At 54.8% G+C, this 135,399-nt stretch overlaps 1 protein-coding gene across 8 annotated transcripts; it reads left to right on the top strand.

Annotated features, from left to right (window-relative positions):
• Positions 1–24,451: 24,451 nt before the first annotated feature.
• SCN5A (sodium voltage-gated channel alpha subunit 5) lies at positions 24,452–114,916 on the top strand. Of its 8 annotated transcripts, none has more exons than XM_075555586.1 (27): positions 24,452–24,724; positions 27,281–27,399; positions 37,305–37,394; positions 37,724–37,852; positions 44,322–44,413; positions 47,518–47,748; positions 49,447–49,510; positions 50,567–50,708; positions 51,875–52,072; positions 52,854–53,033; positions 53,521–53,874; positions 60,228–60,360; positions 62,121–62,359; positions 78,314–78,487; positions 79,655–80,011; positions 83,932–84,372; positions 85,721–85,882; positions 88,652–88,772; positions 89,584–89,738; positions 99,074–99,247; positions 102,862–102,984; positions 104,779–105,060; positions 107,802–107,855; positions 108,874–109,011; positions 109,637–109,741; positions 110,857–111,127; positions 113,676–114,916. In XM_075555586.1, the coding sequence occupies exons 1-27, from the start codon at positions 24,452–24,454 to the stop codon at positions 114,914–114,916; spliced, it is 6,042 nt and encodes a 2,013-aa protein (XP_075411701.1). The 8 variants fall into 8 exon arrangements, with proteins under 8 accessions (XP_075411701.1, XP_075411706.1, XP_075411700.1 ...); XM_075555591.1 differs by having other exon boundaries at positions 85,724–85,882; positions 110,857–111,031; XM_075555585.1 differs by lacking the exon at positions 44,322–44,413 and adding an exon at positions 44,558–44,649 and having other exon boundaries at positions 108,874–109,015; positions 109,641–109,741.
• The last annotated feature ends 20,483 nt before the right edge of the window (positions 114,917–135,399 follow it).

The raw sequence follows: 135,399 nt of genomic DNA on the forward strand, positions 1-135,399 counted from the left end.
AATGTGTGTTAGTTGTGACTCTTCCATCCACGTACTGTCTTCTGTCTGTCACCTACCATCCACCGCTAGGGCTGTGACCACCTCCTTCCCAGCACTCTGCAGCCATCGGAAGCCAAGAAGAAGCTACCGACGCCATAACTCTGATAGAGCTCCCTCAGTCGAGGGAAAAGAAGAAAAGTTGGACCGGTCGCTCATTGATAGGAATGGGAAGTGCAGGCACCCAAGAGGCCGATAAACCTTGACCATGTGCTCCGCTCCATCCGTCATCAGCGAAATGCTGATTAAAACCACAGCGTGACACCTCTGCGTACCCCCTCAGTGGCTAGGATGAAGTGAACAGAGTAGCAAGAGCGCTGGAGGAGGCAGGCGGCCTGGAAGTCTCATGCATTCACTGCTAGTGGAGTGCAAATTGGTGGAACCATATTGGGAAATTGTTTGGCGCTTATCAATCAAAGGTAAGCACATACTCTCCTACGAGCCTACAGTCCCACTCCCGAGTCCGCACCTAGCAGAAACCCAGACCTATGTTCACCAGAGTTCGGGTACTAGAAGGGTCGTGGGAGAACTCTGAGCTAATAACTCCCAACTAGGCACCATCTCCCAGGGACTGGATCATGCCCTTCGAAGATATAAATCGCAAGTCCTGATCCCTAGACCAATGGCCGCGGTGCCTTTTGGGAACAGGCTTTGTTTATTGTGTTAATGAGCCAGGCTGCATGCAGGATGTGTCTTCAAGCCAACTCAGAGCGGATGGAAGAGTCACAAATAACACACATTTATGCTTTCTTCACTCAGCTCCTGGCCCAGGTGGGGTGGTGGGATGGTGTGGAGAGGAGACAAGCTGATGCAGTTGACAGAACCTGCAAACTCTCAGGGCCAGGTGGAGGCCCAGAACAGGGAGAACAGGTGGTCTGCTGGGAGGCAGCTTCAAAGTCAGCAGTTGGTGATCTCGGAAGAACCAAGAAGCAGAAGCTGAAAAGAGACCAGGCCCTTTCTCCAGAGCAGAGAGAGCGGAGCGCCAGCCTCCCCCGAGCCAGCCCCCATCCTCATAGTGCCAGCCTCCCCAACTATGGGGAAATACAGAAATATGTATTTGGTTGCTCAGGCGACTCACTTGCGTCATTTCTGTTATAGCTGCACTTGATAAGTGAGCCCTACCCAATGCCCATCAGCAGGGGATAAGTAAATAAAAGATGGTAAGATTTTAGACCACAACAGGAAGAAACAAGCTACAGCTAAAATCAGTGGCACAGGGAAGCAGCTCAGAAATGCCAAGTTGCACAAAAAGAGTCGGCCACTTCTCTGATCCCATCCACTCTCTAGGATTCTATTCAAATGAAATGCAAAACCAGGCCACAGGAACATCTGGTTCAGCAAGACCATTCCTCCGTTATGCCCCAAAGACTCAAAGGCAAGGCACTCAGGACAGACGTGTGGTCCACCACCATTCCTTGCAGCACTGTTCAAAACGAGAAGGGGGAAGTAAACTCAATGTCCATCAACAGATGAATGGACAAACAAAATGGAGCAGTGGTGGGGAGCACTGGAGGGTAAGCTAACCACAAGGTCAGTGGTTCAAACCCGCCAATTGCTCCACAGGAGAAAGATGAGACTCTCTGCTTCCATGCAGACTTTCAGCATTAGATACAGCGTGGCTAGGAATCCAAGTGGACTGGAGGGCAGTGGGTTTCTAGGGTTTGGGCAGTGAATACATACAAGGGAAGTTTTCATCCATATAGAGGAATACAATTCTGATACATGGAACAACATGGATGAGCCTTGAAAGGGAAAGAAGCCACTGACAAACGGACCCTTGTACGATCCACTGGTATGAGAACAGGCCGATTCAAAAAGGCGGGATGTTGAGTAATGGCTGTCAGAGGGGAGTTACTGCTTAGTGGGTCCAGAGTTTCTGTTTATCTTGATTAAAAAAATGTTCTGGAAATAGATAGAGGTGGTGGTTGCACTGTATTGTCAGTGTGTGTCCTTAAATGTCACAGAATTATGCCCTGAAGAATGGCGACAGGTGTATTTGATCTTAGAAATAGTAACCCCATGGAAAGCAGTCTGCATGGGGAGTCAGTTAGAAGTGAATGTAGCTTTGGGCGGGCAGTGGTAGCTATTTGAGGGGGGCGTAGAAGAGCACTCTGGGCGTAATGTCGAGTGTGGGGTGTTTTTTGTTGTGTGTTGGTTACAGGAACGTACTCCAGTAGTGGACAACGACGAAGACGACGACGAAGAAGAAGCCTGAACATTCCTGGATTTGTGCACGTTGCTGTAAGTAGATTAGAGTTCAATGAAACCAAAAACCAAAGCCACTGCCTTTGGATCAACTCTGATTCAGGAACCCGCAGGATGGCATTGGTCTTCTCCACGGGGCTTCTGAGGCTGGGAATCTTTACGGAAGGGGACAACCTCCTCTTTCTCCCTCGGAGCAGCTCAACGTGTGATAGACTGCCCTACCAGAGCTCCTTGTAATTCATTAGAACTAAAAGAAATTAAAAAGAAAATACGAGGGCAGGAAGAGAGAGAAAGAGTGGGAGAGAAACTCGCACAAATGACAGTATGAGGTGCTACACATTTTAAAAGAATGGATGCATATTAAAAAATAACTGCTTAATTCCATGATGCTCACCTTCCTGACATGATCGCTGAAGAGAAATGGGTGCATAAGCAAATGTGGTGAAGAAAGCTGCTGGTGCCCAGCTATCAAAAGATATGGCATCTGGGGTCTTACAGGCTTGAAAGCTTAAAAGCAGAAAGCAAATGGCCATCTAGATCAGAAGCAACAAAGTCCACATGGAAGCACACCAGCCTGTGTGATCATGAGGTGTCAATAGGATCAGGTATCAGGGATCAAAGAACAAAAAATCAAATCATTGTGAATGAGGGGGAGTGCAGATAGAGGACCCAAGACCCATCTGTAGGCAACTGGACATCCCCTTACAGAAGGGTCGCAGGGAGGAGAGGAGCCAGTCAGAATGCAGTGTAGCAAATTTCCTCTAGTTCCTAAATGCTTCCTGCCCCCGCCCCCCACTATCATGATCCCAGTTCTACCTTACAAATCTGGCTAGTCCAGCAGAGATACACTGATACAGATAGGAACTGGAAACACAGGGAATCCAGGACAGATGATCTCTTCAGGACCAGTGGTGAGAATGGCAATACCGGGAGGGTGGAGGAAGGGTGGGATGGAAAGGGGGACATGATTACAAGGATTTATATATACCCTCCTCCCTGGGGGATGGACAACAGAAAAGTGGGTGAAGGGAGACATCAGACAATGTAAGATAGGGCAAAATAATAATTTCTAAATTATCAAGAGTTCGTGAGGGAAGGGGGAACAGGGAGGGAGGGGAAAGAAATGAGGAGCTGATACCAAGGGCTGATACCAAGGGCTCAAGCAGAAAGCAAATGTTTTGAGAATGATGGTGGCAACAAATGTACAAATGTGCTTGACACAATGGATGTATGGATAGATTGTGATAAGAGTTGTATGATCCCCCAATAAAATGATTTTTAAAATAAATTAAAAACATAACTGCTTAATCCACCAGAGAGAGTAGATAGTTTCCGAGACTGCAAATCCATATGGGAGCAGACAACCTCCTCTTTCTCTCCCTGAGTAACTGGTGGATTCGAACCACCAACCTGTCGGTTAGCCGTCCAACACTCACTCTACAGCATCATGGAAGGTTAAGTAGCAGGTGGACATCGGGCAGGCGGGATGGGTGGAATCTCTCAGGGAACCACTGGATTGAGGACTAAGGCACACACAGGACTCAACTTTGAACCTGAGGTGTGGGAGGAAGGGACTTATTTAAAAATTAAAATCAAACTTACTGTTCTCTCCCTATTAACTGTGTGTTCCTCTTACACCTTTAATCCCCTGGGATCTGGCAAAGACAAGGGAGTCACTCGGGTCTTGCAAAGGCCCTTTGTAGTGAGGTGCCCAGCTCAGGAGGCTGAGGACCATTCTTGCCTGTTCTCAGACCTTGTTGTTGGTGGTGGTGGTGAGGTGCTGTCAACTTGATGCCATGTCAACTCATGAGACCCCGTGTGACAGAGTAGAACTGCCTGTGTGGGATTTTTATTGGCTGTCATCTCCTGGAAGCAGATTGGCAGCTTTCTCCTCCCACTGGATGGCTTTGAACCACCAACCACCCTGGGAGGAACTTTTGTGCCACTGGGATTCCATCCTCAGGCCGCCAAGTGTGTGTGTCTGAATGTCCTTCTCATGACTTCTGACCCCCTCCCTCCTTTCACCTAGACTTTCAAGACCCTGCCCAGCTCTCCTGCAGGCAGGGTCCCTGGGGCCATCACTGGGAGGCTGCCAGAAGCAGTTACAACAGGGGGTTTCTCAAGCCCCCATCCGGCAGTCTCTCGCTTGCTTGGCCCAGAGTCCATTTCCAAGCTGGGATCTTCATTCTGGGGCCTGGAAACCGAGAAGAAGGCCTCAGGGAGGCAGGGGGCCCATAGCTAGTGCCCTTCCCTCCCACCTGGCAGCTTAGTTCCTGCTGTGGCTGGGCCTCAGAAGGCAGGAGATAGGTGCTCCTTGGGGACCCTTGATTTGGGCTCTGACCATGACGACCTCCCACCCCCATGGCAGTGAAGGTAACTTCCTCTCCCCCACCCCACCCCCATTTCTACTGCCAAGCCTGCCAGGGAATGCGGGTGCCCTGGACGAAACATTGGCACTGCCCGCACTTCAATCTATGGCCGCTAGTGGGAGCTGTCGGCCAACCTGAGAACCACTGGGGGCTAAAGGACAGCATTTAAACCTTGTTCTGTCTCACCAAAAGCCGTCCGCACCCACCCAAGGTCAGAAGGCATTGTGTCTGAAGCGGCTCCCTACAGTGGCTATCTTACAAATGCCCACAACCCGGGGCCAGCTGCTCTAATCCCTCTGGCTTAACCTAAGCCCCCACGGACCACCTAGTGGTCCCTGGAGCCATACACTCAGGTCTCAAAGGACAACAGTCCCCAAGGAGAGGCAGGTCACAGGCTCTGGGCCACCAAGCCCAGAGCCACAGTGCCTTCTGAAACTCCCGCACAGGGTTTCTGAGGCTGTGAATCTTTACCAGGGGGGAATCTTACCCTTCCCGAGCAGTTTCGTTGCAAGGTATTCAAACTGCAGTCGGGTGAGGGTGGGAGAGCAGTGAGGTGCCCCCCACAGGGAGAAATGAGGATTCCGCTGGCCTGTGGGCTGCAGGTCAAGCCCATTTTTGCTAAATAAGATGTTACCCCCGTGGGGTCTGGGTATATTTCCCTGGGGGTCAGCTTGGGTGCGGGAGCGACTGTGGGGGGTGTGCACTGTGACAGTGTCCATGTCTGTCGTCAGTGTCAACATGCAAGACTGACTCTGTGTCAGGTGTGGGTTGTGGGTGTCTTGACTGTGTGTGTGTGTGTGCACGCGGTGTGTGTGTTCCTCTGTGTGGAACTACTTTTGCAGAAGGAAATGTCCACCACAGTGAGTGTGGCTGTGTGTCTCTGTGTCAGTGTGTCAGTGGGAGCTTGTTTCTGCTGTCGACGTCTGTGATTCCGTGTCGGCGTCTGTCACCGATGAGCTTGTGCCCTGGTGGGTGTCTCGGTGGCAGTGGACATGCGTGGGTCTGTGTTGGCACGTCTGCGTGTGTCTATTTCAGCACGCGTGTCTGTAGGTTCATGTCCCCAAGTCCGTGAGAGGGTGTTGTGTGAGTCCTCCGGTGCGTGTACCAGTGTTTGTCAGCGAGTGGCTACCAGGTCCGCGTGGGTGGCCATCTGTGGCGAAGCGTCCCTGGGTCGCTGCGGGCGTGCGGGGACCCCAGCGTGTGCCTGTGTCTGTCTGACCATGTCCGCATGGGTAGCTGTCTGTCTCTGAGCACCCCCGGGTCAGTGAGGGGGTGTGCGTGCCAGCAGGTGCCAGAGCGTTCACCATCCCGGCGGGCGGAGCACCACGTGCGGAGTCCGGGGCGCAGCGCTCTGGGGCGGAGCCAGCCCGGGGCCCCAAGCCCCAGGCCGAGCCCAGGCGGGGCCCGCCCCCGACCCCGCCCCCAACCCGAGCCCGCGCCGCGCCGCCCGCCGAGCCCGGGAGCCGGGAGCCGAGCCGCGGAGCCGAGACGGCGGCGGCGCCCGTGGGATGCGGGGATCGCGCCCCCGGGGCCGCTGAGCCTGCGCCCAGTGCCGTGCGCCCCGCGCCGAGCCGAGCCCCCGCCAAGCCGTCGCCGCCCGCCCACCCTGGGGCTGGGCCGGGGGACCAGCAGGTAAGCGAAGGAGCGCCCCTGCGCCGGGCGGGCAGCTCCAGCCCGACCGAGCCCCCTGCACCTGCAGCCACCCAACTTTCCTCCCCGAGGGTCGGAGCCTCTGCCCTGCGCTCCCCTGCCCCTGCCCCTGCCCGGCGTCGGCCGGCCGCTCCCTCCCCCACCGCTGCCCTAGTGGGTGAGCGGTGGAAGAAGGGGCCAGATAGGACTGGCTAGTGGGGAATCCCCCGCCAGGGGGTGGGGGTGGGGGAGAGGGATTCTCTATTGCTGCGCGCCCCCCTCCCCTCCCTTCTCTTCCGGGTTTCCCAGTGCGCTGTCGAGGGCCAAGGGAGGGGGAGCTGGGTCCCAGCTTCCCAGCGGACCCTGGCGCAGGCTTGAAGTGGGTCTGAGATTGGGACCCGGATTCCCGAGGCCGGAGACCCCAAGGTCAGAGTGGCGGCTAAGCGCGCAGTGAGTGTGGTTCCGGAGAACTGGGGGCGACCCCACCAAGGGCTGGGAATGGCGGAAGGGGCTGAGTCCTTCCCACTTTCTCTCGGCCCTGGAAGCTGTCTGCTGGGGGCTATCCTCTCCCCGTTAGGCGAAATCTCTTCCCGCCCCGACCGGGAAGAGATCTCTGCGCACCCTCCCGAGGGAGAGACCTGTGTGTGTGTGGCCCATCTCTGCGCTCTCCGACCAGAAAGAGATCTCGGTACCTTCTGATGCCCTAACCCAGCCACATCTCCCATCTCTGGTGCCTGCCAACCCTGCTGGCAGCAATATCTCCGTGGTTCTCTGCAGGAGAGATCTCTGCTCGCTAGGGGAGAGTGCACTTCTGTGCCCTCACCCTGACCCTGGCAGCTCCGTGCGCCCTGACTGGCCTCAGCTCTCTGCTCTCTCGAGTTGTTTGTTCATCTTTGATGGCACCTTGGGAGGAAGTAGAGATGCCTACCTTTGTCCTGGGGACCAACAACGAGTGGAGAGAGGGTGTGCCGCTAGGGACAAGGCCCTGGCCTTAGGCCCACCTTGCACACACCTGTTGGAGCCCCATGCACAACCGAATTGGGAAGGGCCCATAGCTGAGGTTGCAGGCAAGCTCTTCTTCAGTGCCTTGGGGTCTTGCCTGAGGGTTAGACACCCAGAGCCTTATCTTCTCTTCTTCACCCTACCCTGCCCCTGCCCCGCCCCCAGGCCCCAAGTCATTCCCACAGTGAGCCAAGGCAGCATAGCCCAGACAGGCAAACTACATGACCCCATCCTGCCTTCCAGCCCAGCCCTGGTCTGCCACCCACCTCAGTGCCCTGAGAGACCCCCAAAAGCCGAGGCTCAGACCACTGGAGGGGGAGTGGGAAGCCCCTTGCTGCTGCCCACAACTCCCAGGCTGGCGGAATTGGGTGAGCGCACCTGAGGGCCCAAGCCCCTTTGCTGCCCAAAGAGTGGGGGGAGGGGAGAGGCAGAGACAACAGATTCTGCCAGAATGCGGGACCCTGCCGAAATGAGTCTGACTGGATGTTGACTCTAACCTGATGGTCACCAGGACTTGTGCACACAGGGGAACTGCGGGTGGCTGGGATGTCAAGGACTTAGCCAAGGTCACCTAGAAAGTCCCTGGATTCTGGACACCGTTCATGGTGAAGACACCCAGATTGGCCTAAGACTGCCCAAAGAGGACCAGCACCAAGGAGAACTGACCCGGGAGGGATGGGAGGTTAGTGAGTGTGGGGGCAAGAAGCAATGAACCAGCACTCAGCCCAGTGTGGCCTGGGCTGCCGCTGGGCCTCTGAGGTGCTGGGCCCACTCCATCACTGGGTGGTGATCAAAGCTCCCCTGGAAACCTTCCAGCATTGACTTACCCAGCATGGAGATGTTGCTCAGTGGAGGGATGGGAAGCACCAGAGACAGCTGGGGGTGGGGAAGCGGGGCAGGCTGCCCAAGGAGGAGGGAGTCGCAGGGGCAGCCTCACCCAAAACAAAACAAGCTCCTGCCATTGAGTCCACACTTATGCCCACTGCAAGAGTCCCTCCCTACTCAGAGTGACCCTAACAAGGTTTTCTGTGGCTGTGGATCTTTACAGGAAGCTAGAAAACAACATTCTCCCTGGGAGTGACTGGTGGGTCTGAACTGCCGACCTTGCAGTGAGCATCCCAACTTGTAACCCACTCTGCCACCTGGGCACCTTTATGGGCCTTACATAGGGCCCCTGAGTCTGTAAACTGTTACAGGAGCACAGAGCCTCAACGTTCCTTCTCCCTCTGAGCAGCCCGTGAGTTTGAACTGGGGACCTTCTGGTTAACAAATCTAATACTTTCCCCAAGTCTGACCCTAGAGTTCCTTGGGGGTAACTGAAAAGGAAACAAAACTCACTGCCATCGAGTCAATACTAAGGTGGTATGGTGGTTTATTGTTGTTTAGTGGGTTATTGGAAACCTCCAGCCGCTCTGTGGAAGAAAGGTGAGGCTGTCTACTCCCATAAAGAGCTGCCGTCTCAGAAGCTCATGGGGCAGTTCTACCCTGTCCTGTAGGATGGCTGTGAGTGGCTGCCTGGGACAGTGGTAAAGGGGTGGCTGTTATGTTCACAGGATACTGGTTCCTGCTGATTCTTGGAAGGGCTGTTGGAAAGACAGTAGCGTGTGCTCAGGTCCACAGTTGGAAACCACCCGCCACTCCATAGGAGAAAGAAGGGGCTTTCTACTCCGGTAAAGAGTTAGTCTCGGAAACCCACAGGGGCCGTTCTACCCTTTCTTAAATGGTCATTATGAGTCAGCATCGCCTCCCTGGCAGCAAGAGGCCACGCTAAGGAGGGCCAAGGTGTCTTTCTAGCAGTCACCCTCCACTTAGGTTTTGAAGCATGAGTAGGAGTTTATCCAGTGGGAAAAGTAGACGGGGAGTCTAGCCAATTAGGACCCATATGGACAAAAGCACAGAGGCATGAATCGGCACAGTTGTTAATTCAGCAGCCCATGGGAGTTCAAAGTCTAAGAGAGACCAGAGCAGAAATTAAAGCCAAGGTCACCGTCATGGGGGCCCTGTGAGCTCTGCTCAGGAATTGGGAACGTATCCTCAGTAATGGTACTAAAAATAGCGAGCATTCACTGAGTGCTTTCTGTGGGCCAGGCCCCGCACGCGCACACTTTGAGCACTTTGCAAGGATCATCTCACTGAAAACTCGCAGCCCTGCTGGAGACAGACACCCTCCCAATGGCCATTTTGCAGATGGTTAAACTGGAGGCGCCATAAGGTGAAGTCTCAAAAAAAAAAAAAGGTGAAACCTCTCTCTCTCTCTCTCTCTCTCTCTCTCACATGAATCATGTGCTAAGCCCAGGTGGCCTGCTCTCTGCTCTCCCACCTTCCCAGTACAGACCACAGGGGCGGTGGAAGGAGACCTGGAAGGCAGGGGGTATAACATCATCCTTCCCTGTGGACCGATCTGCTGTGGTCCCATCCCTAACGTTGGCACCTCGCTGAGCAAGGAGTGCTGCCCGGGATCACACTCAGAGAGAGAGTGGGCAAGGGAAGTTGGCGTGTGCAGCTTTGAAGAACTGATTCAAACGGGTAATCCATCCAAGGAGCGAGGCCAGCGTCCAGCAAACTGCTAGACTAGAGGGAAGAATTTGATGTTCAGGAACAAGATCTAGGCTGGAGTTGGAAACTTAGAATCGTCGGTGGAGCCTGGTACCTGGAGCCATAACCATGATTTCAATTTTCTGAGCTAGAGCACCACAGAGCCTAGTGGCATAACTGAAAGGTGGGCAGTTCAAAGTCACCAGCTGCTCCAAAGGAGAAAGGCTTGAGGATTTCCTCTCATAAAAGTTCCCACTAAACTCACTGCCACCAAGTCAATTCTGACTCATAGCCTCTGCATAGGCCAGAGGAGAACTGCTCCACCGGGTCCCCAAGGGGGTTGTTTTACAGACGGGGCCCAGTGGGTTGTGCATTAGGCTTCAAACTGCAAGGTCAGCAGTTCAAACTCACCAGTCGTTCCAAAGGTGGAGGGGGGGGGTCAGGCTTTCTATCCCCAGGAAGCCTTAAAGGGCAATTCTGCTCTGCCCTCCAAGGTCACTGAGTGCCAGAATTGACTTAACTGCAGTGGGTTGGGCTGATTTAATCTTCACAGAAGTAGAGCAGATGGTGGGTTCGAACCACTCACTTTTCCAATGGCAGGTGAGCACTTAACCACTGTGCCACCAGACCTCCTCCCATAAAGAGACTGGCAGATCTCCACCCTGGTGACATGAGCATCACTCAGTTCAGAAGACCTTAACTTTCCCAGGCTCCACCCCTAAAGGTTCAAAGGCAATGAACTCGGGGTAACCAATCAAACTTCTGCCACCATCGAATCGATTGTGCCCCGTAGTGACCTTAATAGGGTTTCCCGGGCTGAAAGTCTTGACGGGAGCAGACTGTCTCATGTTCTCCCTCTAAAAGAAAGGTCAACCTTGAGGATAACGTCCAGTGCTTACCTGACAGGGCCAGCAGGGCTCCTTTAGCTCTGTGGTGAGACCTCAGTATCCATGGTTTTGAAAGTGACCAAGTGATTCCAATGTGCCACCAGGGCCTAGCAGGTGAGAGAGAGCAGAGCCCCGGGGCAGCAGGCACTGCAGCAGCTGAGCCCGCAGAGGGCTACATGGGACACTGAGCAGAGAGGAGGCCCAAGAGTAGGAGGGGGTCACAAAGGACGAGGAAGGAGGGAGAGCCAGTCAGCCACCTGTTCCTTTCGACTGAAACAGTGAGGAGGCCGTGTTCATGGAGAGATTAAAGCCATCCTCCTCAACACATAGCAGGTAGTCCTATCCAAACCCACTGCCCTACGAACCGCAGCAGCAGCACCCATCCCAAAGGATGGAGCCGAGGTGAGGGTGCTGGTGATCTGGGCAGGAGAATGGCCCGCTGGCCCGCACCTGGATGTGGTCCCCCAGCAAGAGGAAACACTGTTGGCTCACTGGCTGGGTGGCTGACCTGGCGGGAGTGGAAGCCGGGTGCTGCTGGGAGGTGAGGACGTGGAGACAGTATGTGCAGACAGCCCTTTCAAAGAGCTGGAGGGTTGGAGAGAGAGGAGCGAGATAGAGGAGAGGAGCTGCTCCAGAGGGTGGGGTCGAACGAGGCTTGTTGGGAGAGGCTGGAGTGGACACGCCCCCGTGAAGCCCTGTGGGCCAACCAGGTGCGGGTGCTTATGGGAAAGGGGCCCGTCCCAGAGAGCAGGAGCCAGAGATGGGGGAGTCAGAAAGGTGTCCGTGTCTGGGGGAGCCTAGAGCTGCTGGGGTTTGTCCAGTGGGCCAATCAGGGTTACCGATTAGTGAGATGATTGACACCATGAAGCTCTGGTTTTGAGGGGCTTCTCCTGTGGGAGGAAGAGCTGGGAAAGGGAAAGGGACCTTCCCCCACCCGAGGAGAAAACATGGAGCAGGACAAGGTGACGTCGTCACATTCTGTATAACCAGACCCACAGCCACAGTGGACCGAGGCATGATTCCAGAGATGGAATCTTTATGGGATCAGACCGCCTCCTCTGTCCCACAGAGCGGTTGGTGGTTTGAACTGCCAACCTCACAGCACCCCTGTGCCTAGCCCACAGTGCCACTCAGGTTCCATCACCAGGGTTCTCTCCTTGCCACCAAGTGGATTCTGACTCACAGTGACCCTATAAGGCACAGTCAAAGTGCCCCTGAGGATTTCTGAGACCATCACACTTTATGGGAGTAGAAAGCCAGTTCTGCTGACCTCGCTGTACTGCAGCCCAGGCGTAACCCAGAACGCTAGGGGGGCTCCTCTGGGATGCTATCCATTAGAGTGGAGGAGGCGAGGACAAAGCCCTGTGGCTGAACACACAGAGCAGGCAGGGTGGGAAGAAGGCAGAGCCAGCAGGCCTCCCCGGAGGGAGCCGAGCAGGCCCAGGGATGGCAGAGACTGAGGGGTGAGCCTGGGAGCTGAGGGCTCACTGCCTGGCACCCAGCCACACTGGCTCGAGGCATGAGAGTTCAGCCCCAGCTATGGGGGAGGACTTGGACAGGGCCTTCAGCTCCCACTCAGTTCCCTGGAAGGTTCTCGGGCATAATAAGACATAGGATAGCTGCTCTTGTGAAACTCACATACATGGAAGATCATCAGAGATCTCGAGCCACGCTGAGCAGGAACTACACAAGATGAAGTGATGGAGGCCTGAGAACCCTGCTGGGCTACTAACTTACAAGGTGGTGGTTCGAAATGCCCTCGTGGCCTGGTCCCATAAAGATGCCAACCTAAAGAATGCTGCGGGGCAGCTCTGCCCAGTCACCTGGGGTTGCTATGAGTCTTGTCGAACCAATAGCTCATGCCTACCAGGAGTCAGGGACGGCCTCTTGAAGGAGGTAGAGGAACTGAGAACCCCATGGCAAGAAGGAACGTATCCTGAGGAGAACTGGGCAGAGAATGAATGTCAAAGAAAGCTGTACGTGCAAAGGCCCTGAGGCAGGAAGGAACACACTCTCTGGGTGGATCGAAGGGAATGGGGCTGGGAGACCTTCCTGGCCTCCCACTTGCAGCCCCCAGGCCCTTGAGGGACTGTCCGTTCCGACTGCCCCTTCTGTTATGCACTGCTTGTACCACTTGCCTCTGGCTGGCAGTGATTCCTGGGGACAGGGCTATTTTTAGACACAGCTCTCCTCTCCATGGGGCTAGGACATACCATGTCTTTTTAAGCTGATCAATATGGAATGGGTGTAATATATAGAGCCCCCTCTTCAATTCCTGATGTCTGGGACCCCCAAATTAGTGAGGGAGCCCAGGTCTAGGCCAGGGTGAGTGCCAGGGGCCCCCACCACTAGCACATCCCTGGGGCCCATCAGACTCATGGCCCTTTGAAACTTGTATCACCTCTGTTGCCATAGGCTGCCCTGGGGGCCCAGATGCCACCAGGCTTTGTCCAACTTCTTTTTCCCAGAGGGACACCAGGTGTGTCCCCAAGCCTAACAGAAAACGTATTCAGGGTTGCTTGAGCCAGGGTCCAAGGGAACAGTTGGTCACCCTGTCTTATCCATCCCTCTTCCTGTTTGCTGTTCGGGAGCAGCTGAAAGGGAACCAAGGATCCTCAGGCCACACAGCTCCAGCCAAGGGGCCTGGAGACTTGCCCAGGGCGAGGAGCACGCATGGTTGGAGTTGGGGGCTCCTGTAAGCCAGAGCAGCCAGCGGGGCTGCCTGGGGGTGATGGCGGCGTTAGAACCCAGCTATGACAGATGCCAAGAATTCAGAGCGATCAAAGGGTCCAGACTGGATCTCGGGCCTGGGGCTGGAAGACAGCAGACCTGCTAGAGGCTCTTGTTCCCTCTCATTCTCTCCACGTCTGTGGCATCTGGCTGAGTCTCCCCGGGACTCAGTGGAAAAGTCTCATCCCCTGAGGGTGTTAGCTGAGTGAAAGGCCAGACGCTCGTGGGCTGGGGAAGGTCCCCACCCACTGCAAGAGTCTCCCTGTAGGCTCCTGGTCACACATCTCCTCAGCCCCGCCTGGCCTTGCCCGGGGGAACACCCCTTCTCCCCCCAGCTGTCTGGGAATGGATTTTGAGCAGTAGAAAGGCTGGCATCAAAGCCGCAGCCTTATTGATCGGCCGGGAGGAACAAAGTGGTCCAGACCAGCCCCTTTCAGCCACGGTGCCACCTTACTCCACCCCTAGGCTGCTCTGCCTCAGAGCCCCCACCCAAGGAGACAAGTGTCAGCTCCAGACCCCCTTCCCTGCTGAGCCCGGGCCCCACCTAGGGGATACACAGCCAGGGCCAGGGTGCAGGGAGGCCTAGGGACAGAGCCCAGACTGGAGAGAGGAAGAAAGGGCAGGAGCCAAGCCTCCAGGCTGGGTCGGGTGCAGAACAGGGTGCCAGTTTATGAAGTGACCAACTGCGGAGCTGCCAAACCTCAGCACGCACACACGCACACACACACACACACACACCACACAGACCACACACACACGCACACTAGCACTGGAAACTTGGGAAAGCCCCCACTTGCTGGCCCAGCTTGGGCACCTAGTAGATGTATGATCACTGAGCTTCCCTTCCAAGAACTGGCTCAGGATGGAAAGAACAGCTCCTTCAGGGTCCCTTTGTGCCCTGCCCCCGCCCCCGCCCCCACCCCCACCACAACCACCAACCAGGTAGTTGGATGCCCAGTCCTTCTAGCTCTCTCACCTGTTGTGATTGGATGAAAGGTTTGCCCCACCACCCCCACTCCCTGTAACAGAAGCTGTGTCCGCTTCCCTGTGTGGCGAGTTCTGCCAGCAGCTCTGCCAGGGGATGGGGAAGGGCCAGTGGAAGCGCCTTGGGTCTGCATACCTGTATGCATTGGTCCTGCGCGGTCCTCGCATGCACGGGACTCCTGAACGCTGCGCCTTAGGCTGCGTGTCAGTCATACTTCCATGTTCAAGAGTCCTGCTGGGGAGGGGGAGGCACATCTGGCCAGGTTGTGTCAGGGTCAAGTGGTGGCGAGGGGAAGCCTGGCCTCTTGTGCCCCCACCACCCCCCCCCGCGGCTATGCAGGTAGGTTTCTTTGGAACCTGTCGCCCTCCGTGTACACAGTAGGTGCCCCATACATGCCTCGGTTGCTATGACACCGTGGCACAGTTCCTCAACAGGCCTCTTTCATGTTTCAGCCCAATAAAAATGAGTTGGAAGAAACAGGGCCAGAGCGAACCCCACATACTGATGCTGCCGTGGGGCGTGGGGGCACCTTTCTGACGTGGTGGCATAAGCAGTCCTGGAGTCTGAGCATGCCCCCACCCTCAGACCCCGGGAGACTGGGCCAGTTCTTCAAATGATGACCGCTCAGTGCATGGGCCCCGCTAAGGACAAAGAAGACCCAGGCTTTAGGGGGGCAGGGGGTACTCTGCAGCTTGTGGAGACCTCCGGAGTGCCTGGGAGTTAAAAATTCCCTGCTGTTAAGGGAACTTAAGGGGAAACTTCCAGGCCCCCATCATTACAGTAAGGAAAGGGGAACCCCTTTGGGGGTACAGGGTAGCCTCTCCCATCTCAGCTCTCCCCACAGCTCCAGGGGAGAGAACCAGTCTCAGGGACCCCAGTGTCATCCTTTCCTCCAGAACATCCACCTGGTGAGAGTGAGCGGGTGGGGTTTTCCTGACAATAGAATTAGCCTGGCTTCAGCCTGTTGGCACAGGAAGAAATGAAATGCTAATAGATGTAAATGAGGGCATCCCCGGGTTCTGTGGTGGGAGGGATCTGTAGGACTTCTCCAGCTGGCTGTGTGTGATCAAGCAGGGAGAGGGATGGAAGAGGAATGACCTTCAGGCAGGCCCCCCCTCCTCAGGACCACTCCTGGCAGGACAGGGTTAACGCCGGTACAGCCCTCAAAGGAATGAAGCCAGCAGGGAGCCAGTTAGCTGAGGCCCCGGAGAGACTGCACTCACAGCACGTGCCAGTGTGTCTTTGATCTGGGAGCAGGGACTGGACTGCCTGGTCTGCAGGCCCAGCTGGCACCCCTGCTGAGCCTTTGTCCAGGGGCCCTTGCCCCAGAGAGCCCAGGCTGTGCAGATAATTGCCTGGGTGGGAGGCAAGGCCTGAGACACAGGTTGTACCCCCTCCCCCTTACACCATCCCTCCACCGCCCGCAGCCACTGCGCCAACCCACCTCCCTCACTGTCCCTGGGACTCAGATTCCCACTTTTCGGAGGCTAGGCCATGAGACCCAGCCCAAAGCCCATGGTGTCCTGTAAAGGCCTGGGGCCTGGGGCCTGGAATCCTATGGCCAAGCTGTCTAACAACCCGATACCTCATGAGCCACAAAATGCATGTCACTTAGGTAATGACAGTGTTTCTAGGAGCTCCCTTTGTAAAGTGTAAAAAGCAACAGATAGAATTCATTTTAATATCATTTATGTGGTGGGGGGCACAGTGCAATGTGATCGCATTTTTAGCATGCAGTCGTGATTTAAAGACGATTAATGAAATTGTTTGTATTCTTTGTTGTACTGCTTTCTCCAAAACCAAACCACAGCCCTTACCCTTGAGTTTATTCCAACTCACAGCAAACCCCCTAGCACAGAGACACAGGTCCGTGGGTGCAAAGTCGGTAGAGCCAATGGCGGTGGGAGCATGGCAGGGCTCCCAGCAAAGGGGGACCACCAGCGGGGAAAGTGAAGGCAGAGAGAGGAGGGGAGGTCCCCAAGGCCCTCTTTCTGCGAAGGCCACACCCACAAGGAGTCACCATCAGGCCTGATTGACAGGCTCAACTCCACCCCTACACTTTGATGTAGCGAGTGGACATGAAATTATGTAACTACCACAGTCATCTTTAGGGATGTGGCCTGCCACATCTTTCTTCCATGGGGTGGCTGGCCTTCCAGTTCACAGCCCAGAGCCTCACCGCTGTGCCGCCAGAGCACCTGAACCCTTCACGGACCGTGGTCTGAAGCCGAAAGCCAAACCCACGCTTGTCATTCCGTTGATTCCAGCCGCATGGCTTCCTGGGTGATGAAGCGATGGGGCTGCATGGGATCTTCATGTCTGTAGTCTTTACAGGCAATAGGCCACGGGGCATCGGGAGCTATACTTTGTCCTAACCCTTAGGACAGTGGCTCAAACCCATCCGTGGCTCAGAGGGGAGAAAGATGAAGCTTTCTGCTCCGGTCAAGATTAAAGATCTCAGAGATCCACAGGAGCAATTCTCTGTCCTCCAGGGTTGCTCTGAGATGGATTTGGACACTAGTGACTTAAGGGCTCCGTGGCCATACGTGGTGAGTGGCTACTGAATTGGATATGATAGGCTTAGGAGAGAAAAACTGCTGGGGCGGGGGGTACTTACTGCCAGGCAAACTGCTGATGACTTCGGCACAGCCAGAGATTGGCCAGGGCTTCTGAGAGCTTAGGGCCACCCGGGCACAAGCCCACCCTTCTAGCAGGGCAGCACTGGATGGAGGACCAGCCTCAGGGTTGACCAAGGCCAACTCTCACCTTTCGAATGGGGAATACTGACAAGCTCAATTGGGGGGGGGGCTGACCACAAATAAGCCAAGCCTCTTCTTCCAGCTCTCTATGCCCACAGAGGTGGGATGCCACCTCCATAGCAGCTAGGCACACGGCCGCTGGCATCACGCAGATTGACGCTTCCTTCCTAACTCCTGGTCAACCCAGCGTTCCCATCTGTTAAATGGTATCACTGTCATAGGTGACCTCAAAGGAGGTGCGGGCTGACCACAGCCACCATTAGCCCGGAGCCAGCCTCTGGATGAGCCCGTGGTCCTAAAGGAGTTCCCCACTGTCCAGTGGCCACCACAGGTTAGTAAGGACACTGAGGTCCAGGGCCCCCTGTGGGTTAGGGGCCGAGCCAGGTTAATCTGGCTCTCGTTCATTCGCTCGTCCACTTGGCAAGCCTCTGGGCCCCTCGGTTGTGCCAGGCCTGCTTTGGGAGCCCGAGGCACCAAGCCGAGGAAGAGGTAGACAGGCAGGCAGTGGGAGAGTCTGCCCCGGGATGAAGCGGGTACAGAGTGGACGGTGACACGGGACTGGGAAGGTCCAGCCATGCCAGGCAGGCAGGCGTGGTCAAGGAAGGGCCTTCTGTGCTGGATCTCTTGGGAGAATAATCATGATGCAACGATAACGGATCTTCAAGGGACATAAGCTTTCTGTGTGCCAGACACTACTCGTTCATAGTAATTCGTGGCTGCTCAGCTGCCTTGTGAAATCAGTGTGGTGATGGACACCACTTTACTGGGGAAAGTGAGGTAGAACAATACTCATGAACTTGCCCAAGGTCTCACCCCACAGAAGGGTTTCAGACCCGAGGCTCTCCAGAATGAGAGACCCTTATCTCTTATCTACCTGCCTCTGGGCTCTGTAGATGGAATCCCTGGCTGAGGCCAACAGACAATCTGTTCAACTGCTGATGGGAAGGCCGGAGGGTCAAGTTTATCCTCAGCACCTCAGAAGAAAGGCCTGGTAACCCAATGTTGAAAAGTGAGCCCTTGGGGGCCACGTAGAGCACGGTGGCACACAGGCATTCCCCAGGGTTGGGATTTGACTCACCTGCTAGGTATGTGGGCTATCCCATGGTCTTTGTCCCAGTCTCCGGTGGCATCTGCCTGGCGCGACCTTGGGGACCGGGTGCCCCTGTAAACTGGCCCCAGCTCAGAGCTGCTGGTGCCCACAGCCCATCACGAGGAAGTGAGCCCACGCTACAGGACTGAGGGGCAGGGGAGGACTGCGTCGTGGGAGCTGGGTGAAAGGGGTACCTGGATGGTGGCTGCTCGGACTGCAAGGTGAGGGAGTGGGCAAGCTGAGGAAGCCTGTGAGATTTTCTAGGAAGCCCGGGAACCACTTCCACTGAGCAGAGCGTGTTGCCTGCATTAACATGCAAAGAAGCGTCTTTGCATGGTGTGTTTCAGAGGTTCAGATTCCAAGGCGACCAATTGCCAAATGTGACTCAGGACCCGGAAATGGGTCTGCCTCAGGCTCAGGGCAAGGCAGGCAGGGGAGTGGTAACCAGACAGGGAGGGGAAGGGGCTGGGAAGGTCCTCTCTTGGCCCCCAGAGCCACTAACACCCTGGGGTATTTCCCAGATGCAAAACTTTCAGTGCTACCACTAGGGATGGGCTGAGCACAGCTGGACCACCTGGCCACCTGGGGTCACCCTCCCACAACAATACCCCGTGTTCATGCGCTGCAGCCAGCATTCATTGAGCACCAGCTGTGTACCAGTTGGAGGTGCGAATCATCAGGATGCTCCCGGGATACATGTGTCCTAATGTGAATCCCTGAGTTTACAGTCCAGTGGGCCAGTGAATGGGGGGCTGGGGGGACATGCCTGCCCCTAAGGAAGGACTGTCAGGCTGTCAGAGCCCAACCAGGGCAGGAAGGAGTTGGGGTGCAGACAGCCTCGCTGAGCAGGGGAGGGAGGTCAGTACTCTCTGGGGCAGTCGGGGAGGGGCCCTGGGGAAGGTGGGCGTGGCGAGGATGACATGAGATGACCACCCTCACTGGTCCAAGCCAGGCCGGGGACAGTGGTTGGGACTGTGGGTGCCTATGTGGGAAGCAGGGAAGGGCAGTGGGGAGCCTAGGAGCCCCCCCACGGTGCTAGCAAGGTGGGAGCACCTATCTCAGGGCAATGGTGCTGGGCAGTCACCAGGGGGGAGGGGTTGCATTGAAGGGACTGAGGCCGCTGTCCAGAGAAATTGTGTCAGGAAGGCCAGTTAGTTAATAGTAAAGGAAGAGTCACTGTTGCCCCCATGAACACAGGACCCCCAGGGACTTGAAGTGAGATGGCTGAGTACCAGAGACTGATGAACTCCGGGTGGCCTGGGACTTGGAGGCCGGGAGCTTGGGTGAACCCGGCAGAACGGACAGCAGCGAGTAGCCCACCAGGAGAGGTCAACTAGGAGAAGCTGTCCTGTGAGAGGGGACAGTCACCCAGTGCTGGCCTCTCAAGGGAGAGTCGTGGTGGCCCTACAGTGCAGTCAGGTCCTGCCTCCAGGGCACATTGGAGCTGCGTGAACTGAGCCCCTGCTAGGGGCCTATTTCCTCCCTGGCCTTCCACTGCCAGAGCTGAGGGTACCCCTGATAAGCCCGGGACCCAGCCTCCTGGGCCTCAGGGGTATGGCTGGGCTGAGCACATGCCTGTGCCCTGCCCACCCTGGCATCCCAGGGAACCTGCAGCCAGGTCTCAATCAGGCGCCTCCACAGCAGGGTGTGGGTCCTGCACCCGCTGCCACCGTTGAAGAAAGGGCAGAGCCCAAGCCAGGTGTGCAGGTGGCAGGGGGACAAGGGAGAATACAAAGCTTCACGGCCAGCTGCAGTTGCCTGCGGGGCCCAGACACAAAGGCCACTCAACCTGGGTTTACATTGGAACCTGAGGCTGCCTGGCCCCAGGGGAGCAGGGCCTTCATCTGGATTCGGATTTCAAGCAGCGCCAGTGGGTGGCCCACACCCCTTCCAGGCCAACGCCCTAACAGGAAGGTGCTGAGGCTTAAGGGTGTGTGGGCTCAGTTGGAGTCCCTTCCTAGGACCCAGGGCCCAGGAAAAGGAGGCTGGGTGGAGGGAGGGAGAAGGGCATGGCACTGCTCGGACACCTGCCCTCTGGTCTCAGTCAAGCTCCCTCGTCCCACCTTCCCCTTTCCCACCTCCAACACCGGGCCCTGGGCCTGACCCCTTGAAGTGGTTCTGCCTCTCCCACTGGGTTGCAGCAGAACTGTGTTAGCCCGGGTAGACTAGAGAGACAAATTCAGACATTCATATGTGTGTGTAAGAGAGAGCTTTATATCAGAGTAATTTTGCCTTAAGAAAGCATCCCAGCCCAGTCCAGATCAAGTCCATAAGTCCTATATTAGCCCACATGTCTGATACCAGTCTGTAATTTCCTCTTCAAACTCATGCAACACATGCAATGACGCCAAATGCAGAAAGATCACAGGCCAGTGGGTGGAAAGTCTTGTAGATCCAGTGGCAGTAGAAGCATCTCTGTGCTGGTGTGGGTCTCTATATGACTCCTCCAGCTCCAGGGCTCGGGTTCCATCAGGGGTCTCCAGGTGGCTTGTCAGCAGGAAGACAAGCAGAGTGATTCTCCCACCTCCAGGGAGGAAGACAGGAGTTCCCAGAATTCTCAGGAGAAGGTCATGCCCACATGGAGGCCTTATTGTCTATGACCTGATTGGCAGGCTAGACTCCACCCCTTTGTAAGTTGACAGGAGATGATGTAAGTGCCACAAGGACTCAGAGTGGTGAGCATGATGGGGTTCCGAGGCCAGTCTGTCTTCTGGGACAAATGTTAGTACTGTCCCCATCCCTACCCAGAAATGACCCAGACAATCTGGGTGACATACAACAGGCCACCTGCCAAGCCCAAAGCTGAGACCCATACCTGTGACATGAAGAGCAACATCAGACTTCCCAGAAAGGACTGGGAGGGGGGAGGGTTGAGGAAGGGACAGACTTATTCATTATCCCCAGACCAGCACCTGGGCAGGGACCAAGCTCAGGTCTTAACCTTCTTCTCTGGCAGCCAGACAAAGCCCACCCCAGAACCACACTTTCCATGTCAAAAGTAAAATGCAGAGGATTAAAAGGGAAATCAGTTATATTGAAATATAGCTACCAATGCTTAAAAATGAATTTTGGATAGAGTTCTATAGGTGCTTCTTTAATCCATATACTTAATAAAAGCTAACCGTGGGTCTAAGGACTGCCCTGCTGGTGTAGGGGTTACCCATTGGGCTCTTAGCTGTAAGGTCTGCAGCTTGAAACCACCCAACTACTCCTCGGGAGCAAGATGGGGCTCTTGGCAAGTCACGGTCTCAGAAACCCACAGGGGCAGTCTTACCCTGCCCTGTGGGGTCACTGGATATGTCGGAATAGGCTCCACAGTTGTGAGTTTGGCCCAGGGTGAGCTGTGAAGGAGTTTTGATTCGTACTATGATTTTGAAAAGGCCATGAGAAACAAGGGTAAGATTTCAAAAATACTTGTAACATCCATGAAGGAATATGGAGGTACTGCCATTTCTTTTGGTCCCAGGTATTGCTAATACCTCAGGGGTATTGTCTCCTCGCGTGTCCATAATTGAAGGAAATTCTGGGTTTCAGTTAGAAATTAATGAGAACGAGATGTAATTTTTCCCCTGGGATCTCTCTCCATCCCTTCAAGGGGCCTGTTAAGAGTCCCTGAAATTCAGAGGCAAAACTCACCTCTGTCCACAGCAGTCAGGTGATGCCCTGGGGAAGAGAGGAAAGGGGGATTAGTAACCGGAGGGGACCCCCAGACTACCCAGGGCTCTCAAAGGCGGGCAGCCCGTGTCTGTGGCAGCGTGGAAGTGTGCTCCCTCAAGTTGGTGGCGGATTTTTCAGAAGTAGGTCCGCAGGCCTTTCTTCCTTCACATACCCCTGTGTGGGCTCAAAGGCTCACCTTTCTGTCGGCAACCAAGTGCGTGAACCCAGGGACGCCTAAGAACATCGGGTTCTTGACCTGGGTACTGGTGGCCAGTAAGTTCAGGTTTGAGGCGATCCGCCCCTCCTAGACACTCAGAATCCGGGTCCTTAACCTGCATAACTAATTGACCTCTGTGTGTGTGTGTGTGTGTGTGTGTGAGAGAGAGAGAGAGAGAGAGAGAGAGAGAGAGAGAGAGAGAGAGAGAGAGAGAGAGAGAGAGATTTGAGTGAAAATTCACAGAGATTCTGGTTCTACACGATTTTTCCCCAAAAGGACACTTAGGCTACATCAAAGGCATAGAAGTTCGCACAAGGGGGAACACACGCAGAAACACACTGCCGGGGAGTCGCAGCGAGCCCGACAGGTCCCTGCATATACCGGTAGTAACAGAGCCCCTGCCAGCCTAGGCCACAGATAGATATGGTGAGACGGGGTGCACTGTTTTTAGGAGGCAGTCCCAAGTAAGAGGAGGCTTCCCATCCTTGCTCGTGGGGGAGAGGGTGGCCCTGTCACCTGGCTTTTTAAAATGTTTATTTTATTTACTTAAATAAAAAGAATATTGACTTTATTGCTTTTGTTAAAAAAAAAAACAAACAAACAAAACAGGAAACTCACCGTAAGGAATTCCAAGTGAGGCAGAGAAGATCACAGCCACCCAGGCCTCCCCAAGCTAGGAAGGGGAAGCTAACCACCGAGGGCGGCTGGGTAAAGGATGCCTCTCTCTGTTCCCTCTGGGAGGGAGGGAGGCAGCCGGGAAAGTGCTTTCGGGGAGCAGGAATCTCTTCTCCACAAAGATGCTCCTCTTGGCTTGAAGGAAGCCTAGGGAAAGTTGCTGAGGATGGCAGTGTCCTGTAGGGAAGTGCTGGTCTTAGGACCTCCCTCGCCCCCAGCCTGTACAGGTCCCAGGCTACTCTCCACCCCCACCCCCACCTCCAGGGACCAAAGGTACCTTTGAGGCCTGCCTGTGTTGTTTGCTCATTGTTTACCTGTCACTTGGCCAGGTGCCAACTGCAGGGCACTCCACAGTGCTCGGAGCTTTTGCGAGGGATGTGATGTGTGTGGGGGTGGGGTGGGGGTGTCACCAGTAGCCCACTGGGGTCATGGTGATGGGTGTCTCGGGAGGGAGGTCAAGACAAGGCCAGCCCTTGGCTGGTGCAGGGAGACTCTGTCCTGGCACAGAACTCCAACAGGTGTCCAGCCTGCCTTCTTGAGCTGGTGCCCGGACGTTCCTGGTTTGATGTGGTCATTTGTGGCGTCAGCTCCCGGTTGGTGTCACAGGCGCTGCCTGTTGGAGCCACATCCGGTGCTGGAGGAACAGTGGAGGGGGGGCGGGGGGGACTGGGGAGCACATTCTTCTGCCTTAGTGTCACAGGCATGCATGTTCACACCAGGCCCTGGTCGTTGAAGGCCAGCAAGGCCACACTCCCCCAGATGGGCATTCTATCCAGCTTGCTAGCTGCCCATGTGGGGTGACATCAGGGTGAACACACGCCAGCAGCTGGCTGTCTACTTGTTCAGGCTCAGGGGGTGGGGAAGCAGTTCCCACCTTGGAAGCCATCTGGGATCGGTGAGGCAGCTGGGCATGGGGCCGTCTCTGTGATCTGCTGCAGCTGTGTGCCCCAGGGAGCCAACATCTGGATGGGCAGCTCCGACATCGTGAGCCAGCTGTTCCCAAAACACCCTCCTGCCCCCCGGGATTTGTCTGGCTCTCATATGGCAGCCACAGGTGTCTCACCGGCTGCCGTTTCCCAATCAGATGTTGGCACGTCTGGGCTCCTGCACCCCTGCGGTCAATCGGAATGTCCCCATTACTCAGGCCGGAGGTGGCCTGTAAGGAAACCCTGTGCCTCTGACCACCGTCCCTGGGGCTCCAAGTTCCTGGGGGAAGGGGCGGGAGGGGAGCCAGCAGCACTCTGTACTTTTTGCCACTCTGGCCCCTCCCAGGCTGTTCCCATCTTTCATTCGCTCAGCCCTTTGCCCCGATCAGCTCTGCCAGGGGATTGGGATACAAAGGTGTCAGGCCTGTCCCTGCCCTCAGGACTCTGCCCCAAGGAGAAGACTCCAGGGTGAGTCCTTTAGGAACAGCATGAAGGGGACTACTGATGGTCACTCTTTCCCACTTGCATCTGCACATGTTTTAGGGGATGTTCAGAAAGGGGGGAATGGCCTCTCAAGGACCCCGTGGAGACCCCTAGGTCTTCCAGGTGGAGTGTCCCCCCACGAGCACCAACTTGCCTAGCGGGGTGGGTCCCCAGTGCCTCACGCCGCCTCACGCCCACTGCCTGTGTCTCCCGGCCTCCCCGCAGGCAGCGTGAGGAAGGCCAGTGCCCAGAAGCAGGATGAGAAGATGGCACACTTCTTGCTACCCCGGGGCACCAGCAACTTCCGCAGGTTCACCCGGGAGTCCCTGGCGGCCATCGAGAAGCGCGCGGTGGAGAAGCAGGCCCGCAGCGCGACCGCCACACAGGAGAGCCGAGATGGGCTGCCGGAGGAGCACGTGCCCCGGCCCCAGCTGGACCTGCAGGCCTCCAAGAAGCTGCCCGATCTCTACGGCAACCCGCCCCGGGAGCTCATCGGGGAGCCACTGGAGGACCTGGACCCATTCTACAGCACCCAAAAGGTTATGCATCCTGACATGCACGTGACAAGGAGGGGACCTAGGTGCCTGTTCCTTCGGGTGTGCGGTGTGGGGTGTGCGGTGTCCACCTGGCCAGCCACCGCAATTTTAGAGTTCTGGGCTCTGAGCAAGGGGTGTGTGGCTTGAGATGGTGCTGTAAAAAAGAGAGTCCACTCTCCAATCGGACCTTCCTGTGGGATGTCGATGGTGCGCTCTGTGGGTACAGCCCCACTCCTCCACCTCCCGGGCACTTCTCCGAGCTCCTGCTGGGTGACCCAGAGTCAGGCTCTGGGTTCTGCCTGGCCTGAGCTTGTGGGGACCCCTCTCCTTGTAGAGGCTATGTGTACCCCCATGCCCTACCGGGTGTCAGGGAGAGCTCACTGGGCCTCAGCTATGCCAGGGTGGCCCAGGCTGGGCCATAGCAGCCGCTCCCTCCCCCTGCCCCGGGGCTTTGTGAGGCCGCACTGACCAAGGAGGCCAGTGGGAATCTGATAGGGGTGGAGGGTCAGCAGCCACCTGGTTGGGGGTGGGGGAAGAATCTCCCATGGTGCTTCCTAACTGGTGAGAGAGAAGAGGGGACTTTTGACTCTTATTGGGGTGGGGGTAGGGTCGGAGGTGCTGTGAAAATATATTTGTTCCCAGAAGACACATCCTCACCACCTCAGACCCGGCCTTGACCTTAACACTCGGGGTCCTTTTCCCCAGTCCTTGTCCCCCCCCCCCCCCGATCCTGGGTACTCAGGGTTCCTGCAGGGACATGGGCTCCAGGTGGCTCTGGGCACTGCCGGAAGCAGGTGGATTTGAGTTGGAGTGAAGCCTTTCTCCAGCAGACCATGGTGGACAGGGGCCTGACAGAAGTTAGTGCCGGGCTGAGGACACTGGCTCAGGGTTCACCGTAGGAGTCTGATGTGTGTAAGGGAGGGAGAGCGAGTGTGAGCACAAGCAGGAGTGGATACTCTACCTGTGCCAGTCAGGGCTGGTGTGTGTGTCACCATGTGTCGGAGACCAAGAGCCTGGGGGTAGGCGTGGATTCCCCCAGCGGCCGTGTCTGCAGGCACATGCAGGCATGAGTGTGTGGAGGAAAAGCCCTTCATGGGCGTCCACCTGCGCTTCCAGCTGGTTCAGATGAGGCCAAGGTCAGGTGCTGGGCCCACAGTCCGGGGCAGGGGAAGATAAGGGGGGTGATTCAGGGTGGGCGGACTTAGGTTATGGTTGGTCGGGAAGCCTTGGGGTTGGGATGGTGACGAGGTTGGAGTTGACTGGGATCCAATTGTGAGTCACAGGATCAGTCTGGGACTCCGGTTGGGGACTGGACATTTGGGGACTGGTGACAGTTCCGCCTGGGCTGTGAGGCATGCTGTCTCCTCTGTCCCTTTGCCCCCACCCCCTAAGAATGCTGAAACGGTGGAAGGAAGTCTGGCCCCTAATGGGCTGACCCTTCTTGCTGACCCCTCTGCACTCAGGGCTGCACTGTCTCAGCCTGGGGCAAGCAGTGTCCAACCCCCTGTCCCCTGCACCAGGTAGACTCTTTTGAAAGCCTGGGGAGAGGAGCCCCATCTAGGGCTGCTCGTGACCCCACCAGCGGAAGACCATAGGCTGTTTGCTCAAAGCGGGATGGGCCTGTGAGCCAGCCTGGACTCAGGAGACCGAGGCTGGGGACATATCTATGTGTAACTTGCCCTTAACACTTTCTCCCCGACCCAGATCCCCCGGTCCCCATTGTGCCTGCCAGGGAAGGAGAAGGCAGAAGAGTGTGGAATTAAAAGGCTGCTTCTGGCTAAGAACTGTAATTCTGAAACTAAAGCAAATCCCAACTCTCAGACCTAGTGCGTCAGTCCAGGTGGACTAGAGAAACAGTTTCATAGACACTCGTGTGTATAAGAAAGAGCTTTATTTACAAGAGCAGTTGAATATTGAGAAAATATCCCAGCCCAGTACAGATAAAGTCCCTAAGTCCGACATTAGCCCATATGGCTGATACCAATCTATAAAGACCTCTTCAGATTCACGAAACACATGCAATGAAATCGAATGCAGGAAGATCACAGGTGATTGGGTGGGAAGTGTTGTGGATCCAGTGACGTTGTAAGCATCTCAGCCCTAGCAGGGATCTCCATGTGGCTTCTCCAGCTCCAGAGGTCTGGCTCCATCAGCCTCTCTCCATGTGTCTTCTCCACGGGGGATGTCTCCCAGGGAGTGAGCATGTGTCCCGCCTCCAGCGAGCTATTTATCTCCTTAGCACCTCCAAATGAGGTCATTAAGCTACGATCTGGTGGACAGGCTAGACTCCACTCCTCCACTCTGAATCCTCAAATTGACACCAGATTGTGTAACTACCACACCTAGCCTACCCTTACCCACTCCCTCAGTGGATTGAGCAGTGAGGGTCCCTGTGGCTGCCCCCCCCCCCAATCCTTCCTTAGGCCATCTCTTCTTCCTCCCCCACACCCTCACAGCCAGGGTCCCAGGACTTCCAGGGTCCAGTAGCTACCCACTAAAGCCCCTGCCCACAGGCCCTGGGGCCGCCACCCCTCACCTAACCCAGCTCTCCGTCTGCAGACCTTCATCGTGTTGAACAAAGGCAAGACCATCTTCCGGTTCAGTGCCACCAACGCCCTGTACGTGCTCAGCCCCTTCCACCCCGTCCGGAGAGCAGCTGTGAAGATTCTGGTACATTCATATCCTTGGGAGTTGACCCCTGTTGGTTGCACCCCCAGACGAACCCCCATGTCAGTGCAGGCCTGAGGGTCGGGGGGGTGCTGATGTCCTGCAGGGTCCTCGGGCAAGGAGCGTGGCGGTCACCTGGGAGCTGGTGCTAAATGCAGGCTCCCGGGCCTTACCCCAGAAGCCAGCCCTGCCCCTGCATGTTAACGAGAGCCTGGGGGCTCTTGGTCACACACAGAATGGACACCCGCCCCTAGCCCTCCAGTGGGAGATGCCCTGTGCTAGAAGCTAGACCGCTGGTGACCCCTGAAAAAAGGAGGCCCCTCCCTGTGCCCCTGGTGTCCCAAATGTCACCCCCCACCACACTCGGACCCCTCCACCCTGCACCCCACCGCCGCTTTCAGGGCCTTGGGTCTCCGGGGACCCAGCCAGGAAAAGGCCCTTTTCCAGGGAAGAGGCCTCCAACTGATTCGCTCCTGGGCCTCTTTCAGGGGAGGTGGCGCTGGCTCTCCGTTAGGTGTTGACAACGTGTTTGCGGCTCCAGAGTCTCGCAGAGAACTCTAGCCTGGCCGGCATTACATTGTGTAACCCACACCGGAGAAGGCCTGCCTCGGAGGGGAGTGACAGGCGGGCTGCTGGGTAATCAGGGGCATGTACCAGTCTTGGGATCCGGGTGCGCTTTGGACCCAGGGCCAGCCTTTGCCCCCTCCACCTTCCATCGCGTGGGGTGGTGGGGTGATGCTTCTGAACTCCAGAGAAGGGGCTCAGAGGGACCTCTGGTGGAGGGTGATGCCTGGTGTTCCAGAGACCCATCGCCGGGGTCCGGTGATGCCCGGGCGATCCCTCTTCGGGCTGTGGCAGCAAGCAGAGGCGCACCCTGGGTCAGCTTCACTGCCCCTTCATGGGTGCTGCTGGCCTCAGTGCTCATAATGTGTTAGTCGGGGTTGACTAGAGAGACAAACCCAGGGATATTCCTGTGTAAGAGAGAACTTTATATGAAAGAGCAACTGTACATTAAAAAGCATCCCAGCCCAGTCCAGATCAAGTCCATAAGTCTGATATTAGTCCACATGTTATGCTCATCCCTAAGCTCCTCTTCAGACTCACGCAGCCATGCAATGATGCTGAAGGCAGGAAGATCACAGGCCGGTGGGTGGGAAGTCTTGTGGATCCACTGGTGGTGGAAGCATCTCAGTGCTGCTGTGGGTCTCCACGTGGCTCCTCCAGCTCCAGGGCTCTGGCTCCATCAGCATAGCCCCATCTGGCTTGTCAGCAAGAAGACAAAACAGAGAGTGATTTGTTGTGGGTCTTCTGGACTGGCCCCACGTGGTCCCTCAAGGACCCTTCAGTGTCCTCCTCTGGGTGGGCTTTTTCTGAGACCCAGACAAGAAAGGGTCTGCTCACCCAGGAGCCCAGAGGCGAGGCCAGGAGGCTTCAGAAAAGTGGCCCCCTAGTGAGCTTAACTCACAAATAAAAGGAGCACTCACTAGGATCCAGTCGATGCCGACTCACGGTGACCCTGTAGGACAGGGATGAACTGCCCCTGTGAGTTTCCAAGATGGTTACTCTTTACGGGAGTAGAGAGCCTCCTCTTTCTCCGTCAGTGTGCTTGGTGGCTTTGAACTTCTGCTACCTTGGCAGATCACAGCCCAATGCATAACCACTACATCCCCAGGGCTCCTCCATTGAGCTTGGAGGAATGGTCACGGTCACGAATGGACACTAACAAGTTAGGAGTTCCTGCAGGCTAGGGAGGGACCCAGCTAACTTCCCTTGACAGCGTTCAGTCCTGAGCCCACGCAGACCTGGGAGTGGGGGTGGGGTGGGAGTGGGGACAGTGCCTTGTTTTAACAGCACATCAGCGCCAACTACACTCCTTCCTTCCCCTCTTCCAGCTTGCCCCTGGCTTTCTCACTAGGGACAGTCTTACTCACAGCCCCGCCCCCCTATATCCCCCCGCCCCCACCCCCCACCCCCGCTATGAGGCTACAGAGGCGGGCTCCAGGTTCAGGAGACAGCTGCTTTGCCCGTGGTGAAGTCTGAGGTTCCAGGTTTCACTCAGCCATTCTGCCACTGCTCCTGAGCTCCCCGTAGGGGCCAGGCACTGCAGAAGACCCCATGGGAGCCCCAAGCCCAAGCCCGGTCGTGCCCTTGTCCCCTTAAGGATGTTACAACCCCCTGCAAGACCCCAAACAGTCACGCACAACCTCATCATCACTTCTGCCAGAGTGTGGCCCAGGCCTGAGGAGGGGGAGGGCAGGACTGGAGGGCAGGAGGGTGGACAGTCTTCCTTACTCCGAGCCACAAGCCATGGCTCTGAGCCTCACCTGGAGGGCGGTCCCTCTCAGGAAGCATCCTCCCGCACTCACCTAGGACTCTCACCTGGGGCTTCTCCTCCAGGTATCTAACCAACGGGGCACTGCTTGGCAGCCACAGCAGCCCCCAGGGAGGCAGCAGCAGCCCTGGGGTTCCTGCAAGGCCGCAGACTCATCTGTGGGCAGAGGAGAGGCCAGAGGCAGCTGGGCCAGGAGGCAGTGTGGACGCCAGGGTCCCAAGCCCTGACCGAGGGTCCTCTGAGCTGCGTTGCTGAGTCTGTGAGGCACTGGTTCCACATGGCGCAGACTCTGAGCTGGCCTGTGTCCCCCAGGGCCGCTGCCCCAGGGAAGTGGCCCAGAGCCTAAGGGAGGCCCTGTACCTGCTCCGAGCAGCTGCCTTGACGCTCTGCTATCTGGGAAGGGCAGCCCATTGCTGGCCCACAACACTGCCACGTAGTGGGCTCAGGGTGGCCCTAAGGGGGAGGAAAGAGCCCAGGTTTGCGAGTTTGGGGAGTAGTCTCTCTGTGTCCTGCAGTGTGCCTTAACTAAATGGGGAACATCACCCACAGGAGGCTCTTCTTAAAACTGTGGGATCTGCAGCCCCATCCGCCGACCTGCCAGGTCAGAACCTTCCCTCAGGCAAGGTCCCCAAGGATCCCTGGGCACCCTGCCCTCCGGCAGGTAGTTTCCGAATGTCAGCCTGTCTCACCTGGGTCACCTATGTAGCATGCGGATTCCTAACCCTATCCCCACCATGACCCACCGTGGGAAAACCGTAACCCTGCAAGCCAGGCCTGCAGCTCTTCCTCTCCTACCCATCCTCCTCCTCCTCCTCCTCCCCCTCCTTCTCTCCCTCCTCCTCTCCTCTCCTACCCATCCTCCTCCTTCTCCTCCTCCTCCCCCTCCTTCTCTCCCTCCTCCTCCTCTCCTCTCCTACCCATCCTCCTCCTTCTCCTCCTCCTCCTCCCCCTCCTTCTCTCCTTCCTCCTCTCCTCCTCTCCTACCCATCCTCCTCCTTCTCTTCCTCCTCCTCCTCCCCCTCCTTCTCTCCTTCCTCCTCTCCTCCTCTCCTACCCATCCTCCTCCTTCTCCTCCTCCTCCTCCCCCTCCTTCTCTCCCTCCTCCTCTCCTCTCCTACCCATCCTCCTCCTCCCCCTCCTTCTCTCCCTCCTCCTCCTCCTCCTCTCCCTCCTTCTCTCCCTCCTCCTCTCCTCCTCTCCTACCCATCCTCCTCCTCCTCCTCCCCCTCCTCCCCCTCCTTCTCTCCCTCCTCCTCTCCTCTCCTACCCATCCTCCTCCCCCTCTTCCTTCTTCCCCACTTCCCCCTCCTCCTCCTCCATCCCCCCTCCTTTTTGATTAAGATATAATTTACATGGGCACTCTGGTGGCTCAGTGATTCAGCAGTTAGCTGCCAACCAAGAGGTTGGCAGGCCAACCCCACAGTCACTCCAGGGCGGTCTGGGTGGGAGCTGGGCAGCCCTGTCTGTCTGCTCCCATCAAGAGTCCAGTCTCAGTGCCGGTCAGTCCTATAGGGTCCCCGTAAGTCAGATCAAGCCGGTGTCGTGCGGTCATGAGAACCACAGGTGACATGCGGTCAGGGAGTTCTTCCCGCATGCTCCAGGCCCTCTGACCATCCAAAAGACCAAACAAGAGATGGAAAGAAAACCCCAGCCAGTTGCCCTGGCGTGGATGGGACCGTGATGCGTGGCGGCCCTGTCCATGTGTCTCAGAGCGGAGCTGTGTTCCGCTCCCGGGTGCTCAGCGGCTGGTTTTCCTCGGGTGGATCGCCAGGCCTTTCTTCTGACGTGCCTCTGAGCATGCTTGAGCCTCCAGCCTGCTGGTTGGTAGCCCAGTCCCAGCTCATTTCCAGCACTCTTCCCCCCGTCCACCACCCCTGCTCCCCAGCAAAACAACAACAACAAAAAACCCATTAGCAGTCACTCTGCCCTTCTAGTGTGCAGTCAGGTTTCCTGTTTGGGGTTTCAGTTTGTTGCCGTGGCCGTACCTGTTCAAATACCTCCCGAGCCCCTGAGTACGCAGAGCCCACCGGGGCATAGTCGGTGGCCGTGAGCCTGGAAAAGGCAGCAGGGACCAGAGAACATGTAAAAGGGGCCAGGGAGACCGCGCCTGCTCACACGGAGGCCGCCCAGAAGCCAGAGAGAGGAGCCTGTTTCTCTGGGCACACCCAGGCATTTGTGGTGTGTCGTGCCGGCCGGCACAGGCAGGCTCCCTCGGTACTTCTTTACTACCAGCCCCGCTCTCGCCCGCAGCACATCCTGGAAAGCTGAAGAGAAAGTAGATGTGAGCATGTGGAATCATTTCTCCTGTTATCCTTGTTGTAGTCTTGCAGAATGTGTTCCTGCAGGGATTAAAGAAAAGAACCCAGCTGAACCTCCAAACACCCCTGCGGTTGCATTCACAGGCCCCTGTGCACATGGAGGATGCCGTGCCTTCTTAGGGGCACAGGGTCTGTTCACAGAACCCTCCCACGCTTCTCCACCACATCAGTGGGCATGCCAACCACGCGGCTTGGAGTTGTTGAGTTTGGAGGCGGGTCTTGTTTTGTTTTTTAACTCCTTCAATGGCACAGAGAGATGAAAACACCCCCTACGGTTAATTTTCCTCTTTGGAGGTCTTGACTCTCTGGGGGCAGAACAAACCAAACTTCAGGCTTCTCCCCACAACCCGTCCAAGCAGTCCTGGCTGATATTTTACTCGTGGTCCCTTTAGGAACTGGGCATTAGGGGACAATGACAGGGCAGAATTGACGAGGGAGACTTGGCCTGTGCCTCTGTCTGCACAGGACACCAGCTTGGTCTTCAGTCTGAAATGACCAGCCTGTGCAAGCAGGTGTCCCCTGACCAGGAGACCAGGTGCCTCATCTGGTAAGGCTGCAGGTGGGACTTCCCCGGGGAGTCCTGAGGCCACACTTACAGAAACTGGGACTCGGTCTAGCTAGGAAGTGGGGATCCATGCAGACGCACGCGCGCACGCACACGCAGGGATGCCTGAGGGTGGTGAAGAGCTGTCTTCAAGGCCACAGGGTGCAGGAAAGGGCTCTGGGAGAGATGGGCAATGGCTGCATCCCACCCTCAGCCAGTACCCAGGTGGGCCACCCCGTCACTGCCCACGGGGGGACACGCAGTGGGCTTCCTGCTGCTTCCTGGGCTTGATGGAAGACTGGGCGCTCCCCTCTGCCACATTCTCTGGTCAAGGCAGCTCGTGTTCACCACTGCTTTCTGTCCTGGCGTGGGAGCTGTGAGCAACCCGGCCAGAGCTGAAAGGGGCTGGACCTGTGTCTGAGCAAGCAGTGAGCCCCTACAGCTCCGCCCACCCTGCTTTAGAGGGCTGGACAAGCTCTCAGGGGCCGGCCATCTCAGTGCCTCTTCCAGAAGCTTCCTACCCAGCGTGACCAAAGGCCCCTGTGGTTTCTGACGGCATCCGCCTCGGAGTCCTTCTGGGCTGTGTGTGACCCAGGGCCACCCCAATGACAGAAAGTCTCCTCCCTCCTCCTGTGGGGCAGTCTCGTGGCTCAGTGGGTTAGGTCTTGGGCTGCTAACTGCAAGGTTGGTGCTTCAAACCCACCCACTGGGAGAAAGAAGAGGCTGCCAGCTCCCATAAAGATGCACCGTCTCCGAAGCCCAGACTCAGGCTGCTTGCTATGGGCCAGAATCCACTCAGTGGCAGTGGGAGTGCTTTGAGTGAGGGGTACCGCCTTTGGAAGGTCCGCAGAGAGCTTCAATGGTTTGTACTCCCAAGAGTCAGAATCTACTCAATGGCTGAGTTCGTTATTATCGATGTTGTTGTTGTTGGAGATTCACAAAAGAGTAGGTGGCTTGAATCCACCCAGTGGAACCGCGGAGGAAAGGCCTGGCAGTCTGCTTCCACGGGTTCACAGCCATTGAAATGCTAGGGGCTGGTTACCTCGCTGGCTTTTCATGCCTGCCCTGCAGATGGCAGTGGCTTGGCATTAGATAGTGTTCCCATTTGGCAGATGAAAGCGCTGAAGAAATGGGGCTTCAGCAGGTGCAGAATTGATGCTGAGGGGCCCTCAGACAGAGACCTGAAGCGTAGCCCCCAAAGGTCAGGACTGGACTCTGCCCTTCCCCATCGGTCTGTGTGTTTCTTTTTGCGGCTGCAGCCTGGCTGGGAACTGAGTGGCCTCAAGCAACACGGGTTACGTTAGGGTTCTGAAGATCAGAACTCCCAGTGGGCCTCACGGGGCCCAAAACCCAGGCGTTGACATCCCCTTTCTGGAAGCTCTCCGGAGGGATCTGTGTTCGTCCTTTTCCCAGGCCTGCATTCCTTGGCTTGTGGTCCCCTCCCATCTTCGAAGCCCGTGATGGCCACTTGCCACTCATGCTCCTGTCCCTGCTTCTCTGCAGAAGGACCCCTGTGACTTTGTCGGGCCCACTTGAATCATCTAGGGCTGGGGTTGGCAAGCATCTCAGGTGGAGAGCCAATCCTGCCCCTCACGACAGTTTAAACATCATCCGAGAGACCCCACAGATTTGTACAAACATATAAAATCAGATCCCCACGATCTGAATCGTATCCTGGGAGACGATGGATTTTGTTTGCATGTTCATCTCGACTTCAGGACCACCCACAGCTGACGAATCACAGTTTGCCGACCTCTGACCTAGAGTAACACCCCCGTTTCAAGTTCTCCAGCCACATCTGCAAAGGCCTCCTAGCGGTACAGGCTCACACATTCCTAGGCTCCTAGCTGTTCCTCTGCGTTAACTCTGCTTCCTGGCCTTGTGCTGTCTGTCCATCTCCTCGTCCATAAATGGAGCCCTGCCACCCCCCACTCGCCCCCAGGGTGGTTGGAGGAATCCCATGGGCTTCCCAGGGCGCTGGGACCGAGCCTGGAACCTGGCTAGGGCTTTCAGAACATGCGTTCTTAGCATCCTTCCGTTCTCATTTCGGGAAACGCCTGGGTTCCCCCCTACCACTGGGCCTGTGGGGATGAGTCAGGCCGGTTGAGATATTGTCACCTGTCCAGTCAGGAAAGCCTTGTCGGGTAGCCTGGGCCTGGGGACATGTGTCTAAGGAGAGAGGGGTAGTGCTAACCCGAGGCTATGAAGAACCCTGCCCGTGGAGGGGTGGGTGGACTGAGAGACCAGGGAGAACTCAGGCTTCTTGGGTCACTGGCATTTGAGCTGAACCCCGTGTTGATCATGGAGCCTCCCCCAACCCGATGCCCTGTCGTCTGTGTCAGGTAAGGAGTTGAGGGTTAACTGCATCCGAGTTCCTAGTGAGAAGACAGGGGGTGGGGGGGAAGGTTGGAGGGGCACCTGCCTGGTCAGAGCCCTTTGTGACGCGCCCCCCAGAGCGACCCAGCCTCTCGCCTCACCGTCCAGACTGGAAAACGGCGAAGCCGTGCTGGGAAGGAAAGAGCTTGTCCCCGGAGCTCAATTACTGCCGCTCCCGGGCAGCCTGGGGAATCGCCCGTTTGGCAGCTGCTGTGCGTGGGGCCGGACTTGGGCGTGGTGTCAAGGGCCTGGGGGACACCAGTCAGGCTGTGGAGGGGAATTAATGGGGGCAGAAGAGTGACCCTGTTCCAGAGCGGCCTCCCTGTGGTGCCCAGTCAGGAGGCCAGGGTCTGCCCCATGCTCCTCGGGGCAGGGGGGCTTACAGAATGGAGGGAGGTGTGAGGGAGACCAGTCAGCGGCAGTCAGCTTGAAGTAGTTAGGACTTGCAGCATGAGTCAGGGGCCAGCCGGGGCCCGGGGTACTACAGGTGAAGGCAGAGACCCACCGAGGTGCCCAAGAGCGTGCTGAAGGACACACCTCTGTGGGAGGTGGGCATGCCCAGCAAGGAGCCCCCTGGCCTAGAGTCAGGCTGGCTGTTCACAGGAGTGCTGGCTGCTGAGTGGGGTCTTGTCGGATGAGGAGGAAGGAGTCCAGTGGGTGGACCCGAGAACCAGTGCCGACCGTGGCCTGAGGCAGGAAGCAGTTTGCAAAGCAGTACCTCTGTCTGCCCCACTGGGTGCATGTGTCCTGCCAAGATAGGGAGCCAGGCATTTCTTCAGGGACGGCCCAGCCTAGAGTCAAGCCTGGCTGCTCGTGAGAACTCGGGGGAACAGAAATCCCCGACCCCTGGCCGGTCCCTCCCCTCCAATGTGGCTGTGGACAGAGCCAGGCTGACTGGTTCAAACCTCTGGCCACGGGGTCCCCAAGGACTCTTTCACAGCGATTGTCCCGAGTATCTGGTCCCTACCAGGGTACCAGTGCAGGTGTGGGCGAGGAGACGGGGGCTAGCCTCAGTGGTGACGGCTGTGGATAGAAGGGGCCCCCGCAGCCCCGTGTCTCCCATAGGGACCCTGTCTCACTGACCTGGCAGCACTGACCAGCCCTGGGGCACTGGCTGAGTTTCTTGGTGGTGCCACCGTATCAGCAGGACCACCAGAGGGTGGCTTTACGAGGGTGGGGCGAAGATATGGGTTTCTGCCTTGTTAATTTTAGCTTCTGGGGGCCGCTCTGCAGGAAGAAATGGAGCTTCCTACTGTAGAGTTAGGGTCTCGGAAACCCACAGAGGCAGCTCTACTCTGCCCTGCAAGGTTGCTATGAGTCGGCACCCATGCGATGGCAGTGGGGGTTGTTGGGGACCTGTGCTCTTCCATCTGTGTCTCTCTGATCTGGATATTATTTAGACAAGGCTACATTGAGGACATGCCCACCCTGACGGGGCTTCCTTGGCAAACTAACGATGCCCGTGTTTCCAGATAGTGACCTCCGCCAACCAAAACCAGACTCTCTGCGGTGTGCTGACTCATGAGTGGATGCCGACCCATCAAGACCCTGTAGGACTGGGGGGAGAGCTACCCCTGCGAGTTTCTGAGACTCCTAACTGTTTGCGGGAATAGAAAGCCCATCTTTCCTCCGTGTAGCAGCTAGTGGTTTCAAACTGCCAACTTGGCGAATCGCAGCCCCTGGCATCACCACGGCGCCACCACCAGGACAGGCCCCCTCGGGTCATTCCTAGAGGAGCCCTGATGGGGTGGCTGTGAGTTGGGGGTGTTGACCACAAGGGCCGCCATTCGAAACCACCAGCCGCTCTGCGGTTGGTGAGAAGACGGGGCTTTCTACTCCTATAAAGAGTGACCGTTTCAGGTATCCCCAGGGCAGGTCCTATAGGGGCACCGTGAAACTCAAGGGAGCATTTCAGTCCTGGGCATCGACCCCATGCCAGTGAGTTTGGTTGTGATCGATCTACTCATGCCGTCGTGTCTGACGCGCGGGGATCCTTTTTCACAGGGGTCGCGATTCATCACAGTAGCAAAACGACAGTGATGAAGTAACAACAAAAATCGTTTTATGGTTGGGGGCGCCACCACATTAGGAACTGTATTAAAGGGTCTTGGCATTAGGAAGGTTGAGGACCACCGCTCCATGGGGTTTCCAAGGCTGTGAATCTTTACGGATGCAGTCACGTCTGTGCCCCCTGACCTTTCTCTTAGCAGCCTAGCACCTAACCTTACACTGATCCAGCAGGGTTCCTTCACCGGGGCCCAGAGGGCTGGGGTTCCAGGACATATTTGGGGGGCACCCTCGCCCTGCCACACCCTGCGCCGTGACTTTTCCTTGACCCCAGGCCACGCTCTTCAGCATGCTCATCATGTGCACCATCCTGACCAACTGCGTGTTCATGGCCCAGCATGACCCCCCATACTGGACCAAGTATGTCGAGTAAGTATCCCGGGACTTCTCCACGCCACGCCACAACCCCAAACGTCACCTCACAGGAGGGCCGTGTCCAGGCCCAGGGACTCGCCACCTAGGGGCTCCTTGGCCCAGCCCCTCCCCTCTTTTGCCTCTCCTAGTCCTGCTCGGTCCCCGTGGTCGGCAGTTCAAAACCACCAGCAGCTCCTAAGGAGCAAGGCCGGGCTTTCTTCTCCCGCCAACAGTCCTGGAAAAAATCCACAGAGGGCACTGTGAGAATGCAGCGGGTGAGGGGGTTGGGGGCTGGGGGGTCCTGCGTGCGGCCTGACCTGAGGGCTTTCGGCCTCTCTCCCCAGGTACACGTTCACGGCTATTTACACATTCGAGTCTCTGGTCAAGATCCTGGCCCGAGGCTTCTGCCTGCACGCGTTCACCTTTCTGCGGGACCCCTGGAACTGGCTGGACTTCAGCGTGATTGTCATGGCGTAAGTACCGGCTTGTTGTCCCAGGCCGAGCCAGGCCTGTCTCACTATGTGTGGGGGGTGGAGGTGGGGGGTGGGAGGGGGAGTTTGCACCACTGCCAGCCCCTCAGCTGCCCGCCATGGCCACTGGCCGCTCCCTACAGTCTGCTGCTCCATCCTACAGTCAGGAGGACGAGGTGAAGGCCCCCGGCTCATCTGGTGGGGAGGGATGGATCCAAAATTGCCCAGGCAGGCTGTGGTGGCCAGGCCGCCCTGTGCTCCAGGGACATCATTAAGACTCGGCTTAGCATCCTCTGCTCTTTCCACCCAGAGAAACCAATATGATAGCCCCAAATCCCTGAACTGCCTTCGACAGTGACCTGATTCCAAAGTGATTAAGATGGAGACGGCAGGAGAGAGGAGCCTGGGGAAGCCGGCAGGCAGTCCCCAGGACTCTGGCCAGCCACACAACTTGGCCCCCCGCTGCCACGCCACCACGCAGGGCGTCGCATCTGGACACACCCGACCGCTTTGCTGGGACAGTGGGCTGGTTCCTAGGAGCCCCAGTGAGGACGGTGCGGGGGGCCAGACAGAAAGGCTGGCTGGTGGGCTGGCTGGCTGGGGCTACTTGGTCCCATTTTGCAGATAAAGAAACTGTTGCCAGGCTCCGTCAGAAGGTGACAGCAAGCTCTGATCCGCCAAGGCCCCTCCTCCTTGCCTCGGCTGGCGTGGGCCCTGCATGCTTGGCAGAGGGGTAGGGGAGCGAGCAGGGCAGGCCTCCCTGCAGCGCTGTGTTGAAGCCGTCCCTCTGAGAGCTTGGTGTGTGTACCCAGTATGTGCAGGGCAGGCCTCAGAGGGCTTTGCTCCCCACCCTTACATGGCCTGGGCTCCCTGACGGTGGAAAGAAGGCCTGCGCTGGGCTAGGCGGGTTCACGGCTTCAGTTCACCTTCCCCTCTAGGATTCTCATATTTGCTGAGCCTACCTCTTTCCGGCCAGGCGTGGGTCAAACCCAGGCCATGAGCAGGCGGAGAAAAGCAGGTGATTAGAATGTGCCTCTGTCTCTCCACAGGCTATGTGTGAGCTGAGGCTAGCTAGGGGCCAGGTTGTGTGGCCATCTCTTCGGTAGATAGATGGGGACACTGAGGCTGGCATCAGTCTCCAGTGTCAATGAGGCCTGGCCACAGCAGAGTGAATGGGCAGGAGGCTGGTGGGAACTGTGGACACAGAGGTGATAGGCCAGCAGTCAGACCTAAGTGGGATAGGAGCCAGGCTCTGGGCTGCCATCTTCAGGAACCACTGTGTGGACCATAGACTGAAGGGGAAGGCCAGTCGGAAGCTGTGTTCTTCGAGCTTGGGAGAGAGGGCTGGGGATGGAGAAGATGAGACGCGGTCAGGTTCTGGCTGCATCTTGAAGGAAGGATGGACCGCCACAGCCCGCGGGGCCTGGGCAGCTGGGCATGTGGTGTTGCCTTGGGTTTTTGTGCCATGGAGGGAGGTGGGGGCCAAGGGAAGAGGAGAGACCAGAGAGAAACCAAGAGGACCACCGGGAGGTGGCTGGTGTTTAAAGCCAGGAGCTCAGAGGGGTCTCGAGCATAACGGGGAGGCAGCGGGTGGTTGAAGGTTGACCCAGAGACTTCACCGTGCTCCGCTCCAGCACCACCATGTCCGGAAGACCCCCGGAGAGCGAGCGAAGACCACCAGAGGGAACTGGCTGGGGAGGCTAGGAGAAAAGAGGGAGGGAGGATCATGGGCCCACCACTGCTGGCCAAGAGGTGAGCCGAGAAGGGGCCCCAGGGTCACTGGTGACCTTGAGCATGGTTCCAATGGAGTGGCAGGTGGACCGGGTAAAAGAGGGCTCACAGGGGTGGGAGGGGCAGGCGTGGCTGTGGGCAGCCTGTGAAAGCAAACTGGAAATGAGGTGCTGGCCGAGAGAGGGCCGTCAAAGGAGGAGGTGTCTTTGCCAGCCGAGGGACTGGTGCGGGAGAGGGGGGACGTTTGAAATTGTTGAGAGGTGGGGACATTGCTGGACAACGTCCCTGAGTTGGTCCAAGAGGGGGTTGGAGCCGATGCGCGGGTGGAGAGTTGGCCACACTCACGCGCCAGGAAGGCAGGCAGACATTGCTGTGAAGATGGAGACAAGAGGGTTGATGATAAGGGGAGAAATCTCTGCGCTGATTGCTCCTATTTTCTCAGGGAAATGAACAGGATCATCAGCCGAGAGGAAGGAGTGAGGGGGTCTGTCTGAGGCAGAGGAGAGTGAGGGGGCGTGTGTTTCTTCAAGCCGGAGCGAGCTCAGGACAGCAGTTTGGGAATAGAGCAGGTTGCCAGGCTCCAGGGCGCCCTGTGTTGTGGGGAGACCATTCTCCATGAGGCCTCGGGGCCCAGTGTCTTTGGGAAGGGGCTTCAGGCTGAGGGGGGGCTGTGTCCACCTGAGCCATGCTACTCATCCATTCCTAGCCCCTGAGCAAGACTTGTGTCACCACAAAGAAGTTGTAAGACCCCAAGGAAGGCAGTGCCTGGACCCTGGGGCCATGCAGGAGTCAGGCTTCCACTCATCCCTCACTGCATCCCCAGCATGTGCTGAACAGGACACCGGCCCTGTGGAGTCCTCCTGTCCTGTCCTGCCCTATTCCGCCCCGCCTTGTCTGCGAGGTCCCAGGGGAACCCTTCCCCCCAGACAAAAATCACAGAGGAGCCTCCTCTTCAAGCCTGCGTGTCCTGTGAGCTGCCCAGACATGGTGTCAGTAGCGCCCATGGGGACCTCCGGCTTTCTGCCCCTGTCTGGACCCACTTGGATTCTGGGTTGAGAGCGGTCTCTGCCTTTGATGGAGGAAACCAAGTCAGGACAGCCTCTGAACCGGGTTCTGCTGTGAATGGCTGAGACCTTGAACAAAGTCTCTAGCCCAGAAACTTTCATTTAATCCGCCGTCCATCCGCTCTCCATTTTACAGGCAGAGAAACTAAGGCTCAGAAAGAGCCTTTCCCACTTGCCCCAAATTATAGAACCAGTCAACTGCAAAGCTGGGGCTGGAACGGCCTCCTAGTACCCAATCACGGGATGGACAGGAGAGATGCCCCTGAAGCTGATGCCTCAGCTGACCCCCATCCCACCAAGTTAAGGGCATGTGGGAGCTCTCGGCATGTAGTGGGTTAGGTGTCAGGATGCTCGCTGTAAGGTTGGCAGTTCAAACCCACCAGCTGCACCTCGGGAGAAAGTTGAAACTTTCTGCTCCCGTGCAGGTTTACAGCCTCGGCCACCGGCAGGTGGGGCAGTTCTGCTCTGTCCTGTAGGCTGGCTGTGCAAATCTGCCCCTCAGCAGGAGTGGGGATGGGTGGGGGAGGGACCGAGGAGATGCAGGGAACACCCCACACCCCACACTGGAGCTCAGCTTTCGACTCTCCAGCCACAGCTTTTCCTGTGGTCCCCCCTCCCTCCACCCCACTTCCAGCTGGGCACCTGCTAGTTAGCATAGCCTCCCACCTTCTGGGGTTGTTATGGAAACCAAACCTGGCTGGGAAGGGAGGGAGGACAGAGAGGAGGGAGGCTGTCACGGCCATTGCTAACTCCGTAGCTGATGGCAGTTACCTAGCAGCCTGGGAGCCTAACCGGACAGCAAGCTTGGGGTGAGAGGACCCCGGAGCACCAGGAAAGGCACTGGGGCTACCACCGACTGCCCAGCTGGACAGGAGTGGGATAGGATGAAGTCTCGGGTCTGCGCTTCCTCGGGACCCCTGCTTAGCCTCCCAAAGGCTCCCCAAACCCACCCACACCCCCGCACTGGGGCTGTTATGATGAGATGGAAGACTGGTCTACTACTCTCTTCTCCAATGTCAGGACTGGAGGTCCCACCCCAGCCGGCTGCCCAATGCAGGCTCCCTCCTGCCTAGCCACCCTCGGGGACCTAACAGGAGGCCAAAGTGGGCTCTGGCTTGGGAAGAGCAGAAGCCAGGCTTGGAGTGGAGTAGCCAGCCCTTCACTCTCTCCAGGCCCCTCCTGGGGCCCCCTCCCAGGCCCAGCATGCCCCCAGAACCACCAGCCCCTTTCTGCTCTTGCCCTTCAACCAGCCTTACAAGCCTGTGTGGGCAGCACTGCGATTGTCCAGCCCAATTCTGTCACCGGACCTTGTCCCCTTGGGATCCCACCTTCTCCATGCTCAGCACGGGCTGAAGAGGCAGGCTGTGAGCAGGGGGCCAGCGCTGTCTGCAGAGGACACCACCGTGGGGCAGGTTCAACAAACGGGCACGCCGAGGACAGGCAGAGTCTAAGGGGAGATTCCAGGATACTGTGAGGGACAGACAGCTGGGGAGGCACCAGGACAGCTGCTTCCCTCTCTGGTGTGCCTGCTGCTCCGCCAACTCCCCTGAACTGTCTGTCTGGAGCAAGCCAGAGCTGATATCCCGGCCAGACAGGGAACCTGGAGCCTCCGGCCAGCTGCAGCCCAGACTCCGTGGGATGGCAAGACCCAACACTGCCCCAGGCTCAGCATGATAGGCTGGTGTCTGCATGGAGTCCCCCAAGCCTGGACGAAGACCCAGAGATGGGCGTGAGGGGCTGAACTGTCACAGAGAATAGGAAAGCCCAGAGGAGCTGAGTGGGAACTTGGATCAGATGAAGAGGTACCCGTGGGTCGGAAGAAAGGAGGTGATTTCTAGTCCTCCCTGGAAGATCTGACTGCAGTCCTGGAGGCAGACAGGCAAGCAGAAGCGAGTCCCAGGGGATGGGGGATGGAAGTCACACCACAGAAGGGGTCTGGTGTCACCAGAGGAAAGAAGGTATGCTCAGCCAAGTCTCCTCCCTGAAGGGCTGCAGTGGACAAGGAGACAGCATCAGCAGTCCCCCGAACCTCGTGGAGATGCAGGTGGCCCCAGAGCGCGTGTTGGGAAAGGTGGTTTTGGCCCAGCATCCGTGAGAACTGGACCAGACCTAACCCCAGGACATTGTCCTCTGGCACAGCTTCCCCCTCGCCGCTTGAAGGTGACCTCGGACATCACCTGAAGGTCCAGATGGACCAGCAGCCTGAGGCTCACGCACTGTCAGCCCTCACCAGCCTCACAGGACCACCACCCTAGACCTGATGTCACTCAGACACCCGGGTCAGACATGAGACTGAACGTCAGACATCCTGAGTCCAAGGCCCTTGATTAAACATTGCACACCTTCGGTTAAATGTCAGACACCCCGGAGTCAAAGGCCTTGGTTAAATATCACAGGTCCGCCGTCGCTGTCTCAGGGGCCTTGGCCACGCAGTGTCCCTCCATACCTCAGACACCTCGTGGTCATGTGCCCTTCTGCTGCGTGTCCCCGCATCTGGCTCAGGCAGACCCTTGCTCTGTGCCTGTGGAGGCACTGGCAGACATGGCTGGCCAGACTCTGAGGGTGGCCCCCGTGCCGTTCAACCCTGCGGGGTGTCTCTGGGGCCCAGGCAGGGCAGATGCTGTCCTCAGCTGGGGACAGAGGCAAGGCCATCCCTGTGTGATAGGAAGGCTCCTGGGGTGAGACGGGGGAAAGGGCTATTCTCCAGGGAGAAACAGGTGTCACCTGTTCTCTTTTCTCATTTTGTGTTGGCCGTTCGCTGTGAGCAGCTCTGGCAGCCCCCCTTTTCCCAGCGCGATGGTTCTCAACCTTCCTCATGCCGAGGTCCTCATGCTGTGGTGACCCCAACCATGAAATTATTTTTGATGGGACTTCATCACTGTCATTTTGTTACTGTTACAAATTGGGCGACCCCTGTGAAAGGGTCTTTCGACCCCCACCCCACACAAAGGGGTCAAGACCCACAGGTTGAGAACCGCTGTCCTAGCGTAACTCCTCTGCCTTGGGAGCTCATGGCGCCTCCCATTGCATGCTGGGAGCCAGACACTGAGGTACAGAGATCTGTAGGTGGGAGGAGTGACCTTTGACCCCTCCCACCCGCCACTCCAAGGCCGATCTCAGCCAGGGCTCCCAGGTCCCATGTTTGGAGAACGTGGGCTCTGACCAGGCTATGGAAGACACAGGAGCACGCAAAACTTCCCCGTCCCCTGACGGGAGGCTGCTTTCCTCCTCTCTCTGACCTGGCTCCGGCCCCGGGCCCTGCCTGGTGGTCCCATTGTCACAGTCACCAGTGGCATGGGGAATGTGGCAGGAGCCCTGGTGGCATAGTGAGTGTCACGTGGGGCTGCTAACCTCAAGGTCAGCAGTTCTAAACCAACCAGCTGGGAAAGACCCCCAGAGGCAGATCCAGCCTGTCCTGCAAGGTCTCTGAGAGTCAGTCTGGATTGACTCGGTAACAGTGAATGTGGTTTGCTCCCCAGGGACCTGCCCGGGTCCTTGCAGCATCCCCAAACCGAAGTGCCCTGTGGCATGAGGATGGAGATGGGAGGACAACCTGGGGTGCCCGGGGACCACCCCCAGCTCTCCCTGCGGGTGAGGGAGCAGGGAGAGGGCTGGCCAGGGAGGGCTGGCGCCGGTTCTGCTATGTAATTCCCAATAACTGTGGTTTGATTCTGCAGGTATGTATCAGAAAGTATAAAACTAGGCAATTTGTCGGCTCTTCGAACTTTCAGAGTCCTGAGAGCTCTAAAAACTATTTCCGTTATTCCAGGTAAGATGCTGAGACTTTTGCTTTCTGGTCTCCGCTGCCAGTGATTCTCTCTCTGTCTCCCACCCTCACCCACCCCCTCCTCTGACTGTGTGCCTCCTCCTGGCCTGTGGTCACTGTCTCGTGTGTGGCTCTCCCTTGTTACAGATACACAACTGAATTTGTGGACCTGGGCAATGTCTCAGCCTTACGCACCTTCCGAGTCCTCCGGGCCCTGAAAACTATATCAGTCATCTCAGGTGACAATCAGGTTAAACGCCAAGGCTGCCACGGCCCGCGCCCGGCCTTCCCACCCCCCCTGGGAGCTGAGGCAACCTCCCGGAAGGCTCCTTCGGATGTGCCTGTCACCAGAATACTTCCCAGAACACCGGGTGTGGGGGCAGCAATCACACCACCGGACCCCCCACAGACGCCCCGGGGCCAGCTCACAGAGCCCCAGGGCAGGGACTGCAATTAAAACTGAGTGCCAAATTCTTCCCCAGAGAGTTCAATATTGCCAAACTGGGCACGCGAGGCTTAAGAGTGTGCGCGTGTGAACTGCACCCACCCGGCAGCGCCCTCTTCTAAAGGGCTGTGTTTGAGGAAGCCCGCCCGCAGATGCACAGATCCAAAAAGGCAGGCAGCAGCTCTGGGCACTCTCTCTCTGATGGCTGCGTGCCCAGCGCCTGCCTCCCCCTACACCCTCGGGTGGTGTGCGCGCCCCCGCCCCCCTTTGTGAGCCAGCGGTGTATTCTGTGGACAGGCGCCGATGGGCCTTGGCGTCTAACAGCCCTTGCTGCATGGTGTAGAAGTTTAGCAGACCATGCATGGTAGCCTCCGCGACAAATCCTCCTGGACAGATGTTGGCAATTGCACCTGGGAAGGGAAGCCTCTGTCCAGATGGCTGCCCTAGGACGCTCTCCGAAGACGCCTGGGGCTTCCCGGGTTCACGTGGTGTGAGGCGCCTGCGCACCACCTCTAGCTCTTCTTCGAGCACCCAGAATAACGCCCTCCCCACTCGTGGGTGAGCTGTGCCCAGGGGCTCCCCGGGGAAGCCTTTTCCAACTGCTGCCACCCGCAGACCCAGAGAAGGTGCTGCTCATGCCACCACTCTGGGGAGGGCTTAGAACTTGTGGGCAGAAGTAGGTCGAGAAGATGGCTGCACCCCCTCCTGATTTGGGGAGTAGCTTCTTAGGCCTTGGGTCTGCATTAATTGTCACTCTACCCGGGAGCCAGGGGCCTGGTCATCAGCTCCCCTGGGGAAGGCACACTCTCCCCACCTGTGGTTAATTACCTGGTCCACGGAGCCCTGACTTACAGTGTCCAAACGGACTCTCAGAATGCCACTCCTGGCCTCTGAGTCCATGGTGCCATGTACCCAGAAGCCACTTGCCTCCTTTTGTCACCGGGTGCTAACGAGGTGATACCAACTCATCACAAGCCCCTGTGGTAAAGGGCTTCCGAGGTCTGTGTTCTGGAGGACTTCCTGGGGGAAGTAGCTCCCAAGCTGAGCTTGGATAGCCTCGGCCCTCTCTGGACCTCAGCTTCCTTCTTTAAAGAGAAGGTGGATTCATTACCCTGAGCCATGTCCACCCCTGCCCGCCAGAACCTCTGTGACTCAGAGGGTCTCCCCAGTCCCACCAGGGCCCTTGTGGGGCTATTTCAGGGAGAAACCTGGGATTTTGCTGCAATCGGTCAGCCGACAGTGAAATTTGTGAGATGGGTACAAGGGCAGGTCTGTGCACCCCACCTAACTCCCAGGGATGCTGTACCCAAGCAGGGCCTGGAGGAGCACTGCTCAGTTGTGACCAGTGTCCTTTGGGCCAAAGGTAGTGTCGCCTAGCAGTTGAGGCTGGGGCTAGCTTGGGTTTGGGAGTTGTGCCCCACCCCACCCCACCCCATGCTTGGTTCTTGCCGTGTCCACAGGGGCTGCAGGCCCATGAATAGGGCTGGGCGCATGCCCACAGAGACCATAGACTATAGGATGTAGACTCCCAGACCACCACCCCCACTCCCCCGCTCAGGTTCCTGCAGGGCCCACTCCTTGCCAGGCAGTTACCAACATCTGCCAGGACGATTTCGATGGGAGCGCTGAGTGCCTCTGAGCCTGGGCAGGGGGCAGCATTCCAGCGTGGTGAGGAGGATGCCCTCTCCCATCAGGGTGCTTGCCCGGCGCTGCCTCCCTGTCTCTGGGTCATGGGCACAGCAGCCACGGATGCTCCTAACACATTAACCGGATGGATGGATGGAGCTTAATCTGAGATCTGGCCGCTTTCTGGTGGGGGGGGGTGGTGGGGGAGGGGGGCAGGAAACTGCAGGGGGTGCTACAGATGGAAGAACCCCAGCTCCTGGAGCCCTGCAGGCACCGGCCACCGGACGCAGGGTGGTTGGTCCCCGCAGGCCAGGCCGAGGGCGTCTAGTGTGCTTTTCTTTCCCTTCGCTGCGTGTGGTGCTGGCTTCCGTGGGGAGCTGGGCCGGGCAACTAACACATCACATCCTTTCTGCTCTGGGGAGTGGAGGGTGTGGCTGGGGGAGGGGGGACCCAGAGGGACAGAGCAAGTGGGGAAGATTCAATATGGGCCAAGCCCTCCCTCAGAGGTGGAGAAAGTTCCCGAGGACACAATAGGCCCCTTTATACAGGCTCCATTGCCTTGCCAAAAACCTTCCCAGAGCCTCTGTCCTACACACATGGCAGGCAGCCCCTGCATTATGCCCAGATCCTGGGTCCCCAAGGTTCCTCTCCCCCCCCAGACCATTCAGCCATCAGAAAGTGGGATGGAGGACCCTGACAGGGGATGGATGGAGGCAGATGGCCCTGCTGCCCGGGGGCTCCACCTAAAGGAGCGGGCAGGTGGCCAACCTTGGCCCCACCAAAGGGGCACAGACACAGCGTGTCTGTGGATTCAAGAGAACAGCGTTTCCATACCTCTTTATGGAAAGGAGAGGAGAGGGGACCCAGGTCCCCTCTGAAGGTATGAGATTAGGACAGGATCCGAAAGACTTTAAAAGCCCAGGGGGAGAAATTCTCTCCTTTTGGCCCCCCTCCATGTATGTCGTGGCTGCTGCCCCTTGCCCCTGCTCAACCGGGGCACCCTGCGGTGACCCCGCCTCCTCCCTCCCTTCCCCAGGCCTGAAGACCATCGTGGGTGCCCTGATCCAGTCTGTGAAGAAGCTGGCCGACGTGATGGTCCTCACGGTCTTTTGCCTCAGCGTCTTCGCCCTCATTGGCCTGCAGCTCTTCATGGGCAACCTGAGGCACAAGTGTGTGAGGAATTTCACGGAGCTCAACGGCACCAACGGCTCCGTGGAGGCCGACGGGCAGGTCTGGAAGTCACTGGACATGTACCTCGACCATACAGGTGTGGCCTCCCTCCTTGCCCCACTGCCCATGTACTCAGTGGTCCAGAGGGGTCTTCCTGAAAGGACCAGGGTGGGGGACCTCCACAGCCCTGGCCCCACCAGGTCCCCCAAACACCCTGCCATGTGCTCAGGGACCCCAGACCCTGCCCTCGGGAGCGGACTTAGGGCCCGGGGCTTGAGGAATGAGAGTGATGGAGTTAGATGGAGAGGCAGCAGCAGCTGGGTTTGGAGGGAGGACCGTGAGGGACTATTGGGAATGGTGGGGAAGCAGGCCTGCGGAAGGTTGTCAGCTTAGGGAGAGGTGGGACCTGGGGCTGGCTTATGCTGAGACTTGCAGGTGAACATTGGGCCTGTCGGGCAGGGCAAGTTCCCGGTCAACCCCAGTGTTCTTCTCGGGGTGCTGATTTCTACCTGCCTGTACCCCCAGAGCTTGGCGATTGTGCACAGTGATGTGAGCCCCTCCTAGGGTCCCTCTACTTACAGTCGAGCCTGGTGGCTAGCACTTCTCTGGATGGGTACCATCTCTCAAGCAAAGGTGGACACAGCCAGCAGTCCAGGTTTCAGGCCACAAGAGACATGTTCTAAATTTCGATCCTCTTGCATAAACCAGCAGGGGACTCTGGGAGGAGAAACCTAGAAACTGGTTGAGTGGATGGAGGAGCTGTAGGGGTGCTGTAGTTAAAGCGCTCTGTGACTAAGCAGAGTCAGTTGGGGCTCCCATGGAAGTTCTTTACTGCCCCAGTGTTGGTCACTGTCAGTCAGAATAGACCCAGCAGAGATCACCATACAGCAGAGCCTTGGTAGCGCTGTTGGCTCAGCAGTGGGCTGCTAGCTGCCAAGGTTGTTGGTTCAAACCACCAGCCGCTCCTCGGGAGAAAGATGAGGCTGGCTGCTCCTGTAAAGGTTTGCAGCCTCGGAAACCCGATGGCACTGGGTGAGAATTTGGGTTCGCCAGCTTCCCTGGCCCCTTGCACCCCTGGTTGGGGGACAGGGTCTCTGTGAGGCTGAGGGCCTGAACCCCAGGTCCGCAGTGAAGCTGACCACATGCTGCTCCTGCTGCTCCGGGGGGTCACGCTTTGAGAACTGCTGCCCAGAGGTAGGCAGGCAGTGGTGCGGCGGCAGACAGGCACTGACAAGTTTTCCCATCAAGGAGAGGATGGGGTTGGGAATCTGTGTTGCCCCTGGACCAGCTCAGTTCCCTCTCTCCCCTCCCAAACCAAAGTGTTGCCATGGTGACTGTGGCAGGCATTGCCTCTGCCACTTTCTACCCAGGAGAGGGGCTCCAGAGCTGGGCAGCAGCTTGCTGAGGCTGCGTGCGGACTCTGCAGCCTGGCTGGAATTCACCTACTAGTTTTGGGCCTTGTAGGCCCTCTTAGTGGTTTGGGGCTGGGGCAGAAGCTCCCCTGGAAACAGCTGAGGCCCTGCTCAGGACATCCTGTGTCCCTCAGGCACTTGGGGACACGTGGGCAGTAGGAAGTCAGAGGAAGGTGGGGGGCAGGGGAAGCCAGAGAAGAAGTCTCAGGCTTGGCAAGGCAGAACAGTTGGAGGCAGGGCAGGGGCAGAGAAGATGAACACGCCTCCCCCGTTAACCCCACAGCAGTTCCTGTGCCTCCCAGGGCCCTGGACACAGGAGGGGAGCCCGCCCCACCAGGATTCTGAGCCCGAGCACCCCTCACCCTCAGCTGTCTCTCTTACAGGCAATTACCTACTGAAGAATGGGACCACTGATGTCTTACTGTGTGGGAACAGCTCTGACGCTGGGTATGTGCCACCCACTGCCAGGCTCACCTTGCCAGCTGCAGGTGGGGAGGGTGGGGGGATCCTGCCACTGACCATGCCACGCTTGCTTGTGCCTCTGACTCGGGAACAGTGGGGCCTCCCCTGCCAGGGCCCTGGCACCACCCTACCCCACCCCCATCCGCCTTTCTCTCAAAGGAGGTAGAATGCTGGAAATGAGATGGGGGAGGGGGGAAAGGGGGGGACAACCAGGTGGCCTTGCAGGATCCCTCACCAGCTCACCCCTAGCTCCACTCCTTCCAGAAGTGCCCACCCCCGCCCTAAGATTGCTCCACCCCACTCCTGTCTCCATGCCCTCCCTGTCCGTCTGTCTGTCTGTTGCGGTGAACATGGCCTCCCCTCAAGGGCAAGCCAGGTCTGGGCAGGGTGTTCAGGGATGCCCCCGTACTCTATGCAGCTTCCAAGGTCCGGGTCAGCACAGCTGCGGCCTGGGGAACACGGGGAGGGCCACTGAACAGACTCGCCCTGGTGGAGGGTGCTCTTCAGAGTTGTATCCCCTCATCTCTGAGTATAAAGTCCCGGAACCAAGGTCTGCTATCCTTGTTGCTAAGGAGATGGGCTGAACGGTCCTAGGGACCTCTTGGCTGCTTCCCCCTGCTTGCTGAATCTGTCTCTGTCTCACACACACACACACACACACACACACACACACACTTCCATGACCTGCAGCTCTGTCTTAGTAGTGCCAATTGGCACTCTCTCCAGATGTGACCCAGCCCCAGCACGCCCACCCCTGAGTCCTTCCTTAAACCGATACTTACAGCCCCATCTTAACCTCAGCACCCTGGCAAGCAGACAGGCAGTTGGAGAGACAGAAGGGCCTGAGGGAGTGGGTGGGGGTGTCACGTGAGCAGAAGGGCGCAAGCAGAACCCAGGCAGGTGTGAAAGGGGGAGGCGCAGCATGAGTGAGTCCACGAGGCAGGGCCCGGTGGTACGCTTCTGGGAGCTGCCCGGGGAGCTGAGTCAGGTGGGTAGGGGCCTCCCCACAGCCTGAGAGGGCGTGCACGGGTCTAACTCCAGGACGTGTCCTGAGGGCTACCGGTGCCTGAAGGCAGGCCAGAACCCGGACCACGGCTATACCAGCTTCGACTCCTTCGCGTGGGCTTTCCTGGCGCTCTTCCGGCTGATGACACAGGACTGCTGGGAGCGCCTCTACCAGCAGGTGGGTGTGTGCCTGCGTGCATGCCTGCGTGAGTGTGTGCATGTGCGTGCATTGGTGCATGAGTGCGTGAGTGTGTGCATGCGCGTGCATCGGTGCATGAGTGCGTGAGTGTGTGTATGCGCGTGCATTGGTGCATGAGTGCGTGCGGGAATGAGTGCATGCCTGAGTGAGTGTGCATGCGCGTGCATTGGTGCATGCCTGCGTGAGTGTGTGCATGCGCGTGCATTGGTGCATGAGTGTGTGCGGGAATGAGTGCATGCCTGCATGAGAGTGCATTCATGCATGCCTGCATGAATAAGTATGTGTGTGGGTGGGTATGTGTGTGCATGTGTGAATGCATAAGCGTGTGGGTGGGTGCGTGAGTGCGTGTGAATGCATGTGTGTGTGTGTGTGTGTGTGTGTACCAGCAGAGGGGTACCATGTAGGGGGCCCAGCAGTGGCCTGGGCTGCACCCGCTCTATTCCAAAGCAGCCCAGCAGCTCCCTCTGTGCCAGAGCAGCAGAGGGGCCAGAGCAGGACAAAGCTCTATTTTCCTGTCCCTGGCGGGGGGCACAGCTGTCCTGGTGGTGCCAGCAGGATCCCTGGGTTTGAAACAAGCAAAAGGACTTGCTCTCTCCTCATGAAGGAGAATCGGTCTCTTTCTGTAAAAGGCTCCCGTCGCACAGGACGCTCTGTAGGCAGGACGCCGCCCGCTCCGTGTCGGTCATCCTGGTTCTGACTCACAGTCACTCAACGTAGCACAGAATGAAACACTGGGCGGGCCTGTGCCATTCTCGCCATGGTTAGAGGCCAACAATGCAGCCCCGTGTCCCTCCATCCTCTCGCAGGTCTTCCTCCTGGGCCCTGCCCCTCTCTTCTCCCCAGCACGATATGCTTTTCCAGGGACAGATCTCTCCTGATAACGTGTCCCAGTACCTCAGATGAACTGGTCATCCTAGCCTCTAAGGAGCCTCCTGACTGTCCTGGAGGGCAGGAGCCTCCATGCCAGTACAGCTGTGACGGGAGTGACAGGGTGGGGTCCTGCTGGGAGAACAGCCTCTGTGGCCCAGATGGGGGCCCCATAAAGCCCCATCACAGCCAGGCTGCATGACTTGGAAGTGCCACGGCCGTAAGAGACCCAGAGTGACTCTTCTGCTTTCCTCTCCCTCCCACCCATCCCCCTCCAGACCCTAAGGTCAGCCGGGAAGATCTACATGATCTTCTTCATGCTGGTCATCTTCCTGGGCTCCTTCTACCTGGTAAACCTGATCCTGGCTGTGGTCGCCATGGCCTACGAGGAGCAAAACCAGGCCACCATCGCCGAGACCGAAGAGAAGGAAAAACGCTTCCAGGAGGCCATGGAAATGCTCAAGAAAGAGCACGAGGTGGGTGGTCAGTGCCGCCTGGGTGCATCCTGTCCAAGCTCTCACCCAGTGGGTGCAGTGCACGCTGGGTAAAGCTGGTGCCAGTGGGTGTGGTGCACACATAAGGCCGGTGTCTGTGGGTGGCAGCAGGGCAGGATCTATTGGACTGGATAAGATGTGCCAGGCGAAGGCTTCTTTAAGAGTTTGGAATAGATGTTGGGAAACAGAACATACCTGCTGGGTAAAGAAAGTGCCTATTCACAAGGCGCCCGAGGGGGAGCAGGTACCTGCGGGCGTTCAGGTGGGCCCTGTGACCCTGATATAAGTCAGGGACTCTTGTTCCCGGGAGCCATGCTGTCTTCTAGGGGAAGGCGGTGATGCTGGCTAGGGGTAGTGGCTCCCGGACAGCTGGGTTAAAGAGGCTCGTGCAGCCCTGTTCCCTCCATGGAAGATGCTGGAGGCTGATAACAGAACTCTGAGCGTCAACTTGTCTTCGCAGTGCCACACTACTCCTTGGTCCTCAGAACTTTCTGGAAGAGCCCCTGGTGTCTAGTTCCACCAACTTCCTCTGCTCACCAACACTCCTCTCACCTATCCTCCATGCTTCCTCTTCCCACGGGTTGCTCACTTCAGCCAGTCTCTCCAACAACCCTGCGCCTGCCAGGACGCCCCTGTCTTCCATGCCCACATTTGATGGCTGGGTGCCAATCCGTGGCATTCAGAGACCCCTGTGCTGCCATACATAGCCTGAGGCATCCCAGTCTCAATAACTGGAAATTCCTTCCTTCACACCCCTTTCCAGGCCCTCACCATCAGGGGTGTGGACACTGTGTCCCGCAGCTCCTTGGAGATGTCTCCTTTGGCCCCCGTCACCACACGGGAGCGAAGAAGCAAGTGGAGAAAACGGGCGTCTTCAGGGACAGAGGAGGGCGGGGATGACCGGTTCCCCAAGTCGGACTCGGAGGATGGCGTCAGAGTCATGGTAAACCCGGCGGCGGTGGCCGCAGGTGTGGGTGCTGTCCCTTACCTGTTTGACCTAGTTCCTCAATATTGAAGCTGGAGATGGGGGGGCACCCCCATGATGTGGACGGGTAGAAACCCAAAGATATGCCCACACGAGTGAGGGGGCCACAGCTGACTGCTCAGGTCCTACTCAGGCCAAGCCCCCTCATAGCTATAGCCTGCCCATACCAGGAGCCTTCCTGCCTCTGCCTTTGCTCCCCTTGTCCCTCAGCCTAACCTTCAGGGGCAAATAAGCCTACATTTCAAAGCCCCAGACCTGGTCCCAGGGGATGCTGAGAGCCTCCAACCCTGCATTCCCTCCTCTAAACACTCCCTGACGTCATCCACCCAGCTCCCAGGTGGCAGACGGAAGCCCTCCATGCCAGAGAGGTTGAGCTGGGGTGGATGGGAGCAGGTGGGGGGGGGGGAATTCCCTTGTGGTCACGTGCCTTCTCCTCTTGCCCCAGAACCGGCTCAGCATCAGCCACGGCCTCAGCAGGACCTCCATGAAGCAGCCGTGCTCCAGCCACGGCAGCATCTTCACCTTCCGCCGGCGCGACCTGGGCTCCGAGACGGACTTTGCCGATGATGAAAACAGCACCGCTGGGGACAGCGAGAGCCACCGCGCCTCCCTGCTCCTGCCCTGGCCTCTGCGCCGGCCCAGCGCCCAAGCTCAGCCCGGCCACATCCTCAACAGCAAGAGGAACAGCACCGTGGACTGCAATGGGGTGGTCTCCTTGCTCGGGGCAGGCGACCCCGAGGCCACGTCTCCAGGGAGCCACCTGCTCCGGCCTAGGATGCTGGAGCGGCCCCCGGACACGGTGAGCCCACCCTATTTTGGGACCCAGTCTCAAAATACCCCATGCTTGTTGCGCGCCCATGGAGCCCAGGTGGCATCATTGTTTCAAGTTGGGCTGCTAAAACCGCAGGGTCAATGGTTCGAACCCACCAGCTGCTCTGCGGGAAAAAGGTGGGCTTTCTGCTCCTGTAAAGAATGACAGTCGCAGGCGGCTCTACCCTGCCCGGCAGGGTCACTCTGAGTCAGCCTGGACTCATGAGTTTGGTTAGGGTTTTAGCACGTCAGGGTATGCGCTCAACTGCTCACCAACACATTGGAGGTTTGAGTCCGCTCAGAGGCAGCTTGAGAGAAAGGCCTGGAACATGGGACTACCTCTGACCCAGGGGGCTCCGTGAGCCAGCTGGACAGCAGCACCTGGCTCAGGTGTTTTGTTGGTTAGTTTATTGTATGCACAGAGTATCTCTACCCCCACAGAACTTCCAGGCTCACGGGGCCAGACAGGATCAAAGGGCATAAGGGGTAATGTGGACACGCGCGCGCTCACACACACGTAAGTGGGAGCCATGGCAGTGGCAGCATGATTATCCGTTGGCCAGCTATCAGCTTTTCAGACCCTTTGATGAGACTTTCTGCTCCCATGAAGATTTACTTTCTGATAAGCCCATGCAGGGCAGTTCCACCCGCTCCCATAGGGTCACCAATCAGCAGAACAGACACAGCAGCGGTCAGTTGGTTAAGCACGTGTGTGTCGTGGCGGTATCCAAATGATTCGTATTTAGCCACTGGTCAGACACAGGCACGGCACCCTGGTGGCACTCAGGTGAAGCACTATGCTGTCACTGCCACATTGGTGGTTCACGCCCGCCAGCAGAGCCATGGGAGGACACGGGGGCCTGGTGATCGACCCCTTAAAGACAGCAGCCTAGGAAACCGTGTAGGAAACCATGGTGGGCCCCCTGCAGGGACACCAACCGTGAGTCAGGATCCACAGCAAGGAGGCACAGGTGAGGTGGGGCTGTGGGCAGCCCTGGTGTGCTAGCCCTGGCTCGTCGCAGGATCAGGGATCCTGGTGGGTTACATGTTGGGCAGTTCAAACTCACCAAGCCGCACTTTGGGAGAAAGATGAGGCTTTCTGCTCCAGTGAAGAGATACTAAGAAACCCATGGGGGCAGCTCTACTCTGTCATTTGAGGTTAATTGACTCAATGGCAGTAAGGTTTTTGTTTTCTGGCTCTGAGTGGCTGGATCGTGGACAATTCAGGGCTGGCATCCTGGGACAAGGGCCAGCGTGGTTGGGGAGCAGGGGTGGGATCTACTTTCTGCTGAGGGGCATTATCACATCAAACATTTCATTAACTCACCCCTAATGGGATGGCTGGAACAGCCTCTCTTTGATGAGGCGTGCGATGTTAGCTGGTCTGGATGATTTTGGAAGTCAGCCTCTCTTTGATGAGGTGTGTGGTGTTAGCTGGTCTGGATGATGTTGGAAGTCTTCCATGGCCCTCGGGCCCTCGGGGCACAGTGGCTATGCTGCTAACCACACGGTGAGCAGTTGTAAACCACCAGCCACTGCCCAGGAGAACTACAAAGCTTTCTACTCCCATGGAGAGTAGCAGCCTCGGGAAACCCACAGGGGCAGTTCTACCCTGCCCTATGGGGTCGCCGCTGTGAGTCAGAACAGACTCAATGGCAGTGAGTTTGGTTTTTAATTTTATCCAGCCCTAGGGCTAGATGTTCTCCACCCCGGCTAACCACAAGATGGGCAGTTCCAATCCGCCAGTGGCTCAGTGGAGACGGGTGTGGCAGTCTGCTGGTTGCTGCACAGCCTTGGGAATCCTATGAGCAGTTTCTCCTCTGTCTCTACTATAGGGCCTCTGGGTTGGCACTGACTCGATGGCAGTAGCTTGGTTTGGGGACACATTACTGACCAAGTTGGAAATGTTTCAGTGCGTTACCAACTTGTAAATCATCAACATACGCCCAGGCCACCATGTGCAAGGTGGGCGGGCCAGCCCAGCCCAGGCCTGCAAGAGATCTGGGCGAGGCCAGGCTGCTTGCTAAAGCTGAGGGGGATAGAGGAGTCGTCAGTACCCAGGCTCTGAAAGCCAACTGGGTTTGGGTCCCAGCTCACACCTGGGGGCACGTTTTATCACCTAGCTGTGTCCCAGGTCTCTCCAGAATCCTTGGAAACAGTTTGGCAGGTGAAGCCCTTGGGGCAGACCTGAGTGTGTAAGGGTGGATGCTGATGTCCTCAGAGGGTCATCATGGCATTAGCTTGGTCGTCATTTGTAGGAAACTTGTTTTCTACGGGAGGGTCTAATGAAAAGGAGCGGTGGTGGCTTGGTGGGTTATGCATTGGGCCGCTAATTCAAGGTCAGCAGTTCTAGACCACTAGCTGCTCCGAGAAAGACAAGACTGTCTGCTCCCATAGTTGCTATCTCAAAAACCCGGAATCCACGCAGTGGTGGTGAATAGGTGGGAGGAGATGTCAGAGGTGGGTGTGGCCAGAGCAAAGGGAACAGAGGCAAGTAGTAGTCATTGTCAGAAAGGTCATGGAAGGGAAGCACTTGTTCCGCTGGCCATCAGACGACAGGCCAGTGGCTGCCCAGCTAGCCATTTGGTGTCCCTCCTGCCCCCTGCTCCCTCAGTGTTTCCAGAGCAGCCCGCCCAGGACAAGGCCCGTAGCTCAGACTCTCGGGCCCCCTGAAGGGAGGCAGAGGGAGCAGATATGATGCCGAGGAAGCCAGCGCAGAGCTGGGAGACATGACCAGGAAGGGGGACAGGTAGGACCAGAGAGAGGATACGCAGACCGACTGCCAGCTTAGTTCCAGCCGAGACACCTGCACTCCAGTGCCATGGGGTGTGGTGCCAGCTGGCCAGTCTCCCGGCCCTTCAGTACCTGGGTGTTGCCCATGGTGCCATGCCCAGTTGCTCACAGCAAGTCTGGCCAGTTCAGATGCTCACAGAGGCACCCGGGCACAGCGTGCTCCTCGGACGTACTGGGGCTCCTGCAGGTGCCATCTCCTTGAGAACACCTGTCCTTCTGCCTGTCCATTCATGCGTTCTTTTGTCCGTAGTGGAAGTACGACCCCGGGAACCGGGACTCAGTAGGATGTGCAGTGCTGTGATCCCTCACACACACAGACGCTGGTCCGGTCTTTTGAGGACCCGTTGCCCGGGGTGTCACTCTGTGTGCGGCTCGTGGGGAGGACTGAGGAGTTAACATAGGTCCTAGAACAGGGCTCGGCTCACGTTCCAGGCGTGATTGTTGTTCTCTGTACTGTTACTAGTCTGAGGGAAGAAGTAAAGACTCAGGGGTCTGCTGCAAAGTATGGAGGGGGGAGGGGTGCTCATCTCTTTGGAACAGGGAGTGGAGGACAGGGGATGGGTTCTTAGGGCCAGCACAGGGGGGTGGGGGCATAGCAAGAGATAACCATCACCCCTGGAAGCCCCAACCCTCGAGTGGGGGTAACTGACCCCTTAGGAACTCCACACCCTACTGTGCTCCCTGCCCCTCCAGAGCCTCAGCCTGTGGGCTCTCAGCAGCAGCTGGGGCACTAATAGAATTTCCTAATCACATTAGGGGGGAAATCATCTCATTGTGCTGCCCTGGTCGGGTGAGAGCCAAGTTCAAACAACTTCATTATCAGGAATTCTGACTGCACCCATTCTCGCTTCAGCGGGGGCCCATTTGTAACCAACCTTAAAGGGATTAGCAGGCCAAGACAAGGTCATTTGTGAAGTTAAAGGAATTAGCGGACCAAGATGGAGAGTGGAAAGTTAAAGCGATTTACCAGACAGTGGGCCCCGGGGATTGCCTAACTCTGCTTCCACCAGGACCCCCAGTGAGGCATCTCTACCCAGCTCACAGTCTGAAAACAAAACTCGGGGTCTGTCACAGAGATCCCCCAGGTATCCTCAGTTCTGACACATGGCAAGCCCACGTGTATCACCATAGAACTGTGCTCCACAGTGGGGGAGGGTTGGAGGGCCCCCAGGCTTTTCCTCTAAGATGCCTCTGTGTCAACCTGGAACTTTTAATCTTCTAGCTGGCAGCCAGCCCATGACTATTGGCCCCGCCCACAGACTCCTGCACAATGCTGTGCTTAGGTGGCCCACAGGCCTTCTCCGGAAGGTGTTCTTGACTACCATCCTTATAGAAACATCAGCCCACCCCTACTAGGTTGATTTGGCCAAAAATCATGATGGGAACAGACAGCCTCATGTTTCTCCTACAGAGCACTGGCTGGGTTGAAACTATCAACCTTTCCGTTGACAGCCCAGTGCTCAGCTCAGGATGCCACAGGCCTCCTTACAGAACACAGTTGCTGTGTTAGGTGCCGTGGAATTGACTCCTCCCCAGAGTGAGCCTATGTACCACGGTTTTGTCCCTCCCTGTCCCTTTCTCCCACTTGGTACGTCAGTGCCCATGGCTGTAGCGCTGTGGGACTTCATCAGCACAGAGGCAGGCAGGAAGGGCCAGCCCAATAGACAGCTCTTGTGTACATTATCAAGATGTGGGACCAGGAGGAAGGATCCTGGTGGCACTGTGGTTAAAGTGCTGGGCTGCCACACTAAAGGTGGGCGGTTTCAATCCCCTGAAAGATGGGCCTTCCAGCAGGGAAACTTCCCGGGGCAGTTTGCTCCAGCCTCCAGGGTCACTACGAGTCCGGATCGACTCCATGACCGGCGGTTTGGTTTCTGGTGGTTTTCAGGCCACAGGAGGAAGATGTGTTTTGACCCCCACCTGTGTCCAGCTGCCTTGCTTCCAGCAGGCTCCGTGAGGATAGTTCTCTCCCTCCACGTGACAAGTCTTCATCCCTAACCCCCACGGGCATTGGACAACTCCAGAGGCAGAGCTGGAAGTCCTAACCCAGTGGTTCTCCACCTTCCTAACACCGAGGCCCTTTAGGACAGTTTCTCATGTGGTGGTGACCCCACCCCCCAACCATAAAATTAATTTCGTTCTTACTTCATCACTGTCATTTTGCTACTGTGATGCATCAGGTGACACCTGTGAAAGGGTCTTTCGGCCCCCAAAGGGGTCACAACCCACAGGTTGAAAACCGCTAACCCAAGCATGCAAGCTGATGGGTTCATCCACCCCATGAGTGTCTCATGCCTGGCAGCCTGGCAGACGCACCGGGCACCAGGCGCTAGGTGAGGTGCTGGAGCGATAACAGTGAGCAGACACCACAGCTCGGCCTCGGCCTCTCTGAAGCCCACCCCAGACCCAGCTTGGCCCCGCTGGGTAGCCCTGCAGACGCATTGTGACCTCCTGAGCCCAGGAGCCCAGGCTGGGGCACATGGCCCTGTTGATGTTGAGGCTTTGGGGCCCAGAGAAAGCCTGCCTGCCGCCGCCCTTCACCAGGGCAAGCTTCGCCTCTGCTTCAGCTCTTTGACACACAAGAATGGGGCATGTGCGTTGAATGTTATCCAATGGTGCACAGCACGAACCGCGACCCGTGCCCTTCCCCTCCCTCCCCTCCCCTCCCCACACCATCCCATTCCCCAGCTACAGCCATTTGAGCAAATCTTTTTCCTGATTCTCCATCAAACCATTGGTCATGCAGCTGTGTCCAGGAAGCCTGTATGGGCCAGTCCCCATCCCCCACATTCCCGGTCGGTCTCTCTTTCTCTGTCTCTCCTGAGCTCTCATCCAGAATGGAAGCACATCCATCACTGATGTTCACATTCTCCCTATTGATTGATTGAGGCCCATTTTGATAGTAGTGGGGGATGTGCTGCAGTGAACATCACGGTCCCCGTATTTTTGGTGCGCACGTGTAATTATTTATGAAGTTAGATTACCAGACGGGCAGTGGCGGGGCCAATTGAAACATTGTTCTTGGTGGATACAGCCAGCCTGCCTCCACAAAAGCTCCCCAAGCCATGGTGAAGCCTCGTGCTTTATGTTTCTATTAATGTCCCTTTAGAGCACACTGGGTTGTTTTGTTTCCCCCCCTCTTTCCCAGCTTCTTGGTGCTCTTGCCTCTAGGGAACTTGTGATCAATTAAGAGTCTCAGATCATTTTTTGCATGTATCAATATTCGTGGCAGCATCTGCCCAGAGAGGGCCTGGCCCGAGAAAATAACTTGGTTCCTACAGGGTCCCAGCCACACTCAGTAGTCACCCTGGTGAGATGTGGGGAGGCGAAGGGAAGCGGGGCTGGGTTGGGTGTGTGGGGCTGGAGGTGTTGGCTGGGAGGGAGTTGGGAATGAAGTAGCCTGGCCTCCAGTCTCCCATCAAGATCCCCATTCTGACCCCATGGGCCTCCATGGCCTGAGTCTGAGCCAGTCCCAGGATGCCCAGCAGAACTAGGCTCTAGGGCAGGACTGCTGCCGCCTGCTGACACAGACTACCTGGTTGCACACAGACCACACCATCGGAGGAGCCGGGCGGGCCCCAGATGCTGACCCCCCAGGCCCCGGGCGTGGATGGCTTCGAGGAGCCTGGAGAGCGGCAGCGGGCCCTCAGCGCGGTCAGCATCCTCACCAGCGCACTGGAAGGTCAGTCCCCCGGCTGCGGCCGGGCCTCCCCCCATATTGGGTCTGCACAGCTGGGCCCAGTGTGTCCTATGACAGAAATACCACAAGTGGGGTGACTTCAACAAACAGAAGTTTATTTTCTCACAATTCAGGAGGGTGGAAGTCTGAAAAATGAGGATCCTAGATCTGAAAGGGTCTCTCTCTCTTTCCACCCACCCCCCTCCCTCCTCTCCTCCCACCCTAACCCCCTTCTCTCCCCTGAATCTGGTTCAAGGTTCTGGGCGCCTTCAGATTCTTTCCCTCCCTCGGTGATCTCCGCAGGGCTTCAGTCTTCCCCCACTAGTGTACTCCTGTCTGCTGCCCTGGGCGGCGACCCACGAGTTTGAAACCACCAGTGGCTCCTCAGGAGAAAGACGGGTCTTTCTACTCCCGTAAACAGTTACAGGCTCCAAAACAGGGCCATTTTCTCCCTGTGCTGTATAAGGTCCCGATGAGTCTGCATCGACTCAATGGCAGGGCATGCGATTTCGTTTGTTTGTTTTGCTTTCACAAGTGGACATGTTTCATTAGTAAAATATAGGAACTTAACTATTCTCTCTTTTTAAAAACTCAAACTTACTGCCATCAAGTTCATTCAGACCCTTTAGGACAGGGTAGAACTGTGCTTCTGGGTTTCTTTCTAATCATTTTTTTTGGTGGTTCTTACAGCTCTTATCACCATCCATCCATCCATTGTGTCCAACACATATTTTTTTTGTTTTGCGTATCATTTCTGCTCTTTCTAGATCTCAAAAGTGATTAGGGTTCAAAGGGCATCCTCCCCCCCACCCCACCCCACCCCACGGCCCTCTTTCACATAACAGGGGACATTCTGTCCCCAATTAGTTAGCATCCATGGGATGTTGCTACCCTGAGGTGCGCTCCAGTCAGCTCCCGATTGCCGGTCACCTACAGACCACAGACAGCAACCTGCCTGGCCCTGGGCCACCCTCAAGACCATTGCTGGGCTCCAGCCCATTGGCACAGCCTCTGTGTCAGTCGGCTCCTTAGAGGCCTTCCTCCGTCTCACCAACCTCCCAAGCCAAGCATGATGTCCTTCTTCAGGGGATGGTCCTACCTGATAACATGCCCAAGGTAGGCAAGATGAAGTCTCACCATCGTCAGCCTCTCCAGACTTTCCCACCGCCGTTCTCAGCACGTTACTCCCGTCCTTGGTCCTACCCACCCCCTTCCTGTTTTAGCCTCTCCCACCTCTGTCCCCTAGCTCCCGGCTCTATCCCAGCCTGTTGCAAGCATCCCATGTCTGCCTAGCCAGCCCTGCCCGAGGCAACGGCACATCTGCTCCAGTCTGAGTTTGAAACCCCCCCTATCTTGTTCCCGTCTGCCCCAGACATACGTTTTCTGGATACATGCCAAATGTCCTGACATGTCCCAGATGTCCACACCTGTGGCTACCTCTGCTTCCCGGGGCATCCGTTCCTTATGCTTCCCACTTCACACATGCGCCCACGCGTGAGCACCCCTTGTGTGTGCGGGGCCCAGGCCTGAAGCTAGCCATCTCTCACCCAATCCTCACATCCCCCCTGGTCTCCAATCCCTGCGTCCCCGCTTCTCTCATCTTTCCAGGGTCAGGAGCCAGAAGAGAGCCCACTCTTCCCCTTTTCCTCCCTGCTCCTCCCGTCATCTCCCTGTCCCATAGCAGCCCCAGCCTGGCCCCAAGAACACCGTCGGTTAGAGACGGGGGCCACTCAACCAAAGCTTGTTCCCCCGGCCCTTCTCAGAGTTGGAGGAGTCCCACCGCAAGTGCCCGCCATGTTGGAACCGCTTTGCCCAACGCTACCTGGTCTGGGAGTGCTGCCCACTGTGGATGTCCATCAAGCAGGGGGTGAAGTTCATGGTCATGGACCCGTTCGCGGACCTCACCATCACCATGTGCATCGTGCTCAACACGCTCTTCATGGCCTTGGAGCACTACAACATGACCACCGAGTTCGAGGAAATGCTGCAGGTCGGGAACCTGGTAAGGGCCTCTGGCGGCTGACTCACCAGTGGGCACCCCCGCTGGGAAGGGCCCTACATGGGTAAGGGATGAGGGGTCCTGAGCACAAAGGGATCTGAGGAGGGTGGGCATTTAGCCATGAAGGCCTCTCGGAAGAGAATGTCTCCGAGTCAGCTTTTTAAGGGGCTGAGAGAGACAAACTGGGATGAAGGTTGGGGACAAAGTTTCATGAGGCTGTCTAGGGGCTGAACAACAGTGGGTGCATTGGGACGAGCCTGAAATGGGTGGACATAAGAGTTTGCAATTCTCAGGTGCGTCGGGGGTGGTGGTGAGGGTAGTGCATGCAGAGACGGCCTTCTTACCGATGGAGATGGCAGAGTTGCTAGACACCTCCCCTCCCCACCCGCCCCCGTGCTTCTGGGTTAGGAGATAGGGATGGGTGGCTGCTGAATGAGGGGTGGATGGTCGATGCAAAGTCTGATGGATGGGTAGAGTGAGTAAACAGAGCTGAGTTTGAAGTCTGACTCAGCTCTTACTACGTGACCTCAAGCCAATTACTGAGTAATTGGTACAATGAGTATTTGTTCAATTCAATCAATGTGAAATTAGTATGACAGTATCAGCCTCATAGGAAACTAATGAGGACGGAATAAGATCATGTCTGTAATGTGCCTGGCTCAGAGTTTGATAGGAATAAACACTCCAAATACAGGATAGCTGTGTGGTTACCATTGTCATTGTTAGGAGAGAGACTAACCCCCACAGCCAGAATATCTGTGGGGAAACTGAGGCCCAGAGAGGATAAGGCTGCACAGGGGTGACAGAACTAGACTTGCAGCCCGGGCAGGACTCCAGGAGCGCTGTCGGCCCTGTCCTGTGAAACACACAAAGGCAAACCTTCCCCAAGGTTACCTGTAGTCTCAGAAAGGAGTTTCTGGGTCAGTGCTGAGATGCGGTGGGAAGAGGAGGGTCTCTATCCCTCTGATTTAAGCTCACCGTCTACCGAGCCAGCCCTGTCTGGGGTCCACTGGCTCAGGAATACCCCCAGGCCAGGCAGACGAGTCTCCCACACTGTGGAGTCATGAGGATTTTCCCCTCTCCATACTTTCTAAACCTAGAGCTCTAGATAGTTCTTTGCGAAGTCTATTTAAACCTTTTCACAAATAGAGTTCGCTTTTAATCCTACACGCCCCCCTCTTCTATATACAAACGGGGGAGAGAGCTGTATTTCATTCGATCGGAGCCTCAAAGCACAGTTGTTCCTGGTATACATTGGGTGGTCTTCAGATGATGGTTATGTAAGGCTTCAGTCAAGTGCGGCTTTATTGGAATGTGGCTGTCGGGCTGGATGGAGCAGCAAGTCAAGCGTGATGAAGAGCCCCGCTGGCTTCGCTGGATCATTAAGTTTTGATTGAATTGCAGATGTGTTACTCTTGTGGCTTAGTTACTGGTAACAGGTCATGTCGCTGGGCTATAGCTATATTTTGTTCTGTTTGGATAGGTTTATTGCTGGTAAGTAAAAATGTGTTATCTTGCATTTAATATATTCTCAGTGGCTTAAGTATTTAGATATAAAAGAAGTCATTATAATCAGCATTGGTAAATAAAACTTGGTCTAAGCATATCACTGACTATATGCATTCCATGAAGGATCTAATGGATAGATTTGACTAAATGTCAGTCCATTGTTCAAAAGGAGATGAGGGCAAACGAGTCTTCTGCTTCTAGTGATATTATGGACAAGAAAACCTTAAAAACCTCACACTATGAAAGAATTAAAAATAATACATGAACTATAGCAAATGTCCTTTAAAATGCATGACTAGTTTCCCAAGAGAGTAGGAGAAATCTCCAAGTGCCAAACATCAAGAAGTCAAAGCCCATAACAATAAACATGTAAACCAATTCTGTAGTTGCCCTAGTTTAGGGGGACAGTTACTATGAGGGTCCGGGACGTAGGTGGGAAATTCTGTTCATCTGTGGGCTTTCATTTTGTATTAGACAACACGCTGTTAGGCAGGGGGTTTGGAACTGAGTGGGTTCGTGTGGGTATGACCAAGACTTCATCAAAACGTTGAGCAGCAGCACCAAGCAATAATCCACACACTGTCATGGGAGAAATTATATAGAAGATTGTAGAGGAGGACGAAGCAAACAAACAAATGTAACTCTGGAAGTCTGTAGCCTCATAGTAGTTTCTGTAGAACTCCGAGAGCAATAGATAGTAACTTCGAAGAACCGAGAGAAAGTATAATAGGTAGCTATGGCCTTCCCCACACTTGGAGTTCAGATTTATTCTTGAGTGCTCTTTGAACTTGTGCCTCCAAAATTTAAAAAAATAATCCTGATGTGATATCTTGGGGACCCTGAACGAGGCCAAAACAAAAATTCTCTGACAAGACATTTATCTAAGCCACGCTGGATTCCCCAAATTACAAAACATACAGGGAGATATTATTTGTCCAACATAAACAAGAATACACACACACACACTCACACACAAAATCGGGCTTATCTCCCTAAGAATGTCACATAACACTAGAGATGTTAAAACATGAATATTTATAATGACTAAAGAGGAGAAAAGATAATTAAAACATAAAAAGAAGACAGCTTTGAAAAAGAACCAATAAAGTCTCTGAAAGTGAAAAAAAAATGTAGTCACTGGAAATAAAATCTCAATGTACCAAATACATAGCAAATTAATTACATCTAGGGGAGAATTAAGAGAATATAAAGTAAGAGCTAAGGGAGACTCCCAGAATGCAGTTCATAGAGACGGAGAGGTGCAATATATGACATGAAGGCCAAGAGGCATGGAGTCTGAATAAGAAGGTCAATCACAGCTATATAAGTTACAGGAGGAAATGAGGGCAAAGGAATATTCAAGGAGAGAATAGCAGAAATGATGGAATAAATAAACACTTGGATTCAAGAATAACAATACATCCCTAGCAGGAAAAAAGAGAATAAATCTATCTAGATGTGCTGTGATGAATCTCTTGAACACCAAAGGCAAAGACATCATAAAGCAACAAAAAAGAAGGAAAGAAAGAGTGTCTACTAAGGAACAACCATTAGATGAATGAGGGACCCCACACTAGCTTCAGTCGAATCCAGAAAGCAGTAGAATGATAACCGTAAAGTGCCCCGAGAAAACATTGGACAATCTTAGGCCCCATACCCCGCCAACTTACCACTCAAGGAGAAGCGTAAACAATGGTGTTCTGAAAGCAAAAGCCAAGAGAGTGCCACAAACAGATTGTCTCCTTAAAACCACTCAAGATTGTGCTTCAAGGCGAGAAATGAGATTACTGGAGAAACGAATGATCGCTGAAGAAAGATCTGTAATTCAAGAATGCAGTGAAGTGGGTACTAATACAGCTAACGTTAAAATGAGTATTGACTATTTAAAATAATGAGGACTAATTTAAGTGTATGAAAAAGTAGACTGAAATACTGGGCAATAATTACATGTAAGATAGGAAGGTGTGTTAGTCTGGGTAGACTAGAGAAACAAATTCATAGACACTCGTGTGTATAAGAAAGAGCTTAATATACAAGAGCAATTGAACATTGAGAAAACATCCCAGCCCAGTCCAGATCAGGTCCATAAGTCCAATATTAACCCATGTGTCCGACACCAGTCTATAAAGTCCTCTTCAGACTCACAAAATACATGCAATGATGCCAAATGCAGGAAAATCACAGGCCATTGGGTGAGATGTCTTGTGGATCCAGTAAGCATTGTAAGCATCTCAGTGCTGGCAGGGGTCTCCACAGGACTTCTCCAGGTCCAAGACTCTGCCATCAGCCTGTCTCCATGTGGCTTGTCAACAAGAATGTCTCATAGAAACTGAGCCTGCATCCTGCCTCCAGCAAGCTATTTATCTGTTTAGCGCCTCCAAATGAGGTCATCAAGCTGCCACCTGATTGACAGGCTGAACTCCACCCCTTCACTCTTAATCCTCTCAAATTGACAACAGATTATGTAACTACCACAGAACGTAATCATTAATTACCTTTAACTATTAATTTAAGCCTCTATATAGTGGTTACTAAAGGTATATAAATAGTCTATCCTAATTGCCAACCCCCTGGAACAGAAAATGGAGAATTTTTTAAAAATGTAATCCAATAGAAGGCAGAAAATGAGAAAATAAAAGACGTTTAAAAATCAGGGAAAAAAATAAAATGTAGCCATGAATTCAAATAATCAGAAATCATGATAATTGGAGGTAGACTAAAGTCACTAGCTAAAAGACAGATGGTCAGCTCATTAAATAAACAAAATATAGCTATATTGGTATTTATAGTACTCCAAAGAGAGTGAAGAAAAGACAGTGGAAAAGATATATAGCCAAATGTTATCATAAAGAAATTGGTGTACTTATATTAGTATTGAACAAAATAAACTTAAAAATAAAAAAGTATTAGTGAGGAAAAAGAGGTTCACACATAAAAGCCAAAGGAACAATTTGCCAGGAATATGTAACAACACTCAACTTGCATGCACTAAATTATATAGCCTCAAAATATGTAAAGAAAACAACAAGGGAAAATCAACAACTCCACGGTCTCAATGAGGGATTTTTAACATATCACTCTTAGTAATTAATGGATCAAGCTGATGAAAGATTAGCAAAAATTGTAGAGGACCTGAACAACAGAAATAAAAAAACTGAGCTAATGCATCCAACCACTAGAGAAAATACACACAGACCATTTACAAAATGGTCACGTATTATGTCTCAGGGAAAGTCTCAACAAATACCATAGACTGGATAACATGTAGCCTCGCTCTCTTTTGTGCAGTTAAATTAGAAATAAAAGACAGAAAGATTAATCTTTTAAGATTTTAAATATACTTCTAAATGAAAAGATGTCATATGGATCTCATAAAAGCTTTATAATGGAAAGAAAACTGGTACCAAAATTCACTTCTTTTAAAAAAATCATTTTATTGGGGGCTCGTACAACTCTTATCACAATCTATATACCCATCCATTGGGTCAAGCACATTTGTTGCCATCATCGTTCTCAAAACACTTACTTTCTACTTGAGCCCTTGGTATCAACTCATTTTCCCCCCTCTCTCCCAACTCCCCACTCCCTCATGAACCCTTTATATTTTATCAGTTATTATTATCTTGTCATATCTTACACTGTCCAATGTCTCCCTTCACCCACTTTTCTGTTGTCCGTCCCCCTGAGGAGGTTATAGGTAGATCCTTATAATCAGTTCCCCCTGTCCACCCCACCCTCCCGGTATCGCCACTCTCAGCACTGGCCTTGAAGGGATCATCCGCCATGGATTCCCTGTGTTTCCAGTTCCTATCTGTACCAGTGCACATCCTCTGGTCTAGCCATATTTGTAAGGTAGAATTGGAATCATGATAGTGGCGGGGAGGGGAGGGAGGAAGCATTTAGGAACTAGAAGAAAGTTGTATGTTTCATCTTTGCTACATTGCACCCTGACTGGCTCGTCTCCTCCCTGAGACCTTTCTGTAAGAAGATGTCCAGTTGCCTACAGATGGGTCTTGAGGCCCCACTCTGCACTCCTCCTCATTCACAATGATTTGATTTTTTGTTCTTTGATGCCTGATACCTGATCCCTTTGACACCTCGTGATCACATGAGCTGGTGTGCTTCTTTCATGTGGACTTTGTTGCTTAGTAAAGATTGTTTTAACAGTAAATTTAATGCCAATAAATTTTGAACAAAGAGAAAACTTGCATTAGAAAATGTGAATAGCCAAGAAGATATTTAAAATCCTTAAAAAAATAGAAAAATAGACTAAATCCAGCAGTGTACATTAAAAAAAAGGCAAATCAGAAACTCCTCATGTTCACATTGGGTTTACTTTACTCCAGCAATGCACGGAGGGTTAATGCACTTCACCAAACTGAAGTAACATAGAACCACCCTTAAATGTGGGAAAATCGTTTAATAGAATAGTAAGAATTATCCTGTAATTAAAAACTCTGTGCAAACTAAGTTTTAAACTCTGTGCAAACTAAGAAATAATCTGACCAAGCTGTCTACCAAAATAGCCTACCTTAAATAACATACTTATTCATGTAATGTTAGCCGGCTTCCTATTGAAATCAGGAGCAACAACATACATTTAAATGTTAAGTATTACCTCCCTAAACACAAGAATACTTTGTTCTAATAATCTGGCACTCTTTGATACTCACCTTCCCAAATGTGGTGAAGAAAGCAATAGTGCCTGGCTGTCAAAAGATATAGTGTCTGGGGTCTTAAAGACTTGAAGTTAACAAGCAGCCATCTAGCAGGGAAGCAAACAAACCCACATGGAAGAAGCACACCAGCCTGTGTGATCATGAGGTGTCAACAGGATCAGGTATCAAAAGATACCAAACAAACAATTATATTGATGTGAATGAGGGGGTTTGAAGTGGAGACCCAAAGCCCATCTGTAGACTATTGGACATCCCCCCACAGAAGGGTTACAAGGAAGGGACGATCCAACCAGTGCAGTGTGGCCCCGGGAAACACACTTCATTCCTTTAATTCCTGAATGCTTCCTCCCCCCACTACCATGACCCAGTTCTACCTTACAAATCCGGTTAGAGCAGAGTACACACATTGGTACCGGTAAGAGCTCTTGACGCATAGAATTCAGGACAGATAAAACCCTCAGGAACAGTAGTGGTATCATGAGGGGAGGGGGAGGGGGTTGGGGTGGAGAAAGGGGGAGCCCATCACAAGGTTGGATATATAGTACACAGCCCAAGGGGATGAGTAACAGAAATGTGGGTGAAGGGAGACAATGGACAGTGTAAGACATGAAATAACAACAATAATATATACTTGATCAAGGATTCATGAGGTGGGAGGAAAGGGGAAAAAGAGGAGCTTATACCAAGGGCTCAAGTACAAAGAAAATGTTTGGGAAATGTGTATGGTAACATATGTATATGTGCGCTTAATACAATTGAATGATGGGTTGCCATAGGATTTGTAAGAGCCTCCCAATCAAATGATTAATAATAATAATAAAAGAAATCAGGAACAACATAGATAATGATGACATCATGGTAACAACGGCCATACTTCTTGAGTAGCTACCACAATCCAGGCATAGATTTCAAAGTTCTGACATCGACTCCATGAAGGAAATGCTATTAGCAAGCATCATCATCCTTGGTTTATTGGAAATCTAGATTGGTCAAATGACTTACCCAAGGTCCCACAGCCAGGAAATGGTGGAGCTGGAATTCAGCTCCAAACATTTGTATCCACAGCTCACACTGTTACCTGCTGCACTACACAGTCCCACTGCAGCTGTAGCTTTGTGCTTCCGGTCCAAATCGCCCTGGAGATCCCTGTCAAGTACATGTGAGAAAAGAAAGGAAATAAAGAAGGAACAAGAAAAAAGTCTACATTATTTTCTAGACTACATTGTTGCCTGTAGAGAAAAGCCAAGGAAATCTACAGAATCAGAACTAATAAGAGAAGTTAACACTGATCCGTATCTGTAGTACAAGTTCAGTGTACCAACATGGTGTACCTAGTTACTATCAGCAATCCGACAAGGTAATGTTTTTTAACACTTCGACAATCACACTAGAAACTATGAGGAATCTAGGAACAAATATAATAAAGGGGGTATACATTTTATATGAAAAAGATAAAGCTGTATCAAACTTAAGGAAGAAAATGAGATAGAGAGGTATGCCGTTTTCATAGCTAAAGACGCCTTTGGATTATTGCAGAGCTACAGGCTCTTCCCAGATTAGCATATACATTCAGTGTAACTCCGGTCACCATCCTAACACTTATGTGTTTATGGAATTTGACAAAGTGACCCTAAAATCCATATGGAAAGGCAAATCTTGTCAAAGTAAACCAAGAAATAAGATGGGGCTACCATATACTCAGAAATATTGATGCAGAGAGGGGTAAATAGCGGTGCTACGGACCTGAGAGCCTGGAACGGAACAGTGCACGTTTAGAGATGTGATACATAACAAAGATAACATTATAACTCCGTAGGGAAAAGGTGGGGTTTTCCATAAATTATGCTGTAAAGAATGGTTATCCACACGGAAACAAATAAATTTAGAGCCCTACTGTGTTAGTCCAGGTAGACAAGAGAAACAGAGCCATAGAAACTCGTATGTGTATAAGAGAGTTTTATATAAAGATTAATTGCACATTAAGAAAGCATCCCAACCCAATTCAGTCCAAGCCCACTATTAGCCCATATGTCCCATACCAATCTAGAAAGTCCTCTTCAGACTCATGCAGCACATTCAATGATACTGAATGCAGGACCATCACAGGCCAGTGAGTGGAAAGTCTTTGGATCCAGTGGTGTTGTAAGCCTCTCAGCGCTGGCAGGGGTCTCTACGTGGCTTCTCCCAGTTGAGAGGTCTGGTTGCATCAGGGTAGATCCATGTGGCTTCTCCAGCTCCTGGCACTACAGTAGTTCCATGTGTCTTGTCAGCTGCAATGCCTCCCAGGGAGTGAACAGAGAGAGAGAGCGTGTGTGTGTGTGTGTGTGTGTGTGTGTGTGTGTGTGTGTGTGTGTGTGTGTGTGTCTTCTGCTTCCAAGGAGGAAATCCCAGCGTTTTCCCAGAATCCTCAGAGAAGGCCAGGCTCAAACAGAGGCCTCATTGGCTATGACCTGATTGACAAGCCTAGACTCCACCCCTTCACTCTTAATCCTTAAAATGACACCAGATTATGTAACTACCACACCTATCTCCCATCATACTCATAGATGAATTGCAGGTAAACAAGATCTAAGGCCTAAATGTGATCAAGAAAAAACTTTTAAGCTGTAGAATAAAATTATTTTTTTAATCATTGAGATATTGGGGTTAAGAAGAACTTATTCAACAATTCAAAAAGTTTTTATTATGAAAGAAAACATTGCTAAGTTTACTTAAATTAAACTTAGGATATATGTGTATATCCCAGAAAGAATACCGTAAACAAAGTGGAATCACCATCATACACTGGAAATCAATATTTTCAAAAATATTTAACTAGAAAGATATGGCATTCAGAGCATACATTTTAATAGGGCCCTGGTGGCCCAAATGGTGACGCATTCAGCTGCTAACTGACAGACAGGTTGATTGTTCCAACCCAAACCACAACCCCAACACTGGGCAAAGGAAATGCCGGGCAGATCACAGAAGAGAACGTTCAGATGGTGAGAGACATAAGAAAAGAAGCATGGGGGGCAGGGGCATGAAATTTAAAAACTAGAATACAATGTGTCACTAATAAGAGAGTCAAAAGTAAACAGCCATCCTTTTTCTGTGGTTCTGGTCAACTTTTCGGTCTTTGCACCAGAACTTCTTAATAAGTAAGAGGTAGGTGACGTCCCCGTCTTACTGTTCGGTTTATCCTGATACTGGCGAGAATGAGGAGCCGTGTGGATGCGCACACACTTTATGAGTGTGGGTTTAACACCACCATTTGGGGGAGCAATTACACAGTACCTAGTGGTAGATCACAAATGTGCATCCTCTACAGGGAAAAGTGTCACAGTGTGTGTGTGTGTTCTTGAGAGAACCTCACGTATCTGAGCCAGCAGACATGTACAAGAACGTTCGTTGCAGCATTGTGTGACTCATAGAAGAAAATTGGAAGCAGCTTAACTGTCCGTCACCTATTTTCTCCATGGATAAATTGTGGTATATTCATAGAATAAAACAGCATACACAACTGGAATGAGTTCAGTCATTCTACATGTACATGGGCCATCTGGACGTATCTCATAAACGTGTTGCAAAGAGAAGGAACTTACCCAACATAGCACAGTTCCGTTATATAAAACTTAACACCGTGCAAAAGCGTTATCCTATCAATACATTGAAACTAGTAAAAAGCATGCATAGGAATGTAAGCATAAAATTCAGGCTGATGATTAGTGTGGGTGCCTTTAGTTTCATCTGCAATGGGGCATGGTGGTTAAGACCATTAGGTCAGTGGCCTGTCCTCTGTGTGTGTTCCCTTGGCTGTAAAGGGATATGATAATACATGTAGCATTCCTGTGAGGCCTACAATGATTAACTCTATGCAAAGCACTCGGAGTGTAAATACCGTTGCAGTCTTTGCCATTATCATGATGTATGGAAATTAAAACAAGATCTGGGACAAATATGACAAACTATGAATATTTGGCAGAGTTGGGTAGGGGGTACTAAGCATTGCGCTGCTAACCAGAAGATCAGGTGTTTGGACCACCAGCCACTTCATGAAAAATCCGCAGGTCCTCTGCTCTTGCCAAGACTGCAGGCTCAGAACGCCTGGAGGGCAGTGGTGCTTTATCCTGCAAGCTTGCAGAGTCTACTGAATAGCAGTTACAGGTTTGGGTTTAGGATGGTGGGTACAAAGGTACCCATCCTATTATTGCATACTTTCCTTTCTGCTTAAAATATTTCATAATATTTTAAAAGTCCCCAAAGCTAAATGCTAAACCAGGAAAATTATTTTAATGCACACAGTAGACAAAGGAATTATATTCTTAATACATATATTTAAATTTTTTAAATTAAAAAATAAGGCATCCCTTGTGCCATGTGGTTACGCCTTGGGCTACAGTCCACAGAGCCGGCAGTTGGAAACCACTAGCAGCTCCGAAGGTGAAAGACTGGGATTTCTACTTCTGTAAATGGTACAGTCTCAGAAAGCCCCTGGTCACTATGAGTGCACATTGACTCAATGAAAATGAGTGGTTTTTCTATAGGAAAATAGGCAAAAGATAATGAACAAATGAGTCACAAAAAAAGATCAAAATCTAAAGCAGTGTCAACGAAAACAATTAAGACATGGCCTTGTTCCTTCTGGAGTAGAAAAGGCAGTTGGCATGGAAGATAGCTAGTTGCAGGAGCACATTCCTGTGTGGCTTATATACCCTAAACCACATTCTCTGCCATCAAGCATTTCTGACTGATGGTGGCCCTAGAGGACAGAGTAGAACTGTTCTGTAGCGTTCCCAAAGCGGTCAGCCTTCATGGGAGCAGATAGCCTCTTCTCTCTCCCAAGAGGCAGTTGATGAGTTTGAACTGCCAACTTTGAGGTTATCAGCCCATTGCTTAGCCCACAGGCGATGGGTTAAAACTCATCTCTGAAGACAATTTAGCAGTACATGTCAGAATCCTCCAAAACAGTCACTGACTACACAATTCCATTTCCAGAAATGTTATCCTAATCATTGGACCAGTTGCTTTAAAAATATGTTATGTAGAAAGATATGTGTTAGGGCAGTGTTTTTAGTAGAGGGAGGCAAGAGATCACCATACTCGTGGTGCATCAGTACAGCCAAGTAGTCCAAACTGTAAGGACCAAAAACGATACTGTAGATGGTGTTTCATTGGCCGGAAATGACTTCACAAGCTATTGTGTTTCTATAGCAGGTCTGTAGCATATACTGTGTGATCCCAATAGATACACATGGCAAGGTCAAGGAGAGTTTGAGGCCCTCCAAAGAACCTTTCATGTCCCAGGAATCCAGCATTAGCAGTGACGGCCCTGTGAAGCTCCTGCCAGGGGGTACTTCTCAGTCTCCATGTGCCAGGGCAGTGCTGACCCGTCGAGCCTATTTGTATCTGGTACGCAGTCCCGTGTGGGTCCAGACTTGGCTGCTCTCAGCAATTGCCATCATTACGCTGACATGTACAGATAGCATCTTTTTACATCTTTTTAGCTCTCCTAGAAGTCTCCTGTGGATATTCCCATTTTACAGAGGAGGACATTCAGGGCTCAGGGAGATAAAGAAACCGGCCCAACATCTCACAGCGGTCGACCCCTGTGTCTGCCAGCAGCCCTCTGCCTGTCTTAACCTGCCAAACTTGGCAAACAAAGTCTGGGTGCTCCCGGAAGGAAGGAGGGCCGCTACCAACATCCGTTGACTTTTCAGAAATGGTTCTCAAAATAATAATCATAATTACACAAATAATAATGAGTGCAAGGAAGAAGAAAATGTTCTGGAATTGATGGTGGTGATGATTGTAGAACTCTTCTTGATGTGACTGAATTATTGAACTGTATGATATGTGGATGAAGGACCAAAAATCTCTTCCTTAAAAAAAGAAGTGGTTTTCAAGCCTGTTCACACATTAGAATCACCTGGGAAGCTTTAAAACACCCCAGTACCCAGAGTCTTTAAATTAAACTCCAGTCCAATTGGACTAGAATTCCAGCAGAGGACCCAGGCAGGCATCACTGGTTTTACAACTTCCCGGGTGTTCTCAAGCACTCCAGGTTTAAGAACCAGTGCTTGAAGCAGGGTTCCTCAGAACCTCTGATCCCCGGGAATCTAGTCAACAAGCAGAACGTGGCTCAGCAGGTCTGAGCATCTGCGGTTCTAAAGAGCTTCCAGGTGACGCAGATGGTGTTGGTGCCGGGCGAGTGGTTGTTTATGGCTCTCCCAAAGATGCTCCCCGAGAGCTGCTTCTTACATCCTTTGGTTCCAGGCTGCTAGCTCTGCCTGGTGTCTTGTTGCCTAAGGGGTAGGGCACCCGGGCGCCCTAGGGGTGGGGACTCTTTCCTGAGCCCCCTTCCCTAGAGGTGAGCACTAGCACTCATTACCTGGTCAAACAGGCCTTCGGGTAAACACATCCACCCCAGGCACCTGGGCAGGTGTTCCTGGAGCCTCGCTCTGGCCGCTTCTGTGTGAGGTGTGGGACAGAGGACGTCCAACCATTGGCATATTTGTCCATCACATCTGAGTGGATGCTGTGTGCCGAGCCCTGTTCTGGGTAAAGGAAGCCAAACCCACTGCCACTGACCCATTCTGACTCTGACTCACAATGATCCCATGTAGGGCCTCAAAGACTGTCCACCTGCACAGGAGCAGACAGCCTCATCGTTCTCCTCAGGAGCTGCTGGTCGTTTTTGAACCACCGACCTTGCAGTTCCGAGCCCCGGACTTTACAGGCCAACGCCATCAGAGCTCCTTCGCCAGGTATAAAGTGAGACAGAACAAGAATCAAGCCAATTGGTATTGACCCACGTCAGACTCCTAGTGAGTCACTGTGTTCGGAGTAGAGCATCTTGGAAGCTCAGTCTTTCTTCCAAGAAGCCTCTAGGTCAGAGGATCTCATAAGGCCAAGACTCTAATAGTTCCTCATGTAGTGGTGAACCCCCACCAAAACCATAAAATTACTTTCATCGCTACTTCATCACTGTCATTTCTCAACTGTTATAAATCGGGCGACCCCTGGGAAAAGGACGTTTGACCCCCCCCCAAGGGGTCGCGACCCACAGGTTGAGAACCGCTGCTCTGGGTGGATCCCATCCACTAACATTTTGATGAGTGGTTGATAACCTAACCATTTGCGCCTCCAGGGAGGCCTAAGGGGGAGAAAAATGAGTCTGCATCACAGAGCTCACCGGCTAGCCAGAGGGTCCCTGGCAGAAAATACCAGCAAATACACAAACCAAATCCGTTGTGTCATTTCCAACCCACAGCAAGCCTAGGGGACCCAGGCGAGCTGCTGCACAGGGCTTCCTGAACTGTAACATGAAGTAAACAGCCAGCCCCACGTGCTGCCTGTCGGCTGGTGCGATGGAAGAGAGAAAGGCTGCTGGGGACAAAAGAAGAAAGAGGGACATGGAGTCAGGGGCCCAGTCAGGAAGCACCCATTCAGTGGTTTTGAGGGGAGTCTCGGGGGGAAGAAGTGATGTTAACTGGGAGCCAGAATGATACACGGAAGGAAAAGCCAGTGCAAAGGTCCTGAGGAGGGACCAGCACCGTTACTGGAACAGACAGTGTTGGAGGTGGGCTCAGAGGAGTGGAAAGTCCTGGCCCAGGCTGGAGTGCTAGGAATGGGATAGCTCTCCAGAGGGAAGGGCAGCCTAGGAACCTGGCCTGGGGCTACAAAGTCTAGGCCTTTCCCTCTCGGAGACCCCTCTGGTGCAGGAATATTTCCCAAAGCTGAAGGCCTGGGTGCCCACCCCTCCTGCTGTGTCTGCGTCCCCCTGGGCAGAGGGCCGGTGCTGGGACAGCCAGCTGAGCCCTCTCTCCCAAAAGGATGTGGCCCCCAGCACCTTTCCTTCCGCCAGGAGCCCTTGACTCTCCCTCCCCACAGATACCAGGCCTCACAGTAGTTGATGCCCAGGTGCCTCAGGCGGCCGACCTCTGCCTTCCCCCTTCAGAAGACCCCCATGGTCCTCAAGTTAGACTCTCAGCTCCTTCAGGTGGCTAGCACCATCCTCCTTGCAGAGCCCCGTCTCCCCAGTAGCCCTGCCCTCCTGGGGCAAACAGCCTCCTTTGCCCACCCTCTGTGGGCTCTGGGACCACCGGGCCCTACCCACCTTAGGAGTATTTCCAGAGCTGGTTGCCCCACGTCATAAAGATGGTAGCCCGAGTGCCCCACCTGGCTCCCAAACGCACTGGCTGAGGGACCCCCCACAAGCCACTCCACCTCCCTCAGTGCCCGTTTCCATATGGTCTGTGCGCTCGGCTGCTCACTAAAAGGTTGTGAGTTCAAGTGCACCTAAGGGTGCCTCTGAAGAAAGGTCTGGCAGACGATGAAAAAGCAACCGCTAGAAACCCGGAGAGCCCAGTTCTACTCTGACGCACACTGAGTTACCATCGGTTAGAACCGGCACCGTGACAGCCAGCAGCATGTCAGCCAGCCCTCTGGAACAGAGACGCGTGGAGGCTGACGCACGACAGTCTGATCGGGAGACCTGGCCTCGTCACTGTCGGCATTCACCTCTGTGACCACTAGGGAGGCTGAATGTCCTTCTGTATGTCTTTTGACGAGCTTCACCTTTTCTCTCTTTTTTTTGGTCTGTCTGGGTTTTCCTTCTTGATTTGTGTATGCTGTGTTACTATTAAAAGGAGTCCTGGTGCTGTCGTGGTTATGCACTGGGCTGTTAAACACAAGATCGGCGGTTCAAAGCTCCCCAGCAGCTACACGGGAGAAAGAGAGGGCTTGCTACGCCCATAAAGAGTTACAGTCTCGGAAACCCGCAGGGGCAGTTCTGTCTACCCTGCCCCAGACGGTCGCTAGAAGTCGGGCATGGACTCGATGGCCGAGTTTGGTTTGGGGGTTTTGATTTAATATTCTGATTCGAACCCTTTACCTCTCACATAAAGAACCTGTCCGAGTCCATCCAGTCCCTTCTGATTCATGGCCGCCCTGGAGGACAGAACAGAGCTGGTCCTTGGGGTTTCTGAGACAGCAAACCTGTAGGGAGCCTCACCTTTCTCCCTCAGAGAAAGTGCCGACAGTGCGGCTACCCACCTAGGGCCAGAAGCCACTGCCTCCCCAGAGCTGTTTGCCTGGCACGGAGCTGTTAAGTGCTCTCTTCAGCTTGTCCCTTGTCTCTAGCCTGGTGAGGGAAGGGGGCCAGGGGGCTGGGGGGGAGGGGGTATTCCGGTTAACTTGGCTTGATTTTCTGCCACACATGAAGTTTGGAGTTGTTTGCATGAAACATAAAGTGACATTATTTCTTTTTCTATTTTTGGTTACTTTTCTGTGTCATGTTTTGTGGGTTTTTTACATGAAAAAGAAAGGCTGGGACTCCCAGGGTGAGCTGACTCACCCCATGAGGAGGAGGAAGGGCATTCCAGTATGGACGGAGGCCCGGAGGCCAGAGGTCATGAGTGTTTATGGGAATGTGGTGGGGGGGGGGGGGACCTCCTTGTGGACATGTGGGCTTGAAGGAGTCTGTGGCTGGGTCAGGTGACTGCCCACCTCGGCCCATCCTGCCCCCCCCCCCCGGGTCCCCGAGGGCTAAAGTAGAGAGCGCTCAATGGGCCTGGCTGGACTGTCCCCGATGGCCAGGCTGGCTTTGTCATACTTGGAGCCAAGCAGCATCCTTGAAGGGCTCTCCAGGTTCAACCAAGCAGAGGGCCATGAGGAGCCCGGGTGCCGTCAGAGCTGGCCGCCCATCCCGGAGCACACCGCCCCTGGCTGGCAGAAGGATCTGCCCAGCCCAAACCTCAAGATCCCCTCCTTCCCCCTCCCTCGTCAGGTGTTCACTGGGATCTTCACGGCAGAGATGACCTTCAAGATTATCGCCTTCGACCCCTACTACTACTTCCAGCAGGGCTGGAACATCTTCGACAGCATCATCGTCATCCTTAGCCTCATGGAGCTAGGCCTCTCCCGCATGGGCAACCTGTCAGTGCTCCGCTCCTTCCGCCTGGTACCTGCTGGGCCCACACAGAGGGCGGGCGGGCGGGCTGGGGCTCCAACGCACCCCCCTCCAGGTCACCACCCAGACCGCCTATGTGACCTGTCTCGCCTCACCCCACCTAGGTCCTGCTGACGTGCGGTGTGTGAGGGGTGGGCAAGACGTTCCCCAATGTGTTCTTGGGGAAGCCACCCTGATGACTTGCAAAGCCTTAGGGTTCCTGAGAAAGGACCCTTTTAGTGCCCCCAGGATCCAGGACTGGGACTGGGATGACTGCATCCCCATCTAATAGATGCGAGCACCAAGACTCAGAGAGGTGGGGTTTTCCCGTGGAGGCTGCTGGCAGCTCAGCTGGGGCTCTGACCCGGCATGGGATATTGCCAGCCTGTCAGGGGAGGCCCAAGCCCCTGGTCGGGGGGCCGCATTTTGGCCTCCAGCAGCCCTAGAGATGCAGCCATGGGGCTGGAGGTACAGGGAGAGAAGCTGGACTCTGCCAGGATCCGGGATGGCTTCTGGAGGAGATGCTGAGCACTTCCAGGGCCTTCCTGCTTATGCAAGACGGTGGGGGCCGTCGAGAAAGTCCAGGCTATGGATTCTGACTCTGACTTGACTGCTGTGAGCCAGGAGACCTCCGCGTGGGTGGGCTTTTCATCTAGAAAGGAGGTGACAGTAATGCTGGTCTCGTGGTCACTGGGAGCTCTAAAGAGTGAATCCACCCGGAGTTGAAGCCTGGCATCTAGTAGGTGCCCCATAAGTGAAGCATTCCCTACCTCCATACATAGGTGTCCCATAAGTGATAAGTCTCTCCGTTTCTCTGATGGCCCGGGGAAGAGGAAGGTGGAGGTGATTTGACACACCACAGAGAGTGAGCTATGGCCCAGGCAGAACCGTGATGAGGATGCCTGTACTCAGTATGGGCGCAGGTGTTCTGTATGGGGGCACTCGCCTGGGAGTAAGACTCAAAAGGGCAGGAGGCTCATGTGAGGACGAAGGAAAAGAGTGGGGAAGACGGGCTGGAGCTGTTGGCCAGACTCCCCAGGCTGAGCCCGTGAAGATGCCGTGGGCTCTAAGCTTGTTCCCTGGGCTCTCAGGCCGACCCTGGGAGGTCAGAATGCCCGTGGGAAGCAAGTTCCAGAGCCCCTCCCCTCACTGGGACCCGTCCCTTTCCTCCCTCCCCAGCTCCGGGTCTTCAAGCTGGCCAAGTCCTGGCCCACCCTGAACACACTCATCAAGATCATTGGGAACTCGGTGGGGGCGCTGGGGAACCTGACCCTGGTGCTGGCCATCATCGTCTTCATCTTCGCTGTGGTCGGCATGCAGCTCTTCGGCAAGAACTACTCAGACCTGAGGCACCGCATCAGCGACTCGGGCCTGCTGCCCCGCTGGCACATGATGGACTTCTTCCATGCCTTCCTCATCATCTTCCGCATCCTCTGCGGCGAGTGGATCGAGACCATGTGGGACTGCATGGAGGTGTCTGGGCAGTCCCTGTGCCTGCTGGTCTTCTTGCTTGTCATGGTCATCGGTAACCTTGTGGTGAGTTGGCCGCCCACACCCTCACTCACCCATCCCATCTCTTTATCCCCCCCCAGCTCCTCACCCACCCACCCATGTGTCTACCCACTCACTGGTCCCTCCATCGGTCTGCTCACTCACCTACCCCTCCTCCACCCAGTGTGCAACACGCCTGCTGACTCATCAGTTTATCCACTTATCAATCCATCTGTTCAATGACCCATTCATTCTTCTCTCTGTCCGATCGCCCATACACTGACTCCTTCCACCATCAGCCACCCTCCCACCAACTCATCAGTCTATCTCACTATCCACGAACCCATCCTCCCAACCCACTAGCCACTCACTCACAAAACCACCTTGCCACCAACCCTCATGGATGCATAATCTGTTTATCATCCATCCATTCACTCATTCACCTACCACCCATCCACCTGTCCACTGACCACCTTTCTGTCAGTCCATCAGTACTTGTTGATACAGACACTCACCCATCCATTTGTCTACCTGGGCATCCAGCTGTCCATTCATTTACCCACTTACCCACTCATTCGTCTACCCTACCTTTTATCAACCCACTTACTCCTGCTGTTCTCCCAATCATCTACTCCTCTGTCCACCCAGCTCTCCACTCAAGACTTACTGACTGGCTCATTCATCCAGTCTGTCCGTCTGCATTACGTTTCACTTGTGTGCTCTTTCTCCCACACCTTTACCTGTTTACCATTTGCTCGTTTACTGCTCATGTATCTGTTCACTCACCATTCATCATGAGGGAATTACCACATTTTAAAAAGTCAGTCCAGTAAACACTGACTAAGCACCTGCTGGGCGCACTTGCTGGGCACAATGCTGTGAGACGTACCAGGTGATGGTGACCTACCTGGCCCCAACCCTGGTGGTGTTCACCAACTTGAGAGGAAGGGATCGGGCCTGGGGTGGTTGGGGGTGAAATGACTTTTCAGCTGGTGAGAGTGATCAGAGTCTTAAGAGAGGTCCTTGGATCCAGGGGACCCCTTCCAGCTAGAAAAATCAAGGAAGGCTTCCCAGAGGAGGAGTCAGAGCTGACAGTGTGAGCAGGTGGTGTTAACAGAGGGAAGGAATAAGGCCATCCAACAGCTAAGCATGGGTGCAGGCAGGTGAGCCTGCTGATGACGGTGGTGAGAGTTTCCATGGTTCTGGCCACCTGTCTGTCCTAGGGCAGGTTCATCCAGCCCTGTGTCTTTTCAGGGTGGAGAACCCCCTCGTTGCCAGAGAGGGGATTTATAGGACAAGAAGGAAGGTGGAGGCCAGTCAGTGGCCCCAGGGAGAAGTCGGTGCACACAGTGATCGTGGGGCTGCCGCCCAGGTGAAGGTGGCCTCACACCCACCAGCCTGGCTCCTGCTGTCCTGGTTGTGTCTCGGTCCTGTGGCAGGGATTCTGTCCACTCCTAGGGGAGTGACCCTGCCGTGGGGTGAGTGTTGGGGGCGGCAGATTCCGGAGCCCTTCCGCAAACCTCCTGCTTTTTCCCGTGCACCTTGACCAAGCCCTGCGTGGGCAGGCCACGACTCAGTGAGGTCATTCCGCTCCGGCCTCATGTGTGGAACCCGGCCTTAGTGCACAGTGGCAGTAGAGCCCAGTGCTTAGGCTGGCTCCATATGCCCCTGCCCCCCAGGCCCCCTTGCCTAGGGTGTTGATTCTCCTTCAATGGCTGCCAGTGTGCTGAGGTCTTGGCCCAAGGCCCCATCAGTCGAGCCACCCCTTACCCACACAGCCCTGCAACTGACTTCCTTCCCTGTGGATCTGCCTGGAGAAGAGAAGATAGAGGCTGCTGGCGGAGAGATGCTAGCCAGCCCACACAGCCCCCTCCGAGGCAGCTGCAGAAGTTGGGGCCCTACTGGGCAGGCGTGGGTGGGAGCAAGCTTGCCATTGAAAGGGGAAGTGATGATTGGGCAGGGGCTGGGGCGTGGTGTCGGCACCAGCATTGGCTGTGAAAGCGCTAAAAGAAGCCCACCTTCTAGCAGACACGGGAAGCCCAACCCAAGAGCCCCTGTGTGAGTGGCCGGGGCTTCCCAGGGCTCCCAGCCAGGACCCAAGTTTCCTGGAGGCAAGACTATATGGGTGCGGGCTGTTGAGGAGGACCTGTGGCCATCAGGAAAGGGACGTCGCCGGGTTGTGACCCGAGAGGCAGGTGCAGACAGAGAGGTCAGGAGCTAGGCCAGTGGTCAGTGTGGAGCGTTCAGAATCACCAGGCATGGGCCTTCCCCCATGGCTACAGAATAAGATGGCGCTGTGGGCATGCTCATCTCTCCAGACGGCAGAGCGTGGGAGCCCTCCTGCCTAGCCTCCCCAAACTGTCCTCACGGACAGGCTTCCACCGGAGCCTGCCTCTCCTCCTCAGGATGCTCATTCCCGCCTGTGACCGTGCAGGGTCCCTGAGGGCGCCGCCTCCTGAGGGCTGGCTAGCAAGAAACAAGAACCAGAGCTCAGGGTGGGTTACCAGTAAGGATGGAGTACCATCCCCCTGGCCCCAGCCCCGCCATGGGACCCCATCCAGCTGCACTGCCTTTGCGGGTGGCTGAGAGGACGAGATACCAAAGCCTGCAGGGGAGTGGCTGCGTCTGTGCACCTGTCCCCAGGTACGCTTGTGGCCACGAGCCCACAGGTCTGCCATGCACTGCCTGGGAATGAGCTCCTGCCAGGCCCTGTACACAGAAGTGGTTCTCCTTCTCAGCCAAGGCCAACGGTTCTCTTTCTGAAGCCAAGGATGGCTGAGCAACAAGCAATCCCCCGGAGCCTTCTCCAGGCCTGAGGGGTTGTGCCAACTCCCCTCGAAGGGTCTTTAGTCTCTAACTCTTAACTCACAGGCATTGAGTCTATTCTAACTCATCGCCCCCCAGTGTTTCTGAGGCTGTCCTTCTTGGTGAGAGGAGGGAGCCTCGTCTTTCTCGAACCTCAGCAGTTAGCAACGCACTGCCAGGAACCGCTACACTGCCGGGGGCTCCCTCACTCTCTACAGGCCATTTTATTAAAGGCAAGTACTGTGCCTCTGAACACTGAAGCGTCAGGCCCTCCTCAGCCCGCTTCAGCCCCGCAGGTCTAGGGGCCTGAATCCTCCCCTCTTAGCTCAGTCGTTGGTTCCCACGCTCAGCATCCACCCAGCACGCACACACCATGCAACACAGCTACCAGGCCACGTCCGATTCCACAGTGAGTCCGGAGCCCTGAGCATGGGAATCTGCTTGTTCCTAGTGGGCTGGTTAACCCCTGGAGTCAGGTGATACCCAACAAAGTAGCCTCTGCTGCACCCCCAAGCCCCAAAGTCCCATTGTTTCTTGAACCTGGTCCCTGGGACCCACAGACATGATCCCCTCCCCCAGACAGCTGTGGGATGTAGGGGTGCAGACAGTGTGCCCAGGGCAGGAGCCCTAGCCCGTGGGTCTGCTCCTCCTTCTCCAGGATCGGGGCTGAAGTCTATCAGTGGAAGTCCCACAGTGGGACTACTTGGGGGTCTCAGTGGGGTTCAACTTCTCAGAAGGAACCCACTGCCCACCCCCGTCCCCAGGGCAGCAGGAGGGGGCATAGGGAGAGCCAGGCCAGTGGGTAGAGGCAGCAGAGCTGGGACAGGATTGGTGCGTGGCCTTGCCCCTGCTCTCTGGGGCCTGCTCCTCATCTGTCAGCTGTGACACTGGACGGACCCGTGGCTGTCCACTGAACCTGGGCGGTGCCCCCCATTCAGACTGTGTCTCCGCCCTTGGGAAGAGGGGCTATGGTTTATCTTCTCTTCCACAAGCGACCCCTCCAACCTCAGGAGAATCCCGCTGAGGGCCTGCTACCAGCAGGAACCCCTAAGGTCTCTGCTCCCCCTACCCCCCATGGAGGCAAGGCTGTGGGAGGGGGACCCCCCCCCGGCCTGGACCTGCACCCAGTGAGCGCCCCCCGCCTCCCGTTGCTTTGCCAGGTCCTGAATCTCTTCCTGGCCTTGCTGCTCAGCTCCTTCAGTGCCGACAACCTCACGGCCCCCGACGAGGACGGCGAGATGAACAACCTCCAGCTGGCCCTGGCCCGCATCCAGAGGGGCCTGCGCTTCGTCAAGAGGGCCACCTGGGACTTCTGCTGGGGGTTGCTGCGCCGGAGGCCACAGAAGCCAGCTGTCCTGGCCCCCCGGGGCCGACTGCCCAGCTGCATCGCTGCCTCTGGCTCACCCCCACCCCCAGAGGCGGGGAAGACGCCCCCAGCCCGCAAGGAGACACGGTTTGAGGAAGGTAACCGGCCAGGCCAGGGCAGCCCCGGGGACTCGGAGCCTGTGTGTGTCCCCATCGCTGTAGCCGAGTCGGACACCGATGACCAAGAGGACGATGAGGAAAACAGCCTGGGCACAGAAGAGGAGTCCAGCAAGCAGGTGAGCCCCCAGCCAGCAGTGTGTCCAGGGGCCAGGGCACGGCTACCTGAACAGTGGGTGTAGCTGAACCTCAGCATTGGTGGGAGGTGGGGTGGGGTGAGGGTAGTGACGGGCCTCCCTGCCAGCCTCCCAGATGCTGAGAACAGCCCCCAGCCCTCCCTCCCTAATCCAGTCCAGGAGGGGACCTGGGAAGGGAGTGTTGTGAGAGATAATTCACTGTGCAGACAGGGAAACTGAGGCATGAAAAGAGAAACTCCTTAGGAGCTCCCCTTGAGTCTGGGGCAGAACTTGGAGCCCTGGGCCAGCCCCCACCCTAACCCGGTCGCCTCCTCTAGGGACAAGCCCAGCGGACTGCCACAGTGAGGGAGGGGATCCATGTCCCCTGACCTCCCCGCTGCCCCTTCCCTTCCTCCAACACCCAGGGCTCATTCCGAGATTTAAAAATAAGCTTCCCCAAGACGGGAAGTGTCAGAGACGGGACTATCTTATCTCCTAACCTGTTATTTTTAACACTTGAAACCAGAGTCTGGATGAAACAGACAGTGCTGTCCCCCACCCCCACCCCCACCCCCAGCTTCCCCTTGGCCTGAGCCGGGCTCAAGGGCTGCGCCCATGTCTTTAGGTCAAGCATGAGGAGAGGCCTTCTGGGCTCCCTTGGGCCCCGCCTGGCCTGGCAGCTTCCTCTGGGCCACACAGGGGAGGCTAGGCTGTGAGAGCCCATCTCCCTGCCTCCCTGGGTCCCAGGGGGCAGCCTCCACCCTGCAGGAGGAGGCAGCAGTGTCAGCAGGGGTGGGAGTGGAAGGGGAAGTTGGCGTTGCCAGGACCACAGCTTCTAATTCCCTGCAGGGTCTCCCGGGGGCACGGGAGCAGTTCCGGCAGCAACTCCTTTCCTTTTACCTTCCCTTCTCTTGGGCTGGTTGGCTCCCAGGAGCCAGGGGCAGAGAGAGAGAGAGAGAGAGAGAGAGAGAGAGAGAGAGAGAGAGAGAGAGAGAGAGAGAGAGAGAGAGAGAGAGAGAGAGAACACTCACAGGGAAGCAGGAAGCGCCATGGGAACTCATGAGCGAAGTCAGCCTGTCCTTCTGAAGTGGAGCTCTCTGAATACATGACCTGGGCATGGAGGCCCAGCTGTCCCCTTCCAGGGAGTGGTAGGGCTCAGAGGAGACTCTGCCAGGCTGGCTGGCTGGCGAAAGGCCCTTTCCCTGGACCCACCAGGAGACTTCTGAGGGAGGGATGGGGTCTTCATGGACACGGAGGCCCCAGGAAGGGGCCAGAAGGCAAGGCCTCAGGTGGCCCTGGGGGCCCTGTGGCCAAGTGAGTGGGGTCAGCTCATGGGCTGGGGTCTCTTCAGCAGGAATCCCAGCCTGTGTTGGCCGGCCCAGAGACACCCCCAGAGCCCAGGGCCTGGAGCCAGGTGTCAGAGACCGCCTCCTCTGAGCCCGAGGCCCGCGCGGCTCAGGCTGAGAGGCAGCCACAGCGGGAAGCAGAGCCCCCCGCCCCAGGGTGCACAGAGGTAAAGCACACCTGTGAGAGGGCCCGGCTGCACACCTGCATGTGCTGGGGGGAGCTGCACTGGACATGCCAGGTGGGGTGGGAGCCCGTCTACAGAGGGGAGGGGCAGCTTGGGGCCCAGAGCCCCTGGCCCAACTGTGGACGCAGCCAGCCCAGGACACGGGTGCAGCACTGACCCGGCCCCCTGGGCTCTCATCTGTCCTCGTCTTGGTCCCAGTCTGGCAAATCGTTGTCCCCAGAAGTGCCCCAGCCCAGGGAGAGGTCAAGGGGAGCTCAGAGAACCTGTGCCTGGCACGGTGACTGCCAGCTGCTTCTCACTCGGACTCAAGCAGAGGCGGCCAGTGAGACCCACCCCACCTTCCTTTGGCTTTTTGTTCTGGTCACCAAGAAACTTCCGTTGGAATTAGCTACAGATACTGAAGCCAGACCCGTTACCACCGCCGAGTCAACTCTGATAGAGGTCCCGGGAGACGGAGCAGAACAACCGCAGTGTTTCCAAGGCTGGAGTCGTGAGAGAAGCAGAAGGCCTCTCCTCACTGGGCTCGCCATTCATTCCCCGGGAGCTGGCCAGCCCAGCGCTTAACCACTGCACCACCAGATCATGTCCCCGAAGCCCCAAGTTCCGATATCCAAATCTGCATTTCCGGCTTCCCTGGCAAACTTGGAAGAGGAGCTGCCCTACTGGGGACACGTGGCGACCACCTGCTAGACCCTGACTGCGCTCTCTCATTTGCCTCCAAGTCCCACCGGCCAGACTTCATTCTGTGCCCTGCCTGGGCCTCTGCAGCACTTGAGCTCGCCAGCCCTGAGCTAAGTGACGTGGCCCTGCAGACGACAGAGGCACTTCTGTGCCCTCCCTGCTCCCCACTCACGTCAAGTTGCAGGGAGGGTCGAGGTAGGTCCTGGTTGAGAGGCCTGACCGCCCCCTTGGTCCGGGAGCTGACTTGCTACAAAGCAGCCTCACTCCTTTACATTGTCCCTTCACGTGGACCCAAGGGAGGTTTTGCCACCATGGCCTGAACTGGAGGAAGATGGCCTAGTGGAGTCACTGACCAGATGGTGCCGGCTACAGTTGTCCCCCTAGATGGCCTGACTGCAGGGATGCTTGTGGGGAACAGGAAGGGCTGGCAAGACGCCGGAAAGAGGCTGGAGAGGAGGGGCTCGCTCACCGCCTGGAATGTTGCCTGATGTCTTGCTTTTCTTGCAGCCAGCTTGTGGGGACCTATCAACGGGGAGGGGTGGCTGTAGCCTCTGGGGAGAAGGACCACTCCCGCAGCCTGGAGCTACATCCTCGGCCCCTTGCCTCCTGCACGTCCATCCCACAGCCCCGAGGAGGCTCCAGTGTCCAAAAAGAAAAGCCATGTGCAGACCTCCTTCAGCCTGCCCTTGTCACCACGGTAGTGGGAGGGGACAAGTGTCACCCCCAGCCTGCCCCGAAGGGCTGCTTCTCCTTTCCCACCAGAACCCAGCCCCTTCTCCATCCCGAACCTCCCAGGGAAGAGGGAAGAGGACATGGCCACATCCTGGAATGCTCTCCTCACTGCAGGAAGAGAATGCAGTTAATGGCCAAGGATGCAGGCAGGCTCACCCCCACCCCCCACCCCGAAGGCAGCTGAGTCCTGGGCCAGAGTGAAATGGGACCAGCCAAGGTTGAGTGGTGGAGACATGGGATGAGGGGAGTGAAGAAGCCGGGCCTGAGACTGGACCGATAGTCCCAATGGTGAGTTATTCAGAAGAGACCTAGCAGGCCGGAGGAGAAGCAGAAGGCACGTGAAGAAGGCACAGGAAGGGGTGCTGGCTGGAGTCTCACTTCAGCCTGGAACCCCCAGGCCTCTCTAGCTGAAGTTGCCCCAGCGTGCTGTCTCGATGCAAGGCGAGAGGCCCGCCTTCTGGAGTCCCCAGGCCTGCCCTTGTCACCCTTGGGTGTGGGTTGAAACCCCAGAAGCATCTCCAGGAGACTCGGCTCTCTGAGCGACAAGCAATTTTGCTGGAGAAGAGAGCAGCGAAGCAGCCGATGCTCACAACAGCCAGCCAGCAGTGACTCCAGTTAAGGGAGCCAGGGCCCTGGCCACACCCCTGGCCACTCGTGCTTGCACTCAACGAATCCAGGGGACCACCACATGTGCACACCTTCCTAGGACGCAGCTCGGGTGATGTAGGGTCTTAGGGAGCAGATCCTCACGTGGCCAGGCAGGGAAATTCTAGCACCCTTTCAGGCTTGCCCCGGGGTGAGCATCTCACGCCAGCGCAGGGACAAACTGGACCCCCGGGAGTATGGGTGCAGTGGCTGACCTGTTCCCTTGCACGTCTCCCCCCGCTGCCTGTTGTGTGCTCACGACTCTGGTGCCAGTTCTGTTTCGAATGGGCCTTGTGCCTGGCCTGGCGTAAGCTCGCCCCTTTCCACTCACTGCCTGTACCAGTGTCCATGCGTCCACGCCCCAGTGTGTCCATGCTGTCTCACTGTCTGCTTCCTCCCAAGTCCTCTCCAGGGACCCGCACCCCTGCCCTGGACTCCTGCAGACCAGAGTCACAGAGCCAGGCCCCCAAGGCAGAAAAGCCCTGCGGCCAAGCCCTGGCTCAGCCCTGATGGGCCCTCGGAGGCTCTGTGGAATCTCTCTGCCTGTTCATTCAGCCGTGTTCCCAGCATGCACAGTGGAGAGGGGCTGGGCACCCCCTTGGGGAGCTTCAGGTTCCTCAGACTGGGGGCTGCCCTCACCTCGTGCCTGTGTGTGTGTGTCTCCACCCCCCCACCCACCCCACCCCCCAGAAGACCCACGAGGACAGTTTCTCAGAGGGCAGCACAGCAGACATGACCAACACCGCTGACCTCCTGGAGCAGATCCCCGACCTGGGCGAGGATGTCAAGGACCCAGAGGATTGCTTCACCGAAGGTAATCCCCACCCTGGGCAGCCCTCCAGGCCAGCCCAGTACCCTTCCTGGCCGCCAGTCCCACGCCTTGCTGCCCTTGGGGGCTCTTTCCTCACCTGGTGGTGGGCGGGGGTTGTGGCCAGTCTGCTCACAGTGCACGGAGTCAGCGTGACCCTGGGCCAGCTGCGCCAAGGACCGCTGGTACAGCCTTTGTGCTGTGACAGCATGTCTATGACCCGCAGGAGCTGGGCCCTGAGCTTTTAGACCCTGCCACGCCACCCAGCACACAGAGGAGGTGGGTGGTTGGGGACACTTCGGGGGCCTTTAGGAGCTAGTGCTGTGTGTAGAGGGGTGCTCTGGATCAAATGGGGACTTGCCTGCCACCTGGCACCTCAGTGGGGGCTACCAGTCCGAGGTCCACCCTTCCGAGGCTCAGACATGGTCAACATGTACAAGTCTCAGGAACATAGCAGCTGAGTTCCTGAGCGTCCCCCAAGGAGGGTTCCGCAGATGAGTCCTTCCCGACTCCGGCCCTGCCCCACCCAAACCCTGCCAGGCTGGGGCCCTCTCCCTGGGAGCTCGTCTATCTGGCCTGTCAGGGAGCCCCCCCACTGACTGCTCCATCCCCAGGGGCAGCTCCCTCAGCCCACACTGGGACCTGCCTCCATGTCTCTGTCCCTGAACCCATCAATTGCCACCTCTTACTCTTAGTCATCGCTTTAGTTGCCCATCTCCGTGCCAGCAGACATGGGCACTCGCATACCCTGGCCTGAACCTGCCTCCCCAAAGTTTCCCGTATCCACCCACCTCCTCTTCTCCCTCCCTCCCCATAGGCTGTGTCCGGCGCTGTCCCTGCTGTGCAGTAGACACCACGCAAACCCCAGGGAAGGTCTGGTGGCGGCTGCGAAAGACCTGCTACCGCATCGTGGAGCACAGCTGGTTCGAGAGCTTCATCATCTTCATGATCCTGCTCAGCAGCGGAGCGCTGGTACCCCCTGCAGGGCCGGGTGGGGAGGGAGCAGGAAGGGTGGGAATGGGAGGTCCCAGCCAGACAGCCAGGCCAGATCAGAGCCTCTGCTGAAAACGTGCTTCCCGGAGCTCGAGTGAACAGGAGACACTCCATACCCACAGCATGTGCGCACAGGCCGGGCCGGCAGAGCTCGTGGGGGCGTCTGCCCAGCCTCCTGGTTCCACAGAAAGGAAGTGGTTTGCCAGAGATCACGATCCCTGCTGACAAAGGGTGCAGGTCACCAATGTTCTGGTGACACATCCACTTGCCCGCAGTGTCTGGGGCTCTGTCGGGACCCCGAGCATGTAACTGACCACACCGGCGGCTCCTGACGGGGCACACCTGCCGGCTCTTCCTTCTCAAGGTGGAGCCATGCTATTCATTCCACACATTGTCACATTTGATCCCCACAACTCTCCGTGGCCACCTGGAGCAACTTGCTCAAGGCCGGTCACCTCTGAGAGGTGGACCTGGCATTTGAACTCAAGTAGATGGATCCCGGAGTTCCAAATGGTTTGTACTTGACACCTAACCTGAAGGTCGGCCGTTCAACCCCACCACAAAGCGCCACAGGTGAAAAGCCAGGTTTCCATACAGATTACAATCTAAGAAACTCTGCGGAGCTGTTCTGGTCACCACGGGGTCACCGTGAGTCAGAATTGACTCGAGGGCCATGGGTTTGGGTTCGTTTTGCTTCTCTGGGCTTCCCTGCTATTCGGCACATCGTTTCTAAACTTGCCATGTATCGAGGCCTGTGAACCACGGTGGGGGAATAGGAGGAGGGGACCTCAGCCCTGACTTGGGGACTCCCAGTCTAGTGGGGGAGCTGGACTCAGGATGGGAGACAGAGGCCAGCACCAACGAGAGCTGAGTAATGACTGGTGTTTCCCAGTGACCTCAGACCACCCCGGCAGGAGCAATCCTAGAAACCCCCCTGGAGGAAGCAAATAGAGCTGGACCATGAAAGGTGTTTTGAGAAACAAGGGGGCTCTCCAGGAGTACCCCCACATGCCTCCCAGACCCCTGCTCGGATCTCCGAGAGTCAATAATCAGACAGTACTGGAGAGGATTCTAGGAAATACAAATTGGTCTATGGGAGCGGCAGTTGAGAAGAGAATCGAACTAGATACATTTCTGGCCCAGGTGGCATGAGCACCTCACAGGCGAGACTCCCCTGCGTGAGAAACTAACAGAGAAGGATTTGGACCATGGAGCGGGAGAGGCTCTGTGCCTTGCTCTGTGCTGACTTCCCCCAAGGGGGCAGGCCGAGGAGAGGCACCCTGGCTGTCAGTCAAGCCTCCGGGCCGCCCACCCCGCTCTCCCCTCCCATGTGCCTGAGTGGGTCTGGAGCCACGACTCACAGCCTGCCTGCTGTTACTCCATTGGCAGCTAGACCAGCCGAACCTCTGTAGGCTTCAGACATGGGTGGTTTGGCAATATGTTAACAAATTGTGTTTCTAAACAGCCACAAACAAGGGCAGCAAGAGCCATTTCGTCTGGGCTGTGGAGGAACAGCTCAGTCTGGCATAAGGGAAGAGGAGTTTGGCAAGCGTCTGGTGAATCTAATCAGGGTAGACAGCAAGCACTGTTGTCAAGAAAGCACGTCAATGATATGTTGAGAAAAAGAAGTCCAAGTGTGTTATTTAAAGTTAGAAACCTGCTTAATGCAAAACAGACACGGTCCCTTCCAAATTGCTGAGGGTTTTTTTAATTTTTTTTTTTTTTTTTAGGAAAACAGAACCTGACAGCAGAAGGCAGGAGGCGGGGCGGGGAGGGAATAAACCAGAAGGAAACAGGAAAACAGAAGCTGATGTGGCAGAAGCCAAATCGAATATGTCTCAATAATACATGTAACTGGGTAAAATTCACCGTTTAGAAGAAAGGGACTCCGAGTTGGTTACCAAAAAGGAAGCCTGGTTTACACTCTAGCATGACCAGCCTGAAACGTCATGGTTCAGACTTACTGAGTGAAACCATAGGGGAAATGATTAATCAGGCAAATGCAAGCAGTAGCAAAGAGGGGCCTGAAATGTATCTAACACAAGACTGACTTCAGGGTGGAACGTTGAAATGACAGAGAGTCCTTTTGACGCAGAGGAAAGTTAGAATGTTACAAGAAGCAGTCGTGTTGCTAGCTATGTGCTCAGTAAGATCTGCAGCTGCAGTTGACTTCATCAAGACAGATGAGTCCAGCTGACAGACCACCATCTCACTGCCCAATCCCCTGCCGTCGAGTCAGTTCTAACTCATAGTGACCCGATAGGACAGAGTCGAACTGCTCCTGTGGGTTTCTGAGACTGTAAATCTTTGCAAGTTATAAAAAAAACAAACCCTCATCTTTCTCCCTGGGAGCTGATGATGGTTTTGAACTGTTGATCTTACAATTAGCAGCCCATTGTGTAACCCACTACACCACCAGGGCTCCTTAGACTACTAGAGAGAAAGAAAAGGAAATTGGTGAATTGGTTTCTGCAGCTGTACCAGCAGGAACGAAAACTCTGCACTTTTTGGTGAAATGCCTTTTTATCTCATGTTGGCAATGCAGGTATATATTTATGTGGATTCCGAATGCAGTGTAAATTATAAAATATGTGTTCATTGCCTTATATTACCGGAAAAGCTTCCAGTCAAAAATAAGCTACTAGGAGCGAAGTTTTAGAGGAGCCAAAAGTTGTTCATGGATTTTCTACTACATCCCTAGCCCTGTGTTGTTACAAGGTCAACTGTGGGTCTATATATAAGTAGATGTGTAGCTATACCAGTGGCTTCATACAGTCCACGAAATAATGGAACTAAACAATAATGGATTTTTCCATGAACATTGCATAGTAATTAATAATGATACTTAAGTGGAACTATATGTCAGACACTATAATAAGCATTTTACACACATTAACCTATTTGATTCTCTCAGTAACCCTAAAATTAGGTACTATTACTAAGACCATTTCACAGACTAGAAAACTGAGGTGCCGAGAGAGTAAATGCCCAGGTCACCCAACTTACAGTAAGCAGCAGAGCCTAGACTCAAACTCTGACCATCTAGCTGTAGAATTTTCCTCCGAACCAATGTTCTGTGTTACTTTTCAGCTATATTCTGATCTAATATCATAAAACACTTATTTTTTAATGAGTCTATGAAACCTTTACTAAAAAGTAGTGCAGGCCTTATTATCTGACAATAAAACTAGAAATAATAAAAATAGATTTAAAACAAGAACTTAAAGACATAAAAGTCATTTTTAAACAAAGCTTGGGTCAAACAAAACGTACTGGCAGATTCAATATATCTATTAATTCAATTAATTAATTAACTGAGTTGATGTATGTAATTAAATAAAGAGGTTGTTTATGGGATAATGTTTATAGTGTGTTGAAAATGAAAAATTATAAGCCAGCCCATTCAGTTCACTTAGAAAAATAAGGAGATAAAAATGTGATTGGAAATTAATAATGAAAATATTGCATATGGAAGCAACCAAAGCTATATGTAATTAGAAGATAAGTCATAAATTTCTAAGCATGCTGGTTATTACTAAATAGGGATGTATAAATAAATTTCAACCCAATAAATTAAAAATGTAACCATTTCACTAATTAAAATTCTAAATTAATAATGACAATATTATACAATTAATAATAAATATGACATCATATATTTTAAATGCAACAATATTAAGAAAACAACCAATAAAATAAAAACATAATAAATTGGGAAATAGTAACACTGATATAGAATTCCGCCGGCTCCTTTCCAAGAGTGGGTTATTTCAAATTCTCAAGAAAGAAAATATTTATAATTCTATTGGAAATACTCCACTCACTCACTGCCATTGAGTCAATTCCAACTCTTAGCAAAACCCGAACACAGCGTAGCACTGCGCCTGTGGGATTCCAAGTCTGTCAATCTCTATAGGAGGGGAAGCCTTCGCCTCTCTTCTCCTAGTGCCTGATGTTTTCAAAAACCCGACCTTGGGGCTAGCTCCCCAATACATAACCCACGCTTCCATCAGGGACCCCTTAAAATAGTAGATTAAAACATATGGAAGGTCTGTATTTTCTCTTTATGAAAGCTAAGTAATGCTGATTTCAAAAGCTCAAATATGGGGAATTAGTTGCTGAGATCACGGCTCGGGAGCCCAAAGTCCGTCAGCAGAACTCAGGTGACAAAGACCGTGTGCTCCACCAGACTTTCATCGGTAGTCACCAGGCTCTTCAAAGTTCTTGAGTCCGGAGGGAGGAAGGTGCTGAGAATTGAAGACATGTTGAAGCAATTAATACAAAGGACTAATGAACCATGTGAACATTAGTGTCCGTGACCCTGAAGCCAGAGAACTGATGGTGCCAGTACCAACTGGTAGCTCTGCCAACTGCTTTGAAAGGAGTTAAATTAGAAGTACCTGGATAGAGGGAGAAAATCATGTGGAATAAAACTCAGATCAATAATTTTTAAAGGTGTATTAGTTAAATTAGATCATGATGAGCCTCCATGCCCCCACCCCACGGGACTCTGGCCCTTCACATCTGGAACTGAACTCTCACCTGTGGCTCAAATTCCAGCCAAACAATAGGGCTGGGATGAGAACAACCTCACTAGTGAGGTGTGCACACCTTAGAATAATCATTTTTTTTACCCTAAGGGCACCATTTGCCCAGGGCAACTTCCAGAAGGGTTAGGAAAGGAGGAGTGGAAACAGGAAGCCCAGGGAGGAAGTGGGAAGTGATAGACAGTGGTACATTGTCAGGACTGTGGCTAATGGTGTGAAACAAAATGCCTGTGAATTAAAAGGAAAACTAAGCTCCTCTGTAATCCTTCACCCAATTCACAATAAATAATAAGCTTTTAAAAAAGAAAAATCCCAAATATACCCCCAGGAAAGTCATCCGTGTGTGCTCCATACTGATGAATATTGATGCGAACATGCATGCAAATGTGATCCAGCAGTACATGTTAAATAACAAAATATGTCATAGCTTCGTCTTTTCTAAAATGTCATAATGGCACCTCATTATGTGAGTGGGACAAAGATGGAAAAAAATGCAATTATCTTAAAGCCTGATTTTTACATCTCTGGCTAAGAATAGAAGCAAAAGAGGTTCCCCGTAATTTAGTGAAAATTTTATCTCTCAATTAATTTTGTCATCATTAGTAGTAAAACAATTGAAATATTTTCATTAAAGTCGGGAACAAGGGAAAAGAATGATTTAACCACTATTTAGTTGTTGCTCATTATTTAATATTATCCTTGGGGTGCTTGCCAGCATAATTAACCAAGAAAATGAAACACGCAGTATAAAGTTAGGAAATAGATTAATTGAGATTCAAGCGAATATAGTTAACCCTGAGTTATAAATTAGCTTAAAATAATGGAAACAAATAGAAATATATTATAATCTGTAGATAATACGATGGCCTAGGAAAGTATAAACTTATTAAAATCATTGTATGGCCAGTTATAAAACATATACAATTTTTTATATGGGCAGCACCATTTAATCCTGAGCAGCAGTTCTCAAACATATTCCTTACACTCCAGGCATTGTGAATATACAATTGCTGGAAATACATACAATAAGAAATGCACATAGAAGAGGTACATGAGGAAAGCAATAAAACTCTTCTATAGGATATTAAAAGAAGACAAACAACTATAGAAATCGGTGTGGGTAAGTTAAAAGATACTGCTTCTAGAATTCCAGTCCTGACCATACATGGGCTTATTCCAACAAAATGTGTTTAAAACACATCTCTGCAGTCTGTGCATGGTTGTAGCCAAGTTCTCTGAGTAAAACATTTGTCATCGTCTCCTTAAGGCACCTTCAAAAACAAGGTCCAGTCCAAACAGTGACTTCTGCGGTGCTCTGTGGAGCCAGTTCACGTCAAGTCTGAGAGGCCAGCTCAGAAAGTTACGATGACGATTTTGGGGATCCCAAAGGGGTCATGATGATAGAATTCCTCCTCCAAAGATACAAGGTGATCTCAGGGGATTATTAGGAAGAAGTTTCAGAACATTGAAAACTGTGTTGGTGAGAAAAAGGTCAAGAAAGTTGAGCTGAGCCCTCCCCCTTTTTTCCCCCCATCATGACAATACACGAGCTCATTATTTTTGAGGTAGCACGGATTGTCCTATGAAATTTCACTGGGAAACCTGATCCTGTCCAGCCTACAAACTTGCCCCTTTAAACTTATTTTTCTCCCCAAACTCAAAGAACATTGAAAAAGGTACACAGCATGAGTCCCTCGAGGTTGCGAAAAAGGCCATTCGACAAGATGTCCATCACAGAAGGCAGACTTCTTGGGGCCAGGGGTAGGGAGAGAGATGGAAAGTCGCCTTCGGAAGTGTAGGGGCCCACATGGAGGCTATGTTGAGAAACAGTAGCATCGCATTTTGATATTGTCGCTTACTGTAGCAATGCCCTGTGATTTACCCTCATCCTCTCTGATCTTGGGCTGTATGCGGGCCGAGAGCAGTCCATAAAGTCAGAGCAATAACAGTAAAATTCAACAACAACAACAACAAAACATTTTCAGAGAATTAGACAAAACGTTTAAAGTTCATGCAGATAAATGACCGAAAACGATGAGGGAAATTCATTCCCCTATTCTGCTAATCACCCTGCTCTTCCAGAAGGACACAGGGGGACAGCAGCTGAACTGCACAGAGGTCTGAAATCAAGGAAAGTAAATACAGCGATCTAAGATGGTATAGAGTTGAATTCTAATCAGTGGGTTTGGAGTGTTAATTAAACATTGGAACAGTTGACAGGCCGCTCTGAAGAATGTATCAAAATAGGCATTTACTCCTAATGAGATTTTTTTAAATTATGTCTAACAATGAAACCATGAAGTAGAAGAAATAAAGTTATTCACAGCAACACTGTTTTTATTAGGAATCGTTTGAAAGTGACTCAGATGCCTGACAGTAGGGTAATTGGCGAAATCCTTTATAATCCTTTGCCATGAAGTTGATCCTGAACCACGGCGACAGAGATGGGGTTTCTAGTGCCGTCAGGCTTGACTGGAGCACACAGCCTCTTCTCTCGCCCCCAAGGCAGTCGGTGAATTTGAACCACCAGCCTCTTGGTTAACAACCTGAACCGCTTACCCACAGGTCCACCATTATAATCTATGCAAATAATGCAGCCTTTAGGAAGAATGCCGCGTGTCCGTATGCACGTAGCCACGTGACTGAGTGCCTAAGGTTCACAGTGGACTATCTAGAACAGCGGTTCTCAAACTGTGGGTCCCAACCTCTTTGGGGGTCGAATGACCCTTTCACAGGGGTCGCCCGATTCATCACAGTAGCAAAATGACAGTGATGAAGTAGCAATGAAAATACTTTTCTGGTGGGTGGGGGTGGTCACCACCACATGAGGAGCTGTATGAAGGGGTCCCGGCATTAGGAAGGTTGAGGTCCGCCGATCTAAATGTTACTAGTCACTTGGCATCGTGAAATGACAGGCAACTTTGCTTTCTTCTTCATAGCTCCGATATCATGTCTTTTTTTTTTTTTTTTTTGCGGGGAGAGGGAGGGGGAGAGCAATCCTTTAAATAATCCTGGGGGAAAGTGGAAGAAAACATGCTGTTTTGAATAACTCTCATGGCCCCATGGGGCACCTGAATCGCTCTATTTCGCTGGCCACTCTGGCCCCAATGTGCTTCAGCCGTGCGTCCTCCTGCCCCTGGCTTGCTGTGGCCAGACGGGGAGGCCCGGGAGTGACAGGCTGGAGGTTCCCCCTCCCCCGGCCCCGGGGGCCCTCGCTGACGTGTGTAGTTACCTGGCCTGGGAGCCACAGAGCACACGCTGGCAGGGGAGGAGCAGGTACAGCCAGAAGCTGGATGGAGACGCTGGAGGTGGAAGAGGCCAGCTGGGACCCGCTGGGATCTCTCGGTTGCCTCGGGGCGTGTGGGTTGAGGTGGAAACGGGGAGATGGAGAAAGACAACTTTTAGCACTTAGGGAACGTGAGTGAGAGATTCTGAGAATTGGGAGAGATTTGACCTTGTCTAACTAGCCGGGTGTTTCCACAGCTTCCTGCCTGCAAACAGCCTTTGCTATGGTGTATTTAGAATTCGGCTTTTAAGTCGGCTCGCTGGTTTGGGCTAGTTTAAAGAAAGCGTGTTAACAAAGGGCCCCTTTGCCTTTGAGTCAGCTCAGGGCGCTGTGTCAGAGAACTGCGGTCAGGGGTTGTTTTGTATTGTTTTGAGTTTTGTGCTTTTGTAACCTTCATTCGCCTCCTGCATTCCCATGCGGGTGACAGCTGAACTGGGAAGGTGGAAGCTCTCAGAAGAGCGGATGCATTTGCACTACCGTGCTGGCAAAGATTCGTGCTCGAACCGGGGGCCGCCAGGACAAGGAGCAGGTCTGCCTTAGAGAGCGTACAGCCGGGATGTCCCCTAGAGGGTAGGACTTTGCCTCGCGAGCTTTGGAAAAGGGCAGCATCCCCGTAAGCAATCAGGAAGACCCTCGCCCTATGGATTGGTTGGAGCAATGGCGACGGTGGTGAGGATGGTACAAGACCGACCGGGCAGTGTTTCCTTTCGCTGTTCCTGGGGCACTGTGAACTGGAACTGACGCCACAGCCGCTGGCTGCAGCCATCTTTCCAGAAGCAGCCTAGGAGAACTTTCTTGCCCAGCTGCTCCAGGGGGGCTTGAACCACCAACCTTCCAGTTAGTCATCGGGAGCAGTGCAAACCATTCACACTGCCGGTGGCCTCTAAATGTATATCACGGGAGACTGGGAGACCAGCACCAAGAAGGGTGATTGACATAGTGGCTCGAATACAATGATAACCGTGATGGTGGAGTGGGGGGGGAGGGGGGGCACATAGGGTCCCTGTCAGTAGGAACTGGCTCCTTCCTGTGGAAGGTCAAGTTGAGTGAACACAATTGAATAGCAGAGGGCACTGAGCAGTGCTTTCATGCCTGTCCTCAAGATTCAAAGCTTGTTCGGCAAGGTGTGAGCGGTCTTAAGGGAGCCCTGGTGGGGCCATGGGGCCACGATCCACACGGTCAGCAGTTTGAAACCACCAGCAGCTCCTCGGGAGGAAGTCTGGGCTTTCTAGGCCAGTCAGCAGCCTCAGTGGTCACTGGGCGCCAGCACCAACTCGCTGGCAGTGAGCGTGGTTCGGTTTGGGGGGACGCACTGGTCAATTGAGGTCAGCCTTATTGTGGGTGTCCCACCAAAGACCACTTCACACACCACAAAGGCGCACGCCCTCACTGGAGACAACGGGAAATTTATTGTGAGCGGGCCCCCGCCACCCGGAGCCAGGGTGTCAGGGTGCTGTGCCCTTGTGCGATCTTGCCCACAGGCCTTCGAGGACATCTACCTGGAGGAGCGGAAGACGGTCAAGGTGCTGCTGGAGTACGCTGACAAGATGTTCACCTATATCTTTGTGCTGGAGATGCTGCTCAAGTGGGTGGCCTACGGCTTCCAGAAGTACTTCACCAACGCCTGGTGCTGGCTCGACTTCCTTATCGTGGACGTGAGTGTGCACCCCTCACTTGGGGGTCGGAGGGGGGATGGCCAAAGGGCAAGGAGAACAGAGACTGCTGAGTGAGCCTGGGGTCATGGAGAAGAAGCTCCAGCAGAGTCATAAAGAGCCAGGCCAGTAAGGGAACAGACAATCCTGCCCTCTGGAACCCCCAGGCTTCTGGGTGATTCTCCCCACAACAGCGCAGTCGGAGTCGGCCATGGAGGAGAGGCGAGTGTGTGGTAGCTCTCCTCCTTGGTTGTGTAGGGCCTGCTGTCCCACAAGACACCAGGTGGTGGATGGGGCCCCATCCGGAGGCGAGGGATGCCAGGCAGGCAGGCAGGGAGGCCTTCCTGGCTCAGGTGGCAGGTAGCGCTGGGGAGGATGAGAGCAAGCAGAGTCCTCTGCTGAGAGGAAGTGGACTGTGGACACTGGCGAGGCACTCGGTTGCCTGCCGCCCTGGCCCACAAAGGGCTGTGTGAGTTTGATTGCCCGGGGGTGGATCCAGAAAGGGCGTGGCCTAGAGGTGGGCACGTTCTTGGAGCAGCTGGTTGGCAGATGGAGCGGAGGGTCCCCTGCCTCCCTCACAGCTGCACAGACCCCAGGACACTGCTGAGCACAAACAGGGTGAGCACAAGTCCCACCCTTGGGGGTCCTGATGCACGGTCTGGTGGGGGGGGCGGTTGGCAGAGGGTGAGTGACCAAGGTCGCCTGTGGAGCAGCCCCGAGTCTGCACTCCCCGTGGACAGATGGAATCACAGGCTGCGGAGGTCGTGGGGCCATGGCACCCAGGCTCTGTGGGCTGCCACAGACTTTGCTTCTGGGCTTGGAACTGCCATTCCGGTGGTCACTAGAGAGGATCAGGCTTGTGCCCACCTGCTTGGTGGGCAAAGAGAGGGGCTCGGGCCCCAGGAGGCCTGGCCAGGGTCCAGAGCAGGCCACCAAATCCAGGTGGGAGGGTGACTGTGAAGGCCCTGGCAGAGAGTGGTACACGGTGAGGCAGGTCCAAGTGCTGGTACCTCCTGTACAGGCTGCTTTCTGTCACTGGCAGTGGCTGAGGTGGCAGGCAGGGAGCAGGGGCGCAAGATTCCCATGGCAGCCTGAGCCTGGCCCAGAGATAAAGGCAGAGCCTTCCTGAAGTGAATGTTGGAGAGGTCCCCTAAGGTGTCTCTCCCAAGGGGACAGAGGAGGCACTCAAGTTCAAGCAGTTTGACCTGGAAGCCCCCGGCCCAGTGGTTCCTGCAGGTCCTTGGGACATCAGACCTGCTGAGGAATGCCCCCACCACAGCATGCCAGAGGGCACCTACAAAGACTTCTGGGAATTCCCAGCCCCAATCTGCACCTTGGGGAGCTCAGTTCTTCACAGGGTGGAAGCACGAACTTGTGGGGAAGGAGACTGAGACCCAGAGTGGTGGTTGGGGGTATACAGTGCTTGCCTGAAGTTGAGCAGCAGGAGCTGGGCGTTACCCAGCGTTCTAGGCACCGCCCAGCTGCTCCCCGCTACTCCCTTCATGGGAAAGGCCACCTTCAGGTGCCACAGCCAGGTCTGGGCAAGGAAGCTTCCATGGCCACTTTGTGGTTCTGTGGTTCCCTAAACACCACTGCGCATCTTCTGTGAGCAAGTGTTGTTCTGGGGGTGGTGCCGTGGAGCATCCTTGCTCACGTGGCATGCACCCTGGGGTGGAGGACGGTGAGCATAAGAAAGCCTGTGTCCATCCGGGTGGACTAGAGAAGCAAATCCAGAGGCCTCCTATGTGTGTAAGAGAGAGCTTTACCCACAAGAGCAATGGCACCGAATGCAGGAAGATCACAGGCCAGTGGGTGGGAAGTCCTATGGATCCAGTGGTGGTGGAAGCATCTCGGTGCTGGCAGGGGTCTCCACGTGAGTCCTCCAGCTCCAGGGCTCTAGCGTAGCTCCCTGTGTCTTGTCTGCAGGAATATCTTGCAGGGAGTGAATCTGTGTGTATCTGGCCTCTAGTGGGCTGTTTATCTCAGTGGCGCCTCCAGATGACAGCGGTGGGGAAATGATGACAGGGGCAGCAAGGAGAGGAGGCAGCAGGGCTAGGGAGGAAGGTGGGGCAGTTCTAATTCCAGATCAGCTGGCCAGAGGTAGCCCACCATGAAGGTGGCCAACCTAGCTGGATGTTCAAGCAGAGGCTGAGACAGCCAGGCAAAGGCACTGTGGTGGCGTGGGCCCTGTGCACCTACGGCACGTCAGGAGGCCAAGTGGCTGGAGCAGGTCGAACGGGGGCTGTGGGGCAGTGGAGCATGAGGCCAGGTTGCATCAAGATGTGCAGCCTTGAGAGGAGGTGTGGGCTTTGAATCAAAGCGTGTCGAGAACGGGCTCGTGTTCTTAAAGCATCGCTTGCAGGGGTGGGCGGGCAGGTGGCCATGAGGAGCTGGGGGTGCGGGGAAAGTCGGGAGGCTGGGGCAGAAATCCTAGAGAGAGGTGACGGTGGCTGGGCAGGGTTGTAGTAGGGGATGTTTGGACATGGGCTGCAGTGTGAAGGCAGCGCCCACAGGAAACTCTCGGGAGGCAGGGATGACGCCAACAAGGCTTGGGACCCGAGCGCCTGGAAGGGAGGGTGACTGCCACTGCCGTGGGAGGCCGTGTGTGGAGCAGCTGGGCGAGCTTGGATGGAGCAGAGAAGGCACCAGGAGGCCTGGCTGAGCACAGGGTGGGCATGCTGGGGGCCCCCGGGCCCTGCCATGGAGCGATGTGCCCCTGAGAGACTTGTTTGGGGGGGGGGGCTATGAAGCCATGCAGTGTGCTCCAGCTGGCTTCCCTCTGTGGGCCCCAGGAGGAAGCCATGAGACTCGGCCCTGCTGCATGCTCTTACCTCCCCCACAGCCATCCTGAGCCCAGGGAGGGGTCAACAGTGATTGCAGGAGGGCATGTCCATCTGTGATTGCCGTCCAGCGTGACCTAAGGGATTGGGGGCTCCCGTCGAGTCGACCCCATGGAGTGGAAATGTCCCACACCTTCCCTGTGCCTTCCCTCCTTGGAAGATGGTGGGCCATTTGGGGGGAAACGCCCCAGGAATATTCCTGTGCCCATGCCCACTCCAGACTGTCTCTCCTGCCCCCGGAAAGGTCTCTTCCAGGGTATGCAAGGGCAGGTCCAGGAATGTGACTTGAAGCGACATGCATGGGGACAGAAAGCCAGGCTTTGACCCCAGGGGCCTTGCCCTGGTTCTCTTGTCAGTAGAATGGGGGTGATGTCTTGGGTCCATAGAGCGCCTGCAGAGCAGGGATGTGGTGGGCTCGGCACACTTGGGCTTGTCCCTGGCCTCTTGGTCTAGGACGGCGGTTCTCAATCTTCCTCATGCTGCAACCCTTTAATACAATTCCTCATGTGGTGGTGACCCCATAGCCATAAAATTATTTCTATTGCCACTTCACCGCTGTCATTTTGCCACTGTTATGAATCAGGTAACCCCTGTGAAAGGGTCGTTCGACCCACCCCCCAAGGGGTTGCAACCCACAGGGTGAGAACCGGTGGTCTAGGAAGCTTGGTGAAGTGCCTGGTGGGCCTGAGGCGATGGCCCAGCCCTGGGGTGATGCAGACGGGCCGGCAGGAAGTAGTCCCGTGACTCTACCTCCACTCCTACCTCTGCCTCCCATAGGTCTCACTGATTAGCCTGGTGGCAAACACCCTGGGCTTTGCTGAGATGGGCCCCATCAAGTCTCTGCGAACGCTGCGTGCACTCCGCCCCCTGCGAGCCTTGTCACGGTTCGAAGGCATGCGGGTAAGAAGGGACTATTGCCTTCCTGGTGGGGGGTTGTGCCAGCCCTGGGTGTCCCTGCCTAAGGAGGTGGGACTGTAGGCGGAATCTCTGGAACTGGTTGGCCCCAGGGGGCGTAGGAAGCTCCAGAGTAGTCCGGGAGGGCACTAGACAAGGAAGAGGAAGCAGAACTCACCAGAGACACGCATCTCCATGACACCTCCAGCCCCACCAGCACCCGGGGAGCACCCACCTCCTGTCCCTGAGGCCTCATCTCTGTGTTCTCCACCCCTTGTGTCCATATGCGCCTGGCCAGCCTGGTGGACACAGAGCGCCCCGCCCCCTCCTGGGTGTGAGGGGCCCTGGGGCGGGCGGGCTGTGGTGAGGACAGCCAGCCAGCAGACAGGGCCACGCGGCGAGCAGTTTGCTCTTCCTGCGTAACAGCTTGCAGGTTGCCATGGTCATTTGTAAACTGAGTAAGCTGGGTGGTGCCCTTTGCTCCATGCACTTCCCAAACGACCAGATTTCAACCAAAAACGTGAGCGTATGAGGCAAATAAAAGAGCCCAAACAGGGAAAGAGTGGCCATGCTGTCTACAGTCGTAAAACAAACTGTGTGTGTGTGTGTGTGTGTGTGTGTTATACAGAGAGTGTGTGTGTGTGTGTGTGTGTGTGTGTGACGGAGTGTGTGTGTGTTATACAGTGTGTGTGTGTGCACACTTGCCTACATGAACAGATAGTTGGTGAAATGGGCCCATCACCAGGTGGCTGCAGAAGACTCAGCATCTCCCTCACACACGGGCCCAACAAGCACGATCGTAGCCCGCCGTTTGTTTGGCTGATTCGACTTTGCCCAAGCCCCTTGCATCGTGGAGAAACACAAGCTTGTTCCTGGTGGGAAAACATCAGCAAGTGAATCACTTAACCCACATGCATGTGTCTTTGGGGGGCGAGGACAAACTGCTTCTAGAAAGACCCTGCTGTGACTGCTGGCCACCAAGGCCAACCCAGGGCCTTTCCCCTGTCCCAAAGCTCAGAACCCTTAAGGCTTAGGTGTCCCGTGCTGTTCCCCTGGACCAGGGCTGCTGAGCAGCCTGCTTTGCACGTGCTGGCAATACCCTCCTGACAAGGACCCCATAGGCCACACCCACCTTCACTCTCTGATGCCTGGACTGCTAGACCACAAGTGGACTACATTGCTCCCAACTGCATTCGCCTAGGACGCCTCCCTTGGGTGCTGTGATTTCAGATGATGTGTGAGGTCCCGACTCCGTGGTGTCCATAGGGAGAGGCACACGGGGAATCCTGTGGGACACAGCAGGACTGCCGGTTCCCTCAGACACTGCCACAGGGAGACCTCTGGGTGCTTTAAGCTACCATAAAACGTGCCAGAAATGGAGCTCTGGGAAAGACGGGACTGACGGAATTGCTAGGCAGCCCCAAGTATCAGGAACGTGTCTCCAGAGATCTCTTTCCTTCCTGTGCTGGCATGCTTAACTAGTAGATACCCTGCTGACAATGAAGTCTAGCGGTCATGGATTCAGGGAAGGGCTCATAAGAGAAGGGCATTTGCCCTGGAATCTCAGCGGGCCTTAGGGTGGCACAGAGAACGTTCCGTGGGCGCTCACACTTCCCACGTAACCGCCCAGCCACGAAGGCAGCCTCTCAAGGACAGAAAGTGTTTCCCTACACCCATGGCCTGAAGACCTCCCGCCCTAGAGGCCTCTCCTCAGGGAGTCCACTTGGTGGGGGTGGAGTGAGGGTCTGGTGTTTCATTCCGGGCTCCCCCAGGAGCTGAGTTTCTTCTCTGCCCATTGAGGTGGTGGTCAACGCCCTGGTGGGTGCCATCCCCTCCATCATGAACGTCCTCCTGGTCTGCCTCATCTTCTGGCTCATCTTCAGCATCATGGGCGTGAACCTCTTTGCGGGCAAGTTTGGGAAGTGCATCAACCAGACCGAGGGAGACCTGCCTCTGAACTACACTTTCGTGAACAACAAGAGCGAGTGCGAGTCCTTCAATGTGACCGGCGAGCTCTACTGGACCAAAGTGAAAGTCAACTTTGACAATGTGGGAGCCGGGTACCTGGCCCTTCTGCAGGTGGTAAGTCCTAGACAGGAGAGACTCCTTCCTCCCACCAGTTCTCCAGCATCAGGTACCTTCCCCCTTAGAGTGAGCAGGAGGGGGACAGTGGGGCCGCCCTGGATCCTGACTATAGGCTCACACTTCCCAAAAGGATCAAGGTTTCTCCAAAGATTTCTTGGCTCCTTGGGAAGTACCCAGGCTTTATACTCTAGAGCAGAGGTAAATGCTCTAGAGCATGATAATGGAGAGTGTGTTAGTCCTGGTTGACTAGAGAAACAAACCCAGGGAGACACTCATGTGTATAAGAGAGAGCTTTATATATAAGAGCCATTCAATATTGAGAACACAGCCCAGTCCAGATCAAGTCCATAAGTCCAATATGAGCCCATATGTCTAGTACCAATCTATAAATTCCTCTTCAGACTCACACAGCACGTGCAATGACGCCAAATGCAGGGAGGTCTCAGGCCAGTGGGTGGGAAGTCTTGTGGATCCAGTGGTAGTGGAAGCATCTCAGCCCTGGCATGGGTCTCCATGTAGCTCCTCCAGCTCCAGGGCTCTAGCAGAGCTCCGTGTGTCTTGTCTGCAGGAATGTCTCACAGGGATTGAGTGTGTGTGTATCCGGCCTCCAGTGAGCTTTTTATCACTGTGGCACCTCCAAATGAGGTCATCAAGCTGCGACCTGATTGACAGGCTAGGCTCCACCCCCTCCCAAGTTAAGAGATTATGCAACTGCCACAGAATGGCACAGGAGACACCACACACACCAGATGCAGCTCACCAGCCCACAGTCAGTGTGGCCTCACCACACCACCCTGCTGGCAGTGGGCCGGCACCAGTGAGTGTGAAAGACCTTAGAGTCTAAGGCTTAGACAATCAGGGACTGAATGGTTAGCAACATTGCGACTCCACCCATCCTCTGTTATAAAACGTGTGCTGTTTAAAAGGGTCATTCCTTTTCCATCTTTTGATGGGCAGGATGTGTGATGATCAGACACAAACATGCCCCTAGTTTCCATCAATCCGTGGGCACCCGTAGTTTAGGTGCTGATAACCTATGCCGAAAATAAGCCAGCCTCAAGTTTCCATATCAGAAATGCAGGCCGCACCGTCATGCCTAACACTGAGGCTGACTTTTCTCGCCCTACTACTCCTGAGCCAACACTCGCCCTCCTGTCCCAAGTAGAGGAAATCTCAGTGGACTCTGCTCCTTGAGAACTGTCCATGCATCCCTGCATCCCTCGACCCTTCCTCACACTTGGGGAGCCCCTCTGAATGGTCGGAAGAGCCAAGCTGCCCAAGGCCTGAGACTAACTTGCTCCCAAGCATCGCGTAACCACAGGTGGTCCCTAGCAGTTCCCAGAGCACGTCCAGGGCCCTCTTCTCTCCTAAAAAGAGCCCTGTTGGCACTGTCAGCTAGACTGCTAGCCACAAGGTCAGCGGTTCAAGCCCACAGCTCTCCTCAGGAGCAAAACGAGGCTGTCCCTATAAAGATGGGCAGCCGTGGAAACTGTATGGAGTCACTCAGAGTCAGCAAGATGGCAGTGGGTTGTTTTGTTTTGTGTTGTGTTGTGTTTTCTCTCACAAGGCACGGGAAGGGGGCTGCGTTCTATCACAATGACACGAAGCTGAAGCAACTTGCTTTCTCCAGGCCTCATTTTCCCCATCTGCCCTGCCTGCCCTCTTAAGAACTCTTGGGCACAGGAATCTTGTGCAGCTGAGCTAGTGCCCTCCAAGTGGTCATGGAGGGCAAGGCAAAGGCTGGACTTTGTTGCCCGGCACACACTGGTAGTTGTTATGACCTTCCGGTTCCTTGAGCTCTTTTCAGGACCCGAACAGCAGCCCAGCGCAGGCCAGACAGGGTTGCCAGCACAAGGGACCTGCCCCCTTCACACCATTCTGCACGGTGTGGGGTGCTAAAACCAGGTTGTGCCAGCCCGCCAATTTTCCCATCTTCTGGAATTTTGCAAACAAATCGCTAAGGCGGCCATTGCTCAAAATCAAAGTACAGGGACTTAACTCCATGGTACAACCACCTAAGTAACAAGGTCTCTGTAGTGTTTTACTGTTCTCTGCGCTCTGGGCCCCGTCTGTGTCTTAGCTGTGCGGCGCAGGTGCTGGGTCAGCCCTTGGCCACTCTTGGCTTGCCAGTGTCGTGAGGGTAACTTGAAAGCAGACAGACTGGGATTCTTTACACCAGAGAAATTGGCAGGCAGGACCGACAACCATCAAGGCTTATTTTTTCTTCGAGAAGGCCAGTAGCAAGACACTGCAGGACAATGCTGGCAGCAGGACCTCCTTGAGTACAAGGGCAGGCTGGGATTTTTGGGGACTGCCTTGGAAGGCCATGGAACAGAAGCCAACTCGTTCCTTGAGGGGCATGAGAAGGGGAACCTGCTGGAGCACAGAGTCCAAGCCCCTGTGTCCTGGTAGACATGGAAATGAATGTAGATCTGAGACAGGCCCCTTTAGGCCTCATCCGTCTCTGGATTTCATGTCCTTGAGCAAGAAGCTACTTCCCTCATTGCATGGCCTTTCTGGAGTATCTTCTGGGTAGGCTTTCCCTGTGCCCCAGCCTGTGCCAGCCCTCTTAAAACCAGAACACACTTCCTTGACGTGGCCAGTTGGTCCCTGCTGAAGGGTGCAGGGCTGCTCGTAGGGGCGCTGTCCTGGTCTCAGGGCCCAGACAGGAGTGCTAAGTGGCCCGGGCCAGGTGTGGAGTCACAACGATTTCCTTTGCTGTGTGTGTTTCTTTCCAGGCAACGTTTAAGGGATGGATGGACATTATGTATGCAGCGGTGGACTCCAGAGGGGTAGGTTGGCACACTGGCTGCGCCCACCAGGTACCTGTGTCCACGTTGGAAGGCCCAACCCACCAGGGACAAGGGCTCCTAGTCTATATGTTGCTCAGCTTCTGTGGGATGCCTGGCTGCAGCCCAGGGCAAGACTGTGTGGCCTCTCAAATCCCAAACCAAACCCACTGGGCAGTGGTCGGTTCTGACTCATAGTGACCCCGTCAGTCAGAGGACAACTGCTACTTAGGATTTCTGAGGCTATAAGTCTTCATGGGAGCAGACAGCCTCATCTTTCTCCCTCCAAGTGGCTGCAGGCTTCAAACTGCTCACCTCGCAGGAAATAGCCTAGTTGGTAGTGCACTAGGCCCACAGTCCCATCGCCTTCAAATGTCTCTCAAGTTAAATCCACTATAGTTGATCCTGATCTTAAAGTCTCTCCAAGGAGCCCTGGTGGCGCAGTGGTTACGTGTTAGGCTACGATCAACATGGTCAGCAGTTCGAAACCACCAGCAGCAGCTCCTCCTGGGGAGAGAGACTGCTTTTCTGCTCCCATCAATAGAGTCTGGGAACTCCCCCCACCCCCAGGGGGGCACGCTATGAGTCACTGTGGACTCGATGGCAGTGTGTTCAGGTCTGGGAGCTGTAGTGTCTTTCCCCAGGGAGTTGGGCAAAAGTAACAGGTATGAGTGTCTATGCTGCTTCACCCCTGGGACCCTCACTATCACACTGACAACGTGGTGAAGACAGAGATGGCAGTTCCTTCAAGCCTCCCAGCTCATGGGAGTGGGTGTCGCACAGGGATAATGGGCTGCACCTGGGCTCAGTGCTCTTCCGACCTCTGACCTTCCCCCCTCGACCCTGCTCGGCACTCACACATCCGCTCTGTCAACCTGCCTCTGGACATAACTCGCACCCTCCGCCAGCCTATTGCCTCCACCCCCTCTGTCTGTTCAGTCCCCCAGAACACACCCCTTCTCTTGCCCCCCTCCCATCCCCGAGACCCCAGCCTGTCTGACCCTGATTTCTACCCCCGCAGTATGAAGAGCAGCCCCAGTGGGAGTACAACCTCTATATGTATATCTACTTTGTCATCTTCATCATCTTCGGATCATTCTTCACCCTGAACCTCTTCATTGGTGTGATCATTGACAACTTCAACCAGCAGAAGAAAAAGATACGTAGAGAACAGGCTTCTCACCTGGGCAGGGCAGGGCACCATGCTGACCCCAGGCCCCATCTCCCCTTCCTGCCCTGGGGAAAGGGAGTACATCCCTGCCTATCACACATCTGAGCCCCTGAGCATGTAACAAGGGGCTCTGGTGGGAGACCCCACACCTGCCCTACTCTCCCTGAAAGGCGAGGCTCCTCAGAGAAACAGGAGTAGGAGCAGAGACCATTCACTTCCTCCCTGATCAGAGAGCATGGGTGGAACCTGTGCAGAGAAAGATGCAAGCTCAAGAGGCCCAGGGTCTGGCCAGAGCTCCATCTTCAGAGTGGCCACTGGTTGCAGACAACAGAGTGGGGAGAGAGAACCTGGGGCTCACTGAGGTGGACAGGGGGCTGAGTAACTGGACTTCCAGGTCACTAAGCCAGAGAGACTTCGGGGTGAAGAGGGAGGAGAGGGGATGCCGCAGAGAAGCAGATCTGTAGAGGAATCGCTCAGACAAGATCGGTACATGCTTTCTCCCACCAGCAGAAGAACTCAGGAGGGAGGCCCCCTTGTACTCTCGTCAGGAAGGGACCGCCGTGTGCCCTCCATGCCGGGGCCCCACAGTGAAATGGCGCTTGTCTCTCTGCACTTAGGGGGCCAGGACATCTTCATGACGGAGGAGCAGAAGAAGTACTACAATGCAATGAAGAAGCTGGGCTCCAAGAAGCCCCAGAAGCCCATCCCACGGCCCCTGGTGAGTTTCAGCTCTTCCTTCTAGCTGAACAGGGCCACGAATCCCACCTCCCAGCCTGTGTCTGCGCCTGTGCTGTGGAAACCCACCCCACGGTCCCTGGTGAGCTAGTCACCCAATTCAGGCCTGATCCAGGACCCAGGGTAGGCCCAGGACCACACAGCAAGCCTGGGAAGGAGTGCTCCCAGGTGACCAGCCACACAGCGGCCTGAGTCTTATGGAGCCACAATGGGAGCCATGGGAAGGTGGTGAAGCCCAGGGGTGCTCCCCACCCTCAAGTACCCATCTGCCCAGAGAGCAGGGCATCTGCTGCACCCCCAGCCACGCGTGAGACCCCTGTGTATGCAGCCCTGTGAGAAGACCACTGTGTTCCACAGTGCCCACTGGGCAGCCCAGGACAGAGCACTTATTCACCAAGAAAGAGAGAGAGAGAGAGAGAGAGTGTGTGTGTGTGTGTGTGTGTGTCCACTGCTGGCGAGTGGATTCTGACTCACAGGTATCCAGTAAGAAGGGGCAGAGTGATCCCACGGGGTTTCCGCACCAAGAAGGGCAGGGGCCAGCCTGGCGCTGTGATTCTCTACAGATGCAGGCTGTGACTTCTCCCCCACCCCAGAGCTGCCGGTGGATTCAAACCCACCATCTGCCATCCACACCTGAGCACTTTAACCACTGAGCCACCGAGTGGGCCTGCTTACATTGAAAGGCACATCAAATATAGCGATGGGCTAAATAATGCATTCGTTTTTAAGGAGGGCAGTGGAAATCCATTAAAACCAAGAGCTGATGTAACTACTAGATTAAGCCTTAAATTCAAAGCACTGGGAGCAAAGAAGAGCAGAAGCCCAGTGTGGGAAGAAAGCTCGGGGGAAGGGAAACCCCTTGCTTCCCGAAGGCCTCAGAAAGGGTGTGAAAGGGTTCACCTGGGGTTCTGGCCTTGAAGACAGGATGGCCATGCTGTTTCCACTCTGTGTCCTCTATGTCACTTCCAGGAGCGGCCTGGCTGGTGGGTTGCAGACATCCCCAGAGAGGACAGTCGGCAGTGGGGTTGAGAGATAACAAGGGTTTGCTGGTCGGTCGGCATCCCCGACTGAGCCCACCCCGTGTGTCCCTCCTTTCAGAACAAGTATCAAGGCTTCATCTTCGACATCGTGACCAAGCAGGCCTTTGACGTCACCATCATGTTTCTGATCTGCCTGAACATGGTGACCATGATGGTGGAGACTGATGACCAGAGCCTGGAGAAGATCAACATCCTGGCCAAGATCAACCTGCTCTTTGTGGGCATCTTCACGGGCGAGTGCATCGTCAAGATGGCTGCCCTGCGCCACTACTACTTCACCAACAGCTGGAACATCTTTGACTTTGTGGTCGTCATCCTGTCCATCGTGGGTATGTGTGCACGTTGGCTGGACAGGAGGCCCCTCCTCCGTGCAGGCTTCCTTCCGGCCCCCGGCTCTGGGGCAGGGCACAGTGATGCCAAATAGATTAGGCTCCTTGGATCTTGTCCTTCAGGCCCAGTCCCAATAGCTCTCTTTCTCGTGTGAGCTCCCTCCCTCTCTCCCTCTCTCCCACACATGCACAGAGAAAGTGAGAGGGAAAGAGGCCTCCAGAGAGAACTGCTCTTCCAAGGGGGCCAACTGGGAAGAGGGCCGAGGCTCTCCTGCCCTCCCAAGGGAAAGCCTGACCCCTGGGTTGAAGGAGGAAGAGGCTCCCTTGGGCCGAGAGAAATGCCCAGAAGATTCTGGAGGCTAGCCACCAAGATGAGAGCCAGGCCCCCTAAGACATCCTATGCCACTCACCTTACAAAGTCTATCCGGAGGCCGGCTGTCACTAGGGTACAGTTGAGGGGACGGAAACCCACGTCTGCTTGACCTCAGAGACCAGGTTTTGTTCTGTCACAGAGGTCTTATGAGATATTTCACATCCCACAGACGTCACCCTGCGGGGTGGACCGTTCCCTCTCTTTATTATATTCGCAGCGTGGTGCGTTAGCCCTGTCTAATCTTAGGACGGTTTCATCACCCCGCAAGAACCCCCTGTGCCCATCGACAGCCACCGCACCCGCGGGTCTCCTCTCCCAAGCCCTGGCACCCACTCACCTACACCTTGGAGGCACTGGTCCAGTTGTTTACCAAAACACGTGTGCCTTTCAATCAAGGAATCCTAGTGGCACCGCGGTTAAGCACTCAGCTGCTAACTAACCCAGCGGCCAGCAGTTCAGGCCGTCTGGCTACTCCGTGGGAGAAAAGTATGACCATCTGCTCCATAAAGACTTTTTTAAAATTGTTTTTAAACAGTGTTATGGGCACTTCATCCACATAGCATACAATTGAGAGGTCCAACCGTATCAAGAAGAAGTTGTACGATCTTAGCCAACATCAGTGTTTGCAACATTTCCTGTTTCATGTACGTATTGTTAGGCGTCTTTTTTTTGGCAAAAATATACACAACAAAACATTCACCCATTCAACAACGTCTACATATGTAACTCCGTGCCATTGATGATACTCTTTGTGCTGTACAACCATGATCGAGAGCCCTCTCCAGATTGTTCCACCCCCATGAGAATGAACTCAGCGCCCCCTCGGCAAAAACCCTTCCTCCTTCGCCCATGGGTACCATCGGTCAGGTCGGGTTTCTCTTTTGTTTGTTTTTTTCCGTCGTTTTCTTGATAAAACAATCGCCTATCATGCACTTCCATAGTCAAACCGCTTCTATAAAGAGTTGTATATACATAGTCATACTCAGCTCTCGTGCCCCGCCCCCTGCCCATCTGGGGAGACTTCTAGTCTTGGAAAGCCTGTGGGAGAGTCCCTCTCCGTCCTACAGGGCTGCTGTGAGCCAGAGCTGTCCGGGTGGCAGAGGTTGGGGAGGTGTGGAGTGTTATCTCATTATGATTGACCCGTCCATTTCTGTGATGCGTGGTACTACTGTCTCCTCGTGTGCTTCATGCCCATTGTCTATCTGGTTGGGGAAAGCTCTTTTCAAAATCTTGGCCTGTTTTTGAGTTATTTGCCATTCTGGATGAATTGTGAGAGTTTGCCATCTATTAAGAATGCCAGTTCCTCATCAGACGTATCGAGAGATTCACAAATCTCATCTCCAATCGTAGGTGGCTTATTCACTTCCTGGACAGTGTCCATAGAAGCACATATTTTATTTTTTCGGTTGTTGTTATTGTTGCTACTTATACCGGTGCCCAAACTTTGAGTGCCTCTGCTTTGGGGACACGTTGATTACCTTCATCCTTCTGCCCGGTACTGCCCTTGCCTTCAGTCAACTCACAGACGCAGAGGCTGCAGCAGGGGCCGCCGCCACTACAGTGACGAGCCGGCAGCCAGGAGCACCGAGTGAGGCTGGGAAATGTTCTGGGAGGTCCCGGTGGGAGAGAGCGAGCCAGGACATGGCTGGTGGTGGGGACTGGAGAGAGGCTTTGGAGAAGCAGCGAGACAGGACCCTTGAGGTGTCAGGAGCCCCACCATGTGAGGCTTTACCATGCACCCGAGGCACCTGGGACGGCTAAAGTCAAGTGGGTCGGGGGTAGAGCCGAGATGCTGCCTGTCTAGCGCCCACCTTCAAGAAGCAGGGAGGTGGGAGGGCTGAGTTCTGGTCTAAGCCGAACCACCGAGGTGCCACTCGGGCCTCTGAATCCACTACGTGGAAGGTGGGGCTGCTACTGCCCTGTGACACTGTGATCGTTGAAAGGCCGAGTGGCTGAGAAGGTGTCTCGGAAAGGTCATGCATGTGTGGGCCTCATCTTCTGGATCACAGATGCAGAAATGGAGATGCGGCAAGGTGAGAGGAGGCAGGATCCTAATCGCCCTGGTTGGCCCAGCTTTCTGGAGAAGAAGGCTCCTCCCCCATACCGACCTCAGGGGTGCTAGTGCAGAGCAAGGGTGTTCCTGCCCAAGATCACGGTCTCTGTCCTTCCCCGTAGGCACCGTTCTCTCGGACATCATCCAGAAGTATTTCTTCTCGCCCACGCTCTTCCGGGTCATCCGCCTGGCCCGCATCGGCCGCATCCTCAGGCTGATCCGAGGGGCCAAGGGGATCCGGACGCTGCTCTTCGCCCTCATGATGTCCCTGCCGGCGCTCTTCAACATCGGCCTACTCCTCTTCCTCGTCATGTTCATCTACTCCATCTTCGGCATGGCCAACTTCGCCTACGTCAAGTGGGAGGCGGGCATCGACGACATGTTCAACTTCCAGACCTTCGCCAACAGCATGCTGTGCCTCTTCCAGATCACCACGTCGGCGGGCTGGGACGGCCTGCTCAGCCCCATCCTCAACACGGGGCCCCCCTACTGCGACCCCAACCTGCCCAACAGCAACGGCTCCCGGGGGAACTGCGGGAGCCCAGCCGTGGGCATCCTCTTCTTCACCACGTACATCATCATCTCCTTCCTCATCGTGGTCAACATGTACATCGCCATCATCCTGGAGAACTTCAGCGTGGCCACGGAGGAGAGCACCGAGCCCCTGAGCGAGGACGACTTCGACATGTTCTACGAGATCTGGGAGAAGTTCGACCCCGAGGCCACCCAGTTCATCGAGTACGCAGCCCTCTCCGACTTCGCCGACGCCCTGTCCGAGCCCCTCCGCATCGCCAAGCCCAACCAGATCAGCCTCATCAACATGGACCTGCCCGTGGTGAGCGGGGACCGAATCCACTGCATGGACATCCTCTTCGCCTTCACCAAGAGGGTCTTGGGGGAGTCTGGGGAGATGGATGCCCTGAAGATCCAGATGGAGGAGAAGTTCATGGCGGCCAACCCGTCCAAGATCTCCTACGAGCCCATCACCACCACCCTGCGGCGCAAGCACGAGGAGGTGTCGGCCACCGTCATCCAGCGGGCCTTCCGGCGGCACCTGCTGCAGCGCTCCGTGAAACACGCCTCCTTTCTCTTCAGGCAGCAGACGGGCAGCAGCGGCCTCTCGGACGAGGACGCCCCGGAGCGTGAGGGCCTCATCGCCTACATGATGAACGAGAACTTCTCCCGGCGCCCGGGCCGGCCGTCCAGCTCCTCCATCTCTTCCACGTCCTTCCCGCCCTCCTACGACAGCGTGACCCGGGCCACCAGTGACAACCTCCAGGTGCGCGCGTCTGACTACAGCCGCAGTGAGGACCTGGCAGACTTCCCCACGTCGCCAGACAGGGACCGAGAGTCCATCGTGTGAGCCCCGGACCCCTTGGAGGCAAACCTGGATGCAGCCACAGGCCAGTGTCCGTGGGGACTCCCTGGCCCCCAGGCTGAGAGAGGGGGCTCGCCCCGTGGCTTCCGGAGGCAGAGCCAGTGAGCGTCCACCGCGTCCACTGCCTGTGCGGTTGGCAAAGCTGACTGCCCCCCGGGGGCGGGGGGGGGTGTCCTGTCCCCGAGCGTTCACACATACTAGTGGCCTGCCCCCTCTGCCAGCGCCCGAGGGCTCTGACAAGCAGCGATACCGTGGCTGCCAAGGAACGACCCCACACTGGGCCTGTTTCTGTCATGAACGGGCTTTTGTAAATTTCTTATATTTGATATTTTTTTACTGGAGCAGAGAACTAACTCCTTTTTTCCCAGCCCCCCACTACCCTCCCACCCCCACCCCCACCCCCGTGGACATGGGCAGCAAGTCACACTGCCTCTGGTAACTCTTGAGCACACATGTTTCCGGAGCTGCCAGAACCAAGGGGCAGCTCTGCCCTCAGACACTGGGAATCTCACAGGCCTTTCACTGCCCAGAGTCAGGATGGGGCTCCCTGGCTAGTGGGGTGGAGGGGCCAGGGAGGGCCAGATGCCCTCACTCACACGCGTGTGCACGCTTGTCACACACACACACACACATGCCAGGCTGTGCCAGGCAGGCCCTGTGCCCCTGCCTGAGCCAGACGAGCCCTCCCTCCCGGCCCCATGGACAGAGTTTTGTCAGTTGGGCCCACACTCACTCAGCATGGTCCCTGACTTCCTGCTTTTGTCCTGTGAGGTCAGAGCCTTCTAGAAGAGTCTGCAGCCGCCTCCTGCTGAGTTGTTCCATGCAAACCGAAGGGCTCCGGGCTGCACAGAGGCTCCTGGGCCTGGCCTGTGGAACTGCATGGGCCTGGGGCTGGGGGGAAGCGCCTGCTGTCACCCCCAGACCCTTCTGCCTCTGACCCTGTGGGGAGGGACCTGCACGGCCCCCACCCCCTCTAGAGGCATTAGCATGGGGAAGGGGCCTTGTCCCTGCCCCGGAAGATAGGGAACCCTGAGCCCCATTGGGCGAGGCAGTGGTGGGGGTCAGCCCTGCTACCATGTCAGCCAGGGTCCACAGGCAGGAAGGGGCAGAGTCCCTGCTGCCCAATAGGTCTTATGGAAGGCCTTTTTTTTTTTTTTCAGGGAAAAAAAATACTTTTTCTAGTCTAATTCCCCCACCTCGGGGCCTCTTCAGCTGCTGACAATCCTATTTAGCATATGCAAATCTTATCATGTAAATAACTGTCACCCAGGAGAGTGGTGGCAGGGTGGGCTGGTGGCCCCAGCTCTCCAGCAGAGCCCCCTTCCCACGGGCGCCCACCGCATAGGCCCCGCCAGCCTCACATGCCTACTCTGAGTGGGCAGCCCCGGGGCACCGGACACTGGCTCCTCTAACCTACCTCGCCGTCTGCTTGTGAGGCTCGTGGCACTGCTGGAAGGGGCACCGCCGGCGAGCCAAGTATTATGTCCCTTCCTGTCCTCTCCAGTCACCTCGGTGCCCCACCCCTGGCCTCCAGCCCCACCACGGCCACCAAGTTCTCCCCCAACCCCTGTCCCCCACCGCCCCCCAGAGTCCAGCGTGGGACTTCGTTTTAACCATCCAGCTCACTCCTACGAGTGAAAAAAAAATCTTATTTTTGTACATCTCTGTGCTCGGCCTGGGAGGCTTGGGGAGGGGTGTGCCCATCCCCGGCCACTCAGGCCGGATGCGGTCTGGCAGGCAGGCCGGGCCGCTTGCCCCGCTGGCCGGAAGGAGCCTTTGGCTTTGTGTGTGGCCAGCCCAGGAGCCCAGCGACAGCAGCTGATGGACAGTGTGGCCGAGGGCAGGGGCGAGCAGGCCCGACTCCTTAGCTGCGAGTGTGGCTCTCGTTTTTCCCCTTTTCTGGACCTGACCACTGAGCAGCAGGAGGGGAGGGGAAAAGAGGGAGGGACAGGCATCCAAGGTCAGCTGTCAACTGCCCGAACCGAGCACTTCTCACCAAACTCCGTGTATCAATGAAAGACATATTTTTAAAACAAACCAATAAATGGCTCACGTGACCTCGTCTGGGCTCGGTTCTTGTGCAGAGACCTCCCCAGGCCCCCTGGTAGAAGCCCATGGAGCCCGAGAGGGGCTGGGGGAGGTGGTGGCTGGGGCCGAGCCAGGCAACGGGGTTGCTGCCACTGTGCAGTCCAGTGGGTGGGTGGATGTCCGGGAAAATGCTGGGAACGTGGCCTCATCCAGGAAAGGTGGGGTGTGGCCGAGCCGTGTCTGCCACCCACCCCAAGCACCTGCTCGCCCACAGAGCTCAGTGGCATCCCGCCCATCGGTCTCTGGGGAGGAAGGAGGACCACACTAGGGAGATGGCACCGGGGTAAAACACGCAAGCTAAGCTGGGTGCCAGGAGTCGAGGCCCTACTCCAGACCCAGCGTAGCCCTGCCCCCACAAGGTTCCGAGGCTGTAACTCTCCAAGGGAGTCGAAAGCCCTTCTCTCTCCCTCGAGGAAGCTGGGGGTTTCAAACTGCTGACCTTGCGGGTCGCAGCCCAGCCAACAGCCCCTGGGTCATGAGCCATGACTGTTCTTGGACTTGAAACACTGACCCTCGTGGTTTGTTTCCCTGCACCCACCCCCTCCCCCGCCTCCGCTCCTCCAGTCCATGGCAACTTCCTGTGACCCCACCATGCCACCGGAAGCTCTGCCAAGCCAGCAGGACCCTCCTGGATTCAGCGGAGCCTTCTGTGGCCTCATTGTGAGTGTCCGCAGCATTGTAGCGGCCCGGGGTCTCTGACCCAGGCTTGACTCAATGTTCCCATTCTCTAGGCCCGGGGCCCTTTTCCATAGACCCTCCGATCTCTTTCTCTGCATGGAAGCCTAGGGCCAGCACACCCAGCTTCCGGCTATGGGTCTCTCCAGAGCTCCCCAGCCATCCCATCCCTGCCCCAGCTTCCACTTCCCATGAAGAGTCAGCTGAAGACGGAACCCCCACATCGGCAGCTCCGTCCTCTCGCTCACCCACTCAAAGCGAGTCCCTTCAGCACACACCCATGAATCACCCAAACCAAACCCCAATGTCAAGGTAGAGCCACCCCTCCTCCCCCAGGGCTACTCTCAGTGGACAGGGAGCAGGCGGGATGAGGGTGGAACAAGGAGCCCAGGCTTCGGCTCCGCTAGCACTCCGTGGGCACTGGGCTCCCAGGCAGCGTGCCCCTCACTGCCCAGGCCTCTCAGATGGGCAAAGGGGAGAGGGTCTCCTACCTCTTTCTCGTGTGACTTTTCCTTGTGAACTGGGTGAAGGTTTACAACACAGATCCATTTTCCCACAGGACAAGCTGCGCACATTTTGCACGAATGGCAGTGGCCCCAGTGTAACCTGGCTTAGCCCGCTTCTTCCCTGTGCCCCCTGCTTCCGGGCCACCTTTCCTGACCTTCTGAACTCTGTGCTTGGGCAAGTGCTGCCCTTTGGGTCTCCGGCGGTGGGCTGCTCTGAGGAGTGTGGGCCTCCCTGGCTCCTGTCCCCACTCTCCTTCCAGACCTGTCTGTGTCTGAGTACAGCATTCAGATCCAGGCCCCCAGGGCAGTCTCGTCTGGATGCCCACCCTTTCCCCCTGCTGTCTTTTCCCAGTGCCCCTCAAGACTCCTTTTGCCTATGGACACCCACCAGAGGTGGACGTACCCCAGGTCTCTCCCCACTCCCCCTCCAGGTTGTCCCTTGTAAACATTCTGCAACTGAGAGGCATGGGGTTTGGGATCCCGAAATCGTTAGCAGTGGCCCGTTGGCCAACACCGCAGAGACCAAAATGGCATTGATGACGGGCAGGGTTGCCCAGCCAATGGTTGCCCATCCGTTAAAAAGATGAACTGGCAACGGTCCTGTGAGAGAGACATTTAAGATGGCAAAGAGAAAGCGTAGCTGCACAGACTGCAGTGCAGTGTACGCCAAACTCCTCCTGGAACCCGGCTCATGAGTTGGGCAGTTTAGAGTCAGGGCTTCATGGGGAGACAAACCAATTCATTGAAGTAATAGGTTCAGTGCTCTGCTCTACCTCTAGTTCTCTGTGTCGTGCATGGGTCTTAAAAGCCTTCAAGCAGCCAGCCCAGGCATAATCATTGGTCTCCATCTGCCTGGCGCAAGCGAGGCAGAAGAGCAGTCAGAGATAAGAGGAGGATGTGGGATGTGTGCCTTCTGACCAACTGCCTCCTCTGCCTGTGAGACCAGAACTCGACAGTGCCCAGTGACCATTGCAAAATGGGTGGGTCAAATTATAGGGGAAGCCGCCCGCCCCCCAACTAATCATGGATTCACTGAGCGAAATTGTACTGTTGAGATATATAAAGATTATAACAAAGTCATAGAGAGTAAGAGCATTAGGAGAGAGTAAAATAAAGCGTCAGACACATTTCATGGTAGCATGCTCACCTCAGCTCCTCTTGGTGGTACCGGGCAGGAGAGAGGAAGGAGAGAGAGGGAGGGGAAGGAGGACAAGGGGAGAGGGGACAGGGGACAGGGGAGCAAGGATGGGGGGAGAGAGGACCAGGAGAGAGAGAGAGCAATTTCTTTCTAACCAAGGCTTGTATACCTTTGGGGGTGTGCAAGTCCCGATTACAGGTAAAGACATACGTCACAGGAAAGGATTGTACTATAGGTAATACAGTAATGAGAGGGGGACTATATAGGGGTACACATGCAATAAGAAGGGGAGGGATTGGGGTACACATGTGACAAGGTGGGCGGATCCCAAGTTCAGGATGGCAGCCTAACTGGATGTCACTGAGCTGGGTTTGACCTGTTCTCTGGATCTCCATGGAAACAATTACTATACTTATCAGTAGGGTGTGAGCCCCACCTACAGTGGACCAGGCTGAATGCCTTCAGGGAGAATAAGCATCTGACCTCCCACCATGCGCTGGCAAACAGCCTCTAATGTTTGGTATATCTTTGGGAGAGACAAAGCTGGGAAAAATCTTTTTATATCCCACATCAAATATTCCAAATAAGAGAGAAAATTCAGAACAGAATTTCATACCAGGGAGTACCCACAAAAACTACAGAACTTTCATTTCAAAGCTATGTATTAAATGTGTGGTGTTGTGTTTTTTTTTTTACAAAACAACCTTATCACCTTCAAAGTCCTCTCCATTACACTTAATGCATTGGTCAAATCTCTGATTCCTTTCTTGGAAACATTTTTCAAATGCATCTCTGGATGGCTGATAACACCTCCCTCGTGTTTTTTTTTTTCTTTACCTCATCTACGTTGTCAAATCACTGTTCTTTCATGCTCCTCTTCTTTCACAGAAACAAAAAGAAATTGCTTGGAGCAAGGTCAGGTGAGTCAGGTATGCGGGGCAAGAGACACATGCTGTTTTTTGCCAAAAGCTGGCACACTGAGATGGCTGTGTGAGCAGGTGTGTTATCATAGTGGCAAAACCAGTCCTCCACCTGCCACAAATCAGGCCTTTTTTGTTGCTCAGTGTTATTCTATCTTTTCAGAACCTCTAAATAAAAAGCTTGATTCACAGTGTAACCTGGTGGAATGAACTCCAAATGCAGTGGGAGTCAGCATTTCTGTCCACGCAGGAAGTTGGCAGATATCCAGAACCAGGCTTGTCATCTATCAGCATTTCCCTTTTTTTGAAATGAGAAAACCACTCATACACTCAAGTTTTCCCCACGGCGCTGTCCTTGCGAGCTGTGTTCAACATCGCCGCAGTTTCTGCAGCATTTTCCATGAGCAGGAAACAGAATTTCACAGCTGCATGTTATTCTCCAAAAAAGATGTTTTTATGAAAAAAATGTTTGAAAAAAAAATCAGTGTAACCAGCAGGGAGAGCCTTCCCAGGCTAGGCTACTGGGTGCACTAACTCAAGCAAGTTGCTCGCTCCCCAAGTGGGGGGTGGAGGTGCCAAATGGAGCTTTTGTCTGGTTTCGGTGGTACCCCCTCATATTCTCTGGAACCCTGGTGGGTGGATGAACCCCAGAAATTATTTCCCCGCAATGATCTTTAAACCTTAAACCAGAAATACCCCCAGAAGCCATCTTAAGACCAGACACTGTGTATATCCTCAACCACACAAATACATCACCTTTATAAGGAGAACATAAAAGCCTGGAGATATTGTCCATTTTAACCTCCTGTTTTAAAAAGGTAGCAGTTCCCTGGAGCCTCCCTGGCCCTTTGTCAGCTCACCTGTGCCTGAGCAGAATTGTGCTCCGTGGGGTTTTCAAGTTGCTTTTTTGGAGGAAGCAGATGGCCAGGCATTTTGGTTTGTTTTCTTTTCTGAGGTACCTTTGGGTGGACTCCATCCTTTTGCCAAACACCCCAGCACCCTGAACATTTGCACTACTCAGGGGGCCAGTTATACTTGTTGGATTGTCCTCCCAAGAAGAGCAGTGTTTTCCAAAGTCCAGGCCACGTCCCCTTTATTGGGTCGTGAACTCAGAAGGCCATGACCAGCTTGGTGACCAGCAACTGGGGTCTCACGAACTCATGGGTGGCCAGGTAAGGTGCAACGAACGATCTCTCCTCATCCGGAGCAGAGAGTGATGAGAAATGAGACACATGGGACAGGTGAGTCCTGTGGACGAGTGGACTACATGGATACCAACCTCCATGACCCAGAGACCAGAAGAACTAGGTGGTGCCCACGCCCCCTCCGAAAGGGAGCACATCAGAAGGTCTTCGGATGTGTACAGCAAGACCCCCAAATCATATAAAACCCTAAGCTGGCTGGTCAGATAGAGACAGGTGAAACCTCCCAACTCTGTTAGCCTTACCACTGAGGGTCTGTATTGGAACTCACCCTGTGGTTCAATGTTCAGCCAAACCATTGCCAGGCCTACAACGTGAACAGCAATGCCGGGGAAGCACACATCCTCCAGAATAAGCCACTATCTGAGATCAAACGGCCCGAGGACCCCAACTTCAGCATGGTTCAAAGAGGAGGAGGAATGGAAACGGGAGGTACAGGAAGGCGGTGGGGGTAAAAGCCGTAAAATTTGGCTGGGGCGGGAGCTGCGGTCGGTGACCTGAATCGAAACACATGTGAACATTGAAAACTGATCCTCTCTGTAAACCCTCGCCCAATTCACAATCAAGAGTTTTTTTAAAAAAAGAAAAAGTATTTAAAAGCTAACTCACTGCCATCGAGTCAATTCTGACCCATAGTGAGCAACCGGATAAAATAGGGAAGAACTGCCCCTGTAGGGTTCTGAGACTGTAACTCGTGACAGAAGCAGAAAGCCTCGTCATTCTTCCCAAGAGCAGCCGGTGGTTCCAAACTGCTGACCTTTCGGCTAGCTGCCCGTCAGATGCGTGACCACTACGCCCCCAGCAGCTGGAACATGACAGTACGTTCACAGATATTGGTGGGATGCTTACAAAGGGGAGGGAGGAGACTGGGCACAGTCTCCCTCCCAACCCCAGGCTGACACCCTGGTCAGGAGGTGGCTCTCCTCGCCAGTCTCAAACTAAGGCTTGAAGTCTGGGGTCCTCTGGCCCAGTGGGTGGGGCCTTCTCTGGCTGCCTGGGCGCTCACCCCAGGGAGGTGTGAGTGAGTCTTCCTGTGCAGCTGTCGCTGGGCCGCCCGGGGGGTGAGACTGGGTCTGGGCGGCGGGAGTCTCTGGGAGTTCAGATGCCGCTCCTGTGTCAGAGGAGAGGCATGTGACCCAGGTCTCAGCCCCTGGCAGGGAGAGAGATGCCCAGGGACAGACGTCAGCTCTCGCCCGCAGCGCGGCGTTGGCAGCTCCCGGAGCCCGTGCCAGCAGCTCCTCCGCCTGTCATCCTAGAGCCACGAGGACACCGTGCCCGGAGGCTGGGAGGGGCAGGGGGGACTCGGGCACAGACCTCCTGCAGGCAGAGGCCCAGAGCAAGGCAAGGCCAGGAAGGCTAGAGCCTCTGGTCTCTCACATCCTGCCTGTGGAGAAGCAGCCTGCTCGCCGGTCTCTCTCCCCACAAGTCTTGGAACAGTGAGACCAAGTCATCTCTGTTTGCTTAGGGGGCTCCACAGAGGCTCCAACCCAGGTGGCTGGCCCAGACCAGGTGCAGGGGGACATTGCCAGAAGCTCCCATCAGCCCACCCATTCGCACCCTGCACTGTTCAGTACCCCGGCCCCCTCTCTGCTGGAGCCCTACTTCCCCCTTCCCACTTTCTCAGAAGTAGTCCTATCTTCTCAACTTCATCTTTCTGGAAAGAGATCAGACCCAGACCCAACCCCTGAAGATATCCCTGTGTGCTCATGAGCACACAAAGGGCCCAGAGTTGGAGAACAGAGTTATGTTTGGGAAAACGAGGTGGGATGACCACAGGGAGATGCCTGCAGACTCCGGAACAAATGAATCTCTAGTCCCAAACACTCTTGGATCAAGGACCTAAGGATATGCCTGGGATGGAGGCAGATGGCAGGCCAGAAAGAGGGTGGCTTAGTTCAGAGATGATGCTTAATGCCCGCCAGCTGCCAAACCTGGTCTGTGGGGGATCCCATAGGTATTCCCGGGACCCCAAGCATGGCACTACCTTCTTGCAGTGTCCCCAGCCAACCTGAGCTCAGCACGTGGATGATGGTCGGGCCAAGCACTTCCTCCCATGCCAGCTCACGGGACTGGCCTCCCCAGGCAGCCGCCAGCACCTGCTGCTGGACAGAGAAGCCCAACATCCCGCCTTTGTGGCCAGACCCGCCGGCTCAGATTCCAGCAACCATGAGCCAACAGAGCAGAGCTGCCTCCCGGATGTGGCTCACTGGGCAGGCGTTGTGGCCGGGGCACCTCTTGCCAGCTCTGCGCCCCTGCCAATGTGAGGCACAGAGTTCATAGGCCAGGTTTGAGACAGGATTGGTCAGGGTGGATGGGCTGGAGGCAGGGGGTGAGCTGCCTCCAGGATTTGCCCTAGAGCAGTATCCCCTTGGGGACCATCTGTCTGCCACTGCCCTTCCCCCAGGAGGGCCAGCGGCCAGGTTGCACAGAGTGGAGAGGAGGCTGCCCAAAAAGAGAGGGCGATTAATGGAGATAATTTGGGGCTCGTGCATCCTGTATCCTTCGCATCGATAGCTTTCACTCCAGACAGGAGACAGCGAAGAAATGACAAAAGCCAATAAGCCTAATAAACAAAGGGCAATGGAGTAACCAGCATGGACAGCTCTGGGTGGAGCAGAGCGTGGCCCAGCCTCCAGGGGCCAACCTGGTGCATTTCAACGGCTCAGGCCAAAGCCCTTGGCACCATCCTGGCCTCCTCTCTTTCTCTCACACCCCACATCCAATCCGGCAGGATATCCTGTTGGCTTTGCCTTCAAACTACATCCCCAGCTTAGCCGCCCCCAGCCTCTCCACTGCCACCTCCCTGGTCCGAACCACAACGGACTCATTAGTGGCCCGGTCAAGACTCCACTCTGTTAGCACAGCAGCCTGAGCAGCTGGTCCAGTGCAGACCACACTGCTGCTCGGCTAAGACCCCCATTTCAAGTCCTTATAAGACCCTCCAGGACTCCAGCTCCATTCTCCTGGGCCAGTTTCAAAGTGACTTGCGGTTACCTGGCCCGGGAGAACGGGGCAGTTCTATCCAATCCTATAGCATCACTCTAAGTTGGCATAAACTCAACGGCAGTGAATTTGGTTGTGTCTTTTGGTTCCCTGGGCCTATCCATGGCCCCTGCAGCCCTCCCCTCTCTCACTCCACTGTGGTCACACCTGCTCCTGGCTGTTTCCCCGAGCACAGCTTCGCTTTAGAACGTGAGCACCGGCTGAAGCATCGTTCTGGTGGTGCGTTGGGTTTCATGTGGGACTGCTGACCGAGTGCATTTGGCAGGGCTCTCTTGAGAAGCAAGACCAGGACACTTAGGATTCTACACATGTAAAAGGATAAGTTTATATAATGAGAAGGACCTATAACAGCAAATCCATCCACACAGCAGTTCAGAGAGCTCGGTCCAACTCAATTGGCTTGGGACCGTTATTACACTGAAAGGCCTTCCAACTCACAGTTATCACTAGCCCAAGGCCAAGGAAGCAGGCGGGAGGACGAGGAAGTGGTGATGGGTCACAGAGGCCAGTAGCGCAGCGGAGGGAAGCAGGTCCCGGTGGAGCCTCACAGCGGAGCAATACAAAGAGTCTGGCAGGAGGTGCGGTGTCCAGAGTGGTGATAAGACAAGCCTGCCAGCAGCAGACGCAGCAAGGTGGGGCTGTGCCACAGCATGGGACGGCACGGCCATGAGAGGTCCACAGCTGACTCAGCCAGGTGGAGTGGAGCATGGCCCGGGCCCGCAGGTAACACAGCACAGGTGTAGAGGCAGCTCCAGCAGACAGGGAGCTGGTCCTGAGCATCAGGGAGAGGGGCCAGCCTCCAGCAAGCCATTTATCTCCATCACACCTCCAAGGGAGGCCATCCAGCTGTGACCTGACAGACAAACTTCTACCTGTATCTTCTTACGGGCGCCATGTTGGCACAACAGCAAAAACCCTATCACACCAAGAGATCAGTAGTTCAAACCTGCCAGCCGCTCTCTGGGAGAGAGATGAGGTTTTCTCTTTCCATAAAGGTTGACAGGGACCCAAAGGTGTCTTCTCTGCCCTATTCTATGCATTGATCTGAGTCAGAATTGACTCAAGGACTCACTCAAAATCCCATGGAGTCAATGCCAACTCATAGCAACTCAACAAAACAGAATAGAACTGCCCCTGTGGATTTCCAAACCTGGAAACGTTGACAATAGAAAAATCTCATCTTTCTTCCTCAGAGCAGCTGGTGGTCTTGAACTGTGGGCCTTGCTGTTAGCAGCCTGGCAGGTCACCCAGTGCACCTGCCAGTTTGTTGACTTCTAGATGCTCTCCTTCCCCAGAGAGTCACGTGGCTGCCTCCTTCCTCGAAAGTCTTTTTTCCATGTCCCCCTGGCCATCCTTCGGTTCGCTCTACCCCAGACAACCGAGTGGATGACAAAACCGGGGTGATTGAGATGTAACGCACCCACCCATTTTAACGTCCCACTTGGATGAGTTTTGTCAAATGGATAGCCAGCAAGCTTCGCAGACAAGGTTGCTGGGTCGATTCCAACTCAGTGATCCCATGTGCTTCAGAGAAGAACTGATCCTTTGGACTTCCAGTGGCTAGGAGCTGCTGCCAGTAGATCAGTAGCCCCTTCTCCCCAGATGCCTCTCAATGGGTTCGAAGCACCAAACTTTCCGTTTGTTAGCTGAGCACTTCCTGGCTTGGGTCCTCTAAGGATCCCTGCAAGCAACATAGCCATCACCAAAAAGATATAAAACATTCCTACCGCCCCCAGAAAGACCCTTGTGCCCTGCTGAGAGCCCCCTCCCCTACCCACCCCGGGAAACCTCTGATTTGTTTTCTGTCCCTGTGAGTTTGCTGTTTTCTGAAGCGTTGGAATAAATGGAATCATGCCGTGGTGGTCTTTCGCAGCGGACTGCTTCCATGCAGCATAGTGCATGTGCGAGGCTTTCCAGATGCAGTTCGCTGCCCTTTGTTCTTTGGGGCTGCTGAGGGGAAGGCTCTGCTGGCATTTGTTGATCCAGTCTAGTGGCCACTTGGCTTATTTACCATCGGGGCTGCAAGGACTAAAGCTACCAGCTCCGATGAGCATTTCGCACAGATGTATATGTGGGTCTGTGATTTAACTCTTGAGCAAATAGCTAGGCATTGAATCACTGGGCAGAGAAGTGTAGAAAGGCCCAGGTGGCACAGAGGGTTGAGTGCACCCTGGTGTAAAGGCCTACGACGCCACGGCCTCGATTCAGGTGTCCTTTCTGCTCTGCACATGTCAGGCTGCCGACCTGATAGCATTTGCCTGGTGTGTCTTCCAAAGCGGCTGTCCGTTTTCCATGTGTCCACCCGCACCGGGAGCTCCAGAGGCTTTGCGTCCATGCCAGCATTTATGATCAGCAAGGTTTTTAGCTTTCCTTTCCTTTAACCAGGCAAGCGGGTGTGTCTTGTGACCTCAATTTGAATTTCCACAATCGCAGGTGATGCTGATTGTCTTTGCATGCCCTTCTTGGCAAGGTCTGTATCTTCTTGGAGGAGAGGGCTGATGCTGTTTTCAAGGGCCCTAAACAAGTGTATCCCTGCTTACATCCTCATTCAGAGAAGAAGACTTTGTTTGCTGTGGGACAATGTTCCGCGGTTCAACCGCGGACTTGCTGAACGACCCGGGGAACCTCCCTGTCTCATCTCCGTTTCCTTGTGTCAGGTAGGGATACCGATGAGACCTGCCCCCTAGGCTGGTTTGAAGATGGCATGAGTTCAGACGTGGACAGAATGGAGAAGAACACCCAACACGGCCCACCCACCCACTGCCTTGGAATCGATTCTAACTCACAGTGACCCTGCAGGACAGAGGAGAATCCTTCCTTAGGGTTTCCCAGGCCATGAATCTGGATGGGAGCAGAGAGCCTTCTCTTTCCCCCCTCAGAGCCACTGCTGCTCCGTTCAAACTGTTGGCCTGTGGCTAACAGCCCCACGCACACACCAACCCGGGGACCCCCCCTCAACACCTATTTAGCAAGTACCTGCTGTGCTCATCTGAGTAGACTAGAGAAACAAATCCATAGACTCTCATAAAGGTATAAGAAAAGCTTTTATATACAAGAGCAACTCTACATTAAGAAAACATCCCAGCCCAGGCCAGATCAAGTCCATAAATCCGATATTGGCCCATATGTCTGATATCAGTCTATATATAAAGTCTTCTTCAGACTCAGAATACACATGCAATGACACCAAATTGTAGGAAAATCACAGGCCCATGTGGGAAGTCTTGTGGATCCAGTGGCGTTGTAAGCATCTCAGTGCTGGCAGAGGTCTCCACATGGCTTCTCCAGCTCAGGGCTCTATGTGTCTTGTCGGCTGCAATGTCTCCCAGGGAGTGGGGAGAGGAGTTCCCAGAATCCTCAGGAGAAGGTCATGCCCACAAAGAGGCCTCATTGGCTATGACCGGGTTGACAGGCTAGACTCCACCCCTTAACTCTGAATCCTCAAATGGACATCGGATTATGTTACTACCACACCTACAAAGTATCCAGTAGCATGCTGAGGATTATTAACCCCTCTGTGGCTTGTTCATGTCAATCACACCTCCTTCCTTTTCCAGGGCCATGTGTTTCCATCTGTAACGTGTGTGTGTGTATGTGTGTGTGTGTGTGTGTGTGTGTGTGTCTGTGTGTGATGTGAGGATCTTTCTGAAGAATTCCCTAACTTCTATCCACAGCAGCGTCCTTTCATTGCCAGGACGGCTCTGATTTCCTCCCAAGGCCTCTTCTCACTGAGGGCACCCCTGACCACCACCTGCCCATGTAACATTACAGTAACCCAGCCAAAGCAGCCTCTGGCCCAGAGAATGCCCTGGGGCCCAGCTCCTCCATCACCAGAGAGAGGGGACCCCAGAGAATGGAGACAGAGAGAGAGCTGGGAAAGTCATAGAACCTGAGGTGGGACCGATGAGCCTGGGAGGCTGGGCCAGGGACCTCCCTTCTGCTTGTCCATGGTGTCACACCCTCATGACCTCCTAGCCCCAGCTCAGCCCCACAGCTCTGAGCAGACCAGACCTCCATCAGTGGCACCTACAGAGGACAGCTGGATCCCCAGGGAAGCATCTTAGTCCTGAGCCCCTCCCTCAGGGGGTGGAGGCAGGGCCGGGCATGACGGAGGGGTGGGGGTGCAGGACAGAGGTGTTGGGGAATCAGTACACGCAGATCTGGGGCTGGTGCCAGGGTGCTACAGGGAGTGAAGAGGAGGTGTTGAGAGCAGGGCCCAGGCCATGGGCAGGATGGGGGCGGGGTAGGAGGGGACCCAGGGAACTGAGGGGGTTCTAGGTGGTGGGGGTCTGAAAGTTCTGAGAGACCAGAAGACAGGGGGCTACCGAGCAGCCAGGGTGGAGTGAGGAAGGTCAGGGGAAAGGAGTGGGCACGGGGTCAAGGAGGGACTGTGACCCTCTGGCCTTCCCCCTCTCCTGTCCCTTCACTTACACTAAGGGTGCTCTTCACGCTCATTGTCACCTACTCGATTTCGGCAGGCCTGCCCAGCCTGTCAGCCCCCCGCCAGACCCTGCTCACCCTGGGCCAGCCACCCAGCCAATGCTGCCCTCAGGCCCAGCCGCAGAGCCCCTCCAGGTCCTGCTCTTGTCCCGGTGCCCCAGCTGAGCACCACGCAGTCTCTCTCACCAGCCCCAGAACCCCTGAGAAGTCAGACGTCTGCACCTTGCCAATTTAGCAGCCACCCCAGCAGCCACTCCCCACCCCCAGCCCCACCCCCACCCCCTGATTCAGATGCCGAGCCAGTGGGGGGTCCCCTTCGTGGCTCTCTGTCTCCTACTAAATGATGTCAGAGTCTCTGCGTGGGGCCCTCTGGAGAAACCAAGGTACGGGTCCGTCTGTTAAGCAAGCGTTTCTTGTATTGAGCATTTTCTAAATTCCAGAGTTATGATAAGCCTCAAACCAAACCCACTGCCATCGAGTCGATGCCCTGTCCTACAGGGACGAACTGCCCCTATGGGTTTCCAAGGCTGTCACTCTTCAGAGGAGTAGAAAGCCTCATCTTTCCCCCATGGAGTGACTGGTGGTTTTGAACTGCTGACCTCAGGGTTAGCAGCCCTTAGAGTTATGATAATAACATAAAAAAATTACCCAGACTTGGTCCTTGCTCCCCAGAAGCTCCCGCACAAGTCAGGGAGATAAGTCACTGCCTTCAATCAAAGCCCCAGAACAAAAAATCATATCAATGTGAATGAAGGGGAGTACAAAGTAGAGACCCAAAGCCTATCTGTAGGCAACTGGATATCCCCTTACAGAAGGGTCACAAGGAAGAGATGAGACAGTCGGGGTGCACTTTAGCACCAATGAAACATACAACTTTCCTCTAGTTCTTTAATGCTTCCTCCCTCCCACTATCATGATCCCAATTCTACCTTACAAATCTGCAGAATGATGAGGGCAATGAATGTACAAGTGTGTTTTTCACAGTTGATGTATGTATAGATTGTGATAAGAGTTCTATGAGCCCCTAATAAACTGATTTTTTTAATTGGCTAGACCAGTGTATGCACACAGGTATAGATAAGAGCTGGAAACATAGGGAATCCAGGACAGATAAACCCCTCAGGACTGATATTGAGAGTAGCCAAACCAGAAGGGGAAGGGGAAGGTGGGTGGAGAAAGGGGGAACCGATCACAATAATCTACATATAACCCCCTCCCAGTGGGAAGGACAACAGAAAAGTAGGTGGACACATCAAGTTAAGACATAAAAAAATAATAATTTATAAATTATCAAGGGTTCATGAGGGAGGGAGGGCTGGGAAGGGAGGAAGGGGGAAAATAAAGAGCTGATACCAAGAGCTCAATTAGAAAAAAAATATTTTGAAAATGATGATGGCAACAACACAATGGATGCATGTATGTATTGTGATAAGAGCTGTACGAGCCTCCAATAAAATATTTTTTTTAAGTCACTGCCTTCAAGTGGATTCTGATGGCGCTGTGTCGGGGAGATGAGATAACCGATAGAACTGGGTGCTGACCCACCCAGTCTGCAGCACGGTCGTCCCATGTGAGTCAGAAAAGCTCGCTCTACCGGCTGAACATGGGGAAGCAGATCATCGAGAAAGAAGTAAAGTAGCCCAGAGCGCTGATCATCCGCTGTACCCGGGGAGACACGTGTTCATCGTAAACCCCGTAAGGATGGGCTGTTTATTGATACAAAATCACTTTCTGACAGCACAAAGAGTAATAAGTGAGAATCGTTCTGGAGCAAACTGGAGCCCATCCCTTTTGGGGATAATGGTCAAGAGTGCAGTGGGAGAGAGTGCTGTGTGGAGAGACCCATGAGAGACGTCTGGATGTGGCCTTGACGCCTAGTGTGGCTGTGGAAGGAGCTTCGTGTTTTAAACACCTTTGTGTTGATTCTTGCTGACAGGGGGCACAGCTCACTCCACACCCATCAGCGATCTCTGCGTGTGCAGTTTAGAGACGCTGTTGATCGGTTTGGGCGGGGGTGGCCACCCCCTCCTTTTCTGAGCCGTCCCTCCTCCATCAGCATGAACTCACCACCCCCTCGGGGACGTATCGAGCCTTTCCAGGGGCTGCTCCCAAGCTGATCCCAGTATCACAGTTCTTTCGAAGAGCATGCCACACGAGGTCGACACCCTTTATTATTGAAGCCAAACCAGTGTGTGGTTTAAAGACGACTTCGGGAGATAGCTCAGAATTTGGGGGTTTAAAGATGATCTAGGGGTGACAGTCTCGGCTTTCATTCTGCGTCAAGTTCCCCAGGCAGCCTGGCTTACAGTGGGGTGGTAGGGGGTGCTATTGAGTGGGCTTCTGCTTTAGAAGGACCCTGCCATCTTCTCTAAGGCACCCTGGGGACAGAGTGGTTACCACTTGGACGGTACCCCAAAAGCTCAGCAGTTAGAAACCACCAGCCCACTCTGCGGGGCTAAGACAGGGCTTTCCACTCGGTGAAGCATGGCAGTCTGGAAACCTCCAGGAGGGGCAGTTCCGCAGTGCCCTCTACAGTCTCCCTGAGATGGAATGGCTCAAAGATGGGGAGCTGGGTTCCGTTTGTTTGTTCGGCCATCTCCTCTGAAGGACAGGTGTGTGAAGAGTGAGGATGAGCCAGGCCATGAGGAGGGTGACATGGTGGTGGCTTGGACCCAGATAGAGGCAGTGGAGACTGGGGGCCTTGGGAACTGTAGACAGAACACCCAAGGGTGGGTGAAAAGGTGACTCTGGTCTCTGGTAGGGACAGTAGAGAGGGTGCCTGTGTTCGTCTGGATAGAATAGAGAAATCAATCCACAGAAACTCATGTGTATGAGAGAGTTTTCTAAAGGGTAATTGTACATTAAGAAAGCATCCCAACCCAGTCCAGTACAAGCCCGATATTAGCCCATATGTCTGATACCAACCTATAAAGTCCTCTTCAGACTCATGAAACACATGCAAGGATGCTGAATGCAAGACCATCACAGGTCCATGGGTAGAAAGTATTTGGATCCAGTGGCGTTGTAAGCATCTCAGCACTGGCAGGGGTCTCCATGTGGCTTCTCTGGCGTCAGAGGTCTGGTTGCATCAGGGTAGGTCCATGTGGCTTCTCCAGCTCCGGGCACTAGTGTAGTTCCATGTGTCTTGTCAGCTGCAATGTCTCCCAAGGAGTGAGCCTTGTCAGTAGAGAGTCTCCAAGGGAAAAGAGAGAGAGAAGTCTTCCGCCTCCAAGGAAGAAAAACCAGATTTCCCAGAATTCTCAAAAGAAAGCCATGCCCACACAGAGGCCTCATTGGCTATGACCCGATTGACAGATTAGACTCCACCCCTTCACTCTTAATCCTCTCAAGTCTCAAACTGACACCAGATTCTATAACTACCACATGCCCCAAAAGACCTCCAGTCACCAACCCAGTCAGCCTCAGGCCTCTTGTACCTTAGAGGATCTGTCGGGGCTTATTATATCCAATAATTCATTCTAGGCCTCATGCCCCCTGACCCTTCTTCTTCATTTTTTTTCCGAGGCTTGGGAATTTTTTAATGCAGATTCTTAATTTTCCAAAGTGAGATTCTCCTGTGCGTTTGAAGAGAATCTGTTCAGTATGGCACGCCCACAGCACCAAGGGAGCCTTATTAAAATGATGGTGTGGGTCTCAGAGGAAGGGCTCTGGCCGCCTGTTCCCTTGTGGTGGCACCCTGGCAGACTGCATTTCTCGGCTGTGGAAGAAGTTGGGTGTTTGAGTTGTTATACAGAGGTGTGCTCTGCTGTCCTGGCTTTGAGGAACCAAGACTCCCAGGGGTCCCAGAACAGAGACATGAGACCCGTGGGCTGTCCTGGTAGGGTGGAGGAGGGACACTCTGGGTGGCCGGCATTGTCAGAGCTGGGGCTAGGGAGGCACGTTGTATCATGGGATTGAGCTGGATGGAGGAATAATTGGGTGATCCTGGGCTAGTCTTCGGGAGATGCCCCTCCTCTTCTTACTCCCAGTTGGGCCAGAAGAGCTTCTGTCAGCCAAGCTTGAGCTCAGAGTTAAGGGCCGCCCCGCTGCAGGTATTCCTTTGGAGCCTCAATAGAGTTGGAGAAAGACCCCTTCACTCCGGTGACCAGGCCGAGGGATGAGCCATCCCAAGCGTGGAAAGAGGAAGGCAAGACTGTTCCCACAGACCTGTGACCAATTCCCTGGCTCCAGGTGCCCCTCGACCCTGCTTCTTACAGCCCTGGGCACAGGTTCCCAGAACTGCTGAATGGCGTGACCCCCTGCTGAAAGCGTCGGCTTTCAAAGGCCACAGGTAGGTCACCGTCCTGTGGTGGGTGGTCTCGGTCCACTTCTAGTCTTCGCTAGTGGCCTGTGTACCTGACACGTCCAGTCCCCGCCTTGAGCGAACTTCGCTTTCTGCTTCGGCTGTCGGAAAATAGGGCTTGGGGCCTGACCAGCACAGTGGACGTGTCACTGTTGAGGCCGCGTGACCACCTCACAGGGTCCAGTCCAGCATGGAAGACAGTAGGACTCCCTCACAGTCAAGCGGAGCCCCAAGGGTTCCCCGCAGGGATGAATGTCTAGGCGACACCCCTGCGTGTCATCCACAGGCTCCCGCTGAGCACACAATCGTCATCTCAGGGGGGCAGTCTCTGGAAGGATTGGTCGCCTTAATTCAGGAACCCCCGGCGGGCCCCTGATATAGACCCAGTCATCACTCTGTGGTTCCGGAGCTAGAGTTGACTCAGAACTGCCCCCTAGGCTTTCTGGGCAGCCATCATTAAGGGAGCAGAGGGGCAGGACAGTACTCCCGTGGAGCTGCTAGAGGATTTGAACTACCAACCTCAGCTGCCCAGTGCTTAACCATTGTGCCACCAGGCTCCTTCCCACCAGACCTCCTTCACTTCCAATCTCTGGAAGCAGCAACTGAACATTGTTTGTATCCCTCCCGGAAGTTACGGGCTTCTTTGCAAACATTTTCGTAGACCACAGACTCTCGGGAAGAGGAAGCCTTAAACCTCACCAGGACACAGCCCGCACCACCTGGGGGATCAGGCCTTTCCACTCAACCCACGTTCATTAGCAGAACTAAGAAAACCCTGTCGGGTAAGCTTCACAGGCTCCAGGTCTTTCTCTCCCGTCATTGGTCATTTTCTTTTTAAACCAGGAGGCGTTGACTACACAAGCAATGAAATCTCCCACCACGGTTCGGTTTGAGAGCCTCGAGGGGGATGTGTTTGGGGAGCAACTTGCCAGCAACACCCCCATTGACAACCCCCCAACGGGGGCTTTGGTCTGAGTGCTTTTTACCAAGGGAAAAAGGCGCGTTTCCAGGTGGAAATCTTCCAGATGCGTCTCCCCGTCACCGTGTCACCAGATTGTCCTGAGCAAAAGCTTTCTCATAAATTATCTTTGCCTCTGGCTGCTCACACTCTGAGGGCACAGAGGTGTCCGCCTCTGATAGCACCCACGGCGGGTTGGGGGGTGGGGGGATTCGGCAGTTCCCACAACTAGAGACGCCAGAGGAATGCTGACCAAGGAGGGGGAGCGGAGGTCGTGACATGAGAGAACGGAAGGAAGGAAGGAAGGAAGGAAGGAAGGAAGGAAGGAAGGAAGGAAGGAAGGAAGGAAGGAAGGAAGGAAAAAGGAGGCCAGCAGGGTGGGAGAGGAGAGAGGTCTGGAGGTGTCCCTCTCCTCACTCCCCTAGCTCACCTTCCTCCCTTCTGCTATCGGTGTTTCAAACGCTAGCAGAGTTGCCCACGAGAGACGGGTTTCCATGGTGCTTCCAGGCTAAGACAGACTAGGAAGAAAAGTCTGGAAATCGACTCCCAAAAGCCAAGTCCAGGAAAGCCTTGGGTGTAGATGTGTACGGAACAGCAGCCAGCAGGGAGCAGGAGGGTGTGCCCTGAGGCCGGAAGGCGTCTCACAACTGTTGCAACAACGGACTCAAGCCTCCAAAGCTGCCCAGGAAGCTGGCACCTGGCTGGACAGTAGTCCATCCTGTTCTACTTGGGTTAGGGCCCCCAGGAGCTGAGCCTGATAACAACTAAATAACCACAGACACCCCTAAGCTGTATGCTCTTCCGCACCCCACCCCCAGCCTCTGACCAGAAGTCACCTCCAAGGGAACAGATTGTTCAACGGTCGACCCAAGCCCACAGCGCACTCCTGTTGCGATGCAGACTCGGCTCCCGATCGCCCCTTGAACAGGGCCGGGACTCCTTGGAGAAATAGCCCATTTGGGGCCGGAACAGGGAAAACCCAAGATTGAACCTGGGACGATATCTTATGGCAGAGGAGAAGAGAATGTTCTGGAATGACGGAGGCAAGTGAAAGGGTGCCACAGCCAGCTGGTATGGAATAATGGAGTAGGAACCACCCATGGATGGATCCAAATGCACCCCCTGTCCTTGGAGTTGGTTCTGTCTCATCATAACCGTGCAGGACGGAGCAGAACTCAGCCCTAGGATCGCTGAGCCAGCAAACGCCGTCATCTTTCTCCCATGGGGCTGCTGGT

This window comes from Tenrec ecaudatus, chromosome 8, assembly GCF_050624435.1.
Source record: "Tenrec ecaudatus isolate mTenEca1 chromosome 8, mTenEca1.hap1, whole genome shotgun sequence".
In the NCBI taxonomy this organism is placed as follows: Eukaryota; Metazoa; Chordata; class Mammalia; order Afrosoricida; family Tenrecidae; genus Tenrec; species Tenrec ecaudatus.

Bases quoted from the DNA above. Each gene is read 5' to 3' on its own strand.
- SCN5A (XM_075555586.1), top strand. From the start codon at position 24,452: ATGGCACACTTCTTGCTACCCCGGGGCACCAGCAACTTCCGCAGGTTC. The intron at 60,361-62,120 runs GTCAGTCCCCCG...GGCCCTTCTCAG, and splicing joins CCTCACCAGCGCACTGGAAG to AGTTGGAGGAGTCCCACCGC. The intron at 111,128-113,675 runs GTATGTGTGCAC...CCTTCCCCGTAG, and splicing joins CGTCATCCTGTCCATCGTGG to GCACCGTTCTCTCGGACATC.